Below are 144,179 nucleotides of genomic sequence, written 5' to 3'. Positions count from 1 at the left end.
ACTTTTCTATTAATACAGTGTGTTCTACCTGCTGACCTGATCTGCCCTGCCCCACCCCCAGTAAATACCTTTCTACAGCCTTGAAGTTTGCCCGTGATAAAGTCACTGAAGGCATTTTTAATCTTTATGTCTTCTTAGTTACTTATTCTGAAGCTAAAAACCAAAGTTTGATACAGCCACTCCCCACACTTGCATGTACATTTCCAGAAAATGCAAAGTAATCTGTAGTGACGGAAAGCAGATCCAAGTTTGCCTGGACTGGGGAGAGCAGGAGGAAAGTTCTGGGGATGAAGGTATGGATGAAATAAAAATTCATATTTTAAGGCAAGACAAGACAAGTTAAAAACATAAACTTTTTCTCTGCCCTTTGGCCTCCTCCCTCCCCACTAGTATGCATGTGCATTTGCATTATGTGTTCACCTGACCTCCCCAATGACAGAAATATCTGCTCACCCACAAAAATTAATTTTTCTCCTTCTGGCAACAGCCATGTAACTCCTTATAAGGTAGCATTCCTTTCCTTATCCTGTAAGGGGTCACAATAGCCCACCACTCACCTTGTACGTGCAGACGTCTTTGGATGGATAAGGTCACTATATCATTTCCCTTAAAGATAATGATTGGTGCAGAACAGACTGGTCAGACGACCTGGGGAGATACTGGGCTGCACCTAAAAGAAGCTCTTAGCTTAAATACTTACTTATGACTTTATTAAAGTCACTAGCTATATTACTTGTATTCTGCCTATTTTACAAGATTTTTCTTTCTTGCATTACCAAATGTGTGATTGAGCCTCCGATAAAAATAATGATGACTACGTGACCTAAAACAATTGTCAAATACATAGTTCTATAAGATCAGTGATTGTAATAGTGTAACTCCAGATATGGGAGGAAGCCACAAGAGGGAACCATTTCCTGGACCAAAACAGACTAGTAGGACAGGCGGCCTAGAGGCTTTGGGCTACTGTTAACAGGGCCCAGTCCAGTAACAGCACACTGAGTGGCCTATCAAGGAAATCCTCGCCTGACCTGGGAGTGAGCATTCCTAGCACCGTGGGATAAATTGGTCACTAAATGCCTCCCAAACCTTGGTCAAAATTAAGACCAAAAGGGAGGGGTTGTAACATAAAGAATGTTGCCCACCATCCAGTTCTACAAGAATTGTCATCAACCACCACAGTCGCTGACTTACAGGTCACCCTGAAAGGAATTCAGACAACAATCAGGATGAGGCACTTTGTGCCCTGGGAAAACTGGCAGAACTGGCCCTCAGAGAGTTCTATATTTTCAGGAGAAAATTTTTCTGAACCTGGATTCTTGCCTCCTCCCACACTTAGAAAAGCACTAAAACCATTAAGGTATCTGTTCCTCGTGAATAGCAGTAACCTCCTACCAAGCTGTGTGCTTGGCTGCACATACCCCTTCATCAAAATCACATATAAACTGGCTTCCCCCCTTACCTCTTCAGGACAGTCCTCAGACCTTTCTGAAAAACTGTCTCCTGGGTTATAATCCTCAGGTTGGCTCGAATAAAAATTTCCATTTCTTTCTTAGATTGACCATTGATTAATTTTTCATTGACAGTATAATCATTATCTTGATGGGGTACATGTGTTTCAAAACCTATCAAATTGTACACTTTAAACATGTGCGTTTGTCGTATGTCGATTACACCTCGATAAAGCTGTTAAAGTATCCCAGAGTTGTAGGTAATAATGCATCATTGCATGTTCAGCGGCTTAATGAGAAGTGGCATTTTGATCTCTCCTGTTTTTGTGACTTAAATAGGAACCAAGTTCACCCCAGCTCCATCTTATTCTGATCTCGGTGGGGCTGCTGTTTGCCTGCAGTTTGCCTCTCACCGGTTTGGTGAGCCTCCTCTCAACACAAGCACACACTTCTTGCAGTGCACATTGAAATGAGTCTTGACTATCAGAGAATCCAACCAGGCTGGTGGGCCAAGCAGGGAGGATGGACATGCCAATCATCTTCCACAAGCAGAATAAGCTAAATATGCAGATTTGAAGAAAATGCACTTAAAGCACATCCTGAAGTAAGAGCCCTTTATTAAAATGAAATACTACATGTACAAAGGCGGAATAAGATGGACATTGTTGCAACTTTCCTGGGCCATCAGGTTAACCAAGACTTTCTCAGTGAAAGAGTAGCTGGTCAAATTGACAGTTGCTCAATTGCTGAGCCTGATGAAGGCTTTGTCCTGCTTCCTAGACACTAAGAAGGGATTCTCATAAATCCTCTTGAAAGTTTCTCATGGTTTGCTTTCAACAAGATTGAAATAAAAGCTAATGACATCGTCAGCTGATAGATTACCAAATCTTTTGTGTAATATTTAGGTAGGTAATTGGGAAATAATTGAAAGAGTAAGTGACATTTTTAAAACAAAACTCCCACTCTTATCTGAACAAGGTGTCTCAGTGCTAATATGTAAAAAATACAAACTAGGAATAGATCCAATTATTGAATCTTTTCTCTTCCTAGCAAATAGTCATGGTCATCCTTGAATACATATAAAAAATAAAAGGGAAAAGTCACATTCATTCTATTAAAAGATATGTTTCCAAAAAGCATTTATCTTTAATAATTATAAAAAATGTGCAATAATATATATACTGTTTTAATGAGTTGGAACTACTTGTAATAACAATTAAGAAAAAAATGTAACCCTTAGAACTCTATGGTCATAGTAAATAAAACAAAAATTTAATTATCTATTTATAAACATGGATATGCTGGGTAGTCAGTGAGACTTCTAGGCATCAAAGTCCATTGCTCTGGAATAACAGTCTCTGAGTGATGTGGGATGAAAAGACAATTTCAAATAAAAAAAGAACAGGAAGTTGGTCTGAGACGTTACATCCTGTGTGATTCCAACCAAATGACATATTGGGGAGGGCAGCTTACAGAGACAGTAAGAGGATGGTGTTGCCAGGGGCTGGGGGCATCAAACGGGCAGAGCACAGAGGATTTTTAGGGCAGAGAAATACTCTGTATGATACTATAATTGTGGATACATGACATTATGCATTTGTGTATATATATATGTGTGTGTGTGTGTGTGTGTGTATATATATATATATATATATATGGTGATGTATACACACATACATGTGTAAAATAACTCAATAATCAATAGCCATACATATGTCCCAATAATACATAGCCCAGTAGAAGACTGGGCCAGTCATAAACAGCATTTCACAGGAGAGTAAACTGAATGGGCCAGTCGACAGCGGTGAGAAGGTCCTCAACACGTGCCTTGTCCTACGTGGTCTGAGATCCCACATGGCTCTCCTTTCACCCACCGTGTTGCGGGAAGTCGAACCAGAATGTCTGGCCCTGTGTGTCTGACATGCCTCCACTGGCCCCCCGGATATGGGGCTCCTGGTGGGGGAAAACGCAGCCCCTCAAGTCCTTCTCTTTGGTCTCAGGTGCAGGGACCACCTCTCTGTGGGCCAGGTGCCTTGGCACAGAGCAGCCGCTGGTGGGGGTGGCCCCCGCTGAAGCAGCTGAAGAGGAAGGTCACCGTCACCATGGAGGTGACCCTCTTCAAGAAGTACTTGCCCAGGGGACGTACTCTGCACAGGTGCAGCCACTGAGGGGGGCACAGCTGGGGACATGGGAGCTGCTGGGGCATGTAGTGGGGGAGGGATGCCCCACACCAGGCAGGGTCGGTGGCTCGAGCCTGTGGCAGCACCGCAACCCTGTGGTGCCCTGCCCGCCAAGATGCCACGTGAGCCTGATCACGTGTGTTTGCACCACTGGCGCATCACATGCACCTGATCTCTCACACATGTGTGCTCACTGCTGACCCCACATGTGCCTGATGTCAGGCACACGTATGCTCACCTGCTCACTGCAAACCCATCACATACACTTAATCATACACCATCTCACTGCTGCCTGTCACCCCCAGACCACATAGGTTGAGTCCTACAAGGAGGACAGAGTTGCCCAGCTGGACTTCATCAGCTGGTCCACTGCTGCAGCTGTGAACTGGAGCCTCACGTGGGTGCTTCCTGGCATCCTTCACACTCGGGTCATGAGTTGCACTCTCCTGCCCAGGTCAGTTTCCAAAACCAGGAGGGCTCAGATCTCTTCCAGGGGCTGGCTTAGGTAAGGGGCTTGCTTGTTTTCTGGGCAACATTATCTGTTATCTCCGAGTGAAGGGGGATCGTGTACCCCCCAGGGAAAAAGACATCCATGTCTTGACCCCAGGGCCTCAGGACGTGACCTCGTTTGGAAGTAGGGCCTGGTCATGGAAGTAGGTAAGACAAGGGCATTAGGGTGGCCCCAATCCTGTGTAACTGTGTCCTTATAAGATGAGTGGAGACACAGACACGGAGGGGAAGCCATGCGAAGATGAAGGCAGAAACGGGAGGGATGCAGCCACAAGCCCAGGGATGCCTGGAGCCCCCAGAAGCTGGACGAGGCAGGAAGGACCCTCCCCTGGAGCCTCAGCACTTTCCAACTAGACAGTTACCATGAGTGGGCCTGAACTGAAGGCAGCACCATGGCCCTGACCATTCTGTCTTGCCCGCATGGCGCCCTGGGGAATGGCTCTCACAGGACGTGGACCAGCAAGTTGGTTTCGCATGAGACCATAGGACGCTGGTCCTGTAAACATGCAGGCCCTTCTCACCCTTCCTCCTGGGCTCTAGTCACACAGGGGGACTGTGCACCATGTGGGGCTGGGCTTTCAGCCTCTGCACAGGACCCCTGGGTGTTGCTTAAAAGTGCAGGTTACGCCTCAAGAATGACGGAAGGTGAATTTCTTATCCATCTCTGTGGATCTGACTGCTCCAGGGGACTCGTGTGAGTGGAATCACACAGTATTTGTCCTTTTGTGTCTGGCTTATGTCACTGAACATAATGCCCTCAAGGGTCATCCACACTGTAGCCTGTGTGAGAATTCCCTTCCTTTTTAGGCTGAATAACATTCCTTTGTGTGGATGGACCATGTTTCGGTTTTCTGTTCACCCATCAATGGACACAGGTAGTGTCTACGTTAATTTCTCATGTCTTACAATATTCAGGGAGTAACTTGCTCAGCACAGCCCCGACTCTGATGGGGTCAGCACCTCGTTCCTCAGAGGGTCCTACTATTCAGTGAAGGGGGTTCATTCTCCTCAAACTCAGCATCAAGAGTGGGGGTTTGACAGCCCCCACTGGGTCTCCTTCATGTGAGACTCTGCTTTTGAAAGAACGGGCACCATGCACACAGGGGTGGTGGGCGTGGGATGTGGGCCCCTGGTGGACAGGTGGGTCACTGGGTGCAGATGGGGCAGTGCGCAAGGAGCTCAGCCTGTGGGTTCTCCACTTGGGTGGCTTCCCTTGAAGAAGACAGTGCGGTGTCCATTCTGGGCATCATACTAGTGCAGGAAGTCGCTTGACCAGGAGCCATAGGAGCCATCAGCCCCCCCCCCACACACATGTTGCTGGGAAGCAGGACCTGAGTGTGGGGCTCTCGGTGACCCTGAATGCGCTACACCCAGAGTCAGCCCATGGGATGCACTGTTCTGCCCAGGCTTCCAGTGCAGCTGCCTCCTGCTGGAAGCCTGGGACGCTGGAGTCAGGCCACTTCTGGTCTGTCCTTGCAGGAGCCTGGGCTGCACTACATGAAGCTCCCTGCTCACCCTGTTACCAAGTCCAACCTCACTCTGCTCACCACACAACAGGCCAATAAATTGGGAGACGAGATGTCGAGGCAAGGAATAGTGACTTTATTTGGAAAGCCAGGCATCCGAGAAGGTGGCAGACTAATGTCCTAGAGTACCATCTTATCAGGGTCTGGATGCCAGTTTCTTTTATAGAACAGAGAGGGGGAGGAGTTAAGGAAGTAAAGTAAAAAGGCCATTAGTCTTGCAAAATATCTCCCGGTTTGGCCAGCAACAGGAAGGGGATGTGATAACTTCTTCTTTTCTGCAGCCATTCACAGGTGGGCAGGGTCAGAACGTCTCCTTGTGAGCAGAACAAAGGCATTTCAGTTTAACATTCAGGCAGAGGGGCAGGGTTCCCCGAGGCAGGCCATTATGTATGCTTACAGCTATAGACAGCATCCTTTTAATGATTATAATAACAAAAGCAACTAAAAGCAAATGTTAAAGTAAAAGACACAGATCCAACATGGAGTCAGATTTTGCTCTTCCCTGTTACAATTCCCCACAGTCAATGTCCATTCCACAATCTTGTGGGGAAAGGGGCGATGACCACTCTAACTGCTTCCTGTGGTGTAGGGTTGACGAGGAGTGATCATGGAATAGAATTGATCAGCCTTGTGCAGGGAATAATTCTTAGAATTTTTAGTAAATAGTGAAACTCTCAACTCTTTGAACCTGATGCTGTGTTGTTCAGTTGAATAGGATTAAACAAGTAGATTAACCCACCCTTGTCCAACTGTAAGGAAATTGCAATCTCAGGTTAAGGAGTTTAGCATTTTTCTTTGTATGGGAAAATGCAAGAGTCTGGGCTCACTGAAATCATTCCTTTGATATGCACCTCAGCTATCTGGGGCCTGAATCCTGTATTTTCACATCCTGAGTTTCCTCAAGGCTCACCATAGGGAGTGGCTGCAGTCTGATGGCTGCTAGATGGCAGGCATTCTTCCTTCCACAGGGCTCACCAGCTCATGTTGGAGGGCTACAATCACCGATGGCTGTGGCAGGAAATATTCCATTTCTCAGATCCTCCTCTTGGTCTGGAATTCAACCAATATTTGGGAGACATTTCATGACCAAATTTTGTCCCACAGCACTGGGAGGCTCATCCAAGATCAGGTGAAAATTCTTGTTGATATGCCACTCCAGGTGCTAATTTCCAGATTAGGCCCTGATGATAATTAAAGATTCTCTGTATCCTCTGTCTTTCTGGTCTATTATGATCCAGGAAATGTTTTCCCTTATTGCTTCCTCCCATACTTAGAATCACCCTATTACGATTATTCTATAAGAGTCATAAATGTGATCTATTTCCTCAAGATGTTGAGCTATCATCAATTGTGTTGGAGGCCTGGTTACATACTGGATACTCTAAGAGACAACAATCTTATAAAATAGACAGTATATAAGTAATGCAGCTAGTAACATTGACAAAGTCATAGTGCAGTAGGGAGACACAAAACATAAACAATTTGGAAACAAAGAACAAATTAAAACAATGCTTAGTATAACTAGTTGTAATCCAGTTACAGTAAACCATCAAGTCCACAGGAGAGCTAGCTGCAGAAGCCAAATTCTGGCAGGATCAGGTAGAGAGAAAAAGATAAATGTTTCACCTTTGTTTACAAGGGTATACTTTATCAACTTGTTGTAGGTCATAGCATAAGAGAAAAGGTTTTTCTGGAAAACAAAGATTAAGGCTAGTATATTTCCCAAAGTCACAAAGTTATAAATCATATTCATCAGTTCACTCAGTCCCATGTAATTAATTCCTGTTGATCTGGATGAAGTAATCAGTTTTCCCATTAGTTTTGTCATTTGTTACCCAGTCTAATGGTATTATCTAAAGGCTATCAGAAACTTATATTTGTTAAAAAAATTCTTTTTATGAGCCTTCTTTTTAAAAAATTAATAAATTAGTTAATTTTTGGCTGCGTTGGGTCTTCGTTGCTGCGAGCGGGCTTTTTCTAGTTGCTGCGAGCGGGGGCTACTCTTCATTGTGGTGCGCGGGCTTCTCATTGCGGTGGCTTCTCTTGTTGCAGAGCATGGGCTCTAGGTGTGTGGGCTTCAGTAGTTGTGGCATGCAGGCCCAGTAGTTGTGGCCCGCAGGCTCTAGAGTGCAGGCTCACTAGCTGTGGCACACAGGCTTAGTTGCTCCGCGGCATGTGGGATCTTCCCAGACCAGGGCTCAAATCCGTGTCCCCTGCATTGGCAGGCAGATTCTTAACCACTGCACCACCGGGGAAGTCCCTATGAGCCTTCTTGAAGATGTGGCAGTTTTGCAAAGCGTCACCTTAGCTGCCTATGAATGACAAAGGTCTTAAAAAGGCAAGATTAAAGATCTGATTACAATTCTTCTTGGCAAAGAAGCTTATCCAAGTTGTTGTGACATACAACACTTTAAGATAACAATTAAAACTATAAAATTATACCAGGATATATGCAAATTTCAGAAACTTTATATAATTTTTAGAATGTCTATATCAATAACATTTATTCGTACTGTACAATCTGAGGAGGCTTATCATTCATTTGACAATGCTTTCCATGTAATTTAGCATACCCACCAATTCTAGTCAGTTTAATATATATATATTCCTCCCCGCCCCCACCGGAGGTGCCTCAGGGTCACAGTTCCCTAGCCCCAAAAAAGGAAGATCCCCAACCAGTGCCCCATCAGTACAAAAGGGAAGAACCCCAACCAATGCCCCATTGGAGATGAAGCTGAATGAATGACCAAGGCTAGTTCAAAAGGGAAAATCCCAACCAACACTCTGCCACAGGCAAAACCTACACAATAGGGAAGGCTCTCAGGAGCCCTCTGAAGCATCCCAAAGCTAGCTGAAGTCAAAGGAACTTTAATTAGAATTTGATAGGAAAATCATCAAAAATATCAAAAAAATATTTTTTAAACATTTGGTCAGATAGAAAATTTAAGAACAAATACAGCTCAGTTAAAGGCAAGATAGTTCACACAATCTGTTATCAAAAGCAGCATTCTAAGTAAACTTGTTCTCTTAGCAAAGAGGAACAAAATCTGGTCCTGCACCAGTCTACTTTTAATAACAAAATCTATTTACCCAACTAAGTTTAATCCAATCTCAGCCTGACCATGCATAAAACTCCTTTTTACTCAAAACATATATCCCACTTTCCTATTATATAGTGAAATGTTTCATTATTTTTAGTAGTTTTAATTACATATTTAAATTAGAATCTCCAACTCTTAAAAACCTTAATTTCTAGTGAAAACCACGAGGCAAGGAATAGTTACCAAAATCTGGAGAGACTACTTCAGATAATTTTCAGAACATAATTATTCATGTAGAGTTTACCTAAAAGCTCTTTCTCGTTTACATTTACTTTAAAGTTTCATCATACCAAGTTATTTTCCTTGCAACAGATGTAATAAGGTCTTATTTGATTCCTACGCACAAAAAAGTATTATGCTTAATATTAATGACTCTGAAGACATGTCTATATTAATTAGATCAACAAGCTTAAGCCACCTTCAATACCAGATATCAGTTTAATGTTGAATATTTTCTAGATCACGTGAACCTAAAATTCATTCTGTCCAGTTTTATATTCCTGAGTATTTATATAAGCACTTAATTTTTTTTAAGTCAATTAGGTAGAGCTCTTTTACGAATTAATTTTGGTAATACCATACATCCACAACACACATAGACACATACAAACACACAAACAGAGAGACCTCATAGTTCTCATTTCAAAATTTCAGCCCTGAGTCAGGTACAGCATGTAAAACCCATCAGTTTACAAAAGCGGTTGTATTAAAATTGGGTTTCTGGCAATGGAACAAATCAAGCTCACTTGTCTAGGTGGCTAAATCTTTTTACTAATGTTTACGGAAAAGACACAGGATTTCTATTTATCCTTGACAAGTCAATTTCTAAATTACTTTACCCTCTTTTCAAAATTTGCATTTTAAAAAGATGGCAGAGGTAAAGGGTTCCTGAGAAGACCAGGTAGGACATTTGCATCTTAAAGGTATAGGCAAGTTTCCCCTAGGATGACTTTGTTTCCCCTTTGTTTAATACTTACAAGCCTCTTAAGATAAATAGGGAAGGTTTGAGGAGTGGTAAAAGGATTGGTGGGTTTCGGATTATTTTTGGAGCCACACCTCTGGCCCTGTAAAGACTAGATTTGTAAAACAAGGACAGTTTTGTCTCTTTTTTTCAAAGAATTGGGTGGCTACCTCAGTGATATTGAAGGACTGACATACCCATTTACCTACGTTGGAACGTTTTACTTTTAGCCGCTGTGATTCTTCTGCAATAGGAATGCAGAAAAAAGGCATCTTTTAAGTCCAGGACTGAGAACCAGCCGTATTCTCCCAGAACAGTTGTGAGCAGAGTGTATTGATTAGGCACCACAGGGTTTAAGTCTTGGACTACTTGATTTATAGCCCTCAAATCTTGGACAAAGCGATACTCTGCTGAGTTTGGCCTTTTGACCAGTAGGATAGGGGTGTTATATGGGGACCTTCAAAGTTTAATCAGTCCTGTTTTCAAAAACTTTTCCAAAATTGGCTGAATTCCCTTTTGGGACTCTTGTCTCAGAGAATATTGTTTTAGATTAGGTGTCCCAGCATTCCTTTTACAAAGGAGATCTCATCCCAAAAGGGGGATTGGACACTCTGGATGTTTCAGGGTGAGGTCCCCTAGTTGGCATTCTAGAGATTGTAAGAACGAACGGTTTTGTACTTCCCCAGAAACTTCCTTGACCAGGATAGACTGAGATGTTTTCTGTGCCACCTTGGTGTTTACCACAGAATATGTGACACCCGTATCTATCAGAAAGTCAATCAACTTGTTCCTCACTGTCAAAGTTACCCAGGACTCCTGTGGGGAAATTACAATCAGACGCCTCAAGTCTAAGGGACTCCCCTAGCCTCTTCATTCATTAACAGAGTGTTCCTCTCTTTTTAACATATGAGAGGCTCCTGTCCTCCTTCTATTCTTCTTTAGTCTAGGACAATCTTTTTTCCAATGCCCTTCCTCCTTGCAGTAAGCACATTGTTCCTTCCCCAGTGTTGGCTTACCTTCCTTTAGGTTTCTCCCCTTCTGGGAATTCAATGCTACTGCCAGAAAGGCTGCATTCCATTTTGCATCTTCTTGCTTCTGTCATTGTTTCCTGTTTTTGAATACTTTAAAAGCAACATCTACTAATTGAGAAGGGTTCATTCCAGATGCACCATCTAAATTCTATAATTTTCTTCTTATATCTGCGGCACTTTGCCAGATGAAGGTCATATTTACCATCCTTATGTTCTCAGGGGCTTCAGGGTCTGTATCTGTGTACCGCCTATAAGCTCGATAAATCCTTTCTAGAAACTCTATCTTGGTAAATCCTTTCTAGAAACTGTAGAAATCCAAATGAGGATGGATCCTCATTTGGTTTTTGTTTTATCTCCTGAATTTTGTTTAAGCTCTTTTGTCTAGGTCCCCTCTTGGATTTTCTTTCAGACCACTGCACCATAAGGCGGCAGCCCTCTGATTCCTTTTCCTCCTGATGCAATAGCATAAAAGCTTCTACACATGGAATCTCATCTCTTTTCCCTGCTCTTTTGCAAAACACTTCTAATTGCAAGATCATATAATAATTGAGTGAGCCATTCAGGAGTCATCGCTCTTCTGATCCTAACATATATTGAGTCCACACCCTATTACAATAGTACATCATGTCTTTCTTAGTCCACCACCACAGCTATGTTTTGCCCATTTATCTAATATACGCCCCAAAGGGCTCTCCTTCAGGATAGATGGAGTATTTCCCATTTTTATAAGTTTGATAACACCAAAACACAAAAGACCCAAACAAATTCCAACACAAAAGCCCAAATAAATTACAGCATCGATGCACACAAAACCAAAACCAAAACCAACGAACCGGTTCCCAAATCAGGTACAGTCCAACAACAATTCCCCTCTCCAACAGGTACCCAGACCAAACAAATTGGCTTGTCCCATAAAGGAAAAGCCAAAATTAAGGAGGGAATATGTTCCTGGGGTGCACACCAGAGCGACTTACCCTCCAAAATCGAGTCCATCAACTAGCAGAAGTTTGTAGTTTCCTTGCTCCAACTGCCAAGCGCTGGGGCAGCAGGTGCTGCTTCAGGGAGTTTTGAAGGGAAGATCTTCAGGACAAATGGTCCCAGCAGCTGCTAGGGCCTTACCCTAAAATTCCCTGACCAGGACCGGCTAGCCACGAGCAGGAAGGCTACTGGCTGGCTAAGCCAAATTTGTTACCCAGTCCAAGCTCGCTCTGCTCACCACACAACAGGCCAATAAATCAGGAGATGAGGTGTTGAGGCAAGGAACAGTGACTTATTTGGAAAGCCAGGCGTCTGAGAAGATGGTGGACTAACGTCCTAGAGTACCATCTTACTGGGGTCTGGATGCCAGTTTATTTTATAGAACAGAGAGGGGGAGGATATGTGGAAGTAAAGTAAAAAGGCCATAAGTCTTGCAAAATATCTCCTGGTTTTGGTCAGCCTCGGGGAGGGGATGTCTTAATTTCTTCTTTTCTGCAGCTATTCACAAGTGGGTAGGGTCAGAATGTCTCCCTGTGAGTGGAACAAAGGCACTTTAGTTTAACATTCAGGCAGAGGGGCAGGATTACCCAAGGTAGGCCATTATGTATGCCAAGAGCTATAGTCAACATCCTTTTAGTGATTATAGTAACAAAAAGCAACGGAGAGCAAAGGTTAAAGTAAAAGAAGCACATCCAACATGGAGTCATACTTTACTCTTCCCTGGATCCCAACCATAATGTGGCCAGAGAAATTGGTGACATTTTTGTTTTGCATGCCAAAATGTTTAATGACAGAGAGATTTTGTTCCGTTTCCTGATGTGGGTGAAGTGTGGAGCCCGATGTGGATTTAGTCTCCAAGCAATGTATGTCCTAGTTCCCACATGAGAGTGAGCCCCCTGTCCAGAGATGAGAGACCCCACTTGTATAACCTGTCCTCCTAGGAGAGCAGCCCTAAGCTAGTTTAAACCTGACCAAGTTCTGTCTACACAGTAGATTCAGATCTCCCATATTCTGTCTACACCGAGTATGTTTAGACCTGACCATATCCTGTCTACACTGGGATATTTAGACCCAAGAGTGATCTGTCTACACTAAGTACATTTATACCTGGCTATGTTCTGTCTGCACTGGAACACTGGAACATTTACTCTGAAGGTGTCCTGTCTACCTAAGAAGAGATGCTTTTACTTCCCCGCTTTGTCCTCTTTGGTAATTTTTTTTTTTAAGTTTTGAATTTTATTTTATTTATTTTTGTATACAGCATGTTCTTATTAGTCATCAATTTTATACACATCAGTGTATACACGTCAATCCCAATCGTCCAATTCAGCACACCACCATCCCCACCCCACGGCGGTTTTCCCCCCTCGGTGTCCATAAGTTTGTTCTCTACATCTGTGTCTCAGCTTCTGCCCTGCAAACCATTTCATCTGTACCATTTTTCTAGGTTCCACATACATGCGTTAATATACGATATTTGTTTTTCTCTTTCTGACTTATTTCACTCTGTATGACAGTCTCTAGATCCATCCACGTCTCAACAAATTCTGTATGACAGTCTCTAGATCCAGCCACATCTCAACAAATGACTCAATTTCGTTCCTTTTTATGGCTGAGTAATATTCCATTGTATATAAGTACCACATCTTCTTTATCCATTCGTCTGTCGATGGGCATTTAGGTTGCTTCCATGACCTGGCTATTGTAAATGGTGCTGCAATGAACATTGGGGTGCATGTGTCTTTTTGAATTACGGTTTTCTGTGGGTATATGCCCAGTAGTGGGATTGCTGGGTCATATGGTAATTCTATTTTTAATTCTTTAAGGAACCTCCATATTGTTCTCCATAGTGGCTGTATCAATTTACATTCCCACCAACAGTGCAAGACGGTTGCCTTTTTTCCACACCCTCTCCAGCATTTACTGTTTGCAGATTTTTTGATGATGGCCATTCTGATTGGTGTGACGTGATATCTCACTGTAGTTTTGATTTGCATTTCTCTAATAATTAGTGATGTTGAGCAGCTTTTCATGTGCTTCTTGGCCATCTGTATGTCTTCTTTGGAGAAATGTCTATTTAGGTCTTTTGCTCATTTTTGGATTGGGTTGTTCGTTTCTTTAATATTGAGCTGCATGAGCTGTTTATATATTTTGGAGATTAATCCTTTGTCCGTTGATTCGTTTGCAAATATTTTCTCCCATTCTGAGGGTTGTCTTTTCGTCTTGTTTACGGTTTCCTTTGCTGTGCAAAAGCTTTGAAGTTTCCTTAGGTCTCATTTTGTTCATTTTTGTTTTTATTTCCATTACTCTAGGAGGTGCATCAAAAAAATCTTGCTGTGATTTATGTCAAAGAGTGTTCTTCCTATGTTTTCCTCTAAGAGTTTTACAGTGTTCAGTCTTACATTTAGGTCTCGAATCCATTTTGAGTTTATTTTTGTGTATGGTGTTAGGGATTGTTCTAATTGCATTCTTTTACTTGTAGCTGTCCAGTTTTCCCAGCACCACTTATTGAAGAGACTGTCTTTTCTCCATTTTATATCGTTGCCTCCTTTGTCATAGATTAGTTGACCATAGGTGCGTGGGTTTATCTCTGGGCTTTCTATCTTCTTCCATAGTTCTATGTTTCGGTTTTTGTGCCAGCACCATATTGTCTTGATTACTGTAGCTTTGTAGTATAGTCTGAGGTCAAGGAGTCTGATTCCTCCAGCTCCGTTTTTTTTTCCCTCAAGACTGCTTTGGCTATTCGGGGTCTTTTGTGTCTCCATACAAATTTTAAGATTTTTTGTTCTAGTTCCGTAAAAAATGCCATTGGTAATTTGATAGGGATTGCATTGAATCTGTAGATTGCTTTGGGTAGTATACTCATTTTCACACTGTTGATTCTTCCAATCCAAGAACATGGCATATCTTTCCATCTGTTGGTATCATCTTTAATTTCTTTCATCAGTGTCTTATAGTTTTCTGCATACAGGTCTTTTGTCTCCCCAGGTAGGTTTATTCCTAGGTATTTTATTCTTTTTGTTGCAATGGTAAATGGGAGTGTTCCCATAATTTCTCTTTCAGATTTTTCATCATTAGTGTATAGGAATGCAAGAGATTTCTGTGCATTAATTTTGTATCCTGCAACTTTACCAAATTCATTGATTAGCTCTAGTAGTTTTCTGCTGGTATTTTTAGGATTCTGTATGTATAGTATCATGTCATCTGCAAGCAGTGACAGCTTTACTTCTTCTTTTCCAATTTGGATTCCTTGTATTTCTTTTTCTTCTCTGATTGCCGTGGCTAGGACTTCCAAAACTATGTTGAATAATAGTGGTGAGAGTGGACATCCTTGTCTCGTTCCTGATCTTAGAGGAAATGCTTTCAGTTTTTCACCGTTGAGAATGATGTTTGCTGTGGGTTTGTCGTATATGGCCTTTATTATGTTGAGGTAGGTTCCCTCTATGCCCACTTTCTGGAGAGTTTTTTATCATAAATGGGTGTTGAATTTTGTCAAAAGCTTTTTCTGCATCTACTGAGATGATCATATGGTTTTTCTTCTTCAATTTGTTAATATGGTGTATCACATTGATTGATTTGCGTATATTGAAGAATCCTGGCATCCCTGGGATAAATCCCATTTGATCATGGTGTATGATCCTTTTAATGTGTTGTTGGATTCTGTTTGCTAGTATTTTGTTGAGGATTTTGGTATCTATATTCATCAGTGATATTGGTCTGTAATTTTCTTTTTTTGTAGTATCTTTGTCTGGTTTTGGGTTCAGGGTGATGGTGGCCTCATAGAATGAGTTTGGGAGTGCTCCTTCCTCTGCAATTTTTTGGAAGAACTTGAGAAGGATGGGTGTTAGCTCTTCTCTAAATGTCTGATAGGATTCACCTGTGAAGCCATCTGGTCCTGGACTTTTGTTTGTTGGAAGAGTTTTAATCACAGTTTCAATTTCATTACTTGTGATTTGTGTGTTCATATTTTCTATTTCTTCCTGGTTCAGTCTTGGAAGGTTATACCTTTCCAAGAATTTGTCTATTTCTTCCAGGTTGTCCATTTTATTGGCATAGAGTTGCTTGTAGTAGTCTCTTAGGATGCTTTGTATTTCTGCGGTGTCTGTTGTAACTTCCCCTTTTTCACTTCTAATTTTATTGATTTGAGTTCTCTCCCTCTTTTTCTTGATGAGTCTGGCTCATGGTTTATCAATTTTGTTTATCTTCTCAAAGAGCCGGCTTTTAGTTTTATTGATCTTTGCTATTGTTTTCTTTGTTTCTATTTCATTTATTTCCGCTCTGATCTTTATGATTTCTTTCCTTCTGCTAACTTTGGGTTTTGTTTATTCTTCTTTCTCTAGTTCCTTTAGGTGTAACGTTAGATTGTTTATTTGAGATTTTTCTTGTTTCTTGAGGTAGGCTTTTATAGCTATAAACTTCCCTCTTAGAACTGCTTTTGCTGCATCCCATAGGTTTTGGATCGTTGTGTTTTCATTGTCATTTGTCTCCAGGTATTTTCTGATTTCCCCTTTGATTTCTTCAGTGATCTCTTGGTTGTTTAGTAACGTATTGTTTAGCCTCCATGTGTTTGTGTTTTTTACATTGTTTTCCCTGTAATTCATTTCTAATCTCATAGCGTTGTGGTCGGAAAAGATGCTTGATATGATTTCAATTTTCTTAAATTTACTGAGGCTTAATTTGTGACCCAAGATGTGATCTATCCTGGAGAATGTTCCGTGCGCACTTGAGAAGAAAGTGTAATCTGCTGTTTTTGGATGGAATGTCCTATAAATATCAGTTAAATCTATCTGGTCTATTGTGTCATTTAAAGCTTCTGTTTCCTTATTTATTTTCATTTTGGATGATCTGTCCATTGGTGTAAGTGAGGTTAATGTCCCCCACTATTTTTGTGTTACTGTCGATTTCCTCTTTTATAGCTGTTAGCAGTTGCCTTATGTATTGAGGTGCTCCTATGTTGGGTGCATATATATTTATAATTGTTATATCTTCTTCTTGGATTCATCCCTTGATCATTATGTAGTGTCCTTCCTTGTCTCTTGTAACAGTCTTTATTTTAAAGTCTATTTTATCTGATATGAGTATTGCTACTCCAGCTTTCTTTTGATTTCCATTTGCATGGAATATCTTTTTCCATCCCCTCACTTTCAGTCTGTATGTGTCCCTAGGTCTAAAGTGGGTCTCTTGTAGACAGCATATATATGGGTCTTGTTTTTGTATCCATTCAGCGAGCCTGTGTCTTTTGGCTGAAGCATTTAATCCATTCACGTTTAAGGTAATTATCGATATGTATGTTCCTATGGCCATTTTCTTAATTGTTTTGGGTTTGTTTTTGTAGGTCCTTTTCTTCTCTTGTGTTTCCCACTTAGAGAAGCTCCTTTAGCATTTGTTGTAGAGCTGGTTTGGTGGTGCTGAATTCTCTTAGCTTTTGCTTGTCTGTAACGCTTTTGATTTCTCCATCAAATCTGAATGAGATCCTTGTCGGGTAGAGTAATCTTGGTTGTAGGTTCTTCCCTTTCATCACTTTAAGTATATCATGCCACTCCCTTCTGGCTTGTAGAGTTTCTGCTGAGAAATCAGCTGTTAACCTTACGGGAGTTCCCTTGTATGTTATTTGTTGTTTTTCCCTTGCTGCTTTCAATAATTTTTCTTTGTCTTTAATTTTTGCCAATTTGATTACTATGTGTCTCGGCGTGTTTCTCCTTGGGTTTATCCTGTATGGGACTCGCTGCGCTTCCTGGACTTGGGTGGCTATTTCCTTTCCCATGTTAGGGAAGTTTTCGACTATAATCTCTTCAAATGTTTTCTCTGGTCCTTTCTCTCTGTCTTCTCCTTCTGGGACCCCTGTAATGTGAATGTTGTTGCGTTTAATGTTGTCCCAGAGGTCTCTTAGGCTGTTTTCATTTCTTTTCATTCTTTTTTCTTTATTCTGTTCCGCAGCAGTGAATTCCACCATTCTGTCTTCCAGGTCACTTATCCGTTCTTCTGCCTCAGTTATTCTGCTGTTGATTCCTTCTAGTGTAGTTTCCATTTCAGCTATTGTATTGGTCATCTCTGTTTGTTCTTTAATTCTTCTAGGGTTTTGTCAAACATTTCTTGCATCTTCTCGGTCTTTGCCTCCATTCTTTTTCCGAGGTCCTGGATCATCTTCACTATCGTTATTCTGAATTCTTTTTCTGGAAGGTTGCCTATCTCCACTTCATTTAGTTGTTTTTCTGGGGTTTTATCTTGTTCCTTCATCTGGTACATAGCCCTCTGCCTTTTCATCTTGTCTATCTTTCTGTGAATGTGGTTTTTCTTCCACAGGCTGCAGGATTGTAGTTCTTCTTGCTTCTGCTGTCTGCCCTCTGGTGGATGAGGCTATCTAACTATTTTATTTTTTTTAATTTATTTATTTTATTCATTTACTTTTGGCTGCATTGGGTCTTCATTGCTGCGTGCAGGCTTTCTCTAGTTGCAGTGAATGGGGGCTACTCTTTGTTGCGGTGCACGGGCTTCTCATTGTGGTGGCTTCTCTTGTTGTGGAGCACGGGCTCTAGGTGCATGGGCTTCAGTAGTTGCAGCACGTGGGCTCAGTAGTTGTGGCTCATGGGCTTCTAGAGCGCAGGCTCAGTAGTTGTGGTGCATGGGCTTAGTTGCTCCACAACATATGGGGTCTTCCCGGACCAGGCTCGAACCCGTGTCCCCTACATTGGCAGGCAGATTCTTCACCACTGTGCCACCAGGGAAGCCCTACACTGAGTATATTTAGACCTAACAGTATTCTTTCACTCTGAGCACATTGATACTTGATGAAGTACTGTCTACACTGAGTACATTTAGACCTGAGCTTGTTCTGTCTATACTGGAACATTTAGACCAGAATATTTTCTGTCTATGCTGGGAAATTTAGACCTTACCATCTTTTTTACACCAAGTACATTTAGACCTGACAGTGTTCTGCATACACTAAGATGTGAGACCTAGGTAGAGACCCAGCCTTGCCTCAGTCCTGGGAGCCTCAGGGTGGATGTGGAGACCTGGGTAGAGACCTGGCCTGGCCTCAGCACTGGGAAGCTCTGTGCTTGCATCCAAATGTCAGTGCTCAGATGTCTGGGGTCTGGAGCTGAGGTGTGCTTGTCTGGGTAACAGCCTCTTCTCTGAGTGTGGTTACCTGGCCCTTCCAGGGGATGCATGCTGAGGGTCAGTGCTGTGGTAGAGGCCTCAGTTCTCATCCCTGTGAGGTTCACCTTCCCTAGGCCTCATGGAGATTCCTCAGGTGTGCTACCTGGTAATTATTCCAATTCACCAGCATGCACAGGGCGAGTATGGAGGCAGGTTTACCTGGTGAATTGATTGCAGGGCATGTGGACCTGGGCTTAAGGCTGATGGGCAGCAGGTGAGGTTGCTTCTGCACTGTCCTTCCGGTCGACCATCCATCCCCACTCTCTGGGCCTGTCCTCCTTTTTCAGTCCTCCTGTCCCATGAGTTTTCTCATCACCTCAGTGAGAAAGGAAAGGGCTGAGCCTGCCAGAACCAAGGTTGTGTGTTCAACTTTAGCATGAAAGCGTTAAAAACAATTAAAATAACATAGAACCAAAGTGGAAACAGGAGGGGACTGACTTCTCTGGGCCAAGTGTGGGGAGAGAAGACGGACCCTACACTTCTTTCTAGGGTCCCAGGAGGTCCAGGAACCTGCCTTGTTCACACATATGGTCCCACTTAGCATAGCCATGGTGTCCTAAGGTAGATATGTGACCCCAGGTGTGGAGTCTGGGGAGGTGGGGGTCACCTGGTAAGTGTGACAGGTAACCCCAGGTTCAGGGTCTCGGGAGCTGAGGGTCACCCTGGAGAGTGTGGACGTGTGACCCGAGGTGGGCAGTTTGAGGAGGTGGGGATCACCCTGGTAAGTGTGGACGTCTGACCCCAGGTGGGCGGTTTGGGGAGGTGAGGATCACCCTGGTGAGTGTGTACGTGTGATCCCAGGTGCAGTGTCTGGGGAGGTGGGGTCACCCTGGAGAGTGTGGATGTGTGACCCCAGGTGCAGGGTCTGGGGAGGTGGGGTCACCCTAGGGAGTGTGGACAGGTGACCCCAGGTGGGGAGTGTGGGGATTGTGTGGGTCTCACGCCACCTGCACGGGTCAGGATCACGTGTACATCTGCTTTTTGGCTGCAGTGTGTCTTGTGCCCTCTGAGATTTCCAACATCTGAATTCAGGCTGTTGCCCTGACTAACCTGTGGTCCCTTTTCTTGTCTTAATCTTGTCACATTCATTTGAGGACAGGCACGTTTGAGCGAGTTGCTGTTCTGTGTTCTGCTGAGTGACAAATAACCCTTGGTGGTATCATATTAATATCATAGCATATTGTATATCTAATCTGGGAGGGGGGGTCACCACTATCTGGGTTCCCCTGGACAGAGCTCAGGTATCACAGACTAGCCCCCCTAAGAATGGTCCCTCACGTGCCATGGGATGGTACCATTATGGCCCCCAAGGTGAGGGATGGTGCTTGGGCCTCACACATTTGTGATAAAGGGGAGTCTAATTGGAATCCCAATTAATAAGACATCATTTAAAAAATTTATTTTATTTTAAGTGAAATAAAACATACATTGCATACACTTTACAATCATCACCATTTTAAGTGCACTTTTCTGAGGCATCAGATATAGTCACCTTCTCGTGGAGCCATCACACCATTCCTAGAACTTTCCATCTTGTAAAACCAAAACTCCACAACCACGAAAGTCTCACTCCCATTCCCTCCCACTGTCCCGGCACTGCCATCCACCTCGGTCCATGCGTTGTCAACTCCAGGGCCCCCATTTGAGTGGAATCCTGCAGTGTTTGCTGAGGGATCATTTTGGAAGAGCTGACTTTCAGTCTGAAGCTGTGCCTGTTTACATCTGAAGAATCTGCATTTAGGGAGAGGGTGTATGAGGAAGGGGGTGTATGAAGGACAGGGTGTCCGGGGTGCAGATGAGCCAGGACCTGACCAGCTGCTTGTTGGGTCCTCTGGTCCAGTCTCTTGGGCTGTGCCTCATCTGTATCATCACTGTCCCCGCTGGCACCCCTGGGGTACTGTCTGAGCGAGATTCCTCTGGTGCCCCTGCTCTCCTCCCCTCTTCCCGTTAGCTGGGGAGGGGGCTGCTTGCTGGGTGGTCTCTACTCCTGTGGCAGGAAGGACCCTGCAGGGTGGACCCATAGACTGCGGGGTGTGGTCCCAAGAGCATGGGGCCCATGTTGGACACAGCATCAGGGCTGTGACAAGAGCTCAGGCCACTTCATCACCAACACATAGTGTTCCCAAGACTCCGCTCAGGAGGGCATGATGGGTGGTTTGGGACCCCAGAGGCCCTGTTTCTGTCGTGGAGCTCAGAGAGCACGTCCCCCATGGGCTCCAAATTCACCCCTGCATCTCAGCCATCTCCTCCTGTCCTGTCTCTGAATGCAGGAAAACAACCTCTACTGATCATTGTCCACAACGTAACGCCAGGTCCTGTCAATATTAGGATTCTTTAATTTAGGTGTCCTGGGATAGCAGCTGTTTTTTAGGCCTAAGAAGGAACAGCTCATGAGTGGAAAACATTTTCAGATGAAGTTAACATTTGATGATTATCTCTATGCTACTCCCTTATTGACTTTTTTTTTAATTCCATTGATTTCTTTTTACATATTTATTATTTATTTTATTTGTTTATTTTTTTGGCTGCGTCGGGTCTTAGTTGCGGCACGTGGGATCTTCATTGAGGCATGCGTGATGTTTCGTTGCAGCGCGCAGGCTCTTTGTTGCATGGCACAGGCTATTCTCTAGTTGAGGCGTGCGAGCTCAGTAGTTGTGGCACGCAGGCTTAGCTGCCCCACAGCATGTGGGATCTAGTTCCCTGACCAGGGATTGAACCCGCGACCCCTGCACTGGAAGGCGGATTCTTTACCACTGGACCAGCAGGGAAGTCCCTTATTGGCTTCCATTAGTTATAATTCTCCTGGTTTTAGATCTGATGTGGGGATTATAGAGGAGTCAACATTGAAATCTTCATAATCTGTGTATTCGTAGCTTCAGCATCATTACTGACCCATAGTTTTTATGGTTTGGGAAAAGTTATTGAATTCATGTATCATGCAAAGGATTCACGATGATGACAGGGCAATTAAGATTACAATGATGGCTGGCAAATTGTTCAACTTCTCTTTACCTGTGCATCTGTTTTACCCATATGAGTCAGTTTAGTTGTCAATATTAGTGAAATAATACAGAGGACTAGAAAACTTATTTTAAAAATGATTATTAATGTGTGATTATGAAAATGTAAAAGTTCTTCCATAATAGATGATGCTGCATCTTGAGAGCCTAGATGAAACGGATGTGCCTTAGTGATACACAGGATTTTTGCCTATGATTTAACTTTGACAAAGTTATGTAATTTTTTACTATTACCTCATTTATTGAGAAAGAAATAATGATTATGGTGTTGGCTTGACAGCAGTTGAAAAGAATTCGATTCCTTCCTTATTTTAACTTTACATAGCAGTGTATGAACAGAGGTAAAATGACAGAGCTAGCATTAGACTGTAAATCTAAACACAGAGATTGAGCCCTCTTTCTGGCAAACCCTGTGGTGAATCAACAAATTGAATTGTAACTTCAAAGAAGCAGCTTCAGTTCTGCTGGTGCTTTTCCCACCTTTTTTTCCTTGACGGCAAAATTAGATTGAAGCCAGTTGACTAGGGCACATACCTATTAATGAAAATTTCTTGGGGTGGAAGAACATCAATCTAGTAAGGATTTAGCTTAATTAAAGTCTTTGATTGGCACTCAATTGATGTAGGATAGAGTCTTGCAATCTTTATTTTCAGGAATTAAGTAAATTATACTTGCTCAGGGCTTTGCAAGCTCTTAGTCTAAACTAAATTAAATTGGTCTAAAGTAAACTAAACCTAAATTCCTAGTCCAGCACCGATAGAATGGGTGTTGTGTGTAGTAATCGTGTGGGTATTATGATTGGTAATGATAGGAAGGTTATTTCTTTGTATGTTCAAGTTGTTTTGTCTTTGTGTTGTGTAATGAAGGGAATATAGTTAGTGATGTGGAGTATGTTAGCTGCAAGTAGAAGTATATGCTGAGGACTGCTGTGATGGCTATTAGTGTTGGTAGAATGATGTTGTCATTTTTGTTATCTCTTGGATAATTATTCATTTGGGCAGAAACCCTGATAGTGATGGGCGATGTCCTAATGATACTATAATGGTGAGGAAAAGGATTGTGATGGGAGGTGTTTTATCTCATGTGTGTGATAATGATACTCTTGTAGTACATGATCTGGGCATAAATAAGAAGGTAGTGTTGTTATGATATAAATTAGTATGTTTAGGATTGTTATATTTGGAATATACATTATAAGAGCTGTTATGCATCCTGTATGGGCAATTGATGAGGAGGCTGATTTTTTCTAGGTGAGTATGGGTAAGCCGGCCTCAGCTTCCAATTATGATTCATAATGTCACTATGATTAATAGTATGTTTAGGTTGATGGATGGTGACATGTGGTATCAAACTGCTAGGGGTGCAAGGTTGCCGTGTTAATAGCATCAGGCCTGCTGTTCATGGAACGCCTTGTGTGACTTCAGGCACTCAGAAGTGAAATGGGGAAAGTCCTACCTTTGTGACAAGGGCGATTGTCATGAGGGTGGATGCTGCTGCATTAAAGAGTTTTGTTATTCATTGTGTTCCTTGACCAGAGTATATTAGACTAATGATAATAGCCATTATAAGTAGTATCGATGTGGTGGATTGGTTTAGAAAACATTTGGTGAATGTTTCTATAGCTCATGAGTTAAATTGTTTTATTAGAATGGGGATAATAGTAACCAGTGTGAGCTTGTTACTACAATTATGGTTCCTGAGATGATGGTCAGTAGAATGATAGTAAAAAGAGGGTTTCTTAGTACAGGAAGGATATACAACAACATTTTGGGGGGTATGAGCCCGATAGCTTATTTAGCAGACCTTACTATTGCATGTGGTGTTATGTGGTAGCATGGAGAACGTAAACTTCTTAAGGGTAGTTTCAATTCCTATGATTCTAGGAATAAGAGCATTTAAACCTCTATTATTTACTCTATCCTAGTGACTCTTTTCTCACACATATTACTTATGTTTGTGGTGCGACGCCTGATGTGATGACAGGTGATGAAACCTCTCATATATAATACATAGGGCTAATGGTAGTGGTAAAAAAGTTTTATAAGAGATGTAAGTCAGAAAGAGAAAGACAAATACCATATCATATCACTTATATGTGGAATCTAAATATGGTACAAATGAACCTATCTACAAAACAGAAACAGACTCACAGACATAGGCAACAGACTTCTGGTTGCCAAGGGGGAGCAGTATAGGGGAGGGAAGTACTGGGAGTTTGGGATCAGCAGATGTAAACTATTATATATAGACTGGATAAACAACAAGGTCCTACTGTATAGCACAGGGAAGTATATTCAATATCCTGTGATAAACCGTAATGGAAAAGAATATAAAAAAAGTCTATATGTGTATAACCGAGTCACTTTGCTGTACAGCAGAGATTGGCACAGCATTGTGGATCAACTATATGTCAATATAAAATAAAATTTAAAAAAATAAGAGATGTATAAGTTGATCCTATCAAAATTGTACATACGATGCTCGAATTCATAGAAAGGAGATTGTTAGGAGTGTTTTAATGATGACATTAGCTGTATATAATTCTGGTATGTAGGAAATGCGAAATGCTCCTAAAAATGAGATTGTTATGAAAATGTTTCTTATAATGATATTGACATATTCTGATAGGGAGAACAGAGCAAATGGCCCTGCTACATTTTCTACATTGAAGACAAATACACGTTTCTCCTTCTGTTAAATCAAATGGGGCTCCATTGGATTTCTGCTAGAATAGAGATAATCGATTTCTGGATGGGGTCAGGAGGAAAATTAGTTACAGGTGTTCTTGTGTGCCAAACAAAGGTTGGCACCTGCCGCCTATCTCTACAAGGATTAACTCACAAGCTGCTGAGACCACACTGACTTTCAACAACCCCTGAAAGGAGTTCAGGGCAGAGATCAGGAATGAGGCCCTCTGTGCTCTGGGAAAAACTGGCAGAACAGGCCTTCAGATAGTTAGATATTTTCAGGAGAAGATTTTATGAGCCCAATTCTTGCATCTCCTCATATCTAGAAAAGCACTAAAATCTGTCATGGTGACGTCTGCTTCCTGAGACTAGCAGCAGCCTTCTGCAAAATCACGTATGTACTGACCTTCCTCCCTACCTCTTTGGAGCAGTTTTTCAGAGTTGTTTGCAATGCTGTCTCCTGGGCTATAGTCCTCATTTTGCTCCAAATAAAACTTAACTCACAACTCTCACGTTGTGCATTTTTTTTCAGTCGACATGTGTAATAACTGCTGTTGAAAGTGTAAATGATCCATTTATCAGTAGGACTGATAAGAGAATAACTGCTACTGTTACTTCATATGAAGTTTCCTGTGCTACTGCCCATAGAGCTCCAATTACTGCATATTTTGAATCTGAAGTTCATCCAGGTCAGAGGATGGAATAAATGGCTAGGCTTGATATGGCTAAAATAAATAGTATGCCTAGTTTATATTAATTAGTGGATAAGGTATAGGAAGAGGAATTCATATTGTGAGAGCCAGGGTTAAGGCTAGCATTGGCACAATAATAAACATATAAATTGATGATGTTGATGGTCATAGTGGTCCCTTAATAAATAATTTGACTGCATCAGCAGTGGGCTGTAATAATCCATAGGGGCTGATGATGTTTGGCCCTTTCTGGATTTGAATATAGCCTAGGATTTTCCATTCAGTTAATGTAAGGGATGCTATGGCGAGTAAAATTGGGTAATTAGTGAAAGAATGTTAATTATAAACATATTCTTAGGAAGAGGACATGAACCTCTGGGAATAAAGGTTTAAGTTTTATGCAATTGCTGGGCTCTGCAAACCCTAACAAACCCTGTCTACAGTAGGGTATGTATAAATTAGTTGAATGTAGATTTTATCATCATTTAGTTTGAAGGCGCTTTTGTAAAGTGGGCCTTATTTCTCTCATCCTTTCATACTGAGACAAATGTATAATAGATAGAAACCGACTAGGATTACTCCAGTCTGAACGCAGATCACATAGGACTTTAATCATTGTACAAACAGACCATTAATAGCAGTCACACCATTGGGATGTCCTGATCCAACATTGAGGTCATAAACCCTACTGTTGATATGAACTTTAGAAGAGGACTGAGCTGTTATCCCTAGGGTAACTCGTTCCATTGATCAATATTTTGAATCAATAAGTGGTAAAGCATTTTGACTAGTTGGTCTAAATTTTAATCACTCGGAGGTTGTTTTATTCTTTGAGGTCACCCAGCCAAAATTGTTAATCCATTAAAAGTGATGTTAGCAAAAAAAAAAAAAAAAAAAAAAAAAAAAAGTGATGTTAGCCCTAGCCCTTAAAGTTTATTGTTTATTTTTTGGATTAATTAATTAAAGCTTCACAGGGTCTCCTCATCTTATTTCCACCTCTTCACAGGAAGGTCCATCACACTGATTAAAAGAGACAGTAAATCCCTTGTGTGACCAGTCATACAAGTCCTTCTTTAGAGAACAAATGATTAGGCTGTGTTTCCACAGTTGGGATACCACAGCCATTAAAGAGATGTCACTGGGCAGGCAGTGCCTCTAATACCAGAAGTGCTAGAGGTAATGTTTTTGGTAAACAGGCAGGGTTTTTGATTGCCAAGTTCCTTTTACTTTCTAAAATCCTTTCTTAAATGCATACTTGTGTTGGGTTAACAGTGTTTGAATAGATTAAGTATTAGTTTAGGTTTATTGTTAACTATCAGTGGGCTATCTGTTCTGATATAAGCTTATGCATGGAGAAATATTTGTTACTCATATTAACAGTATTGCTTCTATTAATTAATAGATTAGTCCAGTATTAAATTAGAAGTTGGTTTATTTACTATTGGTATTAAGATGAATGTGTTGTTGACCTTGAATGCTTTCTTAACTGGTGGCTGCTTTTAAGTCAACTATGGTGATATTTATGCATACTCTCTAGGGAAGGTTGTATCTTATATCTAAGAAGCTCTACCTTTTTATAATAACATTTAAAATTATGTTAAAAGTTATGTTTTTAAAGTAATATTTAAAGTTAAACTAAAATTCTTTTCTGGACCACCAGCTGTCACCAGGCTTGTTAGGCTTGTCACCTCTACTCATAAATCGTTTTCACTATTTTGCCATAAAGATGAGTTTGTTCTTGTAAACTGTTCATAAGTAGCTTGTCTGGTTTCAGGGTATTTAACTTAAGTTCTCTTTGTTAAAGTTTTCTAGTTACATCATTATGCAAAAGGTAAAAGGGGTAAGTTTTTGCTACTTTTAATACTTCTTCCATCATTCCTTTATGGTACTTTATCTATAGCACCAGACTTAAATTTCTATATCCTATACTTTAGATGTTGAATGAATGTTTTATTTAATTTACTTAATGATAGTTGAATTTGGTGGGACGTTTGGGCTACTTGTAGTACAAAGTGTTCATGCAGTATGAACTCTCTTGGGTGTGAACTAGGTACTTTTCTTTTCTTTTTAATTTTTTTTTATTTTGGCTGTGTTGGGTCTTCGTTGCTGTGCACGGACTTCAGTAGTTGTGGTGTGCGGGCTTTGGTAGTTGTGGCACTCGGGCTCAGTACTTGTGGCTCGCAGGCTCTAGACCGCAGGCTCAGTAGTTGTGGCGCACAGGCTTAGTTGCTCCACGGCATGTGGGGTCTTCCCAGGCCAGGGATCGAACCCGTGTCCCCTGCATTGGCAGGCGGACTCTTAACCACAGTGCCACCAGGGAAGTCCCTAGGTGCTTTTCTTTAAGCTACACTTTGGTTCATCCAAGCACACTTTCCAGTATGCTCACCTCCTTACAACTTATCTCCCCTTGTATGTCTGGAACTTATTGCTGGCATATGAAGTTATCAGTATTTGGAGGGGGAGTGACAGTCAGTGTGTGTGTGTCCTTCATGGCCTGATTCAGTTAAGCACTCTATTCTTAATTTACTACTAAATCCTCCTTTGGTTTTATTTCATAAAAACTTTCATATAAATTATTTATATTCTTGAGGTAGAAAATGTAGCCCATTTCTTCCCATTCCATAAGTTACAACTTGACCTAACATTTTTATGTCTGATAATTATGCTTACTACTGTTCCTTTCTAGGGTTTCCTGAGGATGGTGGTGTATATGTTTGGTGAGGTTTATTGGGGTTTATCGATTATAGAACAGGCTACTCTAGCAGGGTATGAAGTACTACCAGGTCATTTAAGGTTTAGGTTGATGCTAGTAAGTACTCTAGTGAATAATTTTGTTGTTATAATTATTTGAATTTAGGGCTAAGTGTAGTGGGATAGCTAATCCCAGTTTGGATCTTAGCTGTCATATAATCAAAAATGTTAAGTCACTTTTGTAGCTTATTTTAATTTTAGCTAGGGCTTTTTAGCTTAGCTAGGACTTTATTTTGGGGTAATCTTTAACATGCTTTACGCTGTATTTCTATTAATATGGGTTAATCTTATGACCAAGGTGGCTGATATGAAATTTGCCAACCCTAATTAGTTAATATAACTTACTCAAACTTTCTTTTATGTCTTAATTTTTATCACTGCTATTTTCCATGGGGGCGAAATTAAGCAAGGCATTGTGAGCTACTTTTTAGTGTGCTTGATGCCTGCTCCTTTTAATCTTTTATGATTTAGAGGGCATTCTCAATGGGACGCAGATACTTGCATGTGTAATTTTATAAGAAATTAATAGGCTGGGACCACACCTATGTGTTTATGGAGTTAATAAGTTCATCTAGGCATTACAGTGCTTCACTTTAATTATTAAGCTACATTACAGGTTAAGCAGGACTTTGTACATATAAGATTTCTGTATTTAAGTGATATATTGGTATTTGGTTTAGTAGTTTGGGTTGTGTTGAAATTAGTATTGAAATATTTAATATTTTTTCTTATGCAGAGTATTAAAATGTACTTTATTATTTATTTTGTTTGAAGTAAATGGCAGATCTAGGGGGATGTCTTTCTATATAAGACTTCTATAGGTAATTGGTATTATGAGGAGGCTAGTTTGTAGTTATACTAACTTTGGGTTGGTGAGGTAAGGGCAATATGTTTGTTAGATGAGTTAGTTGACTCCTGTGTAGTTATATGCTTTGCCTTGTTTGGGAGGTTTGGCAGGGCAATAATGGCATAAAAATATGAGATTTAGTGGGAAGTAGGAGGGTTTGATTAAGGAAGCTATTTACCTGAAACGCATGTGCATATGTACATATATGTGTAATTGCTCTATGTACTGTGACCATTGACTCAATAACACATTATAGTTGCTTATGTTGGTAAATAATATTCAATTTAAGCTCAGTTACAAGTTGCTTGACTGTGTTAAGGCCTCTGATGGCCATAGCTGAGTCATAGCACCCCCCTAAAATTTAAAAATACCAAATGCATGAAACCTGTTATGTGTTAACATGGGGTGGTTAGTCGTTAGTCATTAATCCATCAAGATGTCTTACTGAAGTAGAACGAGTAGGCAATTTTAGGTGAGATGGCCCTTAAGTAAGATGCAGATGCCAGATATAGTTCATTTACAAAAATCCCCATGGTTCATGGGCCCAGAACAAAGAGAGAGGCATGTTTGTGGGCGGGTTGATGATTTATTATGGCTTACTGATTAAGCTCTCGTTATCAGTTATGATAAACATGTTGACTGGAAATGATTTGACTTTATGTGGTATATATGATTAATAAATGTATGTCCTATGTAATATTAATCACTTCAATTATCCCTATGAATATCCTTAGGGGCTGGAATCTAATATGGATTGAACTGTTTTAATGTGTTATGTAATACTAATGGACTGAGGTACATGCTTATATGCATGGGGTAGATAATTAATTCACAATTATACATATATGTACCATGTATGATAAAGCATATTATGTGTTTATATATGTGGGAGGGCACATAATGCACAAATACATAGTAATGTTAGTTTTTATGATGTCATTTTAAAATACCTATATATTACTTAAAGATAGTGTTTATGTCCCATAAGCAAATTGTTCAGGGCATAGTTTAAGTAAAATTTCAGCTTTGGGTCCTGATGGTGGAGCTGGAGCTTCTTCCTTGAGTCTTAGTGGAATATGTTCTCCTTTTCCGGTTTACAAAACCAGAGTAATAAATATACTACAAAGACTTCATTTTAGGAGGTTGTTTTCAATAATGCTTGTTAGTGGTATTAGAAGAAAGTATAGAATAGATGCTGGTTGTCCAATGATAATAAATGAATCATTAATGGGTTGTCCTCCAATTTATGTTAGTGTTAATAAGTCTGCTACTAGTACTCAGAATAAATATTGGCTAAGAGGTCAGAATGTTATACTCTGTTGTTTTGATGTATGAAGTATTTGGACAATTGCTAAAATTAGAATTGAGAAGATTAAGGCTAGTACACCTATTTTTTTGTGAATGGATCATAGAATTGTGTATGCAAATAAGAAATATTATTCTGGTTTGATGTGGGGGGAGTGCTGGAGGGGTTAGCTGGAGTATAATTCTCTGGGTCCGCTAGAAGTTCAGGTGAAAATACTACTAGTATTAGTAAGATTAGAAATAGGAACAAGGCACCCAAGATATCTTTAGTTTTGCAGTATGGATGAAATGTGATTTTGTCCATATTGGATGAGATCCCTGTTGGATTATTAGAGCCTGTTTCATGAAGGACTAATAGGTGAACAGCTGTTAAAGTTACAATAAAAAATGGGAGGATAAAGTGGAAAGTGAAGAATCAGGTAAGGGTGGATTTATCAACTGAGAATCCTTTTCAGATTCATTTGACTAGGCTAGGGCCAATGTAAGGAATTGCCGAAATGACTGTTGGTCCTCAAAAGGTATTTAGCCTCATGATAAGATGTAATAACCTATGCTGTGGCTATTACTGTAAATAGTAGGATGATTCCAATGTCTCATGTTTCTAAGAAGGGTGCAAGATCCATAATACAGGCCTTCACCCTACATGAACAAATAAGCAAATTAAGAATATGGAAGCTCCACTTGCATGTAGGTATCGGATAATTCATCTGTAGTTTACATCTTGGTAGATATGCATTACAGGTGAGAAAATGGTTATTGTATCTGATGTATAATGTATTGCTAGGAATAAATCTGTTAATATTTGTAAAATTAAACAAATACCAAGCAGGGAATAGAAACTTCACTATGATGAGATATTTCATAGGACTGGTAGATCAATAAACTTGTCGTTAGCAATTTTGATTAATGCGAGGGATTTTTGAATGTTGATCATTAGTGTTCTTATAGTTGAAATACAGTGAGGATTTTTCATGTCATTGGCCATGGTTACATTCCATGTAAGAATAATGATGACATACGCTGTATTTAAGTACTATTTTTCTAGTTACTTGTATAGGCTTTTCTTTAAAACCTTCACAAATTTATTGTGAGCTTGTGTTAATTGTGAGTGTTAGAACTGGTTGTGGTATTGTAATGAATTTTGGTGGCTCATTTTTGGGCCTAATGGTTTTAAACATGTATTTAGGGTAAACGTTAATAGTTTGGGGTTATACAACAGCTATGGCTACTGAGCAGTATCCTGAGATTTGAGTGTCTAATAAAACCGTCTTAGGTATATTTTTCATGTTATGATGGAAACGCAAATTAGAACACAATGCGATATATATTCGTATACACTAAATGGTTATAATCAAGAACAAACAAATAAACGTGTTGGCAACAATGTAGCAAAACTGGAACCCTTACACATTGCTTATGGAAATGTAAAAGTTCAGACCATATGTTTGGCATTTCCTCAAAGATATAAAAATACAATTACCATTTGATTCAACAACTCCACTCCTAGATACAGGCCTCCAAAGAATTGAAAACAGGTGTTCAAACAAAAAGTGGTACACGAATATTCATAGCAACAGTGTTCACAATAGCCCAAAGGTAAAAACAATTCAAATGCCCATCAGTGAATGAATGGATAAGCAAAACAGAGTAGATCCATAAACTTCCATATTATTCTGCCATATAAGAAATAAAGTAAAATGGTGCAGCCACTGTGGAAGACATTATGGCAGTTTCTCAAAATCTTAAACATAGAATTAACATATGATCTGTCAATTCCACTTCAGGGTATATACCAAAAATGTTTGAAAGCAGGATCTGAAACAGATATTTATACACCCATATTCATAGCAACATTATTCACAATGGCCAAAAGGTGGAAGTAACCCAAATGTCCACGGATGGATGGATCCATAAAAAGAATGAGGTATATACACAAAGGAATATTATTCAGCCTTATAAATGAAAGAAATTCTGACACATGTTACAACGTGGATGAGCCTTGAAGTCATTATGCCAAGTGAAATAACCTTGTCACAAAAGGTAAACGTTATATGATTCCACTTATAAGACGTATTCACAGAAGTGAAATTCAGAGACAGAAAGTAGAATGTGGTTACCAGAGGTTGAGAAGCGTTTGTGTTTAATGGATGCAATTTCACTCCGTAAAAATGAAAAAGTACTGGAGATGGATGCTGAGGATATTTATAAACTCCCTGGAGTTTCTCTTCCCTGGAACACTCTTTCAGTTTCACCTGAGTTGCAATTCTTTTTTTTTTTAATATTTATTTATTTATTTATTTGTCTGCGCCGGGTCTTAGTTGTGGCATGTGGGATCTTCATTGCCGAGTGTGGGATCTTCATTGAGACATGCAGGATCTTTAGTTGCGGCATGCATGCGGGATCTAGTTCTCTGGCCAGGGATCGACCCTGGGCCCCCTTCACTGGGAGCGTGGAGTCTTAACCACTGGACCACCAGGGAAATCCCTGAATTGCAATTCTTAAGACCTCGAATAAACTCTTCTTATTTGCAGCCTTCTGCATTGTTTTTTGGTCCACACTTCATATAGGCTTCTTGGCCCCGAATTCCCTATCTCAGGGGATAAGGGTGTCTCTTTACCACCCTTATGGGAGTGCACTTTTCATAAGGGAGATGTATTTCCTGCTTTCAGGGGGATAGAGAGGAAGGTCAGCCATTTCTTAAATAACTTTAATTCAAAATAATCACTATGCCATTGTGGCATATTTTGGAGTGGGCCAAGCTGAGCTTCAACAATACACATAGGTTGGATATATTTTCTTGCATTGTCATTGGGGCACATTTAGCTCCCATGTGTACATTTTTAATACCATTCTCTAATAAAAGGAACCAGGGCTCTTTGAAGAAATGGCTGATGCTAGGACTGAGACAGTAAATATACAAGCCAGGATAATCTTGAAAGTAAGGAAGTTCCAAAAATAAAAAATAAAAAACCCACAAGATGGAATTATGTCAAAGGAAAACAGGAGCCAATGGAAAGAGCTCTCAATAGCCAAATCAAGAATGAACTGGGGTGTATGTATCTTTTCAAATTAGTGGATTTTGGGGTTTTTTTTTTTATATTGGAGTATAGCCAATTAACAATGTTGTGATAGTTTCAGGTGCACAGCAAAGTGACTCAGCCATACATATACATGTATCCATTCTCCCCCAAACTCCCCTCCCATCCAGGCTGCCACATAACATTGAGCAGAGGTCCTGTGCTACACAGTAGGTCCTTGTTGGTTATCCATTTTAAACATGGCAGTGTGTACATGTTGATCCCAAACTGCCTAACTATCCCTTCCCCCTGGTAACCATAAGTTCGTTCTCTAAGTCTGTAAGTCTGTTTTGTAAATGAGTTCATTTGTATCATTTTTTTAGATTCCAAATATAAGTGATATCATATGATATTTGTCTTTCTCTGACTTACTTCACTTAGTATGGTAATCTCTAAGTCCATTCATATTGCTGCAAATGACATTATTTCATTCTTTTTTATGGTTGAGTAGTATTCCATTGTGTGTGTGTGTATATATATATATGTATATACCACATCTTCTTTATCCATTCATCTGCTGATGGACACTTAGGTTGTTTCCATGTCTTGGCTATTGTAAATAGTAGTGCTATGAAGACTGGGGTGCCTGTATCTTTTCGAATTAGACTTTTCATCTTTTCCAGCTATATGCCCAGGAATGGGATTGCTGGATCATATGGTAGTTCTATTTTTAGTTTTTTAAGGAACCTCCATGCTGTTCTCCATAGTGGCTGTACAAATTTACATTCCCACCAACAGTGTAGGAGGGTTCTCCTTTCTCCACACCCTCTCCAGCATTTATTATTGTAGACTTTTTGATGAAGCCCATTCTGACTGGTGTGAGGTAATATCTCATTGTGGTTTTGACTAGCATTTCTCTAATAATTAGTGATGTTGAGCATCTTTTCATGTGCTTATTGCCCATCTGTATGTCTTCTTTGGTAAAATGTCTATTTAGGTCTTCTATTTAGGCCCATTTTTTGATTGGGTTGTTTTTTGATATTGATCTGTATGAGCTGTTTGTATATTTTGGAAATTAAGCCCTTGTTGGTTGAACTGTTTGCAAATATTTTCTCCCATTCCACAGATTGTCTTTTTGTTTTGTTTATGGTTTCCTTTGCTGTACAAAACTTATAAGTTTGATTAGGTCCCATTTGTTTATTTTTGCTTTTATTTCTTTTGCCTTGGGAGACTGACCTAAGAAAACATTGCTACAATTTATGTCAGAGAATGTTTTTCCTATGTTCTCTTCTAGGAGTTTTATGGTGTCATGTCTTATATTTAAGTCTTTAAGCCACCTTGAGTTTATTTTTGTGTGTGGTGTGAGGGAGTGTTCTAACTGCATTGATTTACATGGGGCTGTCCAGCTTTCCCAGCACCACTTGCTGAAGAGACTGTCTCTTCTCCATTGTATATTCTTGTCTCCTCTGTCAAAGATTAATTGACCACAGGTGTGTGGGTTTATTTCTGGGCTCTCTATTCTGTTCCATTGATCCATATATCTGTTTTTGTGCCAATGCCACACTCTTTTGATTACTGTAGCATTGTAGTATTGTCTGAAGTCTGCGAGAGTTATGCCTCTTGCTTTGTTCTTTTTCCTCAGGATTGCTCTGGCAATTCTAGGTCTTTTGTGGTTCCATATAAATTTTAAGATTATTTGTTCTAGTTCTGTGAAAAGTGTCAGGGGTAATTTGATAGGGATCACATTAAATCTGTAGATTGCTTTGGGTAGTATGGCCATTTTAACAGTATTAACCCTTCCAATCCAAGAGCATGGGATATGTTTCCATTTCTTTGAATCACCTTCAATTTCCTTTATCAATGTTTTATAGCTCTTGGTGTATAAGTCTTTCACCTCCTTGGTCAGGTTTATTCCTATGTATTTTTTTAATGCGATTTTTAAAAGAGATTGTTGTTTTTACTTTCTCTTTCTGATATTTCACTGTTAGTGTAGAGAAATGGAACAGATTTCTGTATGTTTATCTTGTATTCTGCTACCTTGTTGAATTCGTTTATCAGTAGTAATAGTTTTTGTGTGGCGTCTTTAGTGTTTTCTATATAAAGTATCATGTCATCTGCATATAATAACAATTTTACCTCTTCCCTCCCAATTTAGATATCTTTTACTTCTTTTTCTTGTCTGATTGCTGTGGCTAGGACTTCCAATACTATGTTGAATAGAATTGGTGAGAGTGGGCTTCCTTGTCTTGTTCTAGATTTTAGCAGGAAGGCTTTCAGCTTTTCATTGTTGAGTATTATGTTGGCTGTGGGTTTGTCATAAATAGCCTTTATTATGCTGAGATATGTTCCCTCTATACCCACTTTGGTGAGAGGTTTTTTTTTTTTTATCATGAGAAGATGTTGAATTTTATCAAATGCTTTTTCTGCATCTATTGAGATGACCATGTGTCTTTGATGATCATCTTTTTGTCTTTCCTTTTGTTGATGTTGTGTATCACATTAATTGATTTGCATATGTTGAACCATCCTTGTGACCCTGGGATGAATCCAACTTGATCATGGTGTATGATCCTTTTTATGTGTTGCTGGATTCAGTTTGCTATTTTGTTGAGGATTTTTGCATCTATATTCACCAAAGATGTTTGCCTGTAATTTTATTTCTTGGTAGTGTCTTTGTCTGGTTTTGCTATCAGGGTGATGGTGGCTTCATAGAATAACTTTGGAAGTGTTCCCTCCTCTTCAATCTTTTGGAAGAGTTTGAGAAGGATGGGCATAAGTTCTTCTTTGTATGCTTGATAGAATTCCCCAGTGAAGCTATCCAGTCCTGGACTTTTGTTTGCAGGGAGCTTTAAAATTACAGATTCTCTTTTACTTCTAGTGATCAGTCTGTTCAAATTATCTATTTCTTCTTGATTCAGTTTTGGTGAGCTGTATGTTTCTAGAAGCTTGTCCATTTCTTCTAGGTTGTTCAATTTGTTGGCATATAATTGTTCATAGTATTGTTATAATTTTTTGTATTTCTGCAGTATTGGCTGTTATTTCTCCTCTTTCATTTCTTATTTTGTTTATTTGGGTCCTCTCTCTTTTCTTCTTGGTGAGTCTGGCTAGAGGTTTGTTGATTTTTTTTATCCTTCCAAAATACGAAATCTTGGTTTTATTGATTTTTTTCTATTTTTTATTTCTATTTATTTCCTCTCTGATCTTTATTATTTCCTTCCTCTGATGGAAGGAAATAATAGTTTTGTTTGTTCTTCTTTTTCTAATTCTTTTTGGTGGTAGGTTAAGTTGTTTATTTGATATTTTTCTTGTTTTTTTGAGGAAGGCCTGTATTGCTATGAACTTCCCTCTTAGGATTGCTTTTCCTGCATCCCATAGATTTTTGTACAGTCGTGTTTTCATTGTCATTTGTCTCAGAGTATTTTTAAATTTCTGCCTTGATTCCATCATTGACCCATTGGTTTTTTAGTAGCATGTTATTTAGCCTCCATGTAATCTGTTTTTGTTTTTTTTTTTCCTCATTTTTTTTTGTGGCTGATTTCTAGTTTCATGCTGTTTTGGTCAGAAAAGATGCTTGAAATAATTTCTACCCTCTTATATTTGTTGAGGCTTGTTTTGTGTCCTCGTATGTGGTCTATCCTAAAGAATGTTCCATGTGTGCTTTTTTTTTGAACATCTTTATTGGAGTATAATTGCTTTACAATGGTGCGTTAGTTTCTGCTTTATAACAAAGTGAATCAGTTATACATATACATATGTTCCCATATCTCTTCCCTCTTGCGTCCCAAGTGTGCTTTTAAAGAATGTGTATTCTGGTTTTTTGGATGTAATGCCCTGAAGATATAAATTAAGTCTAACTGTTCTATTTTGTCATTAGGATCTCTGTTGCCTTATTGATTTTCTGTCTGGAAGATCTGTCCATTAATGTCAGTGGGGTGTTAAAGTCTCCTACTATTATTGTATTCCCATCAATTTCTCCCTTTATGTTTGTTGATATTTGTTTTATGCGTTTAGGTGCTCCTATTTTGGGTGCATATATGTTAACGAGTGTAATACCCTGTTTTGTATTGATCCTTTTATAATTATGTAGTGTCCTTCTTTATCTTCCTTTATGGCCTTTGTTTTAAAGTCTATTTGTCTGATATGAGTGTTGCTACCCCTGCTTTCTTGTCATTTCCATTTGCATGAAATATCTTTTTCCATCCCCTCACTTTCAATCTATATGTGTCCTTCACTCTAAAATGGGTCTCTTGTAGGCAGCATATTGTAGGTTCTTGTTTTATTATCCAGTCTACCACTCTATGTCTTTTGATCAGAGCACTTAGTCCATTGACATTTAAGGTAATTATTGATAGATATGTATTTACTGCCATTTTAAACCTTGTTTCCTGTTGATTTCATATTTCTTCTTTGTTCCTTTTTATTTTTGTTTTTCCTTTTGTGGTTTGATTAGTTTACTTTTGTATTATGCTTGAGTTCCCTTCTTTTTGTTTTTTGTGAATCTATTGTATGTTTTTGATTTGTGGTTACCCTGGTTTTCAAGTATGTTAGCCCATTACTGTATCTACTTACTTGAGACTGGTAGTCATATAAGCTCAAACACATTATTAAAAAAAATTCTACATTTTCTCACTCCCCTCCCCCACATTTTATCATTCTGATGTCCTATTTTACATCTTCATGTTTATCCTTTTGCTATTCACTGTAGTTAAAACTGCTTTCACAAAATTTTTTTCATTTTTTAAAAAATCTATATACCTGCTTATATAAGTGATCTACAATCCTTTTATACATTTGCTTTTCCTACTGTGATTTTCCCTTTCCTACAGATTCTTGCTTCATTTCTATTTAGAGATGAAAATAAATATTTCAATATTTCTTTTAGGATAGGTTTAGTATTGCTGTATTCTTTTAGTTTTTGCTTGTCTGAGAAATTCTTTCTCTTCTATTCTAAATGATAATCTTGGTGGGTAAAAAGTATCCTAGGTTGCAGGTTTTTCCCCTTCAGGACTTTGAATTCATCTTGCCACTCCCTTCTGGCCTGCAAAATTTCTGTAGAGAAATCAGGTGATAGCTTTATGGGGGTTCCCTTGTAACTAACACTTTGTTTTTCTCTTGCTGCCTTTAGAATCCTGATATGCCTTGGTTTAGGTCTGTTTGGGTTCATCTTGTTTGGGACCCTCTGTGTTTCCTGTACCTGGATATGTTTCCTTCTTTGGGTTTGGGAAGTTTTCAGCCATAACTTATTCAAGTACATTTTTGATCTCCTTTTCTCTTTCTTCTCCTTTGGGGATCCCTATTGGCATGCTTTATATTATCCTATAAGTCTCATATGTTGCTTTTGTTTTTTTTCATTTGTCTTTCTGTCTGCTGTTCTGATCAGATGATTTCCATTATTCTATCTTTCAGATCACTTATTTGTTCTTCTATATTATTTACCTTGCTATTTATTGCCTTTAGCTCAGTCTTCATCTTGGCAATTGAGTTGTCTAGTTTTGACTGACTTCTCTTTAAAGTTTTTAGTTCCTTGTTACAGTGATCTGCATTTCTATTGATAGCCTTTCTTAATTCCTTCAGCATTTTTATTACCTACTTTTTGCCCTCAGGGTCTGGTAGACTGGAGAGGTCTGTTTCATTGTTTGTTCTTTCAGGGGATTTCTCTTGTTCTTTTAATTGGGAGTGGCTCCTCTGCTTCTTCATTTTACTTATATTTCTCTGACTCTATGAATTTAGGAGAAACAGTTATCTACTGTTGTCTTGAAGGCCTGTTTTTATGTGGGAGCATCCCTGTGTAGCCTGCACAAGTCTAATATTTTTGGTGCAAGGGCTGTTTTTGGTATGGATGCCTGCCATGTCTTTCCTCAGGATGTGTTGGTCATTATCCCCTTGATAGGGGGCATGATAAGTGTTGTGGTGACCAGAGTCTGCACTGGATGTTAGACAGGGCCTCCTCTTTGCTCCATGGTTGTCACAGCCCTTTTGAGGGCAGGGTCTGCCCTCTAGTTTTTGGAGTAGAAGTCCCCAGATCCAGTTTTAAGCTGAGGTGTGAGGTAGGTATAATTGGAGTGCTCCTGCTGGGAAAGGAGCCACTGTGTGTTCCTCTCCAAGAGCTGTCCTCCAAGACTTGTACTCTGTGATGTTGCCTGTCACCCATTGTGTGTGCTCACAAAGTACACTGTTGTGGCACTACCCTTGGGTCCACCTCTGCTGTGGGAGCACTTGGGAATCAGCTCAGATTTCAGCCCCGCCTCTGTGTGTGTGCACCCATAAAGCCTGCTGCTGCTGGTGCTGGACCCACCTTAGCTACGGGAGCACCGATAATCACCTTGGATGTCCCCCAGGTGCTGCGCTCACAAAACTGCCGGAATGAATCCGCCAAAGTTGCACACCCACTGGGAGTCAGCTCAGAGTTCAGCCCTCTTGCCCCCCAGCGCTTGCATGCTCCCAGAACTCATAGCAGTGGAGCTAGGCCATTGTGAGCAAGCTAAGAATGAGGCTGCTATGACGGGGCCACACCCCTCCCTTCAGGCGGGCATTGATAATGGGGCTCTTATTGTGGACCTGGACTCCATCCTGCTCACACCACCAGTTGTGGCTCAGACCACACTCCAGGTCCTTTGGGCTGTCTCTGCAGAGCCAAACTGAGTCCTGGCCCTGGGTCTGTCCACTGAAGCCTGGATTTCAGCACCCAGCCGATGCATACACCGGCAGGTACATGTCTCAGGCTGGGGTGTGCAGTGAGGTGGCCAGGTGGCCTTCTGTGCAGGTCTCTCTCTGTCCTGCCTGCTGCAAGCAGGCTGCTGCACTCTCCTCTGAGCCTCTGAAGCTCTCTATCTGTCCCAGCTGATCTCCCAGCCAGTGAAGGGGGTTCCCAGGATGAGGGCACCTTTCCCCTTTCAGAATTCCCTCCCTGGGGCATAGGTTCTGTCCTGATTCCTTTTTTTTTTTTTTTTTTTTTGCCCTTTCGTCTTATCCAGTTATGTGGTGATCTTGCAGCTCTGGTTGTATGATATCATCTGCCAGTGTTCCGTAGGTATTCTGTGAGAATTATTCCACATGTAAATGTATTTTTTATACATTTGTGGGAGGAGGTGACCTCCATGTCCTTCTATTCCATCTTGATCTCCTGTCTGCTCTCAATTGCTTTGCTCCATTATCTACATTGTAGGCTTCGTCCCACCCACTCTGTTCTATATATAGACTATCCCTTTAGGGATAGCTTTAGAGCCTTCTATCTCTTGCCTCTCTCCCTGGGTGGAATATCTAAGGCACTTCTCTGGAGCTAGGGACAGGAACCCACTTCCCTCAAAGTGATACCTGTGCTTTCTGACAGGGTGCTGAGCTGGAGTGGCAGCCTGTTTGCCTTGGCACAGAATCTGTACTCTACAATTGACCTGTGGTGAGGGAGATTGGGGCCCCAGTATTTTCATCATGCTGCACCTGAGGTGGAGCCTCTGCCCTATGAAGGGGTACTAGGTGGAGGAAGGGAGCATTGATTCTTGGCTGCACTGACCTAGGATTGAGCCTCTGTAATGTGGAGCTGGGGACGTAAGAAGGGCTGGCAGCCTGACACTCCTGGGGAGATTCCATATCTCTTGACTGGAGCTGGAAGAGGAGGGATACCTATCTTCTAGCCTCACTCCATCAAGCTGAGTTTGGAGGGAAGAGAGGGGGTGGGTCAGGGTTAAAGTGCCACAGAATGTCACTGTTCTTACCAAGATGTAGCAGACTTTCCTGATTTTTTTTCATGTGCTGACTGCCCTTAAGTCAATTTCCAGGATTGCAATGGTTGTTTTTTTTTCTTTATAGTTTTCACCAGCTTTGCTTGTTTTACTGGTGTGTGGGTCAAAGTTGATCTTTGTGTGCTCGGTTTATTTACTTCAAAAGCCACATGGAGCCATCAGAGAAACCGTGGCTTTCAGAAATGCTATCGCTAATCAGAAACCCAGCGTTCATTTTCCTCAGGATTGTTGTGTATGTTTTACCTGTAGCAAATATTTGCAGACCATAAAGCAAATAATAAAATTAAAATTAATGCCTCTACATTGTAACCTTTAACATGCATTTATCTGTGTTTTATCTATTTATGCACAATGATGAGCATCTGAACTGCCCCTAACCCTGACCCCCGATTCTGACCCTCACCCTGACCCCTACCCCTACTCCTGACAACTACCCCTGACCCCTGATTCTGACCCTTACCCTGACCCCTACGGAGTCCTTAACCTGATCATAAACATGAACACTGGAAAATACTTGTAATTTTCTAATGGCACACATTTTTAGGATTGTAGTTATGCAGTAATATATTGATAAAGGTATACTTTTGATTTCTCATGTGTCACTGTATCTCCAGTTACAATTCTTTACTAGGGTTAGTTTCTAAGCAAGAATCTGAAGTACAAACCAACCTCTAGTATTTATTTATTTTCTCCCATATCATGGGGCTGCAGTCAGAGGTAGCCCGAAACCTATCCCCCAACATTAATCCCTATACCCTGACCCCTGATGAATTGACACATAATCTCCTTTATCCCTGGATACTCTTTGCTCTGAAATCTACTTCATCTGATATTACAATAGCCATTCCAATTTTCTTGATTGGTGTCAGCATGTATATTGTTCCATGTTTTTACTTTAGCCCATTAATATTTAAAGTGAGTTTCGTATAGGCATTTAGAGTTGACTCTTCCTTTTTTAAAATTCATTTTGACATTTAACAATGTATTTAGCTGGTATGCTTCATTTGGATAGTTTGTATTGCTATGTCTTCAAGGTCAATAATCTTTTCTTCTGAAACGTCTATGCTGTCACTAATTCTATCCAGTGTATTTTTTTTATCTCAGAAAACCTAGTCTTCATCTCTAAAAATTCAATGGGCCTTTTCAAATTCCATATATTTACTTACCTTTCGGAACATATGAAATATAATATTGACAACTTCTTATGTCTTTGGTAATTCTAACATCTGTATCAGTTCCACGTTTATTTTAATTGAATGGTTTTTCCCTTATTATTGGTCATATTTTCCTGCTTCTTTGTGTGACTGGTAATTTTTTATTTGCTGCCCTGCCCAACACTCTTTTACCTTGTTTATATTCCCACAAATATATCCTTAAGCTTTATTCTAGGACAGTTACTTGGAAACAGCTTCTAAGGTCTGGATTTTAAGATTTATTATCCTGGGTGAGACTGTTAAGTCTACGCCAGTGGTTCTTAACCAAGGTTGATTTTGCTCCCCACCCCAACTTTGCAGGAACATTTGGGACATTCTTAGTTGTCACAACTGGAGAGAGGGTGCTCCTGGCATCCAGTGGGTTGAGGTCAGGGATGCTGCTAAACATCCCACAATGCACAGGACAGTCTCAAAGAACATCTGGCCCCAAAGGCCAACAGTGCCAAGATTGAGAAACCCTGGTCTATGCAAGACCCTTCTGAGTACTCTACCCAATACCCTGTGACTCATGAGGTTTTCCTGTCTATCTCCTGTCTGTAGGGTTATTCCTAGCCCTGTGTGGGTGTAGGATATTCTTCCTTCTAGTCTTTGGGTGGTTCTTTCCCTGCCATTGGGTAGTTTCCTCAGATCTCTAGAGTCCTCTGCCAACTGTCTCATTTTTAGTACCATGCCCTGCCCTGCAAACATCTCTGGATATCTGTCATGTGTCAACTCAGGGAATCTTCCAGGCTCTTCCTGGGTTCCTTCTCACTCCATTGTAGCCTGGATACTCTCTCAACATAATAAGCTGGGGCAATAATTGGGTTCACCTCTTTGAAATATCACTGCCCTTCATTGCCTGGAGTCCAGTGTCTTAAAAACAGTTGTTTCAAATATTTTGTCCTTTACTGGGTTATTTCAGGTGGGAGGGTAAATACAGTCACTGTTACTCCATCTTGGCCAGAATTGAAGTCTGTAAGGGGTATTACTGAATTTAATGTTCTCTCTCTGTTCATGAGACTTTTAAACTTTCCTTTATGCTGGTCCAAATTGGAATGCAAATAAAAAACAAGTAAATCAGGGTGTCAACCTGTGCATATGAATTTTCTTTCACAGTTATTCTTTTTGGAAGAGATGTAACAAGTCACAATATATTTTGAATTTAGACGTTTTGTTTTAATAAACAACATGAATCCAAAATAATTTTGTACAGTGTACCTTGGCCAAAAGAATGCTTTAACTTCCCAAATGGTCTTTCTCCATAAGATGAAGCAGTTGATCTTAAAAATGAATATAGGAAGAACTTGACTGTGCTAGACTGGCACCACTGTTCTTGCTAGAAGCTGGGAATTTCATTAAAACTCCTTTCCCTATATGCTTTTAGAATTGTTTTGCCAGTGAAATGAACTCACGTTAAGACTCGGAAAGCAGAAGGAAAGTGGAGGCCAATACTCTTAGAAGGTCAGGGCAGTCAGACATGAAGATGCTAAGGTGCCTGACATACCCCAGCTTTTTCTCAATCTCTTCCACTCTGCATCCAGCTCATCCTCTTGACTACTGGCCCTGCTGACCAACTGGGGACACAATTGGGTACTTGGCATCAGGTTTACTGAGCCTGTGGCTTCTTTTCCACACAACTCGTCACACACCTATTTTGGCAAACAGACATGTAGGGATTCTCAGGTTTTCCAACAAGCTCCAACCTGTTCAACAGCACTAGCACTTTAAATGGAAATGCTTAGGACTGTTCCTCTGATCCCCTGGCACCTCCCTTCCAGACTTTCTCTTCCTACTTTGTCATACACCTGTATAAGCTTGAAGACAGTATTAAACCCCTTGCTTCTGTAATACTTGTCTTGGCTCTGTTTTACTCCGGAAAAGCAGAGTTAAGCAAGGAAGAATCATTATCTGATGGAAGCCATGTCCATCTATTCTGAAGGAAACTTAGGGACTGTGACACTATTTGACCTTGTGGCCAAGGGTTCAAAGTAAAGAGAAATAATTAGCTTGTACCACTTCTTTCTTTGTTCATAACAACCAAATAGCCTTTTTTTCCCCCCCTCTAACTGTCCGGTTAGGGAATGCACACTTCAGTTGAAACCTGGAGGAGGCCTGGGGAGAGTTAAATGGGCTGTTTTTGAGTTGCTCTAGCATGTACAAAAACATATTCTACCATTCTTGACTTCAGTTACCTAGGTTCAAAGACCCAAAGTGACAGATTATTGTTTCGTTGTGGCCCAGTTTTTGTACATTTGATCTTTGCCACTCTATTTCTTTTTTTCTTTACCTAAATCTGTTTTGCTCCAACAAATTATTCTCTCTCACCCTCAAATGCCTTCCTTTGAGCCATCTATTTCAGAACCAGTCAGAGTTGTGTTGAACTGGATTACAATCCCTGGGGTTCTTTTCCTGTTCTGTCTCAACCATGGTCTCAGGATGATGGCTGTAGAAGCTGTGTGGTCATTTCATGATCTTTCATTGGTTTTGGTATGACCTACATACTTATTTAACTTCTTTTGTGTCTTTTGGTTTTGAAGAAATTTTATACACCTGAGACAGTGCTATAGCTCTTTACTGTAAGGCTTCAGGTCACACTTTTAAATGTATTTTCAGCGTAAGTAAAATACTTTTGTTCTGTAAACTATGGCAAAATGTCATCAGAAGGGGCTTCCCTGGTGGCGCAGTGGTTGGGAGTCTGCCTGCCAGTGCAGGGGACACGGGTTCGGGCCCTGGTCTGGGAAGATCCCACATGCCGCGGAGCAACTAGGCCCGTGAGCCACAATTACTGAGCCTGCACGTCTGGAGCCTGTGCTCCGCAACGGGAGAGGCCGCGATAGTGAGAGGCCAGTGCACCGCGATGAAGAGTGGCCCCCGCTTGCCGCAATTGGAGAAAGCCCTCGCACAGAAACGAAGACCCAACACAGCCATAAATAAATAAATAAAAATAAAATTTAAAGAAAAAAAAATAAAGCTCAAAAAAAAATGTCATCAGAAGAAATTAGATTACAGGAAGAAATTCTAAAACAAGCAACTCATTGTATTACTCTTAAATTTTATTAATGCCTTCAGTTTGTGCATCATTTAAAACAAGATATGTGCTTTAAAAAGCATTCTTATACATAAATAGATCAAGGGATGGTTAAGTAATTTATCCCTAAAACATGCACATCATTTTTATTCAGGTGTGTATAAGAAAGGGAAATAAGCTTTAAGTCTTTTTCTTTGGATTAAAGACATTTGGAAATTATTATTAAGGAATGCCAAATGTTTTCATGGAACAAATGTGTTTTCCAATAGGAAATGCTGATGTAATTAAAAGGCATTAGTGTTGATAAAGAGGACTGAAAAAACATTTGCACTATACATGATCACCAGGAAAAGAGTTCCAGGGGGTTGAAAATATGTCAAATAAACGAATCAGCATGAATTGAAAGGTATAGATGGAAGAACAGGTAGCAGGTGCCAGATTATGTGACACACAAATATTCAAGGCACATGATTAGGCTAAACAGGTGACTAGGTTTTACAGACCAATTTGTTCTTTCATTGGGAAAATAGTCAAATGTAATGTAATTTCCATTTACTGGCATTTATTGATAAATAAATGCAATTAGATCTAGGGCAGCAAATGCTGTCCTTTCAGATACACACCAAAAGTACACACTAGCTAACAGATGCCAGAGTAGCCAAAGCAGTATGATTACACTCCAGTTTTTTTCACACTGCAGTTACATGGATGTTAGCTAAAATGTCTTGTACTGTTTCTATGTATCATACTGTCTACTCTCAAGTTTCCCAAAAGAATTCTTCAAAACTAGGCAGATTAAAGAACTTATTAGCCACAAAGGATGCTCAAACTACTATTCAACACCAGTCAAACCCAAACCCTGGAGTTGATTGCTGACTATATTCAGTTTGGGCTTTTCCACTGTGGTTCTCTTCTTTTTCTTTGGTGAGCCAGAGGAATGTGTCTCCCCACTCCCTCCACTACCCATTCTATTATCTATACAATTGCCCTAAATATCCACCAAAGAAAAAGGAAATATGTAAAAAACCACAACCTTCAACAATATTTAAACCACCGTCTTCTCAAATCAACTGCAATGGGGAAACAGAGGATATCAAGCTCTGCGAGGTTTGTGAATGATCAAAACTTTCTTCCTAAAAGTTAATAATAGGCAGACAAGGATAATTCTGTTGCTTCTAACAGACTAGCAAAACGTTCCCCATCTGACTGAGATAAAATGTTTAATACTTTACCTGCTTGGGCTCCTAGAAATACCAACAATTAATTACAATTCCCCAAATAACAACAATTTTCCATGTATTTTATTTTCAAGCACTTAAAACCCTTCAAAATCAAAAGACATTAAGACAAGATGTTAGCAATACTATCTGTCTCTTGAACTTTTGTGTGCACAAAGGTCATCCATAATTTCAGTAGACAGCTCATAAGACAGGTGGTTTCTACCTTGGTGATAGCTTTGTGCAGTTATAAACAAAAATGTATCTATAAGTAGATGACACTAGTTAACAAACCAAAGAAACAAAATGCCTTTTTAAGGCTACTGCTGCAATAAATGGTTCAGTCTGAAGTGCACTGGAATAAATTGGTTGATAGGACAATGATAAATCTGGAGGCATAGAAGAATATTAAAAAAAAAAGAGAGAAAGAAGAGGGTTGAAGAGACTGGCAGACACCATCTGTCAGTATTAAAAGGCTTGAATCACACGGATTGCTTTTAACTCCTTGTTCTCTCGTATCCTTGGTTAATGATAACTTTTTTATTTCTTCACACAGCTTGGCCATGTAAATCCACCACAGAGTGGTGACACAATAATATAGATGAATACCTGGGGGGGGGGCAGAGAAGGCAATTTTATTTTCTTGAATCTATCATAGGCTCCTAAATAATATATAAAGACTGATGAACAAATATTGGTTCCATTAGAGTAGGAGTTGTGTAATAATACAATACACTAATCAAGTATTTTCGAAGACAGAAGTGGAATTAAAATGATCTTTTTTGATATAACTCACATCCACTTGAATTCCACTGTTTTCTTTTCTGTTAAGGAAAGCAGTGGGGTCGTTTCTCTTCATTGGGAAGTACGCAGAATGGAACTATATAAGCAACTCTACTGATAACATCATTGTCATAAAGATCACAAATTAGCATGATTCCCTTAAGTATGATTTTGTAATTAAGGACATTTTTAGGTTTTGCACATGGATTAATTTTTCATTATTAGGATGATTAAAAATATTAAAAAGCATGAGTAGACTCTACATCTATATCACCTATGAGCAAAAATGTTGCCATGAACCTTTCAGTGGATAACAGTGATAATTATAATTACCCAATTCTAAGTAACACAGCAAAAATACTAGTCCTAATAAAGATGTACTAGCGTTTTAGGACTCAAAAACAGGATACACTGTATGATTCTGTTACGTGAAGTCCTAGAAGAGGCAAAACTAGTCCACAGCAAAAGAAATCAGAACAATGGTAGCCACTCAGCTGGGGGTGGGGGTTGACTGGGAAAGGACATGAACCGTCTTTCTGGGGATGAAAACACTCTGTATCTTGGTGAAAGTATGGGTTACACAAATGTGTGAATCTGTCATTGAACTGTATGCTTAAGATATGTGCATCTTCCTGTAAGTATCTCAATTTTAAAAAGCTTTAAAAATTGAAAAAAACAAACAAAAAAGAGGTATTAGCTTTTTAATTGTGGTATTATAATTTTAAATTATGATATTCTGCATGGCATATGCTTGCTCAGATTACTACATTCCAAAAATAGATTCATTGTAAAATTTAGGTTCACTGCATTAAATCAGTCATTTTGTTCTGATTTAAATTACAACTTTCTAAAATCTTTAAGTGACTGATTTCATTACTCACACACTTAGAAAAAAATACATTATGAATTACATGCTCCCTACCTAAAGTCAGCAAAGTGTTTTTCCTTACTTCTCTACAAATGTTGGGGGTAGGGGTTATAGAAAATTCTGGTTATTAATAAATAGGCTAAACTACTCATCATATTCACATAAACACAGATATTCCAATTTGATAGAAAGTTGACTATTTGCCACAGCTAAAATACAAGGATTTTTAAAGCTGAAGTACAATATGTTAGGTGACAACACCTTTTGGTAAAGAGTTGGCAAGTTGGCAAAGTACTCTGCATGTAATAAGTAATCAATAAATATAATCTGAATTTAATAATAATCTACCTTTATAAATCAATCTAAATTCCTAGACCAAAGAAGGAGGAAGAAGCTAAGCTGAGAAGCCAAGAATGTGCCACCTGAGGATCCTGAACAAGGGGACAATCAAGGCACAATTTCCAGTATAACATTAATAGAGCTATAGCTGCCCTTCTCTGTTAGGCAGGTCCAGCTGTCTAAGGTGGAAGACCTTCAATAGGGGTCAATGAGAAGTGGAGCTGAGTCAGAGATATCTGCTAGGAGTTAACTTTGGGCATCTGTAAATGAAAAGAGGATGAGGAGGAAATGCTGCTTTGCCCAGACACAAACTACCCCCAAAGCAAAGCATCCCTCCCCCACTCCTTAGAGCAGCAGCTCTCGAGCTTTTGGTTCAGGACTTCTTTACACTCTTAAAAATTAGTGAGGACTCCAAAGACCTCTTGTTTAGAGGTGGGTTATAACTATCAACACTTACCATATTGGAAATAAAATTTTAAAAACATACCCATTATATATAAACATAACTAACTACATTTCTGTGAGGTCAGTTTTGTGTGTCAACTTGGGGAGGCTACAGTGCACTGGTATCCAATCAAACACTAATCTAGGTGTTGCTGTATTTTGTAGATGTGATTAAAGCTCATAAATCATTTGACTTTTAAGTAAGGCAGATTATCCTACATAATCTGAATGAGCCTGATCCAATCAGTTAAAAGGCCTTAAGAGTGGAGCCAAGGTTTCCTTGAAGAAGATATTCTGCCTGTATATACAGCTTTGCTCCTGCCCCTCAGGTCCAGCCAGCCCTTCCTGACAGCCTGCTCTGTGGATTTTGGACTTGCCTAGCCAGCTCTTACCATTGCATAAACTAATTCCCTGTGATATATCTCTGAATGTATATCCAGACAAATTCAAGAGAGAGTATATTTGTTAACAAGTACAAGTTCCATGAAAAAAAAATGTTAAAATAAGAATAATAAGAGTTCTTAGAAATTTAAAGCATGGCTTTAAAAAATTAAACATTTAAAAATTAATGTTTAAAAAGAAGAACTGGATGGCAGAATGAACAGAGCTGGAAGAGTTAGCTGAATGATTCACCCAGAATGTGACGCAAAAAAGGAGTTTAAACATATTAAAAAGGTTACCAGACATGCAGGATAGTTCAAAGAGGTCCAATATCTTTTTATATTGGGGTTCCAAAAGGAGGACAGCATATAGACTACTTTTTTTTAAAGTTTTTTTGATGTGGACTATTTTTAAAGTCTTTATTGAATTTGTTACAATATTGCTTCCGTTTTGTGTTTTGGTTTTTTGGCCACGAGGCATGTGGGATCTTAGCTCCCCAACCAGGGATCGAACCTGCACCCGCTGCATTGGAAGGCGAAGTCTTAACCACTGGACTGCCAGGGAAGTCCCTAGACTACTTTATATTTATAGACAAGGGTAAGTAAGTAAGTATTAGGAAACTGAATTCACCATGCATTAAAAGAATACTACATAATGACCTCTTAGTACTTATCCCAGAAATGAAAGAATAGTTAATTATTAGTGCTTTCATTAATGTCATTCAATATATTAATATTAAATGTAGTTATATTATCAATTCATTGGGTAGCGAAATATCATTTCTTAAAGTGAAATGCCTATTCCTGATAAAAAACTTTTAGCACTCTAGAAATAAAAGGTTCTTTAACTTCACAATAAAAGTAACAAGAATTCATAGTAAATATCACTCATAAATATTAGAAGCATTCCAATTAAAACCAGGAACTAAATAAAGATTCCTACTGATACCACAATTATTCAGCACTGCTTGTAAATGAAATGTGTGTGTGTGTGTGTGTGTGTGTGTGTATAAATAAATGATGAGGTTAAGATTATTAACAGACAGTATCATAATTTACCTATAGCAGGAGTCAACAAACTACAGCCATTGCCTGTGAGCTAAGAATGGTTTTTATATTTTTCAAGTTGTTTAAAAAAAGAATATGTGACAGAGACTGTATGTGACCTGCAAGGCCTAAAATATTTACTATTTGGACCTCACAGAAAGTTTGCTGACTCCTGATCTACAGCACACAGAAGAATCAACTGACAAACTATTACAACTAATAAAAATTATGTAATTATGCAAAAATTATGTTGCCAGAAACAAAACAGATGAATTAGAAACGAGAAAACAGAAACAAAGAAATAGAAAACAGAATTAACTAGAAAACAGAAATATAATTAGAAAATATTCACTCAATTAGAAAATGTAAGTTTAAAAGAATCCCGTTTCAGCAGTGAGAAAACCATTAAATAATCAGGAATATCTGGAATGCCTTAAACGACTACTTACATATAAGAATTCTCAGTAGGGAAATGGGGTTTAAGTAGAGATGCTATGTCACAGTAACTTCATAGGAAAGCTAATCCCTGGTCATGTGTTTCACCATTAAAAGTTATATGTAGCTCATTTCAGAGTGCTAATCATTTTTTTTTCAGAGTGCTAATCACTGAGAAAGAATTCCAGCACCTAATTTCTTAGAGATTGAAAAATAAAATCATATATTAAAAGGACAAAAACTTACGACTGATATGATGATGATGATGATTGTGAGCTTGAGATTCTTCATACACATGGCTCGGGCAAGATTTCTGCTGGTTGTTTTGAAGGTGACAGACTAGAAAAAAAAAAGCATGAATTGTTTGATCCCTGGCATTGACTACATGATTGATTTGCAATAATACCTGCAAAACTTTTACTTTCATTAAATTCTGTTTCAATGTTTTTTACCCCTTCCCTCTCTTCACAGGTAGAGACTGGCCATTCATAATCACTAGTTCTGCAAAGCAGGACTCTGCCACATATATGGTAAGCAGTATGAGCCCACTGGAAAGGATTCCCTCCTTTTTCTTCTCCACCACAGCAATGCATGTGATGTTGAGCACTAGAAGTAGTTCTTCGTGATAGCAGAAAAGCCTTTTTGTCTTCATGCTTCCAATAAGAAAGCATGAGCTAGTTGGCTGCAAACACATTTGCCTATTCTGCCCAGTATAATCCTGGCATTGTGAACCATAAGAACCTGTTCAATTTCCATAGGAAGATATGTATTTACTTGTATGAGGGCCCAAACCCAAAGAACTTCACTCCTTCAGTTATCCATTTTCTGTTGCAGCATCAATTTCTCAATATCTACTGAACCATTCCCACCAGGACACAAGCAGTTTAAAACAAACAAACAAACAAACAAAAATCCCTAATAGCCCAGCAATTCCACTCCTAGGTATATACCCAACAGAGATATATGCATAAGTTCATCTAAAGACATATACAAAAATGTTTCTAACTGCACTGTCTAATCTCAAGACTGGAAACAACCCAAATGCCTACTAAGTGTACTGTATCATAAAGAATTTAACCTTGCCCAAAAAAGGATCTGACCTTTGCTCTCAGCTCCTGGGAGGTAACCTTTTCTTGCCTGGGGGCCATGGGCTAGCCAAATAGTAACAATGTGATTTAGTGCAGGGACTAGTCACTCTAGAAAGCCCAACTATATGACTTAGGATAGGGGCTCTGGGTCTCTAGAGGAGCTAGAGACTGGAGACTGAGATTAAGCAAGTAGGCAATCAGTCAATCATGCTTATGTAATGAAACCACAATAAAAACTGAAAAATGAAATAACAAGGTCCTACTGTATAGCACAGGGAACTATGTTCAGTATCCTATAATAAGCCAAAAAGGAAAAGAATGTGAAAAAGAATACATATATATATATATGTATAACTAAATCACTTTACTGTACACCAGAAACTAATGCAACATTGTAAATCAACTATACTTCAATAACAACAACAACAACAACAAAACTGAACAATGAAGCTTGGGCAAGCTTCCTTGTTGTACAATGCTCTGTGTATTTTGTGAAATAACATTCATATTTCATGGCAAGACAAGAAAAATTTAAACATAAAAATTTTTCTCTGCCCTTTGGCCTCCTCTCTCCCCACAATGTGCGCTGTGTATCTGCATTATGCACTGACCAAACCTTCCCCATCGGCAAAAACTCCTGCTCAACCATAAAGACCAACATTCTCCCGGCACCAACAAGACAACTTAAAGATAACATTCCTTCTTAATCTTGTAAGGGGTCACAGTGACACTTAGCTCTGGATTCTGTAAGTGTCAATAATATGTCATTTAATGTCCAGCCCTCTGTCTCAAAAGCCTTATAGAACTGTGACTTGACTTCTAACGGGCGGAACAGTTCTCTGAGCTTTCCGAGATGCTCTTCCCTGGTTATAATTCTCAAATTTGGCTCAAATAAAATTTTCCCTTTCTTTCTTAGATGGACTGATTAATTCTTTGTTGACAATGTCATCACATATCTATGCTGGGAGAGTAATGAGTCCATGGGGAGAGAACAACAGAAACTGTGGGTTTGTTACCTCCCCAACTCCACCCAATGTGCTGCTTCTTTTGGCTGAGCTTAATCTGTAACCTTTGCCTGTAAAAAACCATAACTATAATAGCTTTCATAGAGTTCTGTGAGTCCTTCTAGTGAGTTATCAAACCTGAGGATGGTTTGGGGAATGAACCAACTTGCAGCTGGTGTCAGAATTGAGGGAGGCTTGGGGACTGTGCCCTCTAAACTGTACACAGTTGGTGAACTTCTCAGTTGCCCAAACTCTTTTCAATTACTCACAAACTAAGTCACAATAAAGACTCCAAGAAGGAGGAAGATAATATGAATAAGAAAAAGCAGTGAGCAATGAAACTAATAAACCTAAATACAGTTATGTGATTCAACAGGTTGGGGTGAAGATTTCTCCACAATCCTCAGGTCAGTATTTGAACACTGATATATCACCTGTTTAAAACCAGTTGAACTATAAAGAACAACTGTTACACCTTACCAAAGCTTCCCTTGGGGATGGGTGGGGGTGGGTGTAAGTAGAAAAGAACAAAAAGATATAAAAACCCCTGTGAGAATGACAAGGGCAAGCTGACCAGCCTAATGGCATCTCCACTCCATGTAGATGGTTTCACTAGCAGCTGATGATGCACTAAAAATGGGCAAAGGACTTGAATAATTTCTCCCAAGAAGATATACCAATTGTCAATAAGCACATGGAAAGATGATCAACATCATTAGTCCTTAGGGAAATGAAAATCAAAACCACAATGACATACCACTTCATACCCACCAGGATGGCTATAAGAAAAATATGGAAAATAACAAGTGCTGGTGAAGATGTGGAAAAACTGGTATCCTTGCACATGTTGGGAATGTAAAATGGTGTGGCAGTTATGAAAAAATGTTTGGTAGTCCCTCAAAAAGCTAAACATAGGATTACCATATAACCCAGCAATTCCACTCCTAGGTAAATACCCAAAGGAACTAAAAGCAGGGACTTGAATGGATACTTGTATGCCAATGTTCATAGCATCATTATTCACAAGTGCTCAAAGATGGAAATAACTCAGTGGTCCATCAACAGATGAATGGATAAATAAAATGCGGTATATCCATATAATGGAATATTATTCAGCCATAAAAAGAAATGAAGTCCTGACACATGCTACAACATGGATGAAACTTGAAAATATGATGCTAAGTGAAATAAGCCAGACACAAAAGGACAAATAATTGTAGGATTCCAATTACAGGTCTCTAGAATAGGCAAATTCATAGAGACAAAAAGTAGATAAGAGGTTACCAGGGCTGGGGGGAGTGGAAATGGGAACTTATTGGTTAACAGTTACAGAATCTGTTTGGCATAATGACAAAGTTTTGGACATAGATAGTGATGATGGCTGCACAACACTGTGAATGTAATTAATGTCACTGAATTATACACTAAAATGGTTAAAATGGCAAATTTATTATATGTATATATTTCACCACAATTAAAAATCATAATGTAATATGCCAAAACCCATTGAACTGTACACTTTAAATGGGTCAACTGTATGGTCCGTGATTTATTGATCAATAAATAAATAATTAAATAAGGCTGTTAGAAAAACCAAGAGGTGATAAAATGAAACAATTTTTAAAATATTTGAATAAACAAAATAAAAAAGAGGAACAAAGAGGACAGAGCAAATAAAAACCAAAGAGCAACATAGCTTACTTAAACTCAACTCTATCAATATTTATATTACATGTAAGTGGAATAAACATTTCAATTATAAATATACTTTATATATTAAGCAATGTAGAGGAAAGCATGTAAATGTTAAGGAGACAGATGAAAGACATAAAAAAGATCAAAATCAAACTTGTAGACGTGAAAAATATACAAAATGGGAGTAACAGATTACAAACTGCAGAATAAAAAGATAAGTAAACTTGAAGACACTGTAATAGAAACTATCCTAAATGAAACACAGAAAGAAAAAAGACTGAAAAAAACGAACAGAGCATCAGTGAGTTGTGGTACAACTTCAAGTGCTTTAATGTACACATAATTGGAGTCCTAGAAGGAAAGGACAGAAAAATATTTGAAGAAATAACAGCTGACTGTTTTCATAATTTGATAAAAACTACAAACCCACAGCTCAACAAACCCAGAGCTGAAGAAGCATGAAGAAAACTATATCAAAGTATATTATAATCAAATTTCTTAAAACCAATGATAGAAAAATCTTATAAGCACCCAGAGAAAAAAAAGACACATTATATATGTAAAAACAACAGTGGAATTTTTGCCAGAAACAATATAAAAGACAGTGATGAAACATCTTTCAAATACTGAAATAAAAAAAATAATACAGAATTCTATTCTGTGAAAATATCTTTAAAAAAAGGAAGTGAAATAAAGACTTTTCAGATATACAAATACTGAAAGAATTCACTACTAGCAGACCTACACTACAAGAAATGTTAAAAGACATCCTACAGGCAGAAAGAAAATGTCACCAGATAGAAATCTAGATCTACACAAAAGAATGAAGAGAGTTACGAGAAATATTAACTACATGGATAAATAGAAAAGATGTTTTTCTTATTATTTAAATCTCTTTTGAAGGTTATATGTGTAAATAAAAGTATGACAAAAATAGCACCAAGGCCAGGTAAAAATTGGAGGTATACTATTATAAGGTTCTCATACTATTTGTGAATTGGGATAATACCACTTGGAGGTAGACTATGATAAGTTAAAGACTTACACTATAAACCTTAAAGCAATCACAAAATAACAAAACAGAATAAAAATGGAATTTAAGACGTACTCATTAATGGAACAGAAGGCAGAAAAAGAGAGTGAAGGGAACAAAGAACAGATGGTAAAAAAAAAAGGAAACAAATAGTAAAACGGTAGATTTAAAACCTTCCCACAAAGAAAACGCCAGGCTGAGACTGCTTCACTGGTGAATCCTTCCAAACAGCAAAGGAGCAAATAATGTCAATACTACCTAAACTCTTTTGGAGGATAGAGAAGGAGAGGTAACACTTCCCAACCTGTTTGATGGGGCCAGTATATCCCTGATACCAAAGCCCAAAAAGAAAAATAAATTATAGACTAACATCCCTCATGAACACAGATACAAAATTCCTGAATAAATCAATAGCAAATCCAATAAGGTATTATATAAAAAGGATAATGTATCATGATCTTGCAGGAATGCAAGGTTAGTTTAACATTCAGAAATAAATATTAGTTTAGTAAGTTAGGTTCAGTCATATTAACTGATTAAAGGAGAAAAACCATATAATCTTCTCAATAAATAGAGAAAAATATTTGATAAAATTCCTGAATAAGACTCTGAAATGAGGAATTGAAGGAAATTCTTTCACCTGATAAAGGGTACGTATTAAGAAATCTACAGCTAACAACATAATTGTGAAAATACTGAATTTTTCCCCATAAGATGTGCTTCATTCAAGAATGTCCAGTCACGACCTGTCTTCACTATTGTATACAAGGTTCTAGCCAGTGCAATAATACAAGGAAAAGAAATAAAATGTAAGCACCTACAAAAAAGCTCGTAAAACTAATAAGTGAATTTTGCAAAGCTGAAGGATACAAACCAGGTCAATATACAAAAATCAATTTCATTTCTATATAATTAGCAATAAATATTGGAAAACAAAATTTAAAATTTACAATAGAATGCAAAAGCACGAAATTCTCAAAGGTATATTTCGCAAAATATGTGCAAGACTTGTATACCAAAAACTAACAAACACTGGTGAGAAAAATTAAAGAAATCCTATGCAAAAGCAGACATATGCCAGGTTTATGGATAGGAAGACTCAATGCTGTCAAGATTACCAATTCTCCTTAAATTGACCTATCAGTTAAATGCAATCACAATCAAAGATACAAATTTTTTTAAGGATGGAAAATAACAAGCTTATTCTGAAACACAAATGGAAAGGCAAAGGACCTAAAATGGTGAAGACAGTCCTGGAGAAGAACATAGTGAAGGACTCAGGGAATTCTATAAAGCTACAGTTAGCAATACAGTGTGGTACTGGCATAAAGATAGACAAAGAGAACAATGGAACAAAACAGAGAATCCAGAATTAAAGCCCCACAGAGGAGAAATGGATAAATAAATTGTGGTAGGTAGACTTATACAATGGAATATGTAGTACAAAACAATAAAAAATAATAAATTATTACTACATTCAACAACATGGATGAATCTCATAGGCATACTGGTGAGTGAAAGGGGACAGACGCAAATACATAACATACGTTTCCATTTTTCTATACATTTTAAGAACGGGAAAAGCATTATCTAGGGTGATGTAAGTCAGAAAAATTACTTCTGTTGGGGATTACTAACTGGAAGGGGCTTGAGGCTGCCTTCTGAGGTGTTGATAGTGTTTTATATCTTGACCTAGGTGGTGGTCACATGGGTATAAACATATGTAAAAAAATAACTGAGCTGCACACTTATTAAAAGTAGCACACTTGCTGCACTTTATTGTATTTGTTATTCCTCCATAAAAAGAGGCAGCAGTTAATGAGTACCTTTTGTTAATCTGGGTGATGTAGTCAACAAAATTAAGAAAACTCTTTTTGGAAAGTGCAGACTATCCTAGTACTGGTCAAACACAGGCCACTCCAGCTAAATAGGGTCATCTTCAGGGACTAAGGATACCTAAGAGATAGACTGGAAGTACCAAAAAACTTCTCATCAGATCTACAATCAGACACCTGTTTTCTCTCTTTGTCCCCAAGCAACGGTTTACAAAGTGAGCCATTATAGAACCCTGGTGTCTTAACTTCCGGTATGGTGCCACCCTTCCTCCAATTTCCATGTACTTTGGTGAAAAAACTATTATCCTCCTAAGACCTACTGTTAATAGATGTCTCTGTAAAACTAACAATAACAATAAACCTTTAAATAGCTCTTACTATGTATCAGACACTGTGTTAGGGACTTTGCATGCATTGTGTGCTTTAACCCTCAAAACACTATGAAAAAGATTCATCTTCATTTTACAGATGATGATGACTGAGGCATAGAGAGTTTAAGTAGCTTGCCTAAGGTCACACAAGTAGTGAGTGACAGAGCTGGGATTCAATCCCAGGCAACCAGACTCTAGAGCTTGTGCTCTTAACCACTACAATCTACCTGTCAGTAAGAATGAACAAGATCACTCACTGATATCTGTTTCAAGGGGTAAATTTCTACTCTTCGTGTAAATTTGTAATTGTGTAGACCCAAATTGTAACCGATCTCTGCCCTCCTTCTATTCACTGTATATGTAGCATCTTTCCTGAAAACTTTCATCCACCAGCCAGACGGAAAATGCAGAGACACACGTAATTGTAGCATAAGTAGGTTACAGGGACACATCCTTCCCTATCAATCTCTGCCTCTTGCTTAATACAAAAAAAGCTCAAGCTGTCATGGTAAGCAAGAAAGTGACTGAACTGTCTGATTTTTAGGATCCATAATGGGTCACAACTGGCCTGCACTTTTGTTTTGTGTTTCACAAATATACAGAGAACAGACTGGTATATGTAGCTAAGGTGCTGAATTATGTAGGCATCAATCCAAAGCTTTAAAAAAATTGTTTCTTTATATTGAGTATGTTTTCCAAACGAAAGCTTCCTTACTGGCTATTAATGGGTTGTGGCTTTTTTCTATGCCTCATTGTTATCCTCATGATCACACGTAGTCACGTTAATGGGGGTGAGAACGGAAAAAAAACCCCCACTGAAGTATTGAATTTAAGACATTTCCCTATTATATTAGCCATCAACCACAGTTTCTCTAGTTTACATCCTGGAAAAATATTACCATATCCCATACTTACCGAATCCACGAGATTTTCTGTTTTATCTATCAATAATTCCAATCTTTCGCCTCGCTGAGCTACCAGATCTGAAAATGTTGGAAAAACAAAAAATATCATGTTTATATTACAAATCTACTAATTTTGCTTTTAAGCCAAATCTGATTTTAATTATTGTTGGTATTCTTGACAACTCATATTTACTACGGAAGCACTTATATCTTTAAGTAATGAAAGACTTTAGTAAAGCTTATCAACTAAAGTAGGTGTTGTCAGTTTTTTTGTAAAGGGCCAGACACTAAATATTTTAGGCTTTGTGGACCAAATGGTCTCAATTGCAATTACTGAACTCTGTCAGACATAAACAATACATAAACGAATGGGCATGACTGTGTTCCAATGAAACTTTATTTAGAAAAAGAGGCCAGATTTGATCCAAGAGCTGTAGTTTGCAAACACCTGAATTAAGGGTGTGATCTGAGAGTAAAAACAAAAAAAGAACCTTCAAAATAAATGAGAGTTGGACATTTCCAGAATTGCAGTGTGAGGAGCTCCACAGAGCCTCTCTCCAATAAAACCACCATAACTGGTAAAAATTATAAAAACAAACAAAAACAATTTAAAGTCTCTGAAAACTGTGCATGTCCTAAGGGCATACAGCAAATGGAGAAACATTTACACAAGAAAATCAATGAATTCTTAGTAAGAAAAGTGAGAGTCTATGGCATTTGAGATCTACATGATCTACTCCATGCTTCAGTTCAGTGAGATGGAAGCTCTACTCCTGGCAAATAAAGCCTGGGAGCACTATTTCCCCTCAGGTCCCATTCAAAAGCTATGCTTTCCCTCCAGGAGGGGCAACTCATCAGCATTTCTCCTCCTAACTCACCCCATCCCCAGGTCCATAAGGCAGAAGCTCTATTCCAGCATGGCGTGACTGGTAGGTGTGAGGCGTCCTCCATCTACGTAGCCCCCATGCACAGGGCAGAAGCTCTACCACAGGTGGCAGGCCAAGAATAGTGAGCTCTGAGTGCCCCTGCCCTGACGTAACTCACAGAGTAGAGGTTCCACACTGGGAGAGGCAAGCCAAGAAAACCAGGGTTACCCAGCACTCCACTTGTAGGGCAAGGGTGTCACTCCAAGAGAAGCAGTCCACTGTCCCTATCCATAGCTCCAGAACAGTGGTTCATAGATTGTTCCCAGGGGGAAAGGCAGGACTTAAGAACAGAGAGCTTTCCTAAGAGAATAGACTCTATTTGGAACAGAGTATGGGGAAGTTCAAGCCTAAGGGTGCTGTCAAAAACAATGGAGATTTGGGAGATAAGCAGTTACAGTGAAGCTGGGAGCTTCATGAGAATAACAAGCTAAACCATGTGACAGCTAGAAGTTTAACAGAGAGTACCTGGGGGAAGAGTCAGCTAAGAAGAACCTTCCTGAGGTCAGAACAAATACCTAAGACTGGCCTCAAACACAAGGGAACCCAAATCGAATTAGATCACTGGAGGACTTTATGTATGGGAAACTGTCAGAAAAATAAAAATGGAGCAATTAGCCTGCAATTAGTGGAGGCTAACAGCCGGGTGAGGTACCACAGAGGCAGGCTTAATAGGGAGATTAGGAAAAGAAACAAGAGAGCTGTGTCATTTCAGGGTGACTGTGTGCATGCCCAAGGCTGTTCCCTCTGAGAGGTGACATTAGAGGCCGCACACTGTGGGAGAAATAGACTTCAAAGAAAAAGTGCAGCCAAGTCACTAAACAAATAAACCAGCAAACAATACACCCTAGGAGTTGGGAATCAGTACCCAGAGTTGCTACAATACATTACCGAAAATGTCCAATTTTCAAAAAAAGTTATGATATGAAAAGAAACAGGAAAGTGTGATCCATACACAGGAAAAAGAGCAGAAATTAGAAACTTACTTGGGGGAGGGGGAGCTCAGCTGTTTCACTCAACAATGAAATGAAATTAGAAATCAATAACAAGGAAAACTTATGGGATGAAGTAAAAGCAGTGAATAGAAGGAAATTTATAGCAGCAAACACCTACATTACAGAGAAGAAAAATGTTATAGACTGAATTGAGTCCCCACAAATTCATATATTGAAGCCCTAACCCCTAATGTGATAGTATTTGGAGATGGGGTCTTTGAGAGATCATTAGATTTAGATGAGGCCATGAAGGCTTATGATGGGATTAGTGGCCTTATAAGAAGAGACACCAGAGAGCTTGCTCCCTGTCTTACTTCCAGCCATGTGAGGACACAGTGATAAGGCATCATCTGCAAGCTGGGAAGAGAGTTCCCATCAGAGCCCAACCATGCAGGCACCCTGATCTTAGAATTCCAGCCTCCAGAACTGTGAGAAAATCAATTTCTGTTGTTTAAACCACCCAGTCTATAGTAATTTTTTATAGTACTCTAAGTTGACTAAGACAAAAGATCCCAAATTAATAACCTATCGTTCTATCTTAACGAACTGGAAAAAGAAGAGCAAACTAAATCCAAAGCTAACAGAGGGAAGTAGATAATAAACATTAGAGCAGAAAAAATATATAGATCATAAAAGAAAAACAGAGAAAATCAATGAAACCAAAAGTAGGTTTGAAAAGATCAACAAAATTGACAAATATTTGCATAAACAGACAAAAAAAAGAGAATACTCAAATTACTAAAATAATAACTATCAAATTCATAGAAATGAAAGGGATCCTAAGAGAATACTATGAACAAGAGTATGTCAACATATTAGATAAATGAAATGGATAAATTCCTAGAAAGACACCAACCACCAAAACAGACTCAAGAAGAAACAGAATATCTGAATAGAGCTACAACAAATAAAGAGATTGAATCAGTAATTTTTAAACTTTGCAGAAAGAAAAGCACAAGCACAGATGGCTTCAAGGGTGAATTCTACCAAACATTTCAAGAAGAATTAATACCAATTTTTCACAAATTCTTTTAAAAATAGAAGAGGGGGGCTTCCCTGGTGGCACAGTGGTTGGGAGTCTGCCTGCCAATGCGGGGGACGCGGGTTCGAGCCCTGGTCTGGGAGGATCCCACGTGCCGCGGAGCAGCTGGGCCCGTGGGCCACAACTGCTGAGCCTGCGCTTCTGGAGCCTGTGCTCCGCAACAAGAGAGGCTACAATAGTGAGAGGCCCGCGCACTGCGATGAAGAGTGGCCCCCGCTCGCCGCAGCTGGAGAAGGCCCTCGTATAGAGGTGAGGACCCAACACAGCCAAAAAAAAAAAAAAATAATAAATAAATAAATAAAAATAAATTTAAAAAAAAAAAAATAGAAGAGGGAACACTTGCAACTTATCCTATAAGGTCAGTATTACTCTGATATCAAAACCAGATAAAGATATCACAAGAAAATAATAGATCAATATCTCTTATGAATAAAGACATAAGAAGTCCTCAGTAAAGTACTGGCAAAATGAATCCAGCAATATATAAAAAGGATTATACACCATGATGAAGTGGCATTTGTTTCAGAAATGCAAGGTTGATTTAGTATTCAAAAATCAATTATTGTAATGTTTTAATAAAATAAATAAAGGACATAAAACAATATGATCATTTCAATAGATACAAAAAAGGACTTGACAAAAACCAACACCTTTACATGATAACTCAGCAAACAAGAAATAGAAGGGAACTTCCTGAACCTGACAAATAGCACCTATGAAAGAACCACAGCTAACATCATACGTAACTGTGAAAGTCTTCCTAAGATCAGGAATAAGACAAGGATGTCCACTCTTGCTACTTTTATTCAACACTGTACCGGAGGTTCTAGCCAGGGCAATTAGGCAGGAGAAAGAAATGAAAGTTATCCAGGTTGGAAAGGAAGAATTAAAACTCTACTTTCAGATGGTATGATCCTATATACATAAAATCATAAGGAACTATTAAATGAGTTCAACAAGATTGTACAAGATCAAAATACAAAAACCGACTGTATTTCTATACATGAGCAATGAAAAATCCAAGAACAAAAGAGAAAAATTCCATTTACAACAGCATAAAAAAATGGGAACAAGGCAAGAAAGATGTTGGAAGAGAGATACTATTAAAAAGAAATTATTCTGGCACTTGTCAAAAATGGTAAGAAAGACTTTACTCAAGACTATTGCAATAGGGGTCAAGATTATAGGGGAGAATAGGGGAGAGAGACTGAGCTCAACTCTGAATATAACAAGGACAAGTGATGTCAGCATCATAGTGGCATAAGATATTCCTTTTTGTCCCCCCTTTTAAACAACTAGTTAGGCATCCATCCATGAACAAAAGTCCCTCTGTTAGAGTTCTGGGATCCAGAACTCTATGCCAAGGGACCTGGGAGGAGTCTCATCCACCTGTGCATCAGTAATAGGCAGAAAGACCACTGTATGAGCTGTGGAATCAGCAGGACCGGTGAACTTGCCCCAATCCCTTTTGGCCATGGTTGGGTTGGGGAAAACCTGAAGAGTACTGACTTGAGCAGGCACCCAAGGACAAAAGAGAATTTGTAGAACTCCAGCCTTGCTGAGGGGAGATTCCAGCATGCTACTGGAGCAAAACAAATTTGAGGCTGGGACCTCCATGACTGGGGGAAGGGGGAAGGGGGAAGGGGGAAGGGAAGAAATCAGGAAAGAAGCAGGTAAGAATATCAATATTAAAGGGATATAGTTCCTGATGACTCTGTTCAGGACTTCAGTGGAAAGTCCATCCGTGAGCTTCTGGGAAACCCTCACCCGATGATCCCCTCACCAGTCCCACAGTCACCCCCAATGCCTAGAGTGCAAGACTCACACCTCCCCCTGCTCTCCGGCCAGCTCCTTATATGTGCTCCTGAGTTCAGTGGCAAGAGCAAGCTCCAATAAAAGTAGTGCTCTCAAAATATCTGACCAGGGTCTATGTGAAAGGGAGAAACCATAAAATTGAACTGTAGTGCTACCTTCTGAAAAACAAAAGAGAGGTTTCTAGCAGACATTCTGGTGAGCTGTAAGACCAGACAAGACATAAAAGCTTAATAATTATGCCACAAGAGGGAGCAAGAAGCATGGAGCAGGTATATCCACGCAAGGTCAGAGAAAACCCCAGATGTAACAGGACGTATGAACAGTATTTCCCACCTGAAGGCAATTAGCAAAGCTTTGAGGAGGTGTCTGCTACTTCATATGTGAAAGCAGTGACACAAAACTCCAAGGAACATGAAGAATCAAGGAAACATGATATCACCAAAAGGTAATAATCATTCACCAATAACCAAAATCAAAGACATGAAATTTTAGGATCTAGATGATAAAGAATTCAAAATAGCAGTTTTGAGGAAACCAAAAGAGCAGCAAGAGAACACAGAAAGAGAATTCAATGAAATCAGGAAAACAGTCCATGAACAAAATCTGAAATTTAACAAAGAGATAGAAATCATGGAAAACAAACAAACAGAAATTCTGGAGCTGAAGAATTCAATGAGTAAAATGAAAAATGCAATAGAGAGCATCTATCTCAGAGTAGACTGAGTGGAAGATAGACTAAATGAGCTAAAGGACAGGAAATCTGAAATCAGAGGATAACAAAGAAAAAATAATGAAAAAGAGTGATTTAGAAAGCCTATGTGATCTATAGGACTCCATCAAACATACAAATATTATAATAACTGGGGTTCCAGAAGGAAGAGAGAGGGATAAAAGGCAGAAAAGTTATTAAAGATATAATAGCTGAGAACTTCCCAAACTCAAGGAAAGACTGGGACATCCAAATTCATGACGCTAATCACCCTATTATCTCAATGCAAAAAGACCTTCTTAAGATAAATTATGATGAAACTGTCAAAAATCAAAGATAAAGAGAAATTCCTAAAAGCAGCCAGAGGAAAAAGATTGTGACCTGCAAAAGAACCCCCATTAGGTTATCAGCAGTTTTCTCAGCAGAAACCCTACATGCCAGGAGAGAGTGGAATGACACATTCAAAATGTTGAAAGAAAAAAACTGTCAGCCAAGAATACTCTATATGGAAAAGTTATCCTTCTGATATGAAGGAGAAATAAAGATGTTCCCAGACAAACATAAGCTGAGGGATTTCATCACCACCAGACCCGCAATGCAAGAAATGCTGAATGGAAAAGATGCTAATTAGTGAAATGAAAACATATGAAAGTATATAATACACTGGTAAAGGTAAGTATGCAGATTTAGAACACTCTAATTCTGTAATAGGATGGTGTCTTAAACACAACTACAGTATAAAGGTTAAAGCAAAAGAGTAGTAAAAATAACTACAGCTACTGGAGAGGAGTCACGATGGTGGAATAGGAGGACGTGGAATTTGTCGCTCCTCACAAATACATCAAGAATACATCTACAAATGGAACAATTCTCATACAGCACCTGCTGAACATTAGCAGAGGACTTCAGACAACCTAAAAGGACAAGAAAAATCCCCTCAAAACCAGGCAGGATGAAAGAAAGAAGAAAAAAAGAAAAGAGGAATCAAAACAGGGACCAGCAATCTGGCGGGAAGCTGAAGGTGAGGGGAGGTCCCCCCACTCAGAAAAGCTCCCTCACAGTGGGGAAATCAGCTGGGACAGAAACGGACCTTTGGGGGATCAAAGGAGAATGCAGTGGACACTCTGTGGAAGGCAGGACAAAAAACCGCATGCATGGTCTACACTGCAGCTCTGCACATCCCGGCCTGAGTTGTGAGTTGCCTGTTGCGGAGGGGGGCTGGGTGCTGGAAAGTGGGGTTTGGAGTGCAGACCCAGGGAGGGGACAGCTGTTGGCTGTGAAAAGACAGCCTGAAGGGACAGGAGTAAGGAGCTCCACAACCAGGAAAGTCTGTGGGAAAAGCCCAGGATACCATAGAAGGTGTCATTGTTCAGTGGTGCGTGAGGGGTGGAGCCACCGTTACAGCCCCTTTCCCCACCCGCCGGCTTCTTCAGCCTCTACAGGAACTGAGAGGGGCTCCCATCTGAGCAGGCCCACTTGCCCCTCGAGCTGGGGTCTCTGCCCGTGGGCTCTGGGGGACTGAACACTGCACATCCCAAAGCCTCCTTGGGAATCAGCTCTGGGCACCCTTGCCTGGGACCAAAGTCTGCCAATGCTGGCGGGGGCTGAGAACTAAAGTGTGGGGTTGGGAGAATGGGTCTGGGGAGAGGAGTGCTGTTGGCTGTGTGGATACAGCAGAGGGGACAGGAGTGAGGGGATGCATGGCTGGGAATGCCCCTAGAGGAAGTGTGGTCTGCCTGGAAAGCGAGGCGCCATTGTTGAGAGACACGTGGGGGGCAGGGCCCCCACATTCCAGCTTCTGCCTCCGCGGGCACCGGGAGGGACTCTCACCAGAGCGAGTGCGCTAGTCTGTTGCAACTGCCTGCTGGTTCTGCCACCGCAGGCAATTTGCACACAGCCCAACTGTGGCCGCTGTACCCCTCCCTGGCCTGAGTAAGTGTGCCGCAAGCAGCCACTGCTTTTGCTCCCTCTTGCCTGGGCAAGGAACAGATGCCTGAGGGTGGTGCACACGCTGAGGTGGGGTCAAAACCAAAGCTGAGGGCCAGGGGCAGTGCGACTAAGGAAGAGGAAAGGAAATCTTTCTGTGCAGCTGCGCAAGCTGCGGATTAAATCCCTGAGATTGGCTTGCTAAATCTTGCGTCTGTGGAATACCTGAGTAGACAACGAGTGTTCCACAACTGAGACCAGTCTAGCCTTTCCAGCAGTGGACTCTGGGGGCAAGGAGTCTGGCCAGGTCAGAGTCTGAGCTGGCCCCACAGTACCCACAGCAGGTCCCGAGGCCTAACTAGAGGTATTGGAAGGCCTCATGGGGAGGCAGGGATTGGCTCTGGCTCACTGTGGGGGCAAGGACACTGACAGAGGAGGCCCCAGGAAAATATTCTTATTACTATTATTCTTTTTTTGTTTGTTTCATTTTGTTCAGTTGTTGGTGTTGTTTTTATTATTTTTTACCTTTTTATTCTTTATTTTTATTTAAAAAGAATTTTTTAACATATATATTTTTAAATTTTTACTTTACTTTTTTGTTGTTTTGTGGGTTTTTTCTTGTTTTTGTTCTTTCCCTTTTATTTTTTATTGTTTTTTATGTCTCTATTTTGTTTCCTTCACTTTTTTTGCTGTTTGCTTTCTGTTTTAGTTTTATTTTTCATTTTTTTGTTTTTGTTAGTTTAGTCCTTATGGACTATTCTCATCTTTGAATTCCTTTGTTTGTGCTCTTGTTTTGCTTTTCTTTTCTTTTCTTTTTTCTGTGTGTGTGTTTGTTGTGTTGCTGCTGCTGTCTGTTTGCTGTTGTTTTTGCTATTTGTCTTGGGTTTTGTTTGTCTGTTTGTTTTCTTTTCTATTTTTCCTTTTTTTCTCTGGCCACTCTGTGAAGCTTGCGGGCTCTTGGCTCCCTGGCCAGGGGTCGGGCCTGGGCCTCCGGGGTGGGAGTGCCAACTCCAGGACACTGGACTGCCAGAGAATCCCCGGGCCCAGGGAATATTAATCGGTGCATGTGCTCCTGGAGGTATCCACATCAACACCAGGACCCAGCCCCACACAACTGCCTGCAGGCTCCAGGGCTGGACACCTCACGCCAAACAACCAACAAGACAGGAACACAGCCCCACCCATCAGCAGACAGACTGCCTAAAGTTGTACTAAGCTCACAGAAACCCCAAAACACACCACCTGATGTGGCCCTGCCCTAAGAGGTAAAAGACTCAGTTCCACCCACCAGAGCACAGGCACCAGTCCCTTCCACCAGGAAGCCTACACAAGCCCCTAGACCAACTTCACTCACTAGGGGGCAGACAACAGAAGCAAGAGGAATTACGACCCTGCAGCCTGTGGAAAGGAGACCATAAACACAGTAGGTTAGACAAAATAAGATGACAAAGAAATATGTTGCAGATGAAGGAGCAAGGTAAAAACCCACAAGACCAAATAAATGAAGAGGAGATAGGAAATCTACCTGAAAAATAATTCAGAGTAATGATAGTAAAGATGATCCAAGATCTTGAAAAGAGAATGGAGGCAAGGATAGAGAAGATACAAGAAATGTTTAACAAGCACCTAGAAGAACTAAAGAACAAACAATCAGTGATGAACAACACAATAACTGAAACGAAAAATATACTAGAAGGAATTAACAGCAGAATAACTGAGGCAGAAGAACAGAGAAGTGAGCTGGAAGATAGAATGGTGGAAATAACTGCCATGGAGAAGAATAAAGAAAAAAGAATGAAAAGAAATGAAGACAGCCTAAGAGACCTCTGGAACATTAAACACGCCAACATTTGAATTACAGGGGTCCGAGAAGAAGAGAAAGGGAAAGGTCCTGAGAAAATATGTGAAGAGATTATAGTTGAAAACTTCCCTAACGTGGGAAAGGAAATAGTCAATCAAGTCCAGGAAGTGCAGAGAGTCCCATACAGGATAAACCCAAGGAGAAAAACACCGAGACACATATTAATCAAACTAACAAAAATTAAATACAAAGAAAAAATATTAAACGCAGCAAGGGAAAATCAACAAATAACCTACAAGGGAATCCCCATAAGGTTATCAGCTTATTTTTCAGCAGAAACTCTGCAGGCCAGAAGGGAGTGGCAGGACATATCTCAAGTGATGAAAGGGAAACACCTACAAACAAGATTACTGTACTCAGCGAGGATCACATTCAGATTCGATGGAGAAATCAAAAGCTTTACAGACAAGCAAAAGCTAAAAGAATTCAGCACCACCAAACCAGCTTTGCAGCAAATGCTAAAGGAACTTCTCTAGGTGGGAAACACAAGAAAGGAAAGGACCCACAAGAACAAACCCAAAACAATTAAGAAGATGGTAATAGGAACATACATATCTATAATTACCTTAAGTGCAAATGGATTAAATGCTCCAACCAAAAGACACAGACTAGATGAATGCATTCAAAAACAACACCCGTATATATCCTGTCTACAAGAGACCCACTTCAGACATAGAAACACATACACACTGAAAGTGAGGGGATGGAAAAAGATATTCCATACAAATGGGAATCGAAAGAAAGCTGGAGTAGCAATACTCATATCAGAAAACATAGACTTTAAAATAAAGACTATTATAAGAGATAAAGAAGGACACTACATAATGATCAAGGGCTCGATCCAGGAAAATATAACAATTGTAAATATTCATACACCCAACATAGGCACATCTCAGTACATAAGGCAAATGCTAACAGCCATAAAGGGGAAATTGACAGTAACACAATAATAGTGGGGGACTTTAACACCCCACTTACACCAATGGACAGATCATCCAGACAGAAAATAAATAAGGAAACACAAGCTTTAAATGATACAACAGACCACATAGACTTAATTGATATTTATAGGACATTCTACCCAAAAGTGGCAGAATACACTTTCTTCTCAAGTGCTCACGGAACATTCTTCAGGATAGATCACATCTTGGGTCACTATCAAGCCTCAGTAAACTTAAGAAAATTGAAATCATATCAAGCATCTTTTCTGACCACAACGCTATGAGATTAGAAATCAATTACAGGAAAAAAAATTGTAAAAAATACAAATACATGGAGGCTAAACAATATGTTACTAAATAACAAAGAGATCACTGAAGAAATCAAAGAGGAAATCAAAAAATACCTAGAGACAAATGACAATGAAAACACAATGACCCAAAACCTATGGGATGCAGCAAAAGCAGTTCTAAGAAGGAAGTTTACAGCAATACAACCCTACCTCAAGAAACAAGAAAAATCTCAAATAAACAAGCTAACCTTACACCTAAAGCAACTAGAGAAAAAACGAACAAAACCCAAAGTTAGTAGAAGGAAAGAAATCATAAAGATCAGAGCAGAAATAAATGACATAGAAATGAAGAAAACAATAGCAAAGATCAATGAAAGTAAAAGCTGGTTGAGAAGATAAACAAAATTGATAAACCTTTAGCCAGACTCATCAAGTAAAAAAGGGAGAGGATCCAAATCAATAAAATTAGAAATGAAAAATGAGAAGATACAACTGACACCACAGAAATACAGAGGATCATAAGAGACTACTACAAGCAACTCTATGCCAATAAAATGGACAACCTGGAAGAAATGGACAAATTCTTAGAAAAGTACAACCATCCAAGACTGAACCAGGAAGAAATAGAAAATATGACCAGACAAGTCACAAATAATGAAATTGAAGCTGTGATTAAAAACCGTCCAACAAACAGAAGTCCAGGACCAGATGGCTTGACAGGCGAATTCTATCAAACATTTAGAGAAGAGCTAACATCGATACTTCTCAAACTCTTCCAAAAAACTGCAGAGGCTGGAACACTCCCAAACTCATTCTACAAGGCCACCATCACCCTGACACCAAAACCAGACAAAGATACCACAAAAAAGAAACTTACAGGCCAATATCACTGATGAACACAGACTCAAAAATCCTGAACAAAATACTAGCAAACAGAATCCAACAACACACTGAAAGGATCATACACCATGACCAACTGGGATTTACACCAGGGAAGCAAGGATTCTTCAACATACGAAAATCAATGTGATACACCATATTAACTAATTAAAGAAGAAAAACCATATGATCATCTCAATAGATGCAGAAAAAGCTTTTGACAAAATTCAACACCCATTTACGATGAAAGCTCTCCAGAAAGTGGGCATAGGGAGAACCTACCTCAATATAATAAAGGCCATATATGACAAACCCACAGCAAACATCATTCTCGATGGTGAAAAACTGAAAGCATTTCCTCTAAGATCAGGAACAAGACTAGGATGTCCACTCTCGCCACTATTATTCAGCATAGTTTTGGAAGTCCTAGCCACGGCAATCAGAGAAGAAAAAGAAATACAAGGAATCCAAATTGGAAAAGAAGAAGTAAAACTGTCACTGTTTGCAGATGACATGATACTGTACATAGAAAATCCTAAAGATGCCACCAGAAAACCACTAGAGCTAATCTATGAATTTGGTAAAGTAGCAGGATACAATTTATACGCAGAAATCACTTGCATTCCTATACGCTAACAACAAAAGATCAGAAGGAGAAATCAAGGAAACAATCCCATTTACCATTGCAACAAAAAGAATAAAATACCTAGGATAAACCTACCCAAGGAGGCAAAAGACCTGTATGCAGAAAACTATAAGATACTGATGAAAGAAATCAAAGATGACAAAAACAGCTGGAGAGATATACTGTGTTCTTAGATTGGAAGAATCAATATTTTGAAAATGACTATACTATGTAAAGCAATCTACAGATTCAATGCAATCCCTATCAAATTACCAATGGCATTTTTCACAGAACTAGAACAAAAAAGTTCACCATTTGTATGGAAACACAAAAGACCCCAAATAACCAAATCAATCTTGAGAAAGAAAAACAGAGCTGGAGGAATCAGGCTCCCTGACTTCAGACTATACTACAAAGCTACTGTAATCAAGACAGTATGGCAATGGCACAAAAATAGAAATATAGATCAATGGAACAGGATAGAAAGCCCAGAGATAAACTGACATACCTATGGTCACCTAATCTATGACAAAGGAGGCAAAAATATACAATGGAGAAAGGACAGCCTCTTCAATAAGTGGCGCTGGGAAAACTGGATAGCTACATGTAAAAGAATGAAATTAGAACACTCCCTAACACCATACACAAAAATAAACTCAAAATGGATTTAAGACCTAAATGTAAGGCCAGACACTATAAAACTCCTAGAGGAAAACACAGGCAGAACACTCTTTGACATAAATCACAGCAAGATCCATTTTGACCCACCTCCTAGAGTAATGAGAATAAAAACAAAAATAAACAAATGGGACCTAATGAAACTCAAAAGTTTTTGCACAGCAAAGGAAACCATGAACAAGACGAAAAGCCAGCCCTCAGAACGGGAGGAAATATTTGCAAACAAAGCAACTGACAAAGGATTAATCTCCAACATATACAAGCAGCTCATGCAGCTCAATATCAAAAAAACAAACAAGCCAATCAAAAAATGGGTGGATGACCTAAATAGATATTTCTCCAAAGAAGACATACAGATGGCCAAGAGGCACATGAAAGGATGATCAACATCACTAATCATTAGAGAAATGCAAGTCAAAACTACAATGAGGTATCACCTCACACCGGTTAGAATGACCATCTCAAAAAATCTACAAACAATAAATGCTGGAGGGGGTGTGGAGAAAAGGGAACCCTCATGCACTGTTGGTGGGAATGTAAACTGATACAGCCACTATGGAAAACAGTATGGAGGTTCCTTAGAAAACTAAAAATAGAACTACCATATGACCCAGCAATCCCACTACTGGGCATATACCCTGAGAGAACCATAACTCAAAAAGAGACATGCACCGCAGTGTTCATTGCAGCACTATTTACAATAGCCAGCACATGGAAACAACCTAAATGTCCAATGACAGATAAAGAAGATGTGGTACATATATACAATGGAATATTACTCAGCCATTAAAAGGAATGAAATTGGGTCATTTGCAGAGACGTGGATGGACCTAGAGAGTGTCATACAGAGTGAGTAAGTCAGAAAGAGAAAAACAAATATCGTATATTAACACACATATGTGGAATCTAGAAAAATGGTATAGATGATCTTATTTGCAAAGCAGAAATAGAGACACAGACATAGAGAACAAATGTACGGATACCAAGGGGGAAAGTGGGGCGGGGGTGAGGAAATTGAAATTGACACATATACATTATTGATACTATGTATAAAAGAGACAACAAAGGAGAACATACTGTATAGCACAGGGAACTCTCCTTAATGCACTCTGGTGACCTAAATGGGAAGGAAATCCAAAAAAGAGGCAATATATGTGTATGTATAACTGATTAATTTTGCTGTACAGTAGAAACTAATACAACATTGTAAAGCAACTATACTCCAATAAAAACTAATTAAAAAATAACTAGAACTACTATAATTTGTTAATGAATGCACAATATAAAAAGAGGTAAAGTGTGATGTCAGAAAGATAAAATAGGGATAGTTAATGGGTGGAGCTTTGTATGCAAAGTTAAGTTGCTATCAGCTTAAAATGGACTATTTTATCTATAAGAGCCTTTATGTAAGCCCAATGGAAACCACAAAACAAAAATCTATATTAGATTCACAAAAGACAAAGAAAGGGGGAATAGAGGACACAACCACAGAAAATCACCAATTTAAAAAGGTAAGCAGAAGTAGAGGGAAATAGGAACAATGAAACTATAAAACAGGCAGAAAGCAATGAATGAAATGTAATTAGTAAGTCCTTTCATATCAATAATTACTCAAACTGTAAATGGATTGAATTTACCAATCAAAAGGCACAGAGTGGTTGGACAGATAGAAAAACAAGACTCAACTATATGCTGCCTACAAGAGACTCACTTCCAGATTTAAGTCCACACACAGGCTCAAAGTGAAGGGATAGAAAAAGATATTCCATGCAAGTAGAAACCAAAAGAAAGTGGGTATAACTATACTTATATCACACAAAATAAGACTGTATACCAAAAATGGTAACAAGAGACACATAAGGTCATTATAAAATAATAAAGTGGTCAATTCATTAAGAAGATATAACAATCAATGATATGCTCACACGATATCAGAGCACCTAATTATCTTAGGCAAATACTAAAAGATCTGAAGGGAGAAATAGACAATACAATAATATTAGGGGACTTCAATACCCCACTTTCAGCAATGGATAGATCATCCAGACAGAAAATCAAAAAAGAAACATTGGACTCAAAACACACATTAGACCAAGTGAACCTAACAGACATGTACAAAACAATTCATCCAACAGCAGCAGAACACACAGTCTTCTCAAGTGCACACAGAACATTCTCCAGGATAGATCATCTGATAGGACACAAAACAAGTCTTAACTAACTCAAGAAGATTGAAATCATACTATCTTTTTTGTCCACAACGGTATGAAACTAGATATCAACAATAAAAGGAAAGCTAGAAAATCTACAAATATGTGGAAATTAAATAACACACTCCTGAACAACCAATGGGTCAAAGGATAAATCAAAATGGAAATAAAAAATATCTTGAAACAAGTAAAAACGGAAAGACAACACACTAAAACCTATAGGATGCTGCAAAAGCAGTCTCAAAGGGAAATTTATAGTGATAAATGCATATATTAAGAAAATAGAAAGATCTCAAATAAACAACCTAACTTTACACTTCAAGGAACTAGAAAAAGAACAAAGTAAGCCCAAAGTTAGTAGAAGAAAGGAAATAACAAAAATCATGGTGGAAATAACTGAAATAGAGACCAGAAAAACAATAGAAAATATCAGCAAAACTAAGAGCTGGTTTTCTGAAAAGATAAACAAAATTGACAAAGCTTTGGCTAGACCAAGAAAAAAAGAGGACCCAAATAAATAAAATCAGAAATGAAAGAGAAGATATCACAACTGATAGCTCATATGATAGCTCAGAAATACAAAGGACCATAAGAGACTACTATGAAAAGTTATATGCCAACAAACTGGATAACCTAGAAGAAATGAATATATTCCTAGAAACATACAACCTACCAAGACTAAATCAGAAAGTAATAGAAACTCTGAAGATTCTAATAATGAACAAAGAGATTGAATCAGCAATCAAAAGCCTCCCAACAGAGAAAAGCCCAGTACCAAATGGCTTCACTGGTGAATTCTACCAAACATTTAAAGGGAAGTTAATGCCAATTCATCTCAAACTCTTTGAAAAAAACTGAAGAGGAGGAAATACTTCCAAACGCATTTTACAAGGCCAGCATTACCCTGATACCAAAGCCAGATAAGGACACTATGAGAAAACAAAACTAGATCAATATTCCCGATGAATATAGGTGCAAAATTTCTCCAAAAAATATTAGCAAATTGAATTCAACAACACATCAAAACAATCATACACCAACTAGGTGGGATTTATCCCTGGGATGCAAGGATAGTTTGATATACACAAATCAATACATGTGATATACCACATTAACAGAATGAAAGATAAATATTTATGATCATCTCAATAAATGGGGAAAAGACATTTGACAAAATTCAGCATAATTTCATGACAAAAACTCTCAACAAACTGAATATTGAAGGAGTTTACTTCAACATAATAAAGGCCACTATGTCAGACCCATAGCTTAACATCATACTCAATGATGAAAGATGGAAAGCTTTTCCTCTAAGATCAGGAACAAGACAAGGGTGCCCACTCTCATCACTATTATTCATAAAATACTAGAAATCCTAGCTAGAGCAATCAGGCAAGACAAAGAAATAAAAGGCATCCAAATTGGAAAGGAAGAAGTAAAATTGCCATTATTTAAGATGATATGATATTATACATAGAAAATCTTAAAGATTCAACCAATAAAACCTGTTAAACTAATCAATGAATTCAACCAAGTTGCAGGATATAAAATCAACATACAGAAATCAGTTGTTTCTATATAATAACAAAATATCAACAAAAGTAATAAAACTATACCAATCACAATACCATAAAAAATAATAAAATATTTAGGAATAAACTTAACCAAGGAAGTGAAGATCTGTGTGATAAAAACTACAAGACTTTGATGAAAGAAATTAAAGAAGATACAAACAAATGGAAATATATCCCATGTTCATGGATCAGAAAAATTAATATTGTTAAAATATTCATAGCACCCAAAGTCATCTACAGATTCAATACAATCTCTATCAAAATTCCAATGGCATTTTTGACAGAAATAGAAAAAACAATCCTAAAATGTATATGAAATCACAAAAGATCCCAAATAGCCATAGTAATCCTGAGAAAGAAGAACAAGGCCAGAGGCATTACACTTCCTGATTTCAAACTATACTATAAAGCTATAGTAATTAAAACAGTATTGCTGGCAAAAATAGATACATGGACCAATGCAACAAAACAGAGAGACCAGAAATAAACCCCCACATATAGAGTCAACTAAGATTTGACAAGGGAGTCAAGAACACTCAATGGGGAAAGGATGGTCTCTTCAGCAAATGGTGTTGGGAAAACCACATGGATAGCCACATGCAGAAAATTGAAATTGGACCCCTATATACATCACTCAAAAAATTAACTTGAAATGGATTAAAGACTTAAATGTAAGACCTGAAACCAATAAAACACCTAGAAGAAAATATAGGGAAGAAAGTTCTTGACATTGGTCTTTGCAATGATATTTAGCATACCAAAAGCACAAGCAACAAAAGCAAAATCAACAAGTTGGACTACATCAAACCACAGAGCTTCTGGACAGGAAAAGAAACAATCAACAAAATGAAAAGGCAACTTACAGAAAGGGAGAAAATATTTACAAACCATATATTGGATAAGAGGTTATCATCCGAAATATATAAAGAATTAATACAACTCAATAACAAAAAAACAATCAGATTTAAAAATGGGCAGAGGAACTGAATAGAATTTTTCCAAAGAAGATATACAAATGGCCAACAGGTACATTAAAAGATGCTCAACATCACAAGTCATCAGGAACATGCAAATAAAAACCACAATGAAATATCAACCTCACACCAGTTAGAATGGCTATCATCAAGAAGAAAGAGGTAAGTGTTGGTGAGCACATGGAGAAAAGGGAACCCTTATGCACTGCTGGTGGGAATGTAAATCGGTTCAATCACTATGAAAAACAGTATGGAGTTTCCTTAAAAAAATTAAAAATACAACTACCATATATATCCAGCAATTCCATTTCTGGGTATCTATCTGAAGGAAATGAAAGCAGGATATTGAAAGGATATCTGTACTCCCATGTTTATTGCAGCATTATTTCACAACAGCCAAGATATGGAAGTAAGCTAAGTGTCTGCCAATGGATGAATGGATAAAGAAGATGTGGTGTATATATATAATGGAATATTATTGAGCCATGAGAAAAATGAAAATCCTGCCATTTGCAACAACAGGGATGGATCTTGAGGGCACCATGCTTAGTGAGATAAGCTAGTCAAAGAAAGACAAATATTGTATGATATTACTCATATGTGGAATCTAAAAATGTGAACCTTATAGAACCAGAGTAGAATGGTGGTTACCAGGGGCTGGGGGGTACAGGAATTGGGGAGATGTTGTAAAAGGGTACAGACTTGCAACTAGAAGATTAGTAAGTTCTGAACATCTAGTGTACAGCACACTAATTGTAGTCAACAATACTGTATTATATACTTCAAAATTGCTAAGGCCACATTTTATATAACTCCATTTATATGAAATGTCCAGAACAAGCAAATCTATACAGACAGAAAGGAGATTAGTTGTTGCTTAGGTCTGCAGGTTGAGGGGAAAAGAGGAGTGACTGTAAATGGGTACAGAATTTCTTTTGGGGGTAATGAAAATGTTCTAAAATTGACTGTGGTGATAGTCACACAACTCTGTGGACATAGTAAAAACCATTGGATTGTATACTTTAAATGGGTAAATTGTATGGTATGTGAATTATATGTCAATAAAGCTGTTAAAAAATCAAAGGGAGATGATTAGAAAGGTTTTTGCTACATGTTTAATTTGCTATTTCTGTAATTCTAAACATAAATGTCATTTAAGAGGAGTTGATTAAAAAGGTTCATTTTCTGGAAACATTATGCATCTGCAATAAATACTACTGTAGCAGTTGGCTGCTTCCACTTTTAGGCAAAATAAATATATTTGGTGACCAAAAAAAGAGAAAAATATTAGTAGTTTTTCAATAGGTATATTGAAAGATATATTTAAGAGTTCTCTAGTCTGCATCTAGACCTATATTTAAAACTAAAATCAATGAAAGGAAATCACTTCAAATAACCAAGAGACATACGTATTAAGAAATATAAAAATGTTTCTGCCTTTTGATTATTAATCCCATTCCTGGGAACTAATCTCAACAAAATAAGAAAAATATAATAGGCACAGAAACATTTATAACAGTACTGTTACTATAACACAAACTCTAAATCAGTGCTACCTAAGAGTGTCTGCTACTGCTCAACTAAGTCTCCAAGTATACTGTTCAGTCAAATTGACATTTTCATAGCAAGATGTTCTCAATGAAGGAAGCACAGCACTGACTTCTATTCTGGAGCAAGCTCCTTATCTGGTTGTAAAACAGCACTCTGAGTAATAATGCTCTAAAGACCCAAAGTGTCCAACATAAGGACATAATTGGTAACCTGTGATATAACTCAAAGAAACACTGTACGAGCATAAAGTAGACTAACAGCTAACAATCATTCAGCTCTTACTATGTGCCAGGCACCGTACACAGTGTTTTACATACATTACCTCTTTTATCCTGGTAACCTCAGGTTCTATTACTCCCTTTTTGCAGATTAAGGAATAAAGGTCAGAGAGGTTAAAGGACTGATCAAGGCCTAACAGCAGGTAGGAAGTGAAATCAGGACTCAAACTCAGGCATGTATGACTCCAAATCTTGATTACTCTATTATACCGCCTCCACAAAACTGAATATAAACTATGATTAACTATGTATACATGTGAATAAAAATTTAAAGGAAAGAAAAGATAAATGAAACTTTAGGATGGTGAGACAAAGTAAATTTTTTAGAATGTCTTTTCATAACTTTTAAGTGTTCTAATAATAAATGTAAAAGTAATTCAAATAGTAAATTCAAAATTATAACTAAATGGACATTTACAAAATGACGTCTCAGTTAAATATCTTGTAAAGCATTTATATACTAATTTTTGTTCAATTTTACATTAAGAATTTATTCTCTGCAAGACATTCCTCTTAGAAGATATATTTAAGAGTGGTTCTATAACTTGAGTATGCACTGGAATCCTCTGGAGGGCTTGTGAAAACACAGATTTCCCATTCCAAGAGTTTCTGATTCAGTAGGCTTGGGGTGGGGCCTGAAAATTTGCATTTGTAACAGGTTCCCAGGGGATGCTGATGCTGCCGGCCCAGGGACTACATCGTGAGAACTGGTGCTATTAAAAAATTAACATCATCCTAAATCTAAATACCACTGTTACAATCAATTAAAAAATAAACAGTGCATTTCTCTGGATTATTTTACTGTGGTAAATAGGTTCTTGACAAAACACAGGCCAATGGAATTCATGCCATAGTTCATTCTCTTGAAGAATACAACAGTTTTTTGGTGCAATTCTTTCTCAGTCAAGAGCTACAAACTTTCTAAGGAGATCAAATAGTTATACTTTAAGTGTCTATACTGATGATATCAACTATCTGGGTATTTCCAGCCAAAACTGACTAAATTATTCTAAGTTGCTGAACTGTTTAAGGGTCTTGGAAATTAGTCTTGCTAAGCAAGCTAACAAATTTAGAATGAATAGTCATAAGTGCTAAAAAGAAACCATCATACAGCAGGCAGTATCATAGGTAAGTAATATCCATACCTCAGCTGACAATTAGCTTCCAATATTAAGAATAAGGAAGTGCTGTTTCAGCCTCTCTAGAATGATTTGACCCCAATCAAGTAATCTATTATCATTTTTGCCCTCATGCATGCAGAGTATGCCATGAAACATACCTATGTTTCTGACCATGATTCCTTTAAGTTCATCCACTTGGGCTTGAGTCTCCATCACTTTATCTAGGCCTTTATTCTCGGAGTGATGCTTCTATAAAAAAATATGATTTAACTCATGATACCCAGACATTATTTACAATACGAAAACAAAAAGAAGAGGAATGACATTGAAGAATGCTATAAAATTGTCTTTATCTTTGGCACAAAAGATAGATGTCACTTCATTCAAAAATTGTTACCAAAAATACAGGCAAGCATAAAACTTGCTACCATATGAAATAAAAGTGTTATAGTATAAAAAAATCACCTTATTTTAAATGAAATAAAGCTAAACATATTATATCAAATATACATCTGAGACTCCTGGGGCAGAAGTAGGGTGTTATATAATCTGTGCTCAGACAAGGAAGAAAGGAGAAAAGACTGTAGTGGGGACAGGGGGAGCAGGACGGGGAAAGGGTATGCTAAATTTTTCCCCATTTCTTGGGTATGATGAGGTAGGGACTGGCCCAGCTTCTGAGCATCTGTTCTTGTATCTGTTGGGATCAGAGCATGCATCCTATTTTCATTGGCTTCTTATAGGATCTAGAAATGTAAGACACTGAAGACAGTATATATTTTGAAATTATTATCTATAGCAAACAATTGTGGACTGCTTAATACACAATATTCCAGTCACTTCACTGTGCTAAGTGCTTCAAATAGGGGATATTATTTAATCCATGCAAAAACTCTATGACGAAGATGCCATTATTATTATCTCCATTCATAGTCAAGGATCCTGGCACAGATTTGTTTAGAGGTTCACACACACATCTGGAGCTAAAGACAAACCAGCTAAATTGAAAGTTTTGCTGCCAGCTAACCCTATTTACCTTTTTTCCTCCTTGTGATGAGAACTCTTAGGATTTACTCTCTTAACAATTTTCATACATAACATAAAGCATTATTAATTATATTTATCATGTTGTCCACTATATCCCTAGTATTTATTTATCTTATAACTGGAACTTTGTACTTTTTGACTGCCTTCATCCAATTCCCCTCCCCACAACCCCGCCTCTCTGATCTCTCTTTCTATGAGTTTGTTTTTAAAGTATAATTGACCTACAACACTATGTTAGTTCCTGTTACACAACATAGTGATTTGATATTTCTACACATTTCAAAACGATCACAACAATAAGTTTAGTTACGATATGTCAAAATTCAAAGATATTACATAGTTATGACTATATTCCCAACATGGCACATTTCATACCTGTGACTCATTTATACTGCAACTGGAAGTCCATAACTCTTAATCTCCTTCACCTATTCTTTCCGACCCCCAACATTCTCCCCTCGGGTAACCAGGTATTTGTTCTCTGTATCTATAACTCTGTTAATGTTTTGTTAAGTTTGTTCATTTGTTTGGTTTTTTAGATTCCACATATAAGTGAAATCATACAGTGTTTGTCTTTCTCTGACTTATTTCACTTAGCATGATAGCCTCTAGATCCATCCATGTTGTTGCAAATGACAAGATTTCGTTCTTTTATATGGCTGAGTAATATTCCTCTGTGTGTGTGTGTGTGTGTGTGTGTGTGTGTGTGTGTGTGTGTGTGTATGCCACATCTTCTTTATACATTTATCTCTTGATGGGCATTTAGGTTGCTTCTATATCTTGGCTGTTGTAAATAATGCTGTGATGAACATAGGGGTGTATGTACCTTTTCTAATTACTGTTTTTGTTTTCTTCGGATAAATACCCAGGAGTGGAATTGCTGGATAATACAGTAGTTCTATTTTTAACTTTTGGAGGAATCTCCATATTGTTTTCCATAGTGGCTGCACAAATTTACAATCTCATCAACAGTGCAGGAGAGTTCCCTTTTCTCCACATCCTCACCAACACTTGTTATTTGTTGCCTTTTTTGAAAACAGCCATTCTGACAAGTGTGAGGTAATATCTCATTGTGGTTTTGATTTGCATTTCCCTGACAATTAGTGATGTTGAGCATCTTTTCATGTGCCTGTTGGCCATCTGTATGTCTTCTTTGGAAAGACAGCTATTTAGCTCCTCTGCCCACTTTATAGTTGGTTTGTTTTTTAGATGTTGAAGTTCTATCAGTTCTTTGCACATTGTAGATATAAAGCCCTTATCGGATATACTGTTTGCAAATATCTTCTCCCATTCAGTAGGCAGCCTTTTCATTTTGTTGGTAGTTTCCTTCACTGTGCAAAAGCTTTTCAATTTGATAAAGTCCCATTTGTTTATTTTTGTTTTTGTTTCCCTTGCCTGAGACATATCCAAAAAAATATTATTAGTACCAATGTCAAAGAGCATACTGCCTAGGTTTTCTTCTAGAAGTTTTATGGTTTCAGGTTTTATATTTAAGTCTTTAATCAATTTTGAATTTATTTTTGTGCATGGTGTGAGAAAGTAGTCCAGTTTGATTCTTTTGCATGTAGCTGACCAGATTTCCCACACCATTTGGTGAAGAGGGAAAAAGACAGCTTTTTCCCACTATATTCTTACCTCCTTTATCGTAGATTAATTGACCATATAAGCATGGGTTCATTTCTGGCCTCTCTGTTCTGTTCCAGGATCTATGTGTGTTTTTGTGACAGTACCATGCTGTTTTGACTATTGTAGCTTTGTAGTATAGTTTGAAATCTGGGCGTGTAATACCTCAAGCTTTGTTCTTCTTTCTCAAGATTGTTTTGGCTATTCTGCAACTTTTGCGTCACCATACAAACTTCAGAATTATTTGTTATAGTTCTGTAAAAAATGTCATTGGTATTTTGATAGGTATTGCATTGAATCTGTAGATTGCCTTGGGTAGTATGGTCATTTTTAACAATATAAATTCTTCAAATCCATGAGTACAGTAAATCTTTTCATCTGTGTCTTCTTCAATATCTTTCATCAAGGTCTTATAGTTTTCAGAGTACAGGTCTTTTACCTCCTTAGTTAGATGTATTCCTAAGTATTTTATTCTTTTTGATGTGATGGTAAGTGGGATTGTTTTTTAGTTTCTCTTTCTGATAGTTTGTTGTTAGTGTATAGAAATGCAACAGATTTCTATATATTAATTTTGTATCCTGCAATTTTACTGAATTTATTATTTCTAACAGTTTTTTTGGCAGTATCTTTAGGATTTTCTATATATAGTATCACATCATCTACAAAGAGTGACAGTTTTACTTTTGAATTTGGATTCCTTTTCTTTCTTTTTCATGTCTGATTACTATGGTTAGGACTTCCAATACTATGTTGAATAAAAGTGGCAAGAGTGGGCACCCTTGTCTTGTTCCTGATCTTAGAGGGTTTCAGCTTTTCACCACTGAGTACGATGTTAACTGTGGGCTTGTCATATATAGCCTTTATTATTTGGGGGTATGTTCCCCCTTTGTTCAGAGGTTTTATCATAAATGGATGTTGAATTCTGTCAAGCTTTTTCTGCATCTATTTAGATGATCATATGGTTTTTATTCTTCAATTTGTTACTGTGGTATATCGCATTGATTTCCAGATACTGAACCATCCTTGCATCTCTGGAATAAATCCCACCTGATCATGGTGTATGATCCTTTTCATGTATTGGTGAATTCGGTTTGTTAACATTTTGTTGAGGATTTCTGAATCTATGTTCATTAGTGATACTGGCCTGTAATTTTCTTTATTTGTGATATCTTTGTCTGGTTTTGGTGTCAGGGTGATGCTGACCTGTAGAATGAGTTTGGAAGTGTTCCTTGCTCTGCAATTTTTTGGAATAGTTTATGAAGGACAGGTGTTAACTCTTCTTTAAATGTTTGGTAGAATTCACCTGTGGAAGCCATCTGGTCATAGACTTTTGTTTGTTGGAAGTTTTAAAATTACTGACTCAATTTCATTATTGGTAATTGTTCTGTTCATGTTTTCTATTTCTTCCTGGTTCAGTCTTGGGAGATTGTACATTTCTAGGAATTTGTCCATTTCTCCTAGGTTGTCCATTTTATTGGCATATAATTGTTCATAGTAGTCTATTATGATCCTTTGTATTTCGGTGGTATCTGTTGTAACTTCTCCTTTTTCATTTCTGATTTTATTGATTTGAGACCTCTCTTTTTTTTCTTGATGAGTCTGGCTAAAGGTTTATCAGTTTTGTTTATCTTATCAAAGAACTAGCTCTTAGTTTCATTGATCCTTTCTATTGTTTTCTTAGTCTCAGTTTCATGTATTTCTGCTCTGATCTTTATGATTTCTTTCCTTCTACTAACTTTGGGTTTTGCTTGTTCTTCTTCTTCTGGCTCCTTTAGGTGTAATGTTAGGTTGAGATTTTTCTTGTTTCCTGAGGTAAGCTTGCATTGCTATAAATGTCCCTCTTAGAAACTGCTTTTGCTGGATCCCACAGATATTGAACCATTGTGTTTTCATTTTCATTTGTCTCCAGATATTTTTTTATTTCCTCTTTGATTTCTTCAGTGATCCATTGGTTGTTTAGTAGCATATTGTTTAGCCTCCATGTGTTTGTGTCTTTTGCAGTTTTTTTTTCTTATAGTTGATTTCTAGCCTCATAGCATTGTGGTCAGAAAAAATGCTTGATATGATTTCAATTTTCTTAAATTTGCTGAGGCTTGTTTTGTGGCCTAGCATGTGATCTACCTTGGAGAATGTGCCATGTGCACTTGAAAAGAATGTGTATTCTGCTGATTTTGGATGGAATGTTGTATATATGTCAATTAAGCCCATTTAGGTCTAATGTGTTAAGGCCAGTGTTTCCTCATTGATTTTCTGTCTGGATGATCTGTCCATTGAGGTAAGTGTGGTGTTAAAGTCTCCTACTGGGCCCCCCAGGTGGCACAGTGGTTAAGAATCTGCCTGCCAGTGCGGGGGACGTGGGTTCGAGCCCTGGTCCGGGAAGATCCCACATGCTGGGGAGCAACTAAGCCCGTGTGCTACAACTGAGCCTGTGCTCTAGAGCCCAAGAGCCACAACTACTAAAGCCCTCGAGCCTAGAGCCCGTGCTCCACAACGAGAAGCCACTACGATGAGAAGCCCATGCAACCCAATGAAGACCCAATGCAGCCAAAAGTAAATAAATAAATACATTTAAAAAAAAGTCTCCTACTATTATTGTGTTGCTGTCAATTTCTCACTTTATGTCTGTTAATATTTGCTTTGTGTATTTAGGTGCTCCTATGTTGGGTGCATATATATTTACAATTTTTGTATCTTCTTGGATTGATTCCTTTATCATTAAGTAGTCCTTCTCTGTCTCTTGTTACAGACTTTGTTTTAAAGCCTATTTTCTCTGATATAAATATTGCTATCCCAGCTTCCCTTTCATTTCCATTTGCATGGAATACCTTTTTCCATCCCTTCACTTTCTGTTTTCGTCTTCAGATCTGAACTGAGTCTCCTGTAGGCAGTATATATATGGGTCTTGTTTTTGTATCCATTCAGCCACTCTATGTCTTTTGATTGGAGCATTTAATCCAGTTACATTTAATTATTGATAGGTATGTACTTACTGTCATTTTGTTAACTGCTTTTCAGTTGTTTTTATACTTCTTTTTTGTTCTTCTTTTGCTCTCTTCCCTTGTGATTTGATGAGTATCTTAGTGTTATGTTCGGATTCCTTTCCCTTTTTTGTGTGTATCTAGTATAGATTTTTGGTTTGTGGTTACTATAATGTTTATATGTAGCAATCTATATATACATACGTGATTATTATAAGTTGCTCATCTCTTAAGTTCAAATGCACTTTAACAACCCTGCATTTTTATGCCCCTCCCACCACATTTACTGTTTTGACATATTTTACATCTTTTTTGTTTTGTGTATCCTTTATTGTGGTTATAGGTGATTTTACTCCTTTTTCCTGTAATCTTCCTCCTAGCTTTATATGTGGTTGGTTTACTACCTTTACTGTATATTTGCCTTTACCAATGAGATTTTTCCTTTCATAATTTTCATATTTCTTCTTGTGGCCTTTTCTTTTTTGCTTGGAGAAGCCCCTTTAACATTTCCTGTAAAGCTGGTTTGATGGTGCTGAACTCTTAGCTTTTGCTTATCTGTAAAACTTTTGATTTCTCCATCAAAACTGAATGAAAGCCTTGCTGAGCATTCTTGGTTGTAGGTTTTTCCCTTTTACCACTTTAAATATATCATGCCACTCCCTTCTAGCCTGCAGGGTTTCTGCTGCAAAGTCAGTTGATAGCCTTATGGGAATTCCCTTGTATGTGACATTTTGCTTTTCCCTAGCTGCTTTTAATATTCTTTCTTTAATTGTTGCCATTTTAATTACAATGTCTTGGTGTGGTCCTCTTTGGATTGATCCTGTTTGGGACTCTCTGTGCTTCCTGGACCTAGATATGTTTCTTTGCCCAGGTTAAGGAAGTTTTCAGCTACTATGTTTTCAAATATGTTCTCTGCCCCTTTTTCTCTCTCTTCTCCTTCTGGGACCCCTATTATGCAAATGTTAGTACATTTGATGTTGTTTCAGAGGTTTCTTAAACAGTCCTCGATTCTTTTTATTCTTTTTTCTGTTCAGCCTCAGTGATTTCAACTACTCTGTCTTCCTGCTCACTGATCCGTTCCTCTGTATCATCTAATCCACTGTTGATTCCTTCTAGTGTATTTACTTCAGTTATTGTATTCACCTTTGTTTGGTCACTGTTTACACTTTCTCTTTGTTAAAAAATTCTAACTTCTCACTCTGTTAATCCAATCATCTCCTGGGTTCTCTGATCATCTTTACAATCACTACCTTGAGCTCTTTATTGGGTAGATTGCTTATCTCCACTTCACTTAGCTCTTCTTCTGGGATTTTATCTTGTTTCTTCGTTTGGAACATGTTCCTCTGTGCCTTCATTTTTCCTAATTTCCTTTTTTATTTCTATGTATTTTGTAATTTGATTACATTTTCCGACCTTGAAGAAGTTGGCCTTTTCTAGGAGACGTCCTACGAGTCCCAGCAGTGCACTTCCCTCTGGTCACCAGAGCTGTATGTTATAGGGATACCTCCTACGTGGGCTGTGTGGGTCCTTCTGTTGTGGCTGGCTGACTACTGTGGATAATCTGGTAGGCATGGCTGGCCCCCAGTCTGGTTGGTTGCCAGACCCTGCCTTGTGTGGAGGCTGTCAGCCGCTGGTGGGCAGGGCCAGGTCACAAGGCAGCTGGCTATAGAGGTCCAGGGGATGCTGGGGTCTCTGGTTGCAGGGCCCTGGGGGTCCCAGAGCTGGTGCTGGCCTGCTGGTGGGCAGAGCTAGTTTCTGAGATGGCTGGCTGTGGAGTGTGGGGTGTCCCGAAGTTGGTGTTGGTCTGCTGGTGGGCAGGGCCAGTGCCCAGTGGGTCCTAGGGCTAGTGCAGGCACACTGGTGTTCAGGGCCAGGTCCTGGGCCCTTTGTTGGGCAGAGCCAGGTCCTGCAGTAGCTGTAGGCTCAGGGGTTCTTAAGGCAACCAGCCTGCTGGTGGGTGGAGGTGTGTCCCTGCCTGGCTAGTTGCTTGGCTTGAGGTGTCCCAGTACTGGTGCGGATAGGCTGGTGGGCAGGGCCAGGTCCTGGCATTAATATGCTAGAGGGAAGATTCTAAAATGGTGCTTGCGAGCTCCATTAGTAAAGGATGGTAGAACAAGCTCCCAAAAAAGGCTGCCACCAGTGTCTATGTCCCCAGAGTGAGCTCCAGGTGCCTCCTGCCTCTCCAGGAGACTCTCCAAGATCAGCAGGTGGGTCTGATCCAGGCTCCTTTCAAATTACTGCTTCTGCCCTGGTTTCCAGAGCATGTGAGATTTTATACATGCCCTTTAAGAGTGGAGTCTATTTCCCACAGCCCTCTGGCACTCCTGAAATTAAGTCCCGCTGGCCTTCGAAGCCAAATGTTCTGGGGGCTCATCTTCCCAATGGAGGACCCCAGAGCTGGGGAGCCTCATGTGGGGCTTGGACACCTCGCTCCTTGTGGAGAACCTCTGCAACTGTAATTATCCATTTGTGGGTCACCCACCCAGAGGTATGGATCTTGATTATACTGTGTCTCTGCCCCTCTGTCTTACTGTGGTTCCTTCTTTATATCTTCAGTTGTATAAGATCTTTTCTACTAGTCTTCTGATCTCTCTCATCAATAGTTGCTCTGTAAATAGTTCTAATTTTGGAGTGCCCATGGAAGGAGGTGAGCTCAGGGTCTTCCTATTCCACCATCTTGGCCACCAACCTGACCCTATTTACTTTCAAATGGGCACTAGTATATATTTTGCTGGTGATGTTTTACATAGCTTCACATATATGAATGTTTCCTAGTGGAAGTATGAAACAAACCAACTGATTGAATAATAAAGATTTATAACTATTTAAAGGAACTTCATCCCTACAGGATGCATATTTAGAAGCGTAATCCTCAAAAAGGGTATTAAAAAGAAGTGAAAAGGAACGTATTCAATTACAGTAAGTCTTTTTTTCTCATTCACAACACCATCATAGATAAAACTTATGTCTTTGCACTCAAATAGTTTCATGGATAAAAGGTAAGCATTTTTTTAAGGTCTCCACATCCTTAGTCATCAGGGAAATGCAAATTAAGACCACAATGAGACATCATTACACACCCACAAGGACGAATTACATTAAAAAGACAGACCATAACAAGTGTTGGCAAGCATGCAGAAACACTGCAAGTGCTAGTGGGAATATAAATGGTACAACCACTTTGGAAAAAAGTTTGACAATTCATTATAAAATTAAACATCATTCACCATATGACCCAGCAATTCCATTCCTAGGTATTTACCAAAGAGAAATAAAAACACATGTCTGCACAAAGATTTGTACATGGATGTTCATAACAGCTTTGTTTGTGATAGCTGAAAACTGGAAGTACCTCAAATATCCAGCAACAGGTGAATGGAGAAACAAATTGTGGTATATGCATACAATACTACTCAGCAAAAAAGGAAACTACTGATTTATACAACATGGATGAATATCAAAAAGCTTACACTGACAAAACAAGGAAAACACAAAAGAGTATAAAAGATAAAACTAATTTATGGTGACAGAAAATAGAGCACTGGTTGCCTCAGGCAGAGTGACGCAGAGTGACGGGGAGGGAACTGACTGCAAAGGGATATGAGGAATCCTTTAGGGTCATGGAGATGTTTTGTATCTTCAAAAGGGTGGTATTTCACGGGTGTATACATATGTACAACTTGACTGAGCAGATAATTAAGTATTCATACAGATGAACAGACTTTCAAATGACTGACTGAGCTGTTCAAAAATTAAATTTGCCTCGTGGGAGGGTAGAGGTTAATATATAGGTTAAGAGGCCATTTGGCATGTTGAGTGGATTTACACATTAAATGGGCAGTTGAAGTAGATGATCTTTAATCTCTTTCCCAACCCTGAGATACTCTGACCACCATTTATAGAGAATATCACCAATTATTCACTTTCCATCCTAAAATGGCCCCTGTATATATTTTTTTAATCAGGTAAGTTTTACTATCTTGGCATATAATAACACAATCAGAAAAATACATTGCAGGTCAGAGTCCCCTATATTCATGGTGCTTTAAGGTAATAAAGAAGATATGAATCAAATACTATATCCTGAGAAAGATCTTACCAGCTGTGCAGCCAAGACACTTGAGAACTCACTATTCATGGCATATGGGAGTGCTGTTTGTGCTCTTGAACCATACGTAGTCTGGAACCTCTTTTTTATCTCATTCAGAAAATTAAAGGCTCGGGAACGCTCAAAATCCTGAAAGGAGATCAACACAGAGTTTACATTACAGTAAACAAAGATGATACGGATGATTAACAACAACCATAAGAACAGCTAACATTTACTAAGCAATGATTCTATGAGGAGGAACTGACCTCATTTTACTGATAAAGAAACAAAGGCTCTGAAAAGGTAACTAACTTGTCAAAGGTGAAACAACTAGTAAATGAAAGAGCTGAGAGTCTAATCCAGATATGTTTGATTACTGCCAACTAAGGTAACAGTACCTAGGTTAGCTTCTTGAGAGCAGGAATTGGGTTTTACTCCATCTATATCTTTCACAGGCTCTATTAGAAAGCCCAGCGCAAGAAGATGCTTAAGAAATCCATAATAGTAGTACAGTCTTTCACATACAAAGATAACACTATTGACATAAAGTTTGAATTGATTTTTTTCAATAGTGGTGGTACATTTGAAAAGATCAAGGGATGTACTCTTATCTAGCCCCAGTCAAAAATTGTGTGTGTGTGTGTGTGTGTGTGTGTGTGTGTGTGTGTGTATAACATATATACAAAAATATAATTATAGCTCAAGAAATATAAGACTCAACTCTGACCATCCCAAATTTAGTGATATTTCTCACCTACTCCAAGCACTTTCACATCAGTCATTTCAGATATAGCTGTATTTTAAAAATAATTTTAGAAAACACTGTGAAATCAGGGAATATAAATCATTGTGACGATCACTGTGGTTGACACTCATCTCCATTTCACCTAAGATGATTAGTCTAAGCCAAGAGTTCTTAAAGTGGGGTCAATGGTCCAAATTCAAGGAGCTGATGTACTTGGATAGAAAAAAAAAAAATCTCATCATCATTTTCACCAATCTTTAACTCAAGTTTCAATTGTGAATGTAGTAACAAACCAGATAAGTATTAAACAGTACCTGTGACTTTGTCACCAAGAGAAGTCTTTTTTTCACATACCATCAGTACAAACATCTCTCAAAATATTATTTATACTCATCACCACATCAAAATAATTTTTATTTATTAGACCCATGAGTAGAACTTGTTATTTAATGAATTCATAAAGAAGCATATATATTACTATATCAATATTTAAAATATTTTGAATACTGTATTTCAATATAATTGGTTTTGTTTATAATCACATTTAAAAAAATTCTGGGAGGGGCCCATGAGTGCCAAAGGGGTCTGTGACACAATAAACGTAAGAACCCTGACCTATGGCAATCATGCCAATTCCATGTCTCTTGTCAGTGATCAATTTAGAAATAAGTATGTAACCTAGTCCTAGCCAGTAAGTCATGAAAAGAAGTCCACTTTGAAAGCACGGGGAGGGTAGGGTGTGCGTCTGGGAAGTTTCCTCATTCCTACAGTAAGAGACTTGAGAAGACATAGTCCATCTTTTTTGGACACAAATAAATAAGCATGTGGCTCCATGCAACCATAAGGGGAATGTGTCCAGGAAGAAGCTGACACTAGGATTGCAGAGAGGAGAAAGGACCTTGATGACCACCGTTAAGTTATTGAGCATTTTCCGTCTAGAAGCTACAAATACTCAACAACCTACCAATGTGAACGACAGGTTTACAAAGCTGATCATAATGTACTGTGATTTCGTTTTCCCAAAGTCCACATACATTAAAAAAAATTCACTATTGATTGGAGGAGTGAAATAATCTATTTACTATTTCAGATAAATAAATTTTGAGAGGGTCTGATACCAAAGAATCATAATTATGAACACCAATTCTCACTACACAATAGAATAAATGTAGAAATTACAAGAGGTTAAGCTAAAACTCTACAAAACCAAGCTGATTTGCATATACCCAGATATCAACTTTTCTTTTGATTTGCTGCTCTATATGATAAATGCAAAGTATAGAAAAAAGATTTCCAGCTACAGACAGTTATATTCAAATCACCTTTACCTACCACAGATACAGATAATTAAGAACTGACTCTATTAACATTACACATACTTAAATAGCAACATGTCTTCAAGTTACTTACATCATCAGTGATACAAAGATATACAATCCTGTCTTGGCAGATGTAATGAAACAAATAACTGTAGAATAAAAGATATAAAACTTACTGTGGTTATGAGTAATATCTCTTTCACTTCTATCTATGTTTAAGAAATTTTAGTACTGCCAACGTGACCATATTATTTACAGATACTGTCTATTCTCCCTCTCCCCTGTATACATGTTCCTCTGAAGTCAAACTGATAGAAATAAATAAGAAATTAAAACAAGCTACATAGTGCAATGTTATGCACATTACCCATTAAAATAATATCTACAAAAGCATAATTGGACATTTTTTTTTGGCTGTGCCACGTGCCTTGCAGGATCTTAGTTCCCCAACCAGGGATTGAACCTGGGCCCTGGCAGTGAAAGCACCGAGTGCTAGCCACTGGACCGCCAGGGAATTCCCAGATACTTAAGGTTTGAACAAGAGATGACATCTGAGGGACACATAATTAAGAATAACCCCCAAATGGGCCACACAGTCTTCTTTGCCTTCTCCTAAGATCTCATAGCAAACACTTTTTCTACCAAATACTCAACAGTAACATTTATTTGGCATCCACTTTGAACCAGTTACTGGGCTAGGTGCTGAGGATACAAATAAGCAAAACCATCAGTCCCTGCCTTTACAGAGATGAAAGTGCAGGCAATTGTGGAACAACATAGTAAGCAGGATGATAAGGAGTTAAAGGCAGTACATGGTGCTGTGGGGACACAGAGGAGACACCTAACACAGTTTGTCAGAGGGTAACAGGAAGACATCCTGGAGCAAGTGATGTCTGAGCTGAGACCTGAAGACTAAGTAAGAGACGGCAAAAAGAACAAGCAAGAGTGTTCCAGAGTGAGAGACCAACAAGCTTAAGGGCTTTGAGATAAAAGAGCAAATACTGGGTTTAAAAGTAAAATTAGTTAATATGACTAGAGCAGTTGTCCCCAACCTTTTTGGCACCAGGGACCGGTTTCGTGGAAGACAATTTTTCCACGGGTGGGGAAGGGGTGATGGTTCAGGCAGTAATGCGAGCGATTGGGGGGATGGTTCAGGTGGTAATGAATGCGAGCGAGCGATGGTTCAAGCAGTAATGTGAGTGATGGGAGTGATGGGGAGCAATAGATGACGCTTTGCTTGGTCACACGCCACTCACCTCCGGCTGTGTGGCCCGGTTCCTAACAGGCCTTGGACCACCACCGGTCCGCAGCCTGGGGCTTGAGGACCCCTGGACTAGAGTATAGAATGTAAGGAAAAAATAAACTGCTTGCACAAATGAGGTTGTAAGTAAGCAAATACCATGCTGTATAAGACTTTCAAACCTCACTATGCTATACCCTAAGAACAATGAACAAGCATCAAAGGGTTTTAGCTTGGGAGTGTGATCAGATTTGCCATATAAAAGGATGCTTTGGCTAAAGTGTGGAGAACTGACCGAAAGGAGGACCAGACAGAAGACTACTGAAGTAGAACAGTGAGAGAAACAAACTAAAGTACTATGGGCAATGAAGAAGAAGGGACTGAGAAGAAATAATACAACTTGATGACTGGCTACTGGGGGTGAGGCAGAGGGATAAGTCTATTTTGCTTCCCAGATTTCTACCCTGGGCAAGTAGACAGACAAGAATACTTGTTGAATTGTATGATTAATGTTCACATAGAGGCTTGATATGAATTACAAGGAGGTATGGGAACTCAGGCAAAATGTCTTCCTCCACCACTGAAATTGTTCACATCAACTCCACCAATGATTTCCACACTGCATATCCAGTGGCTCTCTCTGACACATTTGATAGTGCTGATCACTTCCTTCCTCTAGAAAGTGTTTTCTCTCCACTAGATTTCTTGACACCAGGCTTGCCTGGTTTATATGGTAGTCTCTTTCGCTCTCTGTTGATGTCTTGCAGCATCCTCAGCCCCCTGCTTTTCTCACACACACTCCCTGGAGGGTGGCATCCACTCTCTTGTTTTGCTGTCGATATCTGTTTTCAGCTACTACAATTATAATGATTCCCAAATCTAAATCTGACCTATCTCCTGAGCTCCAGGCCTGCATACGCTACTGTCTACTAGACATATCCAACTGGAGTACCATAGACAACTTAAACACTATAGGTGCAAAAATGAAAGTCATCATTTTCCCCACAAAATTTGTTTCTCCTAAACCACACTTGGAAGTACGTTGGTGCAAAGACCACAGAAGGTAATGAGGTATGGTCCTTGCCATCAAGGAGCCTACAGTCAGAGGACAGAGACAGAAAATAAAGATAGCAATTATAACACTGCATCATAAGTGCTACAATATGAATAAACACAGGATGCTATGGAGACACACATAAAGGGGGCACCTGGCCCAGTCTTGGAGTTCAGGGGTTTCCAGAAGAGGAAACATATAAGCTCAGGAAGACAAACTCAGATTTTTTAAAAGTAATAGCTATTGCAAAGGCTAGGAAGAGAGAAAGAACCCAGCATTGAAATGCACATAGCTGAGTACGGCTGGAGAACAAAACTGAGGGCTCAAGTAATGAGAGATAAGGCCAGAGAAGGGAGCAGGGGCAGATCTTGAAGAATCTTTCAAGTAGTGTTAAGGAACTTTACCCTGAGTACCTGCTGAAGGAAGGGACATGATCAGAACTGCCCTTTTAGAAGGATTAAAGTGACAATTAAGAAAGTATTTCATTTGGAACCTGTAAAATGAGCAAAAATTTACCAGGGGGCCTAGGAAGGGAAGGACATTCCAAGATGCAAAATCATGAAAAAAATATACCAAAGCTTGAAATAACATAGATAGGTCAGGGAATGACAAAGATTTCTATAGAGATAAGGATAGAAAAGTCAGGAATAGACAAAACTGTGAAGGCTGAGTTTGGGCTTTATTCTAAAAGCAATGGGTTTTAAGCAAGAAAGTATAAGCATAGGAATGTGAAATACAGACTTAAGGAGGGATCAACTAGAAGCAGAAAAACCAGCTAGGAGGATGTTATTAGAAATGAGAAACAATGAATGCCTGAACAAACACTGTGACAAGTGAGGATAGAGGAGACTGAAATACCTCCTGTAGGAGAATGGCAAGGATTTGGTTAAGAAGTCAAATATGATTCTGAAGTTTTAGGCTTAGCCAACTGAATGACTGGTGATGCTATTAAAGAAAGAAAGAAATAGCAAGAGAAAGGTCAGATTTCAGGGAGAAATGATTTTCATACAGTAAAATGTACTTTTTTCTGTTGGTGTACAGTAATAAAAGATATTTTTGATTGGGATGATGAAACATGATTATAGGAAAGAAACTAAGGCAGAAGGTTAAAAGGAAAAGACAATTCAGTGATAGAGACTTACTCCAAAGGATACCGGGTAGGACTGGGTCAGATGCAGGTGGAAAGACACAGCAGATGGATAACATCACTTTCTTGCACTATAACCACATTTTCGTTGGATTACATAGTCTAGCTTCCCTTGTAGCTAGACATGGCTAGTGACTAAGTTCTGCCTGATAAAATATGAGTGGAAGAAACATGCCCTACTTCCCAGCCTTGCCTCTACAAAGATGACATGTGCTTTCCCTGAGCATTTTCCTGGGAACTGACTAGAAACACGATCGTTGAGCCCAATAAATTTTTGAAGAAACCCTAAAGCCATACTCACAAGAAACCGAGGTCATTTAACCCAGAGGTAACTTCTTAGCCCCTAAACTACACCAGGAAGTAACAGACTACAAAACCTATACAGTTCCCAAAGATGACACACTAACACCCATTCTGGATGTGGCCAGAGAGGATAATGGACCAGGAAGAGCCTCCTGGAGAACAAAGGGAGAAAAGATGAAGAATTTCTTCCAAGAAAGCAGAACCCAGGTCAGAATAGGAGTCTCTGAAATTGCTGAGGAGTAGTTATTTGAATATTGCTAAGAAGCAGTGGCATCTATGTGTTTCTTGTTCTTCCCTTGTCTAAATCGAGGTTTACAACTTCCACTTGGTGATGCTGTTCTTATTCCACCAATGTCTATTGGGTTGGGCTGGTGAAACAGGGAGATCATATGACTTGTCTTTTAGTTTGTTGTTAATGGGCCACAGGAGCCACTCCTGGGCGTGATGGAGAGGACTGTGTATCACTCGGACTGTCTGGACCTGGAGCTGGACACAGCGATCAGATGAGTCTTTGGGGCCACCTCCTGCAGAGAGGAGGTATGCTCTATGTTTGGGAAGAAGAGTACATCCTAATATTTTGGTGGCCCAGAAGAGTAGACTGGAAGGTTGCAAGCTGTCTCCTGATGTCCTATAACTTCCTCCAGAGTAACAGAGTTTTAGCTGAGCATATGGCTGCACAGCTAGAGATGACAAATTCTAGTCTCCATTCCAGCTAGGTTAGCTACATAACTATGCAGTGAACAACAAACTGCCAGGCCACTTCTGGGCTTTGCCTTTAAAAATACTGGGCAAGCACAGGGAAGTAACAAGAACTGAAGAAGCTGCCTTGGCCAGAGTTGGAAGGCAGTAATTAAAAATGGCAGAGCCACCCCACCAGTCCCGAAGTATTCATCTCTGGGCTATCTCATAAATTAATACTGTATTTTGGGGTCTCTCTCTTACAGCAGCTTAGACTAGATCCTAAATTATACAAGGAGTTGGCCCTGGAAACCAATAAGGACCTCCTTCTGAGATAGGGTCTAAGGAAATTAGGATGAGTTAGGTAACAAAAGATTGTTAAGTACTGAGGAGGAAGGTGGAGGCACTTTTTATGATTACTAAGATTTCCCACCTATGCCCCCTCCAATTCATTCTCCAACCAGCCACGACAGTGCTCTTTCTAAAGCAAAAGCTTACCACGTCACACCCCAGCTGAAAACTTTCAATGCCTTCCCATTGCCCATACGGTAAAGTACAACCCCTTAACATGGCCTATGAGGCCCTACAGGACTTCTCTTCTGTCAGTCTCTCTAGCTTTATTTTCACCATGTTGGGCACCAGTCACAGACAACCACCTGCAGTTTGCTAAATATGCCTCCATACTTCTCTACCAGCTGTTCCTTCTACCTGGAATACCATTCCCCTGTCCACTAGCTTCTACTCTCTACTGTGATCACCTATGGATATGACTTGTCTCCTTCATTAAACTATAACCTGCATGAGGGCAAATACTGAATGATTTCTTGTATCCCCAGCACCAAGCAAAGCGTCTGGCGATAGTCAAGTGCTCAGTAAATATTTACAGAAAGAATGAAAGAAAAAAATATTCTTTATCTTAACTACATCAAGCTTCACATATACTAGAGCTCTATAGCAGAGTCACTTTTACATCTAACATTTCCATATCTTTCTTTAAAATATTTTAATATCACTTCGATGACAAAATAAAATAATTTTTAGTTAAATTTAAAATTAATAGAACCAGACATTTTCTAAGCTGGTAAGAATTATTGTTCTGTCAGTTTATTCAAATTATCTACTGAGAAGCTTGCTTTTCTAGTTTTCTACTGTTCTGATTATAATAATATAATTCACTTCTTTCACCCGCTACCCACACAGAGCAGAACTCACTTGCCGTGTGAGTACGTTAGCTTGTTATTTTCAGAAGGTATCTTAGCCAGAATCTGCTCTGTCACCTCCAGGAAGTTGCCTCCACACCAAGCATGTTTGGCAAGGATAGTGGTTCCCCTGGCAACAACAGCAAAAAGAATGGCCATGGCTTCGATCTATCAAAAGGAAAAAAGACACATAAGACTTAGAATATTTCTTTGACATAATCTTTCAAAAGTAACTATCATTACCTACATCCATCTGGAGACAGTACTGACCAAGGCACTGTAACATTAAACAGAACAGACTTAACAACAAACTTAACAAAGTCACAGTCTTCTAAAAGCTTATAATCTAAACCACACTGATATGCATTCATATTTAGAGACAAACCAAATGCATACACATAATATATTTTTATGTGTGTGTGTATATACAATGTAATATATATGTGATACATGCATACACACACGTACATTACATTGATAGACAGGTTGCATTTACAAATTACACAGCACAAACTGTTATCATCCTCTGAAAAGCAATGACCATAGACGGCAAAGGGACATAAAAATGTCTTCATCCTTTAATAAAGTAATCCCATCCTGAAAATTTATCCTAGGGAAATAGTTCAACAGCAGTTAGATTCTATATTCACAAATATACCTATTAACAATAATAATAGCACATATTTATTAAGCACTTACTATGCGCCAGGCACCATTTTAAACACTTAATTTAATCCTTACATCAATGAAATTAATACACTATCATGATACGTACATTAAAATGAGGGAAATGAAGTATAAATGACTTAAATAATTTGTCCAGAATTACAGAGCTAGTAAGTGGTAAAAGATGGGATTTAAACCCAGGCAGTATGGTTCTAGAACCCACAATTTTATCCCTAGACTATATTCTGCCTCTCCTATGAAGGCATTATCCATCACAAAAATAAACTGAAAATAACCCGAATCTTCTGCAAGAGAGGAATGGTTCTATAAATTATGGTAAGATCCTTTTTAAACAAAATATTTCTAAAACAATACAGAATGAGTTTAAGATTACAGTAATACCTTGGAGGTATTGCAAGTTCAGTTCCAGACCACCACAATAAAGCAAATATCACAATAAAACAAGTAACATGAATTTTTTGGTTTCCCAGTGCATACAAAAGTTATGTTTACACTATGCTGTAGTCTATTAAGTGTGCAATAGCATTATATCTAAAAAAAACAACAATGTACATGTCTTAATTTTAAAAAACTTAATTGCTAAAAAATGCTAACCATCATCTGAGCCTTCAGAGAGTCATAGCAGTAACACCAGAGCACTGATCACAGACCACCATAACAAACAAACTGAAAAAGTTTGAAATATTGCAAGAATTATTAAAATGTGACACAGAGACATGAAGTACCCAAAATACTGTTGGAAAAATGGCACTGACAGACTTGTTCAATGCAGGGTTGCTACAAACCTTTGATTTGTTAAAAAAACAAAAACAACAACAAAAAACCCCAGCAATATCCGTGAAGCACAATAAAGCAAAGTGCAATAAGAAGAGGTATGCCTGTATTTTCCTTGTGTTTATGAATCTGTACTATTTTTTTTCCCCACAGAACAGCCTGGTTTCTCTGATTTAATGGCATGAACTTATAAAAGAGATGAACAAATATCTTCCTATTCTTCAACTAACTCTTCAACCTAATGTTATTTGTTTTTTTTTTAAACATCTTTATTGGAGTATAATTGCTTTACAATGGTGTGTTAGTTTCTGCTTTACAACAAAGTGAATCAGTTATACATATACATATGTTCCCATATCTCTTCCCTCTTGCATCTCCCTCCCTCCCACCCTCCCTATCCCACCCCTCTAGGTGGTCACAAAGCACAGAGCTGATCTCCCTGTGCTATGTGGTTGCTTCCCACTAGCTAGCTATTTTACGTTTGGTAGTGTATATGAGAGTGGCATGTTATTTGTTAACATGTTCAGTTTCATCCAATAAGCCAGAGTCATCTTGGGTGGCAAAGTGAGAGTCACTTATTAAAAATTCAAATCCTTGGTATCATTCCCTGAAATTCTGATTCAGTAGGCCTGAGGTGGGGCCCTGGAATATATACTTAAGCCAAGCCTGTCTGGATGCAGGTGATTCACATGACCACGTTTTGTGAAACACAGCAACTATAAAATGCTTGAGGTCAGGGAATCCGCTGATTCCCTCTTGGAATGTCCTTGGTATGAAGGACAGCATACAGAACAGAAATGCTCATGTGTCTCTTGAGCTGAACTCCTCTTGGGGTCTCTTCATTGCACTCTCAAAATGAAGGTGTTTCCCAGGGTTGTGTCCTCAGCCATATTCTTTCTGGATTTCTCCAAACACATATGTAGTAGCATGTTATAATTTCCAAATGACTTTCTCATACATTATATCCCTTGATCCTAAAAGCCTCAACTGACCATGTAACATGCTCCAGGTACTGCTCCATTTCTTAAAATCATCACCTACACACTATCTCTGCTTCTCTATCTTCTTTTAATTCTTTTCTATAATCTGGCTTTTCCCCTCAACACTCCGCAAAACCATGCTTGTCAAGGTCACCAACAGCCTCTACATTGCAAACTTCTGTGGTCATTTCTCTATTCTCACCTTACTTGACCTCTCAGAAATAGTCAACACAGCTGAATAACCCTCCTTCTGGGAACACTCCTACATGTCTGGCTGCTCCTTCTGTCTTCTTGCTGAATCCTTCTCCTCTAGCTGACCTCTAAATGTTGACTTTCCACGGGGATTGGTTCTCCACTCTCTTATCCTAGATGAGCTCATCTAGACCTGCCATTTTAAACATGCTTTATTTGCCAAAGATACATTGCATACAGAAAAAAACCAAAGGCACAACCAAAGTTGAGGGAAAAACCAAAAACAAAACACAAGGCATACCAAAAAGTTCAGGGAAAGGTAGATGAATAGAGACCCACAAAGATGGAGGAGGACCAACCAGGAAAGCGAAAGGAAAGCCAGAAGAGTGTGTCGGCCTTGAAGCCAAAGGAAAAGAAACCTTGAAGAAGGAACAAGTGTCACCTCCCAGCTCTGTTCACTGATACCCAGTATTAAGACTGTAAAACAGTCACTGAAATTTTATAAGGAAGGAGGTCATTGGTAAGGGTCAAAGAGACGTGCAGTGGAGTGGGAAAAAAACACAAAGAGAAACAGAGATGAGAAATCATATGGTCCCTGAGACAAAGAGATGAAAAGGTAGCAGCCTCAGCCGTTTAGCAACTTCAAAAAGAAAACTGAGTTTAGCAACAATACAAAAAGATCTAGTGTGCTAGCGGACCATAAGTTCGTTATGAAGTGTTACGATGTAATTGCTTAAAATGCTTATGTAATCTTAAATTACATTAAGAAACAGGGTGTCTTCATCTCTTTAAGTACTATTGCCATTATACTCTGTGCTGTTTAGAAAGCATGCGTAATACTGAGTTCAATTCTAGGTACAGTATTCTAAGACTGGACAGAAGGGCAAAGTATGGTGAGAGACCTGGAGGTTGTATCATGTGAAGAATGGCTAGAGGAACTAGAAATATTACACATGAAAAAGACAGCAATCTTCAAGTTTATATAAAGTATAGTCACCTAAAAGAGGGAGGACATTATTTGGAATATAACTAGGAGCAGTGAATAATAAGTTATAAGGACAGCTATGTAAGTTATGCATAGTAGTGTTTTATTCAATAAAAGCAGTCCTCAATTTTAAAAATGCCTATTAAACATTGGGTACATAGCAACAGAAATTTTACTTTCCTCTCAGATGTCACTGATAAGCATTTCTTGAGGGGACCTTCAAGATGGCACACGAGTAAGACGTGAAAATCACCTTCCTCCCCACAAATATATCGAAAATACATCTACATGTGGAACAACTCCTACAGAACACCTACTGAACACTGGCAGAAGACCTCAGACTTCCCAAAAGGCAAGAAAATCCCTACGTAGCTGGGTAGGGCAAAAGAAAAAAGAAAAAACAGAGACAAAAGAATAAGGATGGGACCTGCACCTCTGGGAGGGAGCTGTGAAGGAGGAAAAGTTCCCACACCCTAGGAAGCCCCTTCACTGGTGGAGATGGGGGGAGGGCGGGGGAAGCTTCAGAGCCACGGAGGAGAGCGCAGCAACAGGGGTGCAGAGGGCAAAGCGGAGAGATTCCTGCACAGAGGATCGGTGCCGACCAGCTTCACCAGCCTGAGACGCTTGTCTGCTCACCCACTGGGGTGGGCGGGGGCTGGGAGCTGACTGGACCTGCCTAAGAGGCAAGAGACCACTGTTTTGGGGTGTGCAAGGAGAGGGGAGTCAGAGTACCGCCTAAACGAGCTCCAGAGACGGGCGCAAGCCATGGCTATCAGCTCGGACACCAGAGATGGGCATGAGATGCTAAGGCTGCTGCTGCAGCCACCAAGAAGCTTGCGTGCAAGCACATGTCACTATCCACACCTCCCCTCCTGGGAGCCTGTGCAGCCCGCCACTGCCAGGGGCCCGTGATCCAGGGACAACTTCCCTGGGAGAACACACGGCGTGCCTCAGGCTGTTGCAACGTCATACTGGCCTCTGCCACTGCAGGCTTGCCCCACATTCAGTACCCCTCCCTCCCCCCACCGGCCTGAGTGAGCCACAGCCCCCTAATCAGCTGCTGCTTTAACCCCATCCTGTCTGGGAAGGAACAGATGCCTGAGGGTGACCTACATGCAGAGGCGGGGCCAAATCCAAAGCTGAACCCCAGGAGCTGTGCAAACAAAGAAGAGCAAGGGAAATTTCTCCCAGCAGCCTCAGGAGCAGCGGATTAAATCTCCACTATCAACTCGATGTACCCTGCATCTGTGGAATACCTGAATAGAAAATGAATCATCCGAAAGTTGAGGCGGTGGACTTTGGGAGTAACTGACTTGGGGTCTGCTGTCTGGAACTGATTTCAGATTTTTATGTTTATCTTAGTATAGTTTTTAGCGCTTATTATCCTTGGTGGATTTGTTTATTGGTTTGGTTGCTTTCTTCTTTTTTTCACTATTACTTTATTATTTTAATAATTAAAATTTTTTTTTCTTTTTTTCTCCTTTTTCTTCTGAGCCGTGTAGCTGACAGGATCTTGGTGCTCTGGCCTGGTGTCATGCCTGAGCCTCTGAGGTGGGAGAGCTGAGTTCAGGACATTGGACCACCAGAGACCTCCCGGCCCCATGTAATATCAATCAGCAAAAGCTCTCCTAGGGATCTCCATCTCAACTCTAACACCCAGCTCCACCCAACAGCCAACAAGCTCCAGTGCTGGATGCCCCATGCCAAACAACTAGCAAGACAGGAACACAACCCCACCCATTAGCAGAGAGGCTGCCTAAAGTCATACTAAGTTCACAGACACCCCAAAACACACCACCGGTTGCGTCCTGCCCACCAGAAAGACAAGATCCAGCCCCGCCCACCAGAACACAGGCACCTGTCCCCTCTACCAGGAAGCCTACACAACCCACTGAACCAACCTTACCCACTGGGGGCAGACACCAAAAACAAAGGAAACTACAAACCTGCAGCCTGCGAAAAGGAGACCCCAAACACAGTACGTTAAGCAAAATGAGAAGACAGAGAAATATGCAGCAGATAAAGGAGCAAGGCAAAAACCCACCAGCCCAAACAAATGAAGAGGAAATAGGCAGTCTACCTGAAAAAGAATTCAGAGTATGATAGTAAAGATCCAAAATCTTGAAAACAGAATGGAGAAAATACAAGATATTTAACAAGGGCCTAGAAGAACTAAAAAGCAAACAAACAATGATGAACAACACAATAAATGAAATTAAAAATTCTCTAGAAGGAATCAATAGAAGAATAACAGAGGCAGAAGAACGGATAAGTGACCTGGAAGATAAAATAGTTGAAATAACTACTGCAGAGCAGAATAAAGAAAAAAGAACGAAAAGAATTGAGAACAGTCTCAGAGACCTCTGGGACAACATTAACCACACCAAGACTCAAATGATAGGGGTCCCCAGAAGGAGAAGAGAAAAAGAAAGGGGCTGAGAGAATATTTGAATAGATTATAGTTGAAAACTTCCCTAACATGGGAAAGGAAATAGTCAATCAAGACCAGGAAGCACAGAGAGTCCCATACAGGATAAATCCAAGGAGAAACACACCAAAACACATGTTAATCAAACTATTAAAAATTAAATACAAAGAAAAAATATTAAAAGCTGCAAAGAAAAAGCAACAAATAACACACAAGGGAATCCCCATAAGGTTAACAGCTGATCTTTCAAAAGAAACTCTGCAAGCCAGAGGGAGTGGCAGGACATATTTAAAGTGATGAAAGGGAAAAACCTACAACCAAGATTACTCTACCCAGCAAGGATCTTATTCAGATTCGACAGAGAAATCAAAAGCTTTACAGACAAGCAAAAGTTAAGAGAATTCAGTACCACCAAACCAGCTTTACAACAAATGCTAAAGGAACTTCTCTAGGCAAGAAACACAAGAGAAGGAAAACACCTACAATAACAAACCCAAAACAATTAATAAAATGGTAATAGGAACATACGTATCGATAATTATCTTAAATGTAAACGGATTAAATGCTCCAACCAAAAGACACACACTGGCTGAATGCATACAAAAACAAGACCCATATATATGCTGTCTACAAGAGACCCACTTCAGACCTAGGGACACATACAGACTGAAAGTGAGGGGATGGAAAAAGATATTCCATGCAAATGGAAATCAAAAGAAAGCTGGAGTAGCAATTCTCATATCAGACAAAATAGACTTTAAAATAAAGACTAATACAGGAGAAAAAAAGGACACTACATAATGATCAAAGGATCAAACCAAGAAGAAAATATAACAATTGTAAATATTTATGCACCCAACATAGGAGCACCTCAATACATAAGGCAAATGCTAACAGCCATAAAAGGGGAAATCGACAGTGACACACTATTATTAGTAGGGGACTTTAACACCCCACTCTCACCAATGGACAGATCATCCAAAATGAAAATAAATAAGGAAACACTAGCTTTAAATGACACATTAAACAAGACGGACTTAATTAATATTTATAGGACATTGCATCCAAAAACAACAGAATACACTTTCTTCGCAAGTGCTCATGGAAAATTCCCCAGGAGAGATCATATCTTGGGTCACAAATCAAGCCTCAGTATATTTAAGAAAATTGAAATCGTATCAAGTATCTTTTCTGACCACAACTCTATGAGACTAGATATCAATTACAGGAAAAAACTGTAAAAAATACAAACACATGGAGGCTAAACAATACACTACTAAATAACCAAGAGATCACTGAAGAAATCAAAGAGGAAATCAAAAAGTACCTAGAAACAAATGACAATGAAAATACGATGACCCAAAACCTATGGAACACAGGAAAAGCAGATCTAAGAGGGAAGTATATAGCAATACAATCCTACCTCAAGAAACAAGAAAAACCTCAAATAAACAACCTAACCTTACACCTAAAGCCATTAGAGAAAAAAGAACAAAAAAACCCCAAATTTAGCAGAAGGAAAGAAATCATAAAGATCAGACCAGAAATAAATGAAAAAGATTTGAAGGAAACAATAGCAAAGACCAATGAAATGAAAAGCTGGTTCTTCGAGAAGATAAACAAAATTGATAAACCACTAACCAGACTCATCAAGAAAAAAAGGGAGAAGACTCAAATCAACAGATTTAGAAATGAAAAAAGAGAAGAAACAACTGACCCTGCAGAAATACAAATGATCATGAGAGACAACCACGAGCAACTGTATGCCAATAAAACGGACAGCCTGGAAGAAATGGACAAATTCTTAGAAAAGTATAACCTTCCAAGACTGAACCGGAAGAAATAGAAAATATGAACAGACCAATCACAAGCACTGAAATTGAAACTGTGATTAAAAATCTACTAACAAACAAAAGCCCAGGACCAGATGGCTTCACAGGTGAATTCTATCAAACATTTAGAGAAGAGCTAACACCTATCCTTCTCAAACTCTTCCAAAAAATGCAGAGGGAGGAACACTCCCAAACCATTCTACAAGGCCACCATTACCCTGATACCAAAACCAGACAAAGATGTCACAAAAAAAGAAAGCTACAGGCCAATATCACTGATGAACATAGATACAAAAATTCTCAACAATATACTAGCAGAACCCAACAGCACATTAAAAGGATCACACACCATGATCAAGTGGGGCTTATCCCAGGAATGCAAGGATACTTCAATATACGCAAATCAATCAACGTGATACACCATATTAACAAACTGAAGGATAAAAACCATATGATAATCTCAATAGATGTAGAAAAATCTTTCAACAAAATTCAACACCCATTTATGATAAAAACTCTCCAGAAAGTGGGCATAGAGGGAACCTCCCTCTACATAAAAAGGCCATATATGACAAGCCCACAGCCACCATCGTTCTCAATGGTGAAAAACTGAAACCATTTCCTGTAAGATCAGGAACATGACAAGGGTGCCCAGTCTCACCACTATTATTCAACATAGTTTTGGAAGTTTTAGCCACAGCAATCAGAGAAGAAAAAGAAATAAATGGAATCCAAATCGGAAAAGAAAAGTAAAACTGTCACTGTTTGCAGATGACATGATACTATACATAGAGAATCCTAAAGATGCTACCAGAAAACTACTAGAGCTAATCAATGAATTTGGTAAAGTAGCAGGACACAAAACTAATGCACAGAAATCTCTTGCATTTCTATATACTAACGATGAAAAATCTGAAAGGGAAATTAAAGAAACACTCCCATTTACCACTGTAACAAAAAGAATAAAATATCTAGGAATAAACCTACCTAAGGAGACAAAAGTCCTGTATGCAGAAAAGTATAAGCCACTGATGAAAGAAATGAAAGATGATACAAACAGGTGGAGAGATATACCATGTTCTTGGATTGGAAGAATCAACATTGTGAAAATGACTATACTATGCAAAGCAATCTACAGATTCAGTGCAATCCCCATCAAACTACCAATGGCATTTTTCACAGAACTAGGACAAAAAATTTCACTATTTGTATGGAAACACAAAAGATACTGAATAGCCAAAGCAATCTTGAGAAAGAAAAACAGAGCTGGAGGAATCAGGCTCCCTGACTTCAGACTTTACTACAAAGCTACAGTAATCAAGACACTATGGTAATGGCACAAAAACAGAAATATAGATCAATGGAACAGGATGGAAAGCCCAGAGATAAACCCATGCACATATGGTCACCTTATCTTTGATAAAGGAGTCAAGAATAGACAATGGAGAAAAGAAAGCCTCTTCAGTAAGTGGTGCAGGGAAAACTGGACAGCTACATGTAAAAGAATGAAATTAGAACACTCCCTAACACCATACACAAAAATAAACTCAAAATGGATTAAAAACCTAAACGTAAGGCCAGACACTATAAAACTCTTACAGGGAAATGTAGGCAGAACACCTTATGACATAAATCACAGCAAGATTCTCTTTGACCCACCTCCTAGAGAAATGGAAATAAAAACAAAAATAAACAAATGGGACCTAATGAAACTCAAAAGCTTTTGCACAGCAAAGGAAACCATAAACAAGACAAAAAGACAACCCTCAGAATGGGAGAAAATAGTTGCAAATGAAGCAGCTGACAAAGGATTAATCTCCAAAATATACAAGCAGCTCATGCAGCTCGATATCAAAAAAAACAAACAACCCAATCCAAAAATGGGCAGAAGACCTAAAGAGACATTTCTCCAAAGAAGATATACAGATTGCCAACAAACACATGAAAGGATGATCAACATCACTAATCATTAGAGAAATGCAAATGAAAACTACAATGAGGTATTACCTCACACCGGTCAGCATGGCCATCATCAAAAAATCTACAAACAATAAATGCTGGAGAGGGTGTGGAGAAAAGGGAACGCTCTTGCACTGTTGGTGGGAATGTAAATTGATACAGCCACTATGGAGAACAGTATGGAAGGTCCTTAAAAAACTAAAAATAAAACTACCATATGCCCTAGCAATCCCACTACTGGGCATATACCCTGAGAAGACCATAATTCAAAAAGAGTCATGTACCACAATGTTCACTGCAGCACTATTTACAATAGCCAGGACATGGAAGCAACCTAAGTGTCCATCGACAGATGAATGGCTAAAGAAGATGTGGCACATATATACAATGGAATATTACTCAGCCATAAAAAGAAACGAAATTGAGTTATTTGTAGTGAGGTGGATGGATCTAGAGTCTGTCATACAGAGTGAAGTAAGTCAGAAAGAGAAAAACAAATACCATATGCTAACACATATATATAGAATCTAAAAAAAAAGAAAAGTGGTTCTGAAGAACCTAGAGGCAGGACAGGAATAAAGACACAGACACAGAGAATGGACTTGAAGTCACGGGGAGGGGGAAGGGTAAGCTGGGACGAAGTGAGAGCGTAGCACTGACATATATACACCCCCAAATGTAAAACAGATAGCTAGTGGGAAGCAGCTGCATCGCACGGGGAGATCAGCTCAGTGCTTTGTGACTACCTAGAGGGGTGGGATAGGGAGGGTGGGAGGGAGATGCAAGAGGGAGGGGATATGGGTATATATGTATACATATAGCTGATTCACTTTGTTATACAGCAGAAACACACTGTAATGCAATTATACTCCAATAAAGATGTTAAAAACAAGTAAGCATTTCTTACTCTCTCCTATACTGCTAAAAATCACACCTGTAATCAAGTCTCACATGTGCCCACTATTATTATCTTGCAATAGAATCTGTAATGTTTTAATGAATATTGGGACAACAGAAACAACTGTGGCCGAAAGAATACTGCATTTGAAGTCCGAAAACATGGCTCTGCTAATTATTAGCAGTATGTGAATGTTCAATAAATGATAAAGTGCTATATAAGATCAGATTCAAGAAGAAAAAGAATTAAACTATAAGCCAGAGAGAGAAGAAAAAAAAAAGATAATGGAATATAAAGGAAAGTTGTCTTAACACTGTTCCTCCCTGTTCTCTTACTCACTCCTTGCTTGGTCCCATAGCCATCATCCCAATTCTACTACATTCCTGCTAAGAATCCTGTATGAGTTTCCTGTGGCTGCGTGACAAAGTACCAAAAGATGCAAGGCTTAAAATAACAGAAATTTATTGTTTCATAGTTTTGGAGGCCAGAAGCTTGAAATCAGGATGTTGGCAGGTCCATGCTCCTTCTGAAATCTGTAGGGGAGAATCTCTTCTAGAATCTCTTCCTAGCTTCTGGTGGTTTGCTGGCAATCCTTGGCGTTCCTTGGCTTGCAGCTGCAGCACTTCAATCTGTGCCTCCATAGTCACATGGCATTCTCCACGTGTGTCTATGTCTTCACATGGTAGTCTCTGTGTCTCTTCCCTTCTTATAAGGACACGTACTCCAGTATGACCTCATTTTAACTTACATCTTAATTACATCTGCAAAGACCCTATTTCCAAATAAGGTCCCATTCACAGATAGCAGGGGTCAGGATTCAACATCTTTTTTGAGGACACAACAAACCCCATCTTGGGAACTCACCATTCCTCCCAAATCACTCCTACTCTCCCCTCTCCACATATTCATATCACCCCAACTTGCCTCCCTCTCTTCTCCAAAACCTCTGTCTCACATCCTTCCATAATCATATTAGAGGCCTGTCCTTAGAACGATGGGCCAGAAGAGCAACCTTCAACAGCCTGGAGTTAGAAAGACCAGTTTCTACTGCCCAGAAAGTTCCAAGGAAAGAACATTTTTGTTTCAGTTGCTGGGATTCCAAAAAAAAGATATGCTACAGGGGAATCCGAGTGAGAATTCTGAATGTAGTTTTTTATAGAGGAATTGTAGTGAAGGTCTTTAAGTCCATTAAAGGTTATATATGATGCTATTCGTTGGCTTAACAACCGAAATGTCATAAGTAGCATTATTTATAGGAAAAAATGCACCCAGAGTTTCAAACAATAATCTTACAAAGGAACTTCTGGGATATATCCATCTGTATGGGATTGCCTGCATTAAAAATATTGCTAACAAGATAGCACAGGAACAACATAAATGTTCCTCCCCAGTGGAGGCATCTTCAAATGGAAGTTGAAGATGGTTTCAGGGAACTGAGAAGGGTAAAAGGACGAGTCAGTGTTTCTCACACTCAAGTCTTTGTGTTCTGAGAAATTTTTTAATTCTGTATTTTTATTTTGATAACATTAAAAATATATACGAATACCCGGATTATCTACATGTATACCATATAAATGAGTGATGGCAAACAATTCAGTGCTGCATTTGCATTACGAAGGCATAGGTGCCAAGAAATTCCCTAAAACAGTGCTTAATTTTTAATGTATTGGAAGCATGTCTGGCTGCTCCTAGGTTGACACATCCTAAAATCATAATGACAATCATGACTCAAGCACTCTTGTATTCCTGTTGTGTTTTTTAATCAGTTATAAGGACAAAATTTATACTTTGCAGTAACGATTTACATCTGAAAGATATCTGCATGGAAAAAGCCTTTTATTTTTAAGAACTGAGACTTAGTTATCTGACATTCTGAAAATGACAGTGTGGAAGAATAACGTTAACTCATAAATTATCTCAAGCTAAGCAAAAAATAATACTCAAAGGTGTTTGTACCAAGTAGAACCCAAATGATACTATAATGTGCTATATGAATAAACGTTGCGCAACTATTCAAACAGAACAAAGAGATGGAAGAATTAACTCGTCACATAGCGCATGGCAATAGCCAATGCCAAATCAAAAGAAAGCATTCTGTATCATTATCTGTATTACTGCAAGGAGATGTATTATGTTTAGTCCTTGCAACAGTTCATTAGCAGAATGTTTCACAGGAAATACATTACGGAAATTAAATTTTTTCCACCCTTGTATCATGGGGCATACTATTAAATTGTCCCATTAAATTAAATGCGGAGGGCATGGAAGGTGCTCAGGAAAAAGATGGGAACTCATTTTAGGAGACAGCTATGGAACAAGAGAAGGCACAGAAGTGAGAACATGCTTGAGAAGGTAAATAAACTAGCCTGATGAGATGGAATGGTCCATATTTGGCAAATGAGAAGGTTTAGGGATAAGTCTAATGGCCATATGTAAAAAGAAGGCCTTGCATTAATTAAGTAACTTGTATTTGCTCAAACAGTTTTTCTATTTCAGTTCAACACACGTTCTAAGGCTTTACTATATGGCACCCAATATAGTAAACATTGGAGGTATGAAGACCAGTAAGAAAGGACATCTATACTCAAGGAAACCACAGTAAAATATGGAAGACAGACATAAACAAATAAATGCAATAATCTTTAAGGGTGAATAATCTAAGAATGCACACAATTGTTTAGAAGATTTCTTAAAGTTTTGTGATTATCTCATCTTGGATGAAGAAAAAAAATGCAGGTGTCAGCCTATGTATTGGGAATTTCCTCAGTATACAATTATTTCTTCTTGGAAGAGAGGTCCAAGTGTCTGTTTTATCCTTACTAGGTTCTCAATGCCCAGCACAGTGCCTGACATATAATATTCCCTCAAATATTTAATAAATTAATAAACACTGAGCATGTTTTGGTTTTAAATATACTATAAATGACAGATAACTTTATATTCAGTAGGACCTGGCAAGAACAATATTTTGATTACCAAACTATCTCCCTAAGATAAAGGAGTTGAGCTGAGAATAATCCAATCCTCAACTCTTCTTAGGGAGGAACTAAGCAAATGACAGAAAAGCCCCCAATTCTGACGTAATAACCTTGGAGGAGACAGAAGAACAAACATTGATATGAGAGAGAGAAAGAAGAGGTGTTTATGAAAATCCTGAAGTCTGGTCACAGATCAAGACTATTCTTGTTGGTATTACAAATATTCTCTTGGGGTGATGCTCTGAGACCCAACCCAACCCTTCTAACTTTCTCAGGATAGGAGACTACCCTGTCAAGTAAAACATTTGTTCTATTTTGCATTAACCACCACCACCATATAACATCACCTTGATTCTTCTTGTTTGCCCCTTCCGCACACACTCACAAATATGTAAGCTACTGAGAGTAGCGATCTCCTATGTCTTGTTTCCAGCTATATCCCTTGCACTTAGAAGACTGTCTAGCACGTATTAGCTGTTCAATAAATGTTTGTTAAACAAAACATATGAGTGGCTCTGCTCTCAGTCACAGCTATTCAAAGGGAAAAAATGTCCGAAACATGACAGTATACTCCGGGATCAAGGGTGGGACAATGGCGGTACAGGTAGTTGAGAGCAATTAATAAGACAGAAAGAAAAGGACTTGATAACTGATTGTTTGTGGGGATTATGGAAGAGGGAGGTGTAAAGCATTTACTAAAGAGTCTAGTACGTGGTCAGTTTGTTAAATATTGGCCAATAGTAATAAGAAGAACAACATTGTACAGGCCTGACGCTGAGGAAATAGGTCGGGGCAGAGATACAGAGCTCCTATCCGAACTGAGGAAGAAGAATTACAACACTGGGCCTTGGAGGAAGGGCACGCAGAGGGCTAGGAGCCCAGAAGTAGGAGGTAAAGCAGAAAGTGACGTCATCGAAACAAGGGCGTAGAGAGTTTTTAGAAGATTCAAGAAATCTCAAGAGATTCAAATGCTACAAAGAGGTCTTGCAGAATGCAAACTGAGGGAAAGTTAACATTCTTTTTTCCTCTGTAACAACTTAAGTGACGCATTCTGACTCTTTCACTCGAGGCCCTTTTACCGGCATAAAACGCACTTCACCAAAACTGGACCTGTCCGACAATTCGAACTGTCGACACCAGAGAAGCCCTAGTCACCCTTGCATTGCCTCCTAATTCCACCTTCCCGTCGACACCTCTGCCCTCCCTCGGCCATCGTCTCCCCGCCTTCGGCCCAGCGTTCCCCGCTGCTTTTACCTGTCCGGACACCGTGTGAGAACTCGGGGATCGGGAAAGAGTTGCGCGGGTTAGCGCGGGGTCGCCAACTGCTTGCTCCCGGAGGAGGCTGGACCGGACGCCGCCGGCTTCCGCAAAAGCGCCCCGCCCGCGCGCGGCTTCCTGGGAATGTGAGCGCTCCTCCAATGGGAGCGAGAGGCGGGGAGGGGCCTGCTGCGTTCCCAGCCCCCGCACTTCCCAGGAGCCGCACTGCATTCTGGGAGTGGTAGTTTCGGCTGGCCTTCGCCGAATCTGTCACCCGCTCCATCAACAATTCTTGTCATAAACAACATCAAGCGCTGTTCCTTAGAGAAAGCGAGAGAATGCACGGCCACAAAAAGTCCACCGGCGGGATAAATGAAGAGCCGAGCTTTCCCCACCGTCTCCCTGCTTAGTCTCAGCAGGCAACGTCGCCTGTTACTTCACAGACAAGATAGAATTCATCTGACAGGAATTCCCTCTACTTTCGCCACGAAATTTTTTTAACCTCCTTGGATCCCTCAGCAATCCTTTCTCCCATTCTTTTGCAATAATAAAAATGGTAATAATAATAATAAATCAACTACTCTCCTTTGATGTAAATTCCCCCATCCCCTTTACATCCCTATTCCTTCTTACTAACTCAGTCGAGCTCCACTAATAAACTAGTTTGTCTCGTGTCTCAACGGCTCCCTGCTTATTTGCCCTTTATTATCAACATTTAAAGATTGTCGAAGTTTCTCTCATCTAAAATATTCCAAAGTCACCTTTCTCAACCTCACACCACCCCAAACCTCTCACCACACACAGACTTAACTTCCCCTTTCCAGTCAAAATTCTCAACCGTGTTGCTAAAATAGACACTTTTTAACCATTACCATACCTCAACTCTGCAGGATTTTACATTGGTTATTCCCTCCTTCTTGAAACCCCCTTAGTTTGGGCTGCTTTAACAAAAACCTCAGACTGAATGGCTTAAACAGAAATTAATTTCCCACAGTTCTGGAGGCTGGGAAGGTTCAGACCAGGGTGCCACAGTATGGTGGGGTTCTGGTGAGGACCTGCTTCCTGGCTTGCAGACTGCTGCCTTCTTGTTGTGTCCTCACGTGGTGGAGAGATAGTATCTCTCTCACATCTCTTATAAGGGCACTAATCCCATTCATGAGGGCCCCACCCTCATGATCTAACTAACTCCCAAAGATCCACCTACAAATACAATCACATTGAGGATCCAGACTCTAATATATAAATTGGGGTGGGAAGAACACAAACATTCACTTTATAGCACCCTCTATTCTCTAAGCTTTTTCTAAGATGCTGCACTCTTCTGGTTCCCCTCCCACTTTTGTGGCAGATCCTCATTTTCCTTTGAAATGTTCATGTTCCATAGGGCTCTTCCTTACACTCTCTTATTTTCTTACTCGTCAAACTTTTCTTGGGTGATCTTAACTAATCCCATTGCTTTGATTATCATCTGTATGCTGATGATTCTCACATATAGGAAGCCCAGACAAGACTCCTGTAACCCAGACTGAAATATCTAATGAAAGCTGGGCATCTCTTTCAGGCACCTAAAACTTAATGTAGTCTTTAGTTGACCTAATACATTTCTACTCTCCCCTCTCCCATAAGCTGCTCCTCCTTCTCCTCTAATCCCATCTCAGTGAATGGCACAACCATGCAATCAGTTGCCCACACCAGAAAGCTGGGTATCATTTTGAATGCTTTCACTCCCTCATAGCTCACATCCAAATAATCAGCAAGCCATGTTAATTCTATTCCCTAAATATCTCACTTGTCAAACTTCAGTTTACTCATCTTTGAAATGAAGATAATAACGGCACCTGTCTTCAAAGATTGCTGCAATGATAAATGAGCAATACTGCCTGGCAAAGGGACAATAAGCATTTATTGAACAAGCATTATATTTGCCATTAGTTCTTCTTTATTAGGTCTTACATAATGATAGCTAGCATTTACTTTATATTTAGGGAGAAAGAAAAGGAAAATGAGAAATGGTGAGATATTTTGTGTAAGTTACAATCCACTCCATTCCTCAGTATTTTTCCAATCATGACAAAAATATAGCAGTAGTCACGAGGCACTATACAAACTGTTCTACTCTAATGTGTGCAGCATATACCATACCTTATTTATTGTTATCAGCTCTGGCTGTGCTACAGACATTAAAAAAATCATGACAAATGATCTGAGCACTAGAAACCAGAAGTAATATCTCTGTACCTACAGTATCTCCTTCACCATCTCCCTCCCACCCACTCCTCATCACTTGAAATTGTTCTATCTAAAACAAAATCTGATCATTTCCAAATTCTACTTAAAATCTTAATTCACTCCCCATTATGTAGAGGATAAAGTCTAAGATTCTAAACGGAGAATTCAAGGCCCTCCATGACCTGACCTCTCTCTACCTTCCCTGCTTCATATTCTGCTTCTCTCACCAACACATCCTATGTTCAAGCCTACTCTTGTATGGTGTCATTCACTAATTCATCCATCTATCTATTCCTCCAACAAATATGTACTAAGTGCCTACTATGAGCCAGGCCTATTCTGGATTCTGGTGATATAGGAGTGAACAAGACAGACAGTGTCCTTGCCTACTGGAGTTAACACTTCAATACCATGCTCTTTCATGCCTCAGTGACTTTGCACAGGCTGCCTCCCTTATCTAAATCTTATTTACCCTTTAAGACATATCTTAAATATCACCTCTTAATTTTCCAGCAAAGTATATGCTTTTTTAAGCTTTTTCATCCTCTGCAAAGGTTTACTTTTCATCTTAATATTAATTTAATTTTATTCAATACCTATTATTTGAGAGACAGCATAGTATCTTAGAAAGAGAAGGAGTTTTGGAGCCAGACAGTCCTGAGTTAATAGCTGTATGAACTCTAAATGTTGCCTCAATTTAGAGGTTTTAGAGCTCTATCAAAGCCCCTCTTGTTACTCTATATTCTCTCCTAAAGTAATCTCATCTGTGCTTCAAAATTTGTATCTTTAGCACAAGCATTTATACTGGGAAATCAGGGAAAGTTCTCTCTGAGGGGGTAATATTTAAGCTGAAATATAAATGTCAGGAAGGAATCAGCCATAAGAAGATCAGAGGGAACAGAAATAAAGCCATAGTGACTGTAGGGTAGTGGAAGTGAGGGGAGAGTAGTAGGAGAGGAGATCACACAGGCCTTTCTGCTCCTCAAATATGTCAAGCTCCTCCTCACTTTATATCTTTGCACCAGCTCTCTCTGCTTGGAGTTTTGTTCCCTCTTATCTTTTTGTGGCCAGAGGTCTTGCAAGGCTGCGTAAGCTAGAAGAAGGAGTTTGGACTTTATTCTAAGTGTAATGGGAAGTAGAGAGGTTCAAGCAAAGGAGCGATCTGATGTATGGGTTTTAAAAAATTATCTGGCTTGGGCTTCCCTGGTGGCGCAGTGGTTGAGAATCCGCCTGCCAATGCAGGGGACACGGGTTCGAGCCCTGGTCTGGGAAAATCCCACATGCCCCGGAGCAACTGGGCCCGTGAGCCTCAACTACTAAGCCTGCGCGTCTGGAGCCTGTGCTCCGCAACAAGAGAGGCCGCGATAGTGAGAGGCCCGCGCACCGCGATGAAGAGTGGCCCCCGCTCGCCGCAACTAGAGAAAGCCCTCGCACAGAAACGAAGACCCAACACAAACCAAAAATAAATAAATAAATAAATTAAGAATGCAAATGACCCAAGGATCAGGTGTTTCAATTTAAAAAAAAAAAAAGTCAGGTTTATGGATATATAAGTTACATACAGTAAAATTCACCATTAAAAAAAATTATCTGGCTTTATTTAGCATACCAATATACTGTCTACCCTGGTAATAAATTAATATGTACAGTTTTCAAGATATGTTGGGTAGTTTCCAAGAGGAGTGCTTCTGGATGTGTATACTACAGTGCATGCAGAACCGTTTAAATAGGTGGCTTTATAATTCGATAATTTTCAAATTTAGAAGTTCTGTTACCATTTCATCAGGTTACTGAAAAATTGATTCTCTTTTTTATAATACATGATTTTAGATAGTTTGAGCTTATGGAGTAAAGGTTTCAATTTCCATTTCAGTTCCTGCAGCTACCAAACCTGGAATTATAGAACTGATGGTTTAGATAACCTAATCCAGTCTCCCAATTGTACACATGACAAAGATTACAAAGCTAAGAAGAGATGGAGCCTGGATTACAAACTAGCTTTCTTATAGTAGATGCTCCAGAACTGTCTGTTGCGCTAAAGTAAGATACGTATATCATACAGAACTCTAGTCATATCTGAGAGATCCTGGTTTTACATTCTGCTTAACAGGATTGGATCGTGATGTGTTATTTTGTAGTTCACAAACAAATCTAGTGACTGTTGTTTTGGCATCAACATCATTCACATTATTGCAACTTATCACTGATCACCAGTGCTATTTATGCTTCTTTTCTCCTGGATATTTGGACTTGGGCAAATTTTCTTCCTGTTCGTCTGTGCTCAAAATAGACCTACCTTGAGAATGCCTGTTCTCCTTTGAAATTCACAATCAGTAGAGGGAGCTAACACATTAGCAATATCTACGAAATCATTGACATTTGAGTACGGGACAGTTTGCTTCTCTTTGTAGCTCATTCCAGTTAGTGTCATCACACTTCCTGCCCTGTTGGTCTGAGCCATCGGTGGTTCCAACACCAGCTTTGGCAAAGCGGTTGTGGATTACTTCTGAGGTTTCTATCACACATAGCAATGAAATTTCTCATCATACGAAGGACATGCCGTTTCTTTACACCTGCAATAGAACAGTGCTTCTCATAACATACCAAGCATTTCCATCATCCAACTTTTGATGATTTATTATTTCTCAGTCAAATGGCTACACGTAGCCATGCTGGCAGGTGAAAATAAAAGACTACAAATGTTTTAATTTAAACCTCTGGTGTCCATGTGCAGCTAACAGTAATAGAATGTTCACATTCTGGTAAGCCATTTTATTTTCTAACTGCAGGAGCCATTTCCCAAACAACCTGCCAGATGTCAGTGCATTTTTGTTAAGTTTATATACACACAGGAAAGTTGTGTATAAAAGGGGAGTTTTCAAATTTCCATATTGATTCTAATTTCTTGCTCCTCTCAGCATTCTAATGGAGGAAAGTTGATGACCCAGCTTTCTTTATATATTTATTTTTCTCCAGGACAACATTCTTCTGTCAGAGTGTTCCTCTGGTTTGGTCACAGATTATAGAGGCGCATTAGATATGCCCCCAAGGACACATCTATTCAGATTTGGCTACTCATTTTCAAGACAATCATCAGCAAACAGAGTTATTGTAGGTGCTTCACTGTTTAGGTTAAGTAGAATGATACTGTGATAATGCTGAAAGCATTGTTGCCAGTCATAAAGACTTGACATCAACTCCCATCTGAAGAGCAATTTCATTAGCCTTTTCTAAAAACAAGTGAGCATCCAGATATAGAAATATCTGCCCTGGCCTGGCAAAATTATTCAAGTGTTCCACTTACTAAGTTGGCATATTTTGCTCCTCTCATTCTGTTATGAATTTTACCTCCCTCAGCTCCTTGACTTTTTCCAGTTTTCAAAAAATAATACAGAATATTCATGAGGAAATTCCAAATTTTGTGACCATTTAACTTTTTGACTTTTCTTTTTTATCCACGAACATCTAGTCCTGGAGAAATTGGGAGCTCACTATATTTTCGCTTTAATGGCATGACAGACACCACATGGAGCGTAACAGAAAAGGCCTGCTTCATAGAACATGAACGTTCTCAAAAGGGCAAGATCAAGGGCAAGCCTGAGGCTTGGTGCAGGAGATGAAAGTGCAGCACTGACAAGGCAACTAAGTGTCTCAAGTTCCAACGTTTCCAAAGCAAAGGTGATGTCAAACTGTAAAATGGGCTACTTTGAATTATTTTTATAACCAAGTCAAAAATAAGGGACACTAATGACTTTGGGGTAGATACTGCCACTATCAGACAGCAAGTAATTAGGTTTAAGACATCAAAAGGATGAAACAGGGAAAGAAAGCACTGACTTGAAATTATCCTCCTTTACAATTCTGATGAAAAATTGAGAACACTTCGAGTTCAAAGCTCTAAGCATAAAATCCATACGTTGGCTTACCTCTAATCTGATGTAAAGAATCCACAATCTAACGCAATAGCAAACCACAAAACTGGTGACCCTACGGGAGAGGCCTGTAACTTGACATTTGTTTTTTCCACCTTGCCTCATTTCCAATTGTTTAGAATTTTTGACTCCTCAAGCCTTCAGCCTTTAACCAATTATTTGCTGGTGGAAGGGGCTGGGATTGTTTCTCCACACATAAACTGATCTTTGTCAAACTGATCTTTGTCATCAATCACTTTCATAATGAGAGAACATCCAGGACACATAGCAATATCTTCCCCATTCTCCAACTCTTCCTTGGTAGGGATGAAGATGTCCATATAAGTTATCCCCACATGCACAGGGTTAGAAATACATCTCTAAGGCGTGATCATATTGCAAGTCCATGATTTCTATCTTGGAACAGATCTGGTATGTTCCTACCTTTGAGTTTTTGCATCAGCTGTTTACTCAGCACTGAATGCTGAACCTCCATATCTGTGCACATGTCTTTCTCTGGTATCAAATAGTATTCTAAGATAAATATATATTACTGCATTTAATCATCAGTGTAATGCTAGGAAGTCATTATTATCGTCATCACCCTTGTTTTCCAGATAAGAAAACCGTGGCTCCAAGTTGCACAGAAACTGAAGGGGCCAAGGTTTGCCTCCCGAGGTCTTGGCTTCCTAACCCACCCCCTCTTTCGTAAGTTTCAGAAGTTCCTTAAGAGGGAATGCAAGGAAGGATAGGCAATCAGTGTTGGTTGACTAAATCCAACAGTCCCAGATCCACCTGTTTGCTTCCGTTTGTCCCGTCCATTTCTGTTCCTGTGTCCTGGGCCTTCCTGTCACCTTGAAAAGGGACGATTACAACACAGAAGCCGCAGAGATGGGGGAGGGAGCAGAAATCTCACATTTCTCAGCAAAATGGTTGGAAGGCAGTCCGTAAGTGCTACCTTAGGGCGAAGTATTTCAGAGTACACAGCACAGGGACCTTGGCAGAAAGGGCCCAAGGGGCCCAGAGCTTGAAACAGAGCTGGGAACAAGGTCAGGGGACAGGAACCAGGCAGGCCCGGTGTTGTGTCACTGCCTGTGGCAGCTTCTCTGCTAAGGGTGCAGCGCCCCAGTGAGGAGTGGAAGGGTAGGAGGGCCGCTACCCTTCCATACTGAACATGGCCGCTGAATGTGAGCTCATGACCCCGGTTCGGGAAAGCAGCGGGAAACCGACCGAACCTGTGACCTTCTTCAAGAGGCAAGGGAACAGAACAGTCATGAAGAGCAGGTTAGCTTTGGTTTTCTTTTGTCTCTTTTATTGCTTCTCAAAAACACAGTGAGCAGGATTTCATCTCCCTCCCCACTCGGCTCGGGATTTACCTGGAGCACTTCTCTGACAGGGTGGGGGTCGGGGCAGGGACCACCGATAGAGTCTAAAACAGTAAGGCTCACAGGGGTTGCTCTACATCATCCCGGGGTTAGAGACTGTGGAGCTGGGACTAGAACCCAAGGCGGCTGCCACCCACACCTTTGGTCTCCCCAAGGCATCACAAGTCTTTTTTTTTTTTTCCTTCCCACTACAGCCTTCAACTTTATTTCAAATCTGCGGCCGCGGTAGCTCCTTGTAAGGAAAAGAAATTTTAAAAGGCTTCAGATAGCTTACATGTAAAGGTAATGGTTTTCACACTATGTTTTAAGAGTATCTGAAAGCTGTGAGTCCATATGTAACACAATGGAAATCAAGGGATATATGTTTTTAATTTGTGTATCTTACTTCCTTCTGGGAAGTAATTGCAGAGTGTTTTGGAAGCTCTGTAAAAAAAAAAAAAAGTGGCTGGAATTCATTCACATATCCTGTGGCTCACAAGATCTCTAGGATACACTCTTGCTCAACTCTGCATTGTATCTTCACACAGCTGTGCAGATAATTAGCTTTGTTGAGAGATGGAAATACTTTTTGTAAGAAGACAGTAAGTTTCTAAGTATAATGGAAAGTCATATAGAAATTTAAGAGGATTGAATCAACATACAGGCTAATGGCTTCTATTTAGCAAACATTTATTGGAGCCTGCTGAAGACCAAGAACTGGGAGACTACAAACAAGGATAAAACCATACGTTCACAATCTGGGTCAAGGTATTTAGCATGGTAGAACAATAATTGATATGAGAGAGATTTTATGAACAAAGTAGGCAGAGGAAAGGAAACATTAATATTTTATTTATTGAACATATATTTAATGAGTCCCTGCTATGTCTGAGATACTAATGCAACAGTACACAAATCACAGTTCCTGCTCTCTTGGAGACTGCAGTTGTTGAGTTCCTACTAAGTGTCAGGCACGTTCTTACATTCATTTTTTTAGATATATGTGGTCTCAGTTAATATTCCAACAACCCTGGGTAGTATCTTCTTGAGGTCCATATCTTAAAATTTCAGTAACAACTAGAATTTTACAAACAATCCATAGACATCTCCTTATGTAGATATATAAAAGAACATGGTGAAAATGGTGAGAAATCTTGGGTTTAAATCTTGTTAAAGGTTAATAGCAAAGCAGAAATTCAAATCCAATGTCTATTTTTACTCCACGGTCCCCATATACCTTTATACAATGCAGCTTCCTGTGGGGCCAAGCCCAATCTGACTTCACAGTCAAACTGCATCTTAAAGGATGAGTGGGACAGGAGCATAATAGAGACAAAGGTTACTGCTTATGTAATAAATCCCACAGAAAGAACTTCTTTTCTTCAGTCATTAAGGTAACATGATTTAGTTATCCAGACTTACTGAGTTATTCATACAATTTTAGCCTGCCAAATTAGGAAGGCCAACATTCTAGGAAATTTTTTTAGAAGTTATCGCCATGACTTTGACTACCTGCAATTAAACAGAGCAGTTCAGTTCAACAAACTTTACGGAGGCATCATGTGCCAAGAAGTATGCTAAGTACTAGAGATACATGCTCTGAAAAAACTTAAATAATATATGCAATTGAGACATTTTTGTCCTGGATTTTGTTACAATTCTGATTTCAATACAATTCATATGACTTCATCTTTCTGACTCTCCTCTATAAATTATGAGGTTGTATTAGCTGGTCATTAAGAAAAATTTTTATAATCTAGCTGCATTAGAATCTGGCAAAAAGTTTTCTTTAAGTGGTTACTTTTCTCTTTCAAATTTTGCTGCATTCTATGGTCTGGTACTTGATACTGAGGAATAACATAATAATCTTTCACTTTATCTTGGTTGGCAGGTGCTGGCAGTTGATGCATATAGAAGTTGTATCACATTTTTATTGCCCAAGGAGGACCCTAAGAAACTCTCATTATATGATCATGAAGAAGTGAGTGTAAATGTCCATTCACCAAGAGTTTGGTGGTTTCTTCCTAGAGCCATTGGACTAAAACATTGATCCTTTAACACCAGTGTACGGATAGGCTACACAAGAATCACCCGGGGTGTTAGCTGTTAACATAGATTCCTGGCCTACAAAGTCACATTTTTGAGGGTGTAAGATGAGTATCTGTATTTGTAGCAAGGAACACAAGTGATGCTGATAAGCTTAGAAAATACTGCAAAAGCAGAGACTATGGAAACCTATTTAATCCCCCAATTCCAAAATAGGGTCAGATTTAATCCTAAACTGGGATCAGATTTTTCAATTTGCAGTAGTGCCTACCAGAGTTAACAACACAAACAGAATGTCGTTTAGTAGATATAACCAAAATCTATCATTCTGTAGTTTCAAGTCCATTTACTGTCCATAGCTTCTAGGATACACTGCTACCGAGGCCTAATTTCAGTTGCCACTTTGTAAAACAAATGCAAACGAAATCTGTCACTAGACAGACTATAAGCCTCATTATTTTCCAACCTTATTCAAAACCTACTTTCATTTGATAAGTCATAAAAGTTTTTTAAGTTACACAAGTAATGCATGATCAGTAATAGAAAAATCTGAAAATGCAAGCTGGTAATAAGGAAAATATAAAAATCAACCTTAATCCTACCATTTAGGGTATATATCTCACGAGACTTTACATGTACATATAGACGTGTGTATGTGTGTGTAAAAAATTACTTTAAATTTTTTCTGAGTGTGTATGATTTATGACATTGTATAGGAAAGCAAAATTCATTATACCATGGAAAAGGTCACTGATAAATTGATCACATAAAATTAGTCCGCCTCAAAAACCTAAACAATAGCATCTATACTCTTCATCATATCATCGGTCCTTTGTTGACTACTGAATGCTAACAATGCAAAAATTACAAATTAATGGGAATTCCCTGGCGGTCCAGTGGTTAAGACTCTGCTCTTCCACTGCAGGGGGCGCAGGTTCAATCCCTGGTTGGGGAACTAAGATCCCACATGCTGCGTGGCATGGCCAAAAAAAAAAAAAAAAAAAATTACAAATTAATCGCAAGGTAAAATTATAAATCATGCAAAAGATACAGGATTTCATAAAGTTGAAAGTGGTGTTGGATAATTGCTTCAATACACCAAAGCCACTGACACATGAATTAGATCAGTTAACAACTGAAGTGAAGAAAATCTACATGGAGGATGATTGATAGGTATTTTGATACCAAATTAATGAGGAGTCTTTAGAAGAAACAATGAATTGTTCAAATGTTTGGGCAAAAATCACCGTTTTATGCTAGGAGAACAATAAATGGGGTGAAGGATACTGTATCATGCGATACTTTTATTGGAAAAATGCCCCAAATCCCCCAAACAATTCTTACTTCATTCTTTGTCCAATCTAAAAATTAGTGCATAGCTGCAATTAAAACCTAAATTCTTTTAAATATGAGATTAAGTAAGCTTATTTTCATAATCTTAGGTTTTATTTTTCCGGACGAAGTCCCAAACAAACCTTTTATCCATCATTTGTGATGAAATTTTTTTCTCCTTTTAGGTTGATTCCCTTCAGGTAGCATTTTAAGTACCAGTTGTCCTTGGATAATGAGGACTTTCTATGTGTGTGCATGACATTGTTCTTGTTTTTATTTTAATTGAGATATAATTGACATATAACATTATACTAGTTTTAGGTGGAACCTAATGGTCCAATATTTACATATATTGTGAAATGATCACCACAATAAGTCTAGTTAACATCCATCACCACACATAGTTACACCTTTTTTTCTTGTGATGAGAACTTTGAAGATCTAGTCTCTTAGCAACTTTCAATTATATAATGCAGCATTATTAACTATAGCCACTGGGTTGTATATTATATCCCCAGGATTTATTTGTTTTATAGCTGGAAGTTTATACCTTTTGACCACCTTCACCTATTTTGCCCACCCTCCCGAATCCCCCACCTCTGGCAACCAGCATTCTATTCTCTGTATTTTTGAGTTCAGTTTTTTCCCCAAGATTCCACATATGAGATCATACAGTATTTGTCTTTCTCTGTCTGACTCATTTCATTTAGAATAAAGCCCTCAAGGTCTATCCATGTCATTGCACATGGTAAGATTTTCTTCCTTTTTATGAATGAATACTATCCCGTTTTGTGTGTGTGTGTGTGTGTGTAAAACATTTTCTTTTCCATTCACCCATTGATAGGAACAGCTTGCTTCCATGTCTTGGCTATTGCAAATAATACGGCAATGAACATGGGGGTGGATATATCTTTTTGAGTTAGTGATTTTGTTTCCTTTGGATAAATACCTGGAAAAGGAATTGCTAGATCATATGGTAGTTCTACTTTTATCTTTTGAGGAACCTCCATATTGTTTTCCACAGTGGCTGCACCAATTTACATTCCCACCAAGAGTTCACAAGAGTTTCCTTTTCTCCTCATCCTTGCCAACACTTGTTATTCCTTGTCTTTTGAAAATAGCCATTCTAACAGGTGTGAGGTGAAATCTCATTGTGGTTTTTTTCTTTCATGTACTTTTCTTTACATTTTATGAGAGTACAATTGCTTTACAATGTTGTTTTAGTTTCTACTGTATCACAAAGTGAATCAGCTATATGTATACATATATCCCCATATCCCCTCCCTCTTGTGTCTCCCTCCCACCCTCCCTATCCCACCCCTCTAAGTGGTCAAAAAGCACCGAGCTGATCTCCCTGTGCTAGGCGGCTGCTTCTCACTAGCTATCTATTTTACATTTGGTAGTGTATATATGTCCATGCCACTCTCCCACTTCGTCCCAGCTTACCCTTCCCCCCGTCCTGTATCCTCAAGTCCATTCCCTACGTCTGCGCCTTTATTCCTCTCCTGCCACTAGGTTCACCAGAACCATTTTTTTATAGAGTCCATATAAATGTGTTAGCATACGGTATTTGTTTCTCTCTTTCTGACTTACTTCACTCCGTATGACAGACTCTAGGTCCAACCACCTAGAGATTTTTGCCATTTGGTATTACGTGGAGCTGGGAGGTCTCTTGTGGACCAGTGTCCTGAAGTTGGCTCTCCCACCTCAGAGGCACAGCCCTGATGCTTGGCTGGAGCACCAAGAGCCTTTCATCCACACGGCTCAGAATAAAAGGGAGAAAAAAATAGAAAGAAAGAAAGAAAGAGGATAAAATAAAATAAAATAAAGCTATTATAATAAAAAATAAGAAAAAAAATATTAAGAATAAATTTACTAAGAAAAATTTTTTTTAATTTTTAAAAATAGATTTATTAATTTTTTATAATAAAAAATAAGAAAAAAAAGAAAAAATTTATTAAGAAAAAAATTTTTTTAATTTTTAAAAATAAAACTATGAAAAAACGTATTAAAAAATTTTTTTTTAATTTCTAAAAATAGAAAATAAGGAAAAAATTATTAAGAAAACATTTATTAGGAAAAAAATTTTTTTAAGTAAAAAAAGGAAAAAAACAAAACAAAACAAAACAACAACAACAAAAAAAAACGGACGGACCTAACCCTAGGACTAATGGTGAAAGCAAAGCTATACAGACAAAATCTCACCCAGAAGCATACACATATACACTCACAAAAAAAAGGAAAAGGGGAAAAAGTAATATATCCTGCTCCCAAAGTCCACCTCCTGAATTTGGGATGATTCGTTGTCTATTCAGGTATTCAGCAGATGCAGGCACATCAAGTTGTTTGTGGAGCTTTAATCAGCTGCTTCTGAGGCTGCTGGGAGAGATTTCCCTTTCTCTTCTTTGTTCATACAGCTCCCAGGGTTCAGCGTTGGATTTGGACCCGCCTCTGCATGTAGGTCGCCTGAGGGCGTCTGTTCCCCGCCCAGACAGAACGGGGTTAAAGGAGCAGCTGCTTCGGGGGCTCTGGCTCACTCAGGCCCGGGGGAGGGAGGGATACGGATGCGGGGCGAGCCTGCGGCTGCAGAGGCGTCGTGACGTTGCAGCAGCCCGAGGCGTGCCGTGCGTTCTCCCGGGGAAGTTGTCCCCGGATCACAGGAGCCTGGCCGTGGCGGGCTGCACCGGCTCCTGGGAGGGGCGGTGTGGAGAGTGACCTGTGCTCGCACACAGGCTTCTTGGTGGTGGCAGCAGCAGCCTTAGCGTCTCCTGCCCGTCTCTGGGGTCCGCGCGGATAACCACGGCTTGTGCCTGCCTCTGGGGTCCGCGCTGAATGCCGCGGCTCATGCCCGTCTCTGGAGTTCGTTTAGGCAGCGCTCTGAATCCCCTCTCCTTACGCGCCGCGAAACAAAGAGGCAAGAAAAAGTCTCTTGCCTCTTTGGCAGCTGCAGACTTTTTCCTGGACTCCCTCCTGGCTAGCACCGAAGCCCGAGCCTCAGCTCCCAGCCCCCGCCCACCCCGGCGGCTGAGCAGACAAGCCTCTCGGGCTGGTGAGTGCTACTCGGCACCGATCCTCCGTGCGGGAATCTCTCCACTTTGCCCTCCGCACCCCTGTGGCTGCGCTCTCCTCCGTGGCTCTGAAGCTTCCCCCCTCTGCCACCCGCAGTCTCTGCCCGCGAAGGGGCTTCCTGGTGTGTGGAAACCTTTCCTCCTTCACAGCTCCCTCCCACTGGTGCAGGTCCCGTCCCTATTCTTTTGTCTCTGTTATTTCTTTTTTCTTTTGCCCTACCCAAGTACGTGGGGAGTTTCTTGCCTTTTGGGAGGTCTGACGTCTTCTGCCAGCGTTCAGTGGGTGTTCTGTAGGAGTAGTTCCACGTGTAGATGTATTTCTACTGTATCTGTGGGAAGGAAGGTAATCTCCGCGTCTTACTCTTCCGCCATCTTGCTGCCTCCGCCAGAGTAATTCTTTAATCCCAGTCTCACCACTTTTATTCAACATAGTTTTGCAAGTCCTAGCCATGGCAATCAGAGATGAAAAAGAAATAAAAGGAATCCAAATTGGAAAAGAAGAAGTTAAACTGTCACTGTTTGCAGATGACATGATACTATACACAGAGAATCCTAAAGATGCTACCAGAAAACTATTAGAGCTCATCAACAAATCTGGTAAAGTTGCAGGTTACAAAATTAATATACAGAAATCTGTTGCATTTCTATACACTAAGAACAAAAGATCATAAAGAAAAATTAAAGTAACAGTCCCATTTACCATCACATCAAAAAGAATAAACTATCTAGGAATAAACCTACCTAAGGAGACAAAAGACCTCTACTCCGAAAACTATAAGACACTGATGATGAAAGAAATCGAAGATGACCCAGATGGAAAGATATACCATGTTCTTGGATTGGAAGAATCAATATTGTCAAAATGACTGTGCTACCCAAGGCAATCTACAGATTCAATGCAATCTCTATCAAATTACCAAGGGCATTTTTCACATTACTAGAAAAAAATCTTAAAATTTGTGTGGAGACACAAAAGACCTGGAATAGCCAAAGCAATCTTGAGAAAGAAAAACGGAGCTGGAAGAATGAGGAACCCTGACTTCAGACTATACCACAAAGCTATAGTCATCAAAAGAATATGGTAATGGCACAAAAATAGAAATATAGATCAATGGAACAGGATAGAAAGCCCAGAAATAAACCCATGCACCTGTGGTCAATTAATCTACAACAAAGGAGGCAAGACTATGCAATGGTGGATAGACAGTCTTTTCAAAAAATGGTGCTGGGAAAACTGGACAGCTACATGTAAAAAAAAAATGAAATTAGAACATTCCTTAACACCATACACAAAAATAAGCTCAAAATGGATTAAAAACCTAAATGTGATACCAGACACTATAAAACTCTTAGAGGAAAACATAAGCAGAACACTGTCTGACATAAAATGCAGCAATATCTTTTTCACTCCGTCTCCCAGGGTAATGGAAATAAAAACAAAAAGAAACAAATGGGACCTAATTAAACTCAAAAGCTTTTGCACAGCAAAGGAAACCATAACAAAACAAAAAGACAACCCACAGATTGGGGGAAAATATTTGCAAATGATGTGACTGAAAAGGAATTAGTCTCCAAAATTTATAAACAGCTCATGTGGCTTAATATCATCAAAACATACAACCCAATTAAAAAATGGGTGGAAGACCTAAATAGACATTTCTCCAAAGAAGATATACAGACGTCCAAAAGGCACATGAAAAGATGTTCAACATCACTAATTATTAGAGAAATGCAAATCAAAACTACAATGAGATATCATCTCACACCAGTCAAAATGATTATCATCAAAAATCCACAAACAATAAATGCTGGAGAGGGTGTGGAGGGAAGGGGACCCTCCTACACTATTGGTGGGAGTGTAAACTGGTACAGCCACTATGGAGAACAGTATGGAGGTTCCTTAAAAAACCAAAAATAAAGCTATCATATGACCCTGCAATCCCACTCCTGGACATATACCTGGAGAAAAACATGGTCCGAAATGATACATACACCCCAATGTTCATTGCAGAGCCGTTTACAATAGCCAAGACGTGGAAGCAACCTAAATGTCCATCGACAGAGTAATGGATAAAGAAGATGTGGCACATATATACAATGAAATATTACTCAGCTATTAAAAAGAATGAAATAATGCCATTTGCAGCAACATGGGTGGACTGAAAAATTGTCATACAAGTGAAGTAAGTTAGACAGAGAAAGAGAAATATTGTATGATATCCCTTATATGTGGAATCTAAACATCAGTACCATTTTTTTTTAGATTCCATATATATGTGTTAGCATACGGTATTTGTTTTTCTTTTTCTGGCTTACTTCACTCTGTATGACAGACTCTAGGTCCATCCACCTCACTACAAAACTCAATTTCGTTTCTTTTTATGGCTGAGTAATATTCCAGTGTATATATGTGCCACATCTTCTTTAGCCATTCATCTGTCGATGGACACTTAGGTTGCTTCCATGTCCTGGCTATTGTAAATAGTGCTGCAATGAACATTGCGGTACATGTCTCTTTTGGAATTATGGTTTTCTCAGGGTATATGCCCAGGAGTGGGATTCCTGGGTCATATGGTAGTTCTAGTTTTAGTTTTTTAAGGAACCTCCATAATGTTCTCCATAGTGGTTGTATCAATTTACATTCCTACCAGCAGTGCAGGAGGCTTTCCTTTTCACCACACCCTTTCCAGCATTTATTGTTTCTAGATTTTTTGATAATGGCCATTCTGACCAGTGTGAGGTGATACCTCATTGTAGTTTTGATTTGCATTTCTCTGATAATTAGTGATGTTGAGCATCTTTTCATGTGCCTCTTGGCCATCTGTATGTCTTCTTTGGTGAAATGTCTATTTAGGTCTTCCACCCCTTTTTTAATTGGATTGTTTGTTTTTTTGACATTGAGCTCCATGAACTGTGTGTATATTTTGGAGATTAATCCTTTGTCCGTTGTTTCATTTGCAAGAATTTTCTCCCATTCTGAGGGTTGTCTTTTCATCTTGTTTATGGTTTCCTTTGCTGTGCAAGGAATCTAAAAAAAAAAAAAAAAGGTACTGATGAACCTAGTGGCAGGGCAGGAATAAAGACGTAGACATAGAGAATGGACTTGAGGACATTGGGGGGAGAGCGGGGGAAGCTGGGGCAAAGTGAGAGTAGCATCGACACATATACACTACCAAATATAAAATAGCTAGTGGGAAGCAGCAGCATAGCACAGGGAGATCAGCTCAGTGCTTTGCAATGACCTAGAGGGGTGGGATAGGGAGGGTGGGAGGGAGGCTCAAGAGGGAGGGGGTATAGGGACATACATATGCATATGGCTGATTCACTTTGTTGTACAACAGAAACTAACACAGTATTGTGAAGCAATTATACTCCAATAAAGATCTATTTAAAAAAAGAAAGAAATCAAGAATTAAAAATAAAATAAAATGATACAAAATGAACTTATTTACAAAACAGAAACAGACTCACAGACTTAGAGAACAAACTTATGGTTACCGGGGGGAAGGGTGGGGTAAGAGAAAGTTAGGGAGTTTGGGATTGACATGTACACACTGCTATATTAAAATGGATAACCAACAAGGACCTACTGTATAGCACAGGGAACTCTGCTCAATATTATGTACCAACCAAATGGGAGAAGAATTTGAAAGAGAATAGATACATGTATATGTATAACTGAATCACTTTGCTGAACACCTGAAACTATCATAACATTGGTAATCAACTATACACCAATATAAAATAAAAAGTTTTAAAAAGTCCATTCAACCACTCTGTGTCTTTTGATTGGAGAAATTTAATCCATTTAGAGTTAATCATTGATAGGTAAGGACTTACTATTGCCATTTTGTTCATTGTTTTGTGGTTTTAAAGTTCCTTTGTTTCTCCCTTGCTGTCTTCCTTTGTGATTTGATGACTTCTTGTAGTGCAATGCTTTGATTCCTTTCTCTTTATCTCTTGTGTATCTACTAGAGATTTTTTCCTTTTAGCTACTATTAGGCTTACATAAAACAACTTATAGTTATAAAAGTCTATTTTAATCTGGTAACAACTTAATTAGAATTGCATGCAAATCTCTGTACTTTTACTCCCCAACCCGCATTTTATGTTATTGATGACATGATTTACATCATTTTTATAATGTGTATCCATTATCAAATATTCTAGCTATAGTTCTCTTTAATGCTTTTACCTTTCAACTTTTATGCTAGAGTTAAAAGTCATTTAAGCACCACTCTTACAGTATTAGAGTATTCTGAATTTGGCTATATACTTAGCTTTACCACTTGAGTTTTATACTTTCATATGTATTCATGCTATTAATAGCATCCTCTAATTTCAACTTGAAGAACTCCCTTTAGCATTTCTTGTCAGGCAGGTCTAGTGGTGATAAACTCCCTCAGCTTTATCTTTTCTTCATTTCTGAGGGACATCTTTGCCAGGTACACTACTCTTGGTTTGCAGGGGTTTTTTTTCTTTCAGCACTTTGAATATGTATCATCTCACTCTCTCCTGGTCTATAAGGTTTCTGCTGAGAAATCCAGTGATAGATTTATGGGATTTCTCTTGTATATGATGAGTTGCCTTTCTCTTGCTGTTTTCAAAATTCTCTGTCTTTGACTTTTGAGAATTTCATTATTATGTGCCTAGGTTTAATCTTCTTTCGGTTGATTCTGTTTGATGATCTGAGTTTCATAGATCTGGATGTCCACATCCCTCCCATGATTTGGACATTTTCAGCAATTATATCTTTATTTTATTTATTTACTTTGAAAATATTTATTTATTTGGTTGCACCAGGTCTTTGTTGCAGCATGGCATGTGGGATCTTCATTGCAGCATGCAGGATCTTTGTTGTGGCATGCAGGATCTTTAGTTGTGGCATGCGGGATCTTTTAGCTGTGTTGTGCAGGATCTAGTTCCCTCACCAGGGATCGAACACGGGTCCCCTGCATTGGGAGTATAGAGTCTTAACTACTGCACCACCAGGGAAGTCCCAGCCATTATATCTTTAAATAAACCATCTGCCCTTTTTTCTCTCTCTTGTTCAGAGAGTCCCATGTGTTTATTCGTTCATTTGATGAAGCCCCATGAATCACATAGGTTTTCTTCAGTCTTTTTTGTTCTTTTTCCCCTTGACTGGAAAATTTCAAGTGACCTGTATTTGAGTTCACAGATTCTCTCTTCCATCTGATCAGGTCTGCTGTTGAAGCTTTCTATTGCATTTTTCATTTCATTCATCATATTCTTCAGCTCCAGAATTTGTTTCACTCTCTTTTTATGATTTTTTTCCTCTTTGCTGAAGTTCTCATTTTGTTCTTATATTTTTTTTCTGACTTTGTTGAGTTGTATGTGTTCTCTTGTAGCTTTCTGAGCTTCCTTAAAACAATTATTTTGAAATATTTTTCAGGAAATTTGTAGATCTCCATTTCTTTGGGGTTCATTACTGGGAAATTATGCATTCTTTTGGTAGTGTTATGTTTCCTTGTTTTTTTTTTTTTTTTTGTATTCCTTGAATTCTTGCATTGCCTTCTTTGCATTTGAAGAAACAGTCAGCTCCTCTGGTCTTTACTGACTGACTCTGGGAGAGAAAGACCTTCACCAGTCAGCTTAGCTAGGGACTCTGGGGGTCTCTCAGACCTTTCCTGTGGGTGTGCCCACTCCACTCCTCTTGTTCCCTCTTAGGGGTGGGGGAGTCAATTTTGTATGCACTCTCTCAATCCTGCAAAGCCAGGCCAAGCACTGAGAATCTCCCATTTATTTTCCCTAGAGTAGTGCCCTGAAGCATTCAAGGTTATGTGCCTTCTCCCAACCCAGCAGAGTCAAGCCAGCTGAATGCATGTGCTTGTGCATGATCTGCAGAGGCTTACATGTACCTTTTATGGAGGCATGCACAGGGCATTAGCTCCAGGGGGGTGAGGGATGCATGGAGTTCTGGGGGCACCTGTGGACCAGCTGGGGGAGCCTGCAGGTGATGAATCCTACAAGGTTTGTGTACAGGCCTCTTGGTGGATTCCATGAGGTGAGTAGTAGAATCCATGACCCTTTGTTGAGTTCCACACACAAGTTGCTCTGAGTCCCCATCCCTTTTCCCTGCTCCTCACTGCCTCTTGACTACTCACTCTGCCAACATCCTAAGTGTTATGGGTGGAGTGAAAATAAAGTGTACCTCCAAAGCAGCTAGAGAAGCCAGGCGCTCACTTTCCCCCATGGGAGAAATCACAGGCCAAGGGGATCTCTCTTGGCACTGAGCTGTGCTGCCTTTGGGGAGGGGCTACACAGGTAAAGTAAAACTGTTCTTCTTATTCTCTTCAATGAGTTTATTCTTGGATTTCTTCTCCAATGAGGTGCTGGAACCTCTCTATGGACTTCTGAATGCCCACAAAGGTATTCTCATCATGGATGGTTGTCAAAAATCTGTGTTTCTGTGTGGGGATGAGAGCTAAAACCCTTATTCCACTATTTTGCTGACATTACTTTCCTGAGCTAGGATTTTAAACCAGGTTTGTCTCAATCAAATGTCATGTTCTTTGCACTCTACAACACCACTTTCTTTGCTAATTATATCCATTTGGAATGTGTGTATGAAAATTAAACCTGCCTTTTCATTTTACAAGATCAGTAGCTTTCAACACAATTGACCCTTCCCTCCTTGAAGCCCTTTCCTACCTTGCCTTCCATTAAGCTACATTTTCCTGGTTTGCCTCCTATTATGTGGCCATTTCCAGGTCTCTTTTTCTAGGTCCCTCGCCTGTACCTGGCATTTCAATGTTGGAATACCCAGGACTCTTCCTGGACACTTGGCTTTTCAATTCTACACACCTGTCATAAGAAATGCCATCCATAAAAAAACACATTCACAGAAAGATAGACAAGATGAAAAGGCAGAGGGCTATATACCAGATGAAGGAACAAGATAAAACCCCAGAAAAACAACTAAATGAAGTGGAGATAGGCAACCTTCCAGGAAAAGAATTCAAAATAATGATAGTGAAGATGATCCAGGACCTCGGGATAAGAATGGAGGCAAAGATCGAAAAGATGCAAGAAATGTTTAACAAAGACCTAGAAGAATTAAAGAACAAACAAACAGAGATGAACAATACAATAACTGAAATGAAAACTACACTAGAAGGAATCAATAGCAGAATAACTGAGGCAGAAGAACGGATAAGTGACCTGGAAGACAGAATGGTGGAATTCACTGCTGCAGAACAGTATAAAGAAAAAAGAATGAAAAGAAATGAAAACAGCCTAAGAGACCTCTGGGACAACATTAAACGCAACAACATTCACATTACAGGGGTCCCAGAAGGAGAAGACAGAGAGAAAGGACCAGAGAAAATATTTGAAGAGATTATGGTTGAAAACTTCCCTAACATAGGAAAGGAAATAGCTACCCAGGTCCAGGAAGCACAGAGAGTCCCATACAGAATAAAACCAAGTAGAAACACGCCGAGACACATATTAATCAAATTGACCAAAATTAAAGACAAAGAAAAATTATTGAAAGCAGCAAGGGAAAAACGACAAATAACATACAAGGGAACTCCCATAAGGTTAACAGCTGATTTCTCAGCAGAAACTCTACAAGCCAGAAGGGAATGGCATGATATACTTAAAGTGATGAAAGGGAAGAACCTACAACCAAGATTACTCTACCCGACAAGGATCTCATGTAGATTTGATGGAGAAATCAAAAGCTTTACAGACAAGCAAAAGCTAAGAGAATTCAGCACCACCAAACCAGCTCTACAACAAATGCTAAAGGAACTTCTCTAAGTGGGAAACACAAGAGAAGAAAAGGACCTACAAAAACAAACCCAAAACAATTAAGAAAATGGTCATAAGAACATACATATCGATAATTACCTTAAATGTGAATGGGTTAAATGCTCCAACCAAAAGACACAGGCTTGCTGAATGGATACAAAAACAACACCCATATATATGCTGTCTACAAGAGACCCCCTTCAGACCTAGGGACACATACAGACTGAAAGTGAGGGGATGGAAAAAGATATTCCATGCAAATGGAAATCAAAAGAAAGCTGGAGTAGCAATACTCATACCAGATAAAATAGATTTTAAAATAAAGAATGTTACAAGAGACAAGGAACAACACTACATAATGATCAAGGGATGAATCCAAGAAGAAGATATAACAATTATAAATATATATGCACCCAACATAGGAGCACCTCAATACATAAGGCAACTGCTAACAGCTATAAAAGAGGAAATCGACAGTAACACAAAAATAGTGGGGGGTGTTAACACCTCACTTACACCAATGGACAGATCATCCAAAATGAAAATAAATAAGGAAACAGAAGCTTTAAATGACACAATAGACCAGATAGATTTAACTGATATTTATAGGACATTCCATCCAAAAACAGCAGATTACACTTTCTTCTCAAGTGCGCACGGAACATTCTCCAGGATAGATCACATCTTGGGTCACAAATTAAGCCTCAGTAAATTTAAGAAAATTGAAATCATATCAAGCATCTTTTCCGACCACAACGCTATGAGATTAGAAATGAATTACAGGGAAAACAACGTAAAAAACACAAACACATGGCGGCTAAACAATACGTTACTAAATAACCAAGAGATCCCTGAAGAAATCAAAGAGGAAATCAAAAAACACCTAGAGACAAATGACAATGAAAACATGACGATCCTAAACCTATGGGATGCAGCAAAAGCAGTTCTAAGAGGGAAGTTTATAGCTATAAAAGCCTACCTCAAGAAACAAGAAAAATCTCAAGTAAACAATCTAATGTTACACCTAAAGGAAGTAGAGAAAGAAGAACAAACAAAACCCAAAGTTAACAGAAGGAAAGAAATCATAAAGATCAGAGCGGAAATAAATGAAATAGAAACAAAGAAAACAATAGCAAAGATCAATAAAACTAAAAGCTGGTTCTTTGAGAAGATAAACAAAATTGAAAAACCATTAGCCAGACTCACCAAGAAAAAAAGGAAGAAGACTCAAATCATTAAAATTAGAAATGAAAAAGGAGAAGTTACAACAGACACCGCAGAAATACAAAGCATCCTAAGAGACTACTACAAGCAACTCTATGCCAATAAAATGGACAATCTGGAAGAAATGGACAAATTCTTAGAAAGGTATAACCTTCCAAGACTGAACCAGGAAGAAATAGAAAATATGAACAGACCAATCACAAGTAATGAAATTGAAACTGTGATTAAAAATCTTCCAACAAACAAAAGTCCAGGACCAGATGGCTTCACAGGTGAATTCTATCAAACATTTAGAGAAGAGCTAACACCCATCCTTCTCAAGTTCTTCCAAAATATTGCAGAGGAAGGAACACTCCCAAACTCATTCTATGAGGCCACCATCACCCTGAACCCAAAACCAGACAAGGATACTACAAAAAAAGAAAATTACAGACCAATATCACTGATGAATATAGATGCAAAAATCCTCAACAAAATACTAGCAAACAGAATCCAACAACACATTAAAAGGATCATACACCATGATCAAGTGGGATTTATCCCAGGGATGCAAGGATTCTTCAATATACGCAAATCAATCAATGTGATACACCATATTAACAAATTGAAGAATAAAAACCATATGATCATCTCAATAGATGCAGAGAAAGCTTTTGACAAAATTCAACACCCATTTATGATAAAAACTCTCCAGAAAGTGGGCATAGAGGGAACCTACCTCAACATAATAAAGGCCATATACGACAAACCCACAGCAAACATCATTCTCAACGGTGAAAAACTGAAAGCATTTCCTCTAAGATCAGGAATGAGACAAGGATGTCCACTCTCACCACTATTATTCAACATCGTTTTGAAAGTCCTAGCCACGGCAATCAGAGAAGAAAAAGAAATAAAAGGAATCCAAATTGGAAAAGAAGAAGTAAAACTGTCACTGTTTGCAGATGACATGATACTATACATAGAGAATCCTAAAAATGCCACCAGAAAACTACTGGAGCTTATCAATGAATTTGGTAAAGTTGCAGGATACAAAATTAATGCACAGAAATCTCTTGCATTCCTATACACTAATGATGGAAAATCTGAAAGAGAAATTAAGGAAACACTCCCATTTACCATTGCAACAAAAAGAATAAAATACCTAGGAATAAACCTACCTGGGGAGACAAAAGACCTGTATGCAGAAAACTATAAGACACTGATGAAAGAAATTAAAGATGATACCAACAGCTGGAGAGACATACCATGTTCTTGGATTGGAAGAATCAATATTGTGAAAATGACTCTACTACCCAAAGCAATCTACAGATTCAATGCAATCCCTATCAAATTACCAATGGCATTTTTTACGGAACTAGAACAAATCATCTTAAAATTTGTATGGAGACACAAAAGACCCCGAATAGCCAAAGCAGTCTTGAGGGGAAAAAACGGAACTAGAGGAATCGGACTCCCTGACTTCAGACTATACTACAAAGCTACAGTAATCAAGACAGTATGGTACTGGCACAAAAACAGGAACATAGATCAATGGAACAACATAGAAAGCCCAGAGATAAACCCACACACCTATGGTCAACTAATCTATGACAAAAGAGGCAAGGATATACAATGGAGAAAAGACAGGCTCTTCCATCAGTGGTGTTGGGAAAACTGGACAGCTACATGTAAAAGAATGAAATTAGAACACTGCCTAACACCATACACAAAAATAAACTCAAAATGGATTAAAGAACTAAATGTAAGGCCAGACACTATAAAACTCTTAGAGGAAAACATAGGCAGAACACTCTTTGACATAAATCACAGCAAGATCTTTTTTGATCCACCTCCTAGAGTAATGGAAATAAAAACAGAAATAAACACATGGATCTAATGAAACTTCAAAGCTTTTGCACAGCAAAGGAAACCATAAACAAGACGAAAAGACAACCCTCAGAATGGGAGAAAATATTTGCAAACGAATCAACGGACAAAGGATTAATCTCCAAAATATATAAACAGCTCATTCAGCTCAATATTAAAGAAAAACAACCCAATCCAAAAATGGGCAGAAGACCTAAATAGACATTTCTCGAAAGAAGACATACAGATGGCCAAGAAGCACATGAAAAGATGCTCAACGTCACTAATTGTTAGAGAAATGCAAATCAAAACTACAATGAGGCATCACCTCACACCAGTTAGAATGGGCATCATCAGAAAATCTACAAACAACAAATGCTGGAGAGGGTGTGGAGAAAAGGGAACCCTCTTGCACTGTTGGTGGGAATGTAAATTGATACAGCCACTATGGAGAACAATATGGAGCTTTCTTAAAAAACTAAAAATAGAATTACCATATGACCCAGCAATCCCACTACTGGGCATATACCCAGAGAAAACTGTAATTCAAAAAGACACATGCACCCCAATGTTCATTGCAGCACTATTTACAATAGCCAGGTCATGGAAGCAACCTAAATGCCCATCGACAGACGAATGGATAAAGAAGAGTGGTACATATATACAATGGAATATTACTCAACCATAAAAAGGAACGAAATTGAGTCATTTGTTGAGATGTGGATGGATCTAGAGGCTGTCATACAGAATTTGTTGAGACATGGATGGATCTAGAGACTGTCATACAGAGTAGAATAAGTCAGAAAGAGAAAAACAAATATCGTATATTAACCCATGTATGTGGAACCTAGAAAAATGGTACAGATGAACCGGTTTGCAGGGCAGAAGTTGAGACACAGATGTAGGGAACAAACGTATGGACACCAAGGGGGGAAAATTGCCGTGGGGTGGGGATGGTGGTGTGCTGAATTGGGTGATTGGGATTGACATGTATACAGTGATGTGTATAAAATTGATGACTGATTAAAAAAATAATTAAAACTGAGATATTTCAAAACTAAAAAAAAAAAACAGAAATGCCATCCACCCTTGACTTCAACTACCATTGATATGCTGATGACTTCCACCTTTGATTTCTAGCATACACTATTTTCTAAGCTCAATACTATATCTAATTGCATACTCTACATCTGCTATTTCAATTCAATTCAATTCAAGTTCAATATGTTCAAAATTGAACTAATTATCATTTATTCCTCAAACCTGCTCATCTTCTGGGGTTCCCAAACTCAATAAATGGTAATACTATCTATTCAACTGCTCAAGCCATAAGCTTATGAATCAATCTTATTTTCTCCTTTTCCTTCACCCCATATATACAATGAATCAAAAAAGCCCTGCCAGTTTTACTTTCTTAAAAAAATATCTTGGGACTTCCCTGGTGGTGCAGTGGTTAAGAATCTGCCTGCCAATGCAGGGGACACAGGTTCACGCCCTGGTCTGGGAAGATCCCACATGCCGCGGAGCAACTAAGCCCGTGCACCACAACTACAGAGCCTGAGCTCTAGAGCCCACGAGCCACAACTACTGAGCCCGCGTTGCACAACTACTGAAGCCCACATGCCTAGAGCCCGTGCTCCGCAACAAGAGAAGCCACCACAATGAGAAGCCCATGCACTGCAATGAAGAGTAGCCTTGGGCTTCCCTGGTGGCGCAGTGGTTGAGAGTCTGCCTGCTAATGCAGGGGACACGGGTTCGAGCCCTGGTCTGGGAAGATCCCACATGCCGCGGAGCAACTAGGCCCGTGATCCACAACTACTGAGCCTGCGCGTCTGGAGCCTGTGCTCCGCAACAAGAGAGGCCGCGATAGTGAGAGGCCCGCGCACCGCGATGAAGAGTGGCCCCCGCTTGCCGCAGCTGGAGAAAGCCCTCACACAGAAACAAAGACCCAACACAGCCATAAATAAATAAAATAAAATAAATAATAATTTAAAAAAAGAAAGAGTAGCCCTGCTCACCACATCTAGAGAAAGCCTGCATGCAGAAATGAAGACCCAATGCAGCCATAAATAAATAAATAAATAAATAAATTTATTTTTAAAAATCTCCAATTAATTTACTTTTCTACATCTCCACAATCATACCTACTAACCACGAAGCTATTAATAATGCTTAATTGTACCACTCCAATACCTTCTTAACTAGTTTCTGCATAAAACTTTTGTCTCCACTCCAATATTTTCTCCACACAGCAAAGAGTAAAAAATTTTCATTCACATTTGATTATGTCATTACCTTGATTTCCATTGTTCTTTGAAGCCTCCTAATTACTAGATCAAACTTAACATTGCCAGGTCACTGCCTAGTTCTTTCCTATCTCATATCCTACCTTATCCCCCTCACTTTATTCCAGGTATACTGGAATAAAGTGGGCCTTCTTTCATTTCCTTAAACATACCAAGTTTTCTCCTGCCTCAGGCATTTGCCCATGTTGGACTATCAAACCAACCCTTTTCACATAGCTTACTCCTGCTCATTCTTTAGATATCTTAACTATAACCTTTGGTTCTGGTCCCTTGAAGACTAGATTATGTCCTCATTTTACATACACTTCTATAGCATTCAGTGCTCTCACTACTAGTAGTTATTTAATTACATGTAATTATTTAATTACATATTTCATTCTTTCTTCCACTAAAATATAAACTTCATGAGGGCAGGAATAGTGATTGTGCTGTTAATTGTTGTGTCCTAACTACCTGGTATATTGTAAAACTGCTAGAAAAAAGAACACATGTCAATGTTCTACAGGCTATTCCACTGACAAATAAAAGTAAGTTTCAGATTATTTCTCATTACAGGTCATTAATATCACTGCTCCCTTACACTAAGGCATAAAATTGAGAGCTATCTGTATTTCAGTTGTGTCTATGACTTAGGCCTATACTTCATTCTCTATTGCAATCTTATTATAAAATGTGCCTGAGCTGTTGACTCAAAATTTTTAATTTGTATTATATGCTGCTTGAGAGTCATGCATTATTCATTCAATGTCAAAATATTGCCAGAAGTATTTTTAATTCTTCCTCATTTCTTACTGTGATTTTTTTAAATCCTGTTGGGTCAGGTGGCATTGACTCATCTTGGAAAATATACTCATTTGACTTCACTTACTTTGACTTTCAAATAGGAGTTCCTTATATTACAAAAGAAAAGAAACATTTTCTCTTCTCCTCTCTTGGATACAAAACCAAGATTCAGTTAAGAGACTCTATTATAAAGACACAGAAAGGTAAAAAGGAAATATGTGGCAAGTGATACACAATGCAAAAATAATCTAAAGAAAGATGAAGTGGCTATATTAACATTATATAAAGTAGATTTCAGAATAAGAAATATTATTAGGAATAAAGACAGATATTTCATAATGATAAACAAGTCGATTCTCTAGGAAGACATAGCAATCCTAAATGTGTATGCACCTAACAACAGGGATTGAATGTACGTGAAGTAAAAACTGACAGAAATGAAAGGCAAAATAGACAAAACATGATTATAGTTGGGTATTTCAACACACTTTTCTCTGTAACTGACAGAACAAGTAGACAGAACATCAATAAGAGTATAAAATATTTGAAGAGTTAGATCAACCAACATGATTTAATTGGCATTTATAGAAAACTCCACACAACAGCAAAATACACATTCTTTTCAACTGTACATGGAATATTCACCAAAATAGCCATATTTGGGGCCATAAAACAAGTCTCAGTAAATTTAAAAGGAGTGAAATCATACAAAGTATGTTCTCTGACCACAGTAGAATAAAATAGGACTCTGTAACTATAAGGTATCTCAAAAATACCTAAATATTTGGAATTGAAAACAAATTTGTATATAACACATGGGTCAAAGAAATCATAAATTAAATTAGAAAATATTTTTAACTGAATGAAAATGAAAATATACCATACCAATATTTGTGGGTTATAGCTAAAGCAGTGCTTATGGGTTATTTATGGTATGGATTATTAGAAAGGAAAGAAGTATTCAAGTAAATGATCTAAGCTTATACCTGAATAACTAGAAATAGAAGATCAAATTCAATCTAAGGTGTGGAAGGATGGAAATAATAAAGAAAGGGAATCAATGACATTAAAAACAGAAAAACAATAGAGAAAATCAGTGAAACCAAGAGCTGGTTATTTGAAAAGATTCAAAAGCCTTAACTAACGTGGTCAAGAATAAAAGGGAGAAGAAACAAATAATGAATATCAGGAATGAAAGAGGGCTGTCACTACATATCCTACATATATTAAAAGGATAATAAGAAAATATTACGAACAACTTTATGCCAAGACATTTCACAACTAGATGAAATTCACAAACTGATTGTAAAAAAATCAAATTTTTTTTTGAAATTGACTAAAAAATAGAAAATTGGAATAAGTTTATATTCTATAAAGACATTGAATTCATCATTTAAAACACTATAGGACCAGATGGACAAGATGAATTCTATGAAACATTTAAGGAAGAAGTAATATCAATCTTACACAAACTCTTTCAGAAATTAGAAGAGAGGACACTTTTCAAATAAATTTTAGGCTAGCATTACCCTGATATTAAAACCAGACTAAAATATTACAAGAATAGAAAGCTACAGAGCAACATCCCTATGAACAAAAATATAAAATTACTCAACAAGATATTAGCAAATTGGATCCAACAATATCTATCTAAAAATGCATCACAACTAAGTTGGGTTTATTCTGTGAATGCAAGGTTGCATTAACATTTGAAAATACACTGTTGTTCACCATATCAACAGAATAAGGGAGAAAAACCATATGATCATCTTAATATGCAGAAAAAGCATTTGAAAAAAATCAAGACTAATTGATGATTTTTAAAAAATCTCTTAGCAAAAAGAAATTGAAGGGTACTTAACCTGACAAAGGTCATCTACAAAAAGGCCCTAATGTTTTACCCTTAGGATTGAGAACAAGGCAAGGATGTCCACTCTTGCCATCTCTTTTCAACATTGTACTGGGGGTCCTAGCCACTATATAATGAGACCAGTACACGAAATAAAAGTCATAAAGATTGAAAAGGAAAAAAACAACACTATCTTTATTCACAGGTGACATTTTGTATAACGGAAAATCCCAATGAATCTTCAGAAATGCTATTAAATACACAATTGAGCAAGGTCACAAGATATAAGATCAGCATACAAAAACTGATTGTTTTTTATAAACTAGCAAATAACAATCGAATACTGACATAAAAAAGCAATTACATTTGAAATAGTGTCCAAAAATATGAATTGCTTAAAGCTACGTTTATCAAAATATGTGAAAACCTGTACATTTAACATTTCAAATTTTGCTGACAGAAATAGAAGAAAAGTTAAATAAATGGAGCGATACACTATATTCATAGATTGGAGGACTCAGTTGTGTTAAAGTTGTGTCAAATTCTCCTCATTAATTCATAGATTCAACTCAATATGATCAATATCCCAACAGGTTTCTAAGAGATATTTATAAGCTGTTACTAAAATTTGTGTGGAAATCTGAAGGATATAAATGCCAGAAAGAATTTTCTAAAATAACAAAGTGGGGGAGGTATGGTCAAAATGGTGGAATAGGAAGATTCTGAGATCATCTCCTCCCATGCACACACCAAAATTACAACTATTTACAGAGTAGCTATCTATGAGGATGACTTGAACACTAGCAAAAAAGACGTTCCACAACTAAAGATAGAGAGAAGGAAACACAACGAGATGGGTAGGAGAGATGCAGTATAGTCAAGGCCCATTCCCATGGTAGGCAACCCACAAATGGGAGGATAATCATAATTACAGAGGTTCTCCCCTAGAAGCAAGGAGTCTAAGCCCCACATTGGTCTCCCCAGCCTGGGTGTCCTGCACCAGGAAAACAAGACCCCAAAATATCTGGCTTTGAAAGCAAGCAGAGCTTAAATATGAGAGACCTGGAGGTCCATAGGAAAAAGAGACTTCACCCTTAAAGGTGTGTATAAAAATCTCACATGCTCTGGATCCTAGCACAGAGGACTAATTTGGAAAGAGCTGGGTCAGACCTACTTGCTGATCTTGGAGAGTTTCCTGGTGAGGCAGGAGGCAACTGGAGCTCATCCTGGGGACATAGACACTGGTGGTAGCCACTTTTGGGAGCTCACTCTACCACAAGGACACTGGTGCTGACAATTGCCATTTTGGAGTCCTCCCTCTAGCCTATTAGTCCTGGGAGCTTATCTGGTCACTAGCAGGTGGCACCAGTTTTGGGACTCCTTAGACAAGTAGCCAGTGATGTGGGGACAGGAACCCACCCACCATTAGGCAGGCATCAACCCTGGACACTACCAGCCCCACACCCAGGCAGCCTGGGACCCAGCATTGCCCACCAGCAGGCTGGCACCAGACCTGGTGACCCCAGGTGGCACAGCCAGATGCTTTGGGACAAGGGCCCATTCACCAGTGGGCCAGTACAAGACCCAGGTCCTTGAGGGCCCCACAGCCAGCCACCCCAGAACCTGGCTGTGCCCACCAGGGAGCCTGTAACAAGCCCAGACACCTTCAAGCCCTGCAACCAACCATGATGGGAACTGGACCTGCCTACCATTGGGGCAGTCACTGCATGAGGGAGGTCCTGGCAGCCAACTGGGCCAGGGGCCAGCCTCACCTACTAGCATTACCACAGTAGCTGGCTCCTCCACCAGAAGGGTGTGTGCAGCCCAAATAGGGGTACTCCTAAAGCATATAACTCTGGTGACCAGAGGGAAACATGCTGCTTAGGCCCATAGAATGTCTTCTAGATAAGGCCACTTCTTCAAGATTGGGAAGTGCAACTGACCTACCTAATCCATAGAAATAAACACAGAGAATGAGGAAAAAGAGAAATATGTTAGAAATGAAGGAACAAGACAAACCCTCAGAAAAAGAACTACACAAAAGAGAGATAAGGAATTTACCCAATAAAGAGTTCAAGGTAATGATTATAAGGATGCTCAAAGAACTCGGGAGAAGAATGGATGAACACTGAGAATTTTAACAAAAAGTTACAAAATATAAAAAAGAACCAAACAGAGCCAAAGAATACAATAACTGAAATAAAAAATACACTGGAAGGAATCGACAGTAGATTACATGATACAGAGGAATTGATCAGTGAACTGGAAGATGGAGTAGTGGGAATCACCCACGCTGAATAGAAAAAAGAAAAAGAAAAAAAAAGAATTTTTCAAAACTGAGGATAGTTTTTTAAAAAATGAGGACAGTTTAAGAGACCTTTGGGATAACACCAAATATACTAACGTTCACATTATAGGAGTCCCAAAGGACAAGTAAGAGAGAAAGGGGCAGAGAACTTATTTGAAGAAATAATAGCTGAAAACTTCACTAACCTTGGAAAGGAAACAAACATCCAGGTCCAGGAAGCAAGGTGAATCCCAAACAGGATTAACCCAAAGAGGACGATGCCGAGACACATTGTAATTAAAATGGCAAAAATTAAAGATAAAATGGGAATACTAAAAGCAGTAAGAGAAAAGCAACTATTTATGCACAAAGGAACTTCCATAAGACTCTGAGCAGACTTTTCAGCAGAAACCCCACAGGCCAGACGGGAGTGGCACTATATATTCAAAATGATGAAAGGAAAAAAAATATAATTAAGAATACTCTACCCAGCAAAGCTAGCATTCAGATTTGAAGGAGAGATACAGACAAGCAAAAGCTAGAAGAGTTCAGCACAACCAAACCAGCTTTATAAGAAATGTTAAAGCCTGCATCAAAAAGAATAAAATACCTAGGAATAAACCTACCTAAGGAGACGGAGACAAAAGACCTGTACTCCAAAAACTATAAGGCACTGATGAAAGAAATCAAAGATGACCCAAAGAGATGGAGAGATATACCATGTTCTTGGATTGGAAGAATCAACATTGTGA

The 144,179-nt window shown here is 38.9% G+C and overlaps 1 protein-coding gene and 1 pseudogene across 1 annotated transcript; both read right to left on the bottom strand.

The window, feature by feature from the left end:
* Window positions 1-30,026: 30,026 nt before the first annotated feature.
* Window positions 30,027-31,135, bottom strand: LOC137757059 (cytochrome b-like; annotated as a pseudogene).
* Window positions 31,136-45,216: 14,081 nt separating this feature from the next.
* VAMP7 (vesicle associated membrane protein 7) lies at window positions 45,217-111,520 on the bottom strand. Its single transcript, XM_068533868.1, has 8 exons — window positions 111,402-111,520; window positions 96,448-96,602; window positions 90,905-90,962; window positions 88,759-88,896; window positions 79,173-79,263; window positions 58,633-58,700; window positions 50,938-51,030; window positions 45,217-47,004 (listed from the first exon to the last, which is right to left on the bottom strand). Exons 2-8 carry the CDS (start codon window positions 96,591-96,593, stop codon window positions 46,936-46,938), a joined length of 663 nt encoding a protein of 220 aa, XP_068389969.1. The 5' UTR covers window positions 96,594-96,602; window positions 111,402-111,520; the 3' UTR covers window positions 45,217-46,935.
* Between the last annotated feature and the right edge of the window lie 32,659 nt (window positions 111,521-144,179).

Source organism: Eschrichtius robustus, chromosome X (genome assembly GCF_028021215.1).
Source record: "Eschrichtius robustus isolate mEscRob2 chromosome X, mEscRob2.pri, whole genome shotgun sequence".
Lineage (NCBI taxonomy): Eukaryota > Metazoa > Chordata > Mammalia > Artiodactyla > Eschrichtiidae > Eschrichtius > Eschrichtius robustus.
Note: the sequence above shows the minus strand (reverse complement) of the source record. Positions and strands in the feature narration are given on the sequence as shown.

Bases quoted from the DNA above. Each gene is read 5' to 3' on its own strand.
- VAMP7 (XM_068533868.1), bottom strand. From the start codon at position 96,593: ATGGCCATTCTTTTTGCTGTTGTTGCCAGGGGAACCACTATCCTTGCC. The intron at 90,963-96,447 runs GTGAGTTCTGCT...TTTATTCTACAG, and splicing joins CTAACGTACTCACACGGCAA to TTATTTGTTTCATTACATCT. The intron at 58,701-79,172 runs GTATGTTTCATG...CAACATTTTCAG, and splicing joins AATCATGGTCAGAAACATAG to ATCTGGTAGCTCAGCGAGGC.